The sequence below is a fragment of the Capra hircus genome, chromosome 3 (assembly GCF_001704415.2).
Source record: "Capra hircus breed San Clemente chromosome 3, ASM170441v1, whole genome shotgun sequence".
NCBI lineage: Eukaryota > Metazoa > Chordata > Mammalia > Artiodactyla > Bovidae > Capra > Capra hircus.
In genome coordinates this window covers 27,798,128-27,939,672 of record NC_030810.1, presented here as the reverse complement: position 1 = coordinate 27,939,672, position 141,545 = coordinate 27,798,128, and the positions used below count along the sequence as shown (strand labels likewise).

The 141,545-nt window shown below is 49.8% G+C and overlaps 3 protein-coding genes across 12 annotated transcripts; all 3 read left to right on the top strand.

The window, feature by feature from the left end:
• LRP8 (LDL receptor related protein 8) lies at window positions 38,388-120,458 on the top strand. 8 transcript variants are annotated; one of them, XM_018044317.1, is made up of 21 exons: window positions 38,885-39,043; window positions 39,829-39,948; window positions 73,824-73,946; window positions 82,451-82,579; window positions 86,029-86,412; window positions 87,327-87,449; window positions 88,239-88,361; window positions 90,235-90,273; window positions 91,424-91,543; window positions 91,619-91,744; window positions 94,884-95,058; window positions 97,000-97,227; window positions 99,570-99,688; window positions 99,949-100,088; window positions 101,580-101,721; window positions 102,701-102,853; window positions 103,739-103,963; window positions 106,028-106,096; window positions 112,139-112,311; window positions 113,270-113,446; window positions 115,658-120,458. In XM_018044317.1, the coding sequence occupies exons 1-21, from the start codon at window positions 38,935-38,937 to the stop codon at window positions 115,694-115,696; spliced, it is 3,036 nt and encodes a 1,011-aa protein (XP_017899806.1). In that variant the 5' UTR covers window positions 38,885-38,934; the 3' UTR covers window positions 115,697-120,458. The 8 variants fall into 8 exon arrangements, with proteins under 8 accessions (XP_017899831.1, XP_017899822.1, XP_017899810.1 ...); XM_018044319.1 differs by lacking the exon at window positions 88,239-88,361; XM_018044318.1 differs by lacking the exon at window positions 90,235-90,273.
• MAGOH (mago homolog, exon junction complex core component) lies at window positions 124,113-132,534 on the top strand. Its single transcript, XM_005678393.3, has 5 exons — window positions 124,113-124,303; window positions 126,791-126,849; window positions 128,786-128,896; window positions 131,087-131,169; window positions 132,263-132,534. The coding sequence occupies exons 1-5, from the start codon at window positions 124,216-124,218 to the stop codon at window positions 132,360-132,362; spliced, it is 441 nt and encodes a 146-aa protein (XP_005678450.1). The 5' UTR covers window positions 124,113-124,215; the 3' UTR covers window positions 132,363-132,534.
• Window positions 134,918-140,418, top strand: C3H1orf123 (chromosome 3 C1orf123 homolog). 3 transcript variants are annotated; one of them, XM_005678394.3, is made up of 8 exons: window positions 134,918-135,000; window positions 135,209-135,292; window positions 136,311-136,367; window positions 136,720-136,801; window positions 137,009-137,040; window positions 138,315-138,392; window positions 139,169-139,234; window positions 140,171-140,418. In XM_005678394.3, the coding sequence occupies exons 1-8, from the start codon at window positions 134,995-134,997 to the stop codon at window positions 140,246-140,248; spliced, it is 483 nt and encodes a 160-aa protein (XP_005678451.1). In that variant the 5' UTR covers window positions 134,918-134,994; the 3' UTR covers window positions 140,249-140,418. The 3 variants fall into 3 exon arrangements, with proteins under 3 accessions (XP_005678451.1, XP_017899795.1, XP_017899798.1); XM_018044306.1 differs by lacking the exon at window positions 138,315-138,392; XM_018044309.1 differs by lacking the exons at window positions 134,918-135,000; window positions 135,209-135,292 and adding an exon at window positions 135,319-135,424.

The window sequence follows — 141,545 nt, the reverse complement described above, 5'->3', positions numbered from 1 at the left end:
GAGTGCCATGAGGCAGAGATAGGGCTTGGCTCAGCTCAGGGCCCCAGTTCTCCTGGGAGGCTGTTTGGACCAAAGCTGAGTTTACATTGCACCTCAGCCACTTTAAAGGGTTCTGACCTCTCTAAGCCTTGGTTTCTCATCCATACAACATGAACAATATCACTCATCTGTATCAGATTGACTGCCTGGAAGGAGTTGTACTCCTTAAACTCCTTGAATTTGAGCCAGCCCTGATCAGCAAAGATTTGGGCTCTGAGTCGGGAGCCAGGAGCTTGGCTCTGGATCTTAATCTATTAAGATTAAAACTGCCCTGCACAGAGTTTTACATCTGCTCTCTGTGAAATCCCTTTATCACCTTAATCTTCCTTAGTCCTCCCCGAAAGGGAGGGGCTATCCCAGCCCAAGTGTGGAGCTATAGAGGAAGAGAGGCCTGGTCTTGGGTTCTGAGTGAGCTTGGGTGAGCCTGGAGGGGAGTGCTGTGTCTGGAAGTCAGAGCTGGGGGGTGGGAGGGAGTGCTTCCAAGCTGTATCCCAAAATATCTCAGCCAGGAGAAATGTGCTCGTCTTACAAATCCCCATAGGGCTGGGATATGGAGTAGATCCCCTCAGGAAGGTCACAGACTAGAGATGATGCCCAGTCCTCCATCCCCTGGGAGATACCCAGCAGCTGCAGTCTCAGAGGAGCCCCAGACCTGCTTGGAGCTGAGAGGGGCTGAGACCTACCAGTGGCGAATGACAGGAGGGGGTGATTCACCAGATGGAGGGACAGGAGAAACAGCACCAGGCAGCACTGAGCTGGGCTTGGTCAGGGCGGGCTTCATGAGGGTGGGCTTCCTGCAGTCTGTGCATTTTGTGATATTAGCGGTCACCGACGAACATTGACTAGATCCATCATTTCATTGAAAGTGAAACTTAGTCGCTCAGTCATGTCCAACTCTTTGTGACCCCGTGAACTGCAGCCCACCAGGCTCCTCTGTCCATGGAATTCTCCAGGCAAGAGTACTAGAGTGGGTTGCCATTTCCTTCTCCAGGGGATCTTCCCAACCCAGAGATCGAACCCAGGTCTCCCACATTGCAGGCAGACTGTTTATCATCTGAGCTACCAGGGAGCCTATCATTTCACTAGGGTTTCCAAACTGAAGATATTCTATCATCCCATTATCATCTTTCAGCTAGACTATTTCTGCAAAGAGAAACTTCCCCTTATCAATTACTAGTTTACCGTGAGGAACAGTCAGTGCAAGTGACTAAGCAGGTGTGTGATAGGATCAAATTTGCTTTTCCTGAAAGAAAATTTGAAAAGGCCAAACAACAGAAAAAACAAAGGACATTGTTAAAGAGCTATTCTCGAAAATCACCGTACTCTAAAGGTTTTCTAGGGGCTTCTTCTAAGCCTTTTGTTGTTGTTCAGTCACTCAGTCGTGCCCAACTCTTTGCGACCCCATGGGCTGCAGCATGCCAGGCTTCCCTGTCCTTCACCACCTCCTGGAGCTTGCCCAAACTCATGTCCATTGAGTCAGTGATGCCATCCAACCATGTCATCCTCTGTCATCCCCTTCTCTTCCTGCCTTCAATCTTTCCCGGCATCAGGGTCTTTTCCAATGACTCAGCTCTTTGCATTAGGTAGCCAAAGTATTGGAACTTCAGCTTCAGTATCAGTGCCTCCAACGAATATTCAGAATTGATTTCTTTTAGGATTGACTAGTTTGAGCTCCTTGAAGTCCAAGGGACTCTCAAGAGTCTTCTCTAACACCACAGTTCAAAACATCAGTTCTTCAGTGCTCAGCCTTCTTTATTGTCCAGCTCTCACATCTCTCACATGGCTACTGGAAAAACCATAGCTTTGACTATATGGATCTTTTTTTGGCAAAGTAATGTCTCTGCTTTTTAACACCCTGTCTAGAGGAAGGAAAGCTTTCCATTATTACCATATGGACTGTTTAACATGGATAGCCAAGCACAACATAGAAAATAATAAATCAACCTTGCATAAATATTGTGGGAGTGACTAAAAAAGTAAAATAATAATCATGGGAGATGTGATGGTTAACTTTATGTGTCAACTTGTTTGGGCCACAGGGTGTCTGAATATTTGGTCAAACGTTATTCTGGGTGTTTCTGGATGAGACTAATTTGGGTTGGTGGACTGAACAATGCAGATTGTCCTCCCTGATGCTGGAAGTGTCATCTAGTCTGTTAAGAGTGTGAGCAGGACAAAATGTGGAGGAAGAGGGAATTCTTTCCCTCTGCCTGACTGCCTTAGAGTTGGGACACTGACCTTATCCTACTGTCAGACTTGGACTAGAACTAGAACTTACATCATCACCCCTCCTGGCCTTAGATGTTCAGACTCAGACTAGAACTGTACCATCATCTCTCCTGGTACACACACACGTAGGTACACACTGACCCTGTTTCTCTGGAAAACCCTGACTAATCAGAAATATCATTTAGAATCCAGAAGCACATTAAGAAAATAGCACGCGTCTGTAACTAATCTTTACATGGTTCAATTTTTAAAAACCTAGTAAAGTAGATTAATATCATTAATGTAATATTATAGAATGTCATGAATAATAGATCAAAAGAGGAAGAAAATTGTTATTTTCTGTATAGATTCTGAAAAGGCATTTGAAAAGTTCAATGTTAATTTCTGATTTTAGAAAACTTCTTGATAGAATAGAAAAGGATGGATACTTCCTTAATTAGTAAGATCATGTATACATGTGTGCTAAGCGCTTCCGTCATGTCCAACTATTTGCGACACTATGGAGTGTAGCCCGTCAGGCTTCTCTGTCCATGGGATTCTAAAGGCAAAAATACTGGAGTGGGTTGCCATGCCCTCCTCCAGGGGATATTCCTGACCCAGGGATTGAAACGGTGTCTCTTAAGTCTCCTGCATTGGCAGGTGTGTTCTTCACCACTAGTGCCATCTGGGAAGCCCAGAATCATGTATAACAAGGCAAAATCCACCAGTATGTGTAATGGTGAGCAGTTTAAAGCATCCCACAAAAATTCATGAGCTAGAAAAAGATGTCCCCTCTCACCTGTCTTGTTTAACATTACTCTGCAGATATTAACTGTTATAATTTTACAAGAAATGAGGAACATAAATATTGGAAAGAGACAAAAGTATTGTTATTCATATATGGATTGGGGGCAGGAGAAGAAGGGGATGACCGAAGATGAGATGGCTGGATGGCCTCACTGACTCGATGGACGCGAGTCAGTGAAATCCGGGAGTTGGTGATGGACAGGGAGGCCTAGTGTGCTGCGATTCATGGGGTCGCAAAGAGTCGGACACGACTGAGCGACTGAACTGAACTGAACTGATTATGTGTTTGAAAAGCAAGATAAAATAGAATACTTATTATAAATAAGTTAGCTTAGTAAGATAACTGGGTGCAAAATTAAAGCATAAAAAAATAATAACTTTCCTATACATGAACAATGAGTTATAAAAGATCCTTAAAGGGAAAATCCCATCTATGGAAATAGCAAAAAAGATAAAATACAGAAGATAAAATATCTAGCGACACATTCAATAGGAAAAATTCATGATACGCATGAAAAAAATTTAAATGCTACTGGACTTCTAAAATAAAACAGGAATAAATGAAAAGAGATACTTTGTAGGAAGACAGCAAATATAAGTCAGTTTCCCCTATATTATTATATACATTTAGAATGGTTCTAATAAAAATAAAACCACAGTTCCTAGGAGTGTATATTAATTAGTGTAGGATAATTGCTTAAAGGAAGAAACCCTGAGTATATAATGGTTAGAAAATGATGGATACTTATTTCTAGCTTACATAAAGCCCGAAATAGATGTTCCTGATTGGTGGGCATCTATGTGTGTGTCTTTCAATCAGACTTCTTTAATCTCTGGCTCTACTATTTTCAACACATGGTTTCCAGGGTAATTGTGTGCATCTGCCTGAAGCTGGCAGAGGAATATGAATGATTAAGCATGGGAAGTTTTTACGAGCCAGTCAGAGAATTAATACACATCACTTCTGCTTGAATTCCATTGGCTAGAACTCTATCATGTGATCACATTTAATTACAAGAAGAGCTATGCTATGTATTCTGAGTGCTCAGAAAATAGAAGTGAGTGTAAAGCACTACTTGTCATGGGAAAATTGAGATTCTAAAGTTCATGTGAAAAACATTCATGAGGAACATTACAAACAGTTTTATGCAAAATTTGACAACTTGCATGCAGTGGATAATGTCCCTAAGAATGTGACTCCAGAAAAACTGACAGAAGAAGTAATAGAAAACTTAAACCTCCCCATATCTATTTTAAAATTGGAATTTGTAATAAAAATCCCTCCCACATGGATAACTCCAGGCCCAGACGGGCTTCATTAATAAGTTTTATCAAACATTTAAGGAAGAAATAATACCAATTCTACACAAGTTCTTTTAGGAAATAGGGCTTTTAAAAATCAGCAATGAGTATTGAATTTTATTATGTATGGAGTAGAAAAACTTCTGCTTCATTGACTATGCTAAAGCCTTTGACTGTGTGGATTACAACAAACTGTGGAAAATTCTTAAAGAGATGGAAGACCACCTTACGTGCCTCCTGAGAAATATGTGTGCAGGTCTAGAAGCAACAGTTAGAACTAGACATGGAACAATGGACTGGTTCCAAATTGGATAAGGAGTGTGACAAGACTATACATTGTCACCCTACTTATTTAACTTACATGTAGAATATGTCATAGAAAATGCCAGGCTGGATGAATCACAAGCTAGAGTCAAGATTGCTGAGAAAAATATCAATAACCTCAGACATACAGATAAAACCACCTTAATGGCAGAAAACAAAGAAGAACTAAAGAGCCTCTTGATGCTGGTGAAAGAAAAGAGTGAAATAGCTGGCTTAAAACTCAACACCAAAAAAACTAAGATCACAGCATCTGGCCCCATTACTTCATAGCAAATAGATGGGGAAAAATGGAAACAGTGACAGACTTTATTTTCTTGGGCTCCAAAATCAGAGGATAGTGACTGCAGCCATGAAATTAAAAGATGCTTGCCCCTTGGAAGAAAAGCTATGACAAGCCTAGAAAGCATATTAAAGAGCCTAGACAAAGGTCCACTTTGCTGACAAAGGTCCATATAGTCAAAGCTATGGATTTTCCAGTGGTCATGTACAGATGTGAGAGTTACCATAAAGGGGACCTTAAAGACAGCCAAGCACGGAAGGATTGCTGCTTTCGATGATGCTGGAGAAGACTCTTGACAGTCCTTTGGACTGCAAGGAGATCAAACCAGTCAATCCTAAAGGAAATCAATCCTGAATATTCATTGGAATGACTGATGCTGAAGCTGAAGTTCCAATACTTTGGCCCCCTGATGCAAAGAACCAAATCGTTCGAAAAGACCCTGATGCTGGGAAAGATTGAAGGCAAGAGGAGAAGGGGGCAACAGAGGATGAGATGGTTGGACAGCATCATTGACTCAATGGACATGAGTGTGAGCAATGGATATGAGCAAACTCCAGGAGGTAGTGATGGACAGGGAAGCCTGGCATGTTGCGGTCAATGGGATCGCAAAGATTGGATATGACTGAGTGACTGAACGACATCTATGGAGAAAATAATATGAGCACTTCCAACTTGATGTGATTTCAGTTTTCTTAAATTTACCAAGCTTGCTTTGTGGCTCAGCATGTGATCTATCCTGCAGAATATTCTGTGGAGACTTGAAGAAAATGTATATTTTGCTGCCTCTGGGATGGTAGGGATGAAGGGTGACTGGGAAGGAGCATGAGGGAATCTCGGAATGATGGAAATGTTCTGTCTTACCTTGAATGGTAGTTATACATTGTACACAATTGCCAAAATTTAGTGAACTGAACACATTTGACCTGGGCATTTTATTATACATAAATGATATCACACAAAAACACAAAAAGAATAGCTGGGAGGATGATAGGAGAAAGAATCCAGGATTAGACACAAACACATAAGAGTTTTAAATTGATAAGGTATTGTTTCAAGTGAATGAGTAAAAATTGATTATTTATTAAGTGATATTGAGGTAATTTGAAAACAGCGGGTTGGAATCACATACTACTGTTTACATCAGCATTAATTTTGTGTGGATCAAAGATTTTAAAGTAAATGAAACCATGAAAGGATTGAAACAAACATGGATAATTCTTTTGTAGTTCTGAATTTGGGAAAGAGAAAGATTTCCCCAAATTGATTCAAACCCAGAAGCCACAGAAGAAAATATGAATATAACCAGTAAAATTTGATGTGTCCGATTTGAAAAAAGTACCACAAGTAAAATTTCAGGTTGTGCTAGTGGTAAAGAACCCAGCTGCCAGTGCTGGAGACAAGAGATGTGGGCTCGATCTTTGGGTCGGGAAGATCTCTTGGAAGAGGGCATGACAATTCACTTCAGTACTCTTGTCTTGAGAATTCCATGGACAGAGGAGCTTGGTGGGCTATAGTCCACAGCATCACAAGGAAAAAAGTTGGACATGACTGAAGCGAATTAGCACACACACACATATATATGAGAGTACATATATATATATATACACATATATATATATACATATATATATATGAGAGGCCACATGTCAATTTTTTAAAAGATCAATAATGTAAAATGGCCACACGACATGAACAAATGCATCATAGAAAGTGTATACAAATGGTTTCCGAAAGGAGGGAAAGATGTCCATGCTCAGTTATAGTAAGAGAAATGCCAACAAAAACTGGATCAAAGTTACCACTTCCCCCAGTAGATGGCAGAGACCAAAATTTTAGATAATGTGCTGTTTTCGTGAGAGGATAGGGCAGCAAGTTCTCTCATGCATTGTTGACTGGAGTAAAAACTGTTACAATTCTTAAGAAGACAATCTAGAGATATCTATCAAACATAAGACTGCATATGCCCTGTGACCCAGGCGTTCAACTCCTAGGAATTAATTCAACAGATGCGCTTCCACATGTCCAGAAAGATGAATGATGGAGATATCCAGGGCAGCCTTGCTTGCAGTGGCAAATCATGGCCATCAAGAGGAGGCTGGTTAAATAAATGACCGTGGCTGGATGTAGCGGTATTTCATGACACTGCTTGAGGTAGATTAGTGTGGTCTTGAGAACATAGACTCTGGAGCCAGAATGCCTGGGTCCCAATCCCAGCTCTGCCACCGCTGGCTGTGGGACTGACTTTAGGCCAGTTTACCTAGCTTAACCTCTCTGTGCCTCAGTTTTCTAACCTCTAAAATGGGGTGAGTATCAGTAATAATAATGTCACCCACCTTAAACTGTTGTGCTGAGGAGTAAATGAGTAAAATTGGTCTTATGGTATTTAGACCAGGGAGTGAAGTGAAGTGAAAGTCACTCAGTCATGTCTGACTCTTTGCGACCCCAGGGACTATACAGTCCATGGAATTCTCCAGGCCAGAATACTGGAGTGGGTAGCCTTTCCCTTCTCCAGGGGATCTTCCCATCCCAGGGATCAAACCCAGGTCCTCATTGCAGGCGGATTCTTTACCTGCTGAGCACCAGGAAGCCCAGGGAGTGGCATGTGGTGAGTACTATGTATGGAGAGACTATATTTATCACCAATCTGAGCAACCTGTATTAATATAGTAAGTACAAAAAAACAAGGTGCAGATCTAGTAATATAAAATCAGGGTGTGTAGGAGATTGAATGTATTTATGCCTGCATATGCATAAAATATACTCCCTGGTGGCTCAGAGGTTAAAACGTCTGCCTCTAATGCAGGAGACCTGGGTTCTATCCCTGGGTCGGGAAGATCCTCTGGAGAAGGAAATGGCAACCCACTCCAGTATTCTTGCCTGGAGAATCCCGTGGACGAAGGAGCCTGGCGGGCTACAGTCCACGGGGTCGCAAAGAGTCAGAGACTGACACACACACATACACACACACACATGCATAAAATATCTCTAGAAGGCACTAGAAACTAGAAATTGCATCTGGGGAGTGATTGGGGTAGAAGACAGTTCTCAATGAATAACTTGTATACTATTAAACATATTTTTTTACTGAGTATATGTATTATCTATTCCAATTTTTTAAAATAAAAATTCATATTATGAAAAAAAGTTCCCTTATATGATGGAACTGTGTCCTTATTATGGTGGTGGTTAAACAAACCTATACATGTGTTTAAAATTCATAGAACTGTACATAAAAGTAAATTTTTCTGTATGGTATTAAAAAATTGAAAAAAGAGTGTCCTTTTGGCTCCAATGCGTAATACAGAGCAAGCCTGGTCCTCCAGAAGGTCAATGAGGAGCTGATTGCATTTTAAGGGAAAAGAAATTCTTAGAACCTGGATAAGGAGAATCACAGTGGGGACAGGGAGGAGAGAATTCAGAAGTACAGAGGAAAAAGTCTTGTGCTCCATTCTTTTATGAACCACACCCCAACTTTGTACATCCTGTTTGCTGGGCACTGTGCACACTCTTCTCACAACAATCCTAGAACATAATGGTTACTTTCTGTCATCTCAGTTTTCCAGCTGAGGTTAAATTGACTTGCCCAAGATATAAGTAGAAGAACCTTTGAACCAGGCCTGACTCTAAAACTGGTTCTTTTTGAAACTGCACTCCTTGGATGGGATTCAAACACAACCAAAACTCAGACTGGGGCTTGAACCCACAATTCCTTACTTGGGAGGGGACTCAAACTCACTGTCTTTTAACTGAAACTGCTCACTTGGTATCAAAACTTATTGAAGCCCAGGTTCTTTTGCCTCATTGCAGAAAGAATTCAGTGTGAGGCAAAGCAATAGGTAAAGCATGAGTTAATTACCATAGGCTGCTTGTGAGAGATACAAGCAGGCCAGCAAGGAAGCACAGTTTTAAGAGCAAAGGGGTTACATTTTTACAATCAAAGAAAAATGGGGAAAGGAGAAGACTACCTTCTTCCTCATGCTTGAGCAGGTATCAAGGCTTACGTCAGTTCTTCCTTTGACCCTATATGGTCCAACTGGGACTGTCATGGTGCTATTTAAATCATATGTATATTAGAAAAAGGATTGTAATACTTACTAAAACATAGTAGTTCATCTCAGGTTTTGATATAATATCCTTTCTCCCCTGTTTTTTTTTCTTTTTGTTTTTTTACCTATTTATTTGGCTGTGTCAGGCTTTAGTTGCAGCATACAAGGTCTTTGTTGCATCACATGGGATCGTTCGTTTGGACGCACGGATTCTCTAGTTGTCACACAAGCTCCAGAACATCCAGGCTCAGTAGTTGCGGTGCTGGGCTTAGTTGTTCCATGGCACGTGAGATTTTAGTTCCTCAACCAGGGATTGAACCCATATCCCTTGCATTGCAAGGCAGAGTCTTAACTTCTGGACCACCAGAGAAGTCCCTCCCCTAGTATTTAAATCTTTCACCTATATTCCTGTCTTGGTTACCTGCAGAAATGCTACTCTTCAAGGACCATTAACTCCCTGACTTCATGTAACAAGATTCTGATCCTGTATCTATTGTTTTGTGTTTAACTATCAGGTTTTGTGGCTTGATTGTGCCTGGCACTTGATGTACCTGGTCTTCCTTCAAGGTGGTATAGATTGCTGCTAGGTTACTGGATTCTTTTCTTGAGTGGTCATTAGCTTACAACAGTCTCTCAAACTCCCTTAAAATTCCCTTTCTGTCTTTAATCCCCTAGTGGGATTTCTAAACTATTTAATTATCCTACTCTATTCTTATCATTTTTAGCACAAAAGACTCCCTTTCTCTAGTAAACTAGATCTAGGGAAGTCTGGGAAGGCTTCACAGAAGAGGTGACATTTGAACTGGGGCCTTGAAGTTTATCTAGGGTTCTACCCTGTACAATTCCAAGTGTTGCCATTCACAAGGTAATCTCTGTTACTGGCTCCCCCTGCAGTTGTGCAGGGCAACTCTGAGTTCTTCACAGAGAAATGGAGAAGGTGCCCTTGTTAGTTTTCGCTGTCTAACAAAAGGCTTCCCAAATTCAGCCTCCCAAATTCATGCTCTATTGATTTCAAACAATAAGCATTTACAGGTCAGCTGGCTAGTTCTTCTGAACTCAGGTGAGCTTATTCCTGCACCTGAGTCAGCTGGTGAGTCAGCTATAGGGTGATCAACCATTCTGGTTTGCCGGGAACTGCCCCAGTTATAGCACTGAAAGACCCACATCCCAGGTGACCCCTCAATCCTGGGCAAACTGAAGCAGTGGGTCACCCTAGCTGACTGGGGCTGTCAGGTCTAGGCGGGCCTGGGTGAGGGTGGATGGGACCTCTCTCTGCAGTTCCCTCATCCTCCAGTGGGCTAGCCCAGGCTGTCCTCATGGCAGCAATGACAGGGGCCCAAGAGAGCGAGTGGACATGTGTGTCCTCTTAAGGCCTAGGCTCAGAACCAGCCTATTCTCGTTCTGCCACATCCTATTGATCAAAGCAAGTCATAAGACCAGGGGTAGAAAAATAACCTCTCCCTTTTTATGGGAGATGAACATTGCAAGGGGCATTGATACGGGAACAAGGTTGGAAAATGGGCCGATTCATAATCAACTTGTCTTGACTGAGGTGAAGCAATAAGCCCAGCTGACCTGTAAATGCTTAGTTTTTTAAAACTACTCTACTGAATTCGGGAGGTTACATAGCAAAATCTAACCTACCTCCACTCATGAGGTATATTTGGGGAATGGCAGGAGTTCAGTGTGGCTGGAGAATAGTGGGCTGTCAGAAGATGGGAGAGTGATAATAATGGCTGAGTCTGCGTGTTTTCTCATTTCCTAGACTGGCAGATGAGTACAATAGGAGACAGATTGTGATTCCTTTATACAGATGAGAAAGACCAGGGCCCAGGTAGGGTAGGCACACACCCAAGGTCACACAGCATGGATAGGGACTGTAGGGCTTTCCCTGCTGGGCCCAGAGAGGTTATGGGAGGAGTGGGGGGAGTGCTTTCGCAATCTCCTACTTAAGACCAAGAAGCCATAGGGTGTTCATAAAAGAATAGGGATGACTTGATGAAGATGGAGGGTGTTGAAATCACCAAACCTCCCCTGGCACTCACACTTCTGCAGAACTGTGATTATTTATTCTTTGAATTTGAATGATTGGTATTTTTCCCTCCAAATATTCCCTGAGGCTCACTCTGTATCATTAGTAGCAAATGGATTTGCAGGTGTGTAATTAGGATGGAAAATTATAGACAGCCGGAAGCCTTGACTATGATTCTCCCACCTCCTGGGGAGGCCCCCAGGCCAGGAAATCAAGCCAGTTCCTGGGAAAGGGCTAATGAACTGGCCAACTAGGCCCCTGTAAATCCACTGACCCGTCACTAACTTACTAGGTGGCTCTGCTCTCTGGGCCTCAGGTTCCTGGTCTATAATTAGAGGGGACAAGGGGAGAAGCAGCGTGGTGGGATTTAGACAGCAAGCAGGCCTGGCAGTGGCCGGGCCGTCCATGAACTGAGCTGAGGACATGACAGGCCCTGGGGTGGCTGTGAGGAGCTAGGTGGCTGGAGATGGCAGAGGCTTTGTTCTCTCTTGGAAAGGGCAGATGATATGCTCTTTTGACCAACAAGCTTACCGTGTGCCCGACTGCACAAAGTCTACACAGACTCACTTCAGCTTCTTCGCATTCCTAGAGGGGGCGTTTGCTACTCTGATGGACAAATGGACAGGGGATGCGACTGTCCAGTATCACTCGGTAGGTGTGAACCCAGGCAGTTTGGCTCAGCTTCCCGGCTCATTCCACAAACCTGCTGAATGTCTGCAGCCACCCTCCCACCTCACCTGCCCAGCATGGAGTCAGGTGCCCCACTGGCCCTACAGATACACCCTCTGCCTTGCCCTCAGTTCCACCAAATGTATCACCTGAGCCCCCTCACCTCTGGCTTCCATGCTTCAGTCCATGGCAAGCAGGACTTGGAGGGTGGATGTGAGAGAGACTGGGGACTTGTTACCACCCACTCCCTGCCAGGCCAGGTTGCACCCTCCATTAGTCAGGTGGCACTCTCCCAGGAGTCTCTGCCCTCAGGGGCTAGGGCAGGGCTGTCTGCACAGCTCTGCAGGCACTGACTGCTCCCACTATTGTAGGTTCAGGGTGTTTCATCACCCCCGAATCCATCATTAAACACTTCCATCAGGATTCTGAGAGGGACCCTGCAGAGACCCCTCTAGAAGGCTGCTCCTACCCCCAAAGAACTCTGTGTTGTATCACCAATAATTCCTCCTCTTCCCTCTCCCTGTCCCCCAAGACCTTACCCTGTGGACACAGTTGATCAGGGTTGGGAGGAAAACAGGATGATCAAACTGGTTTCCGGCAAAGGAGAATTTTCCACCCGTTGGTCCCTGCAAATCTCCAGAGCCAGTACTTAATATTTCCCTTTAATCAACTCTTTTCTGTCCAAAATTCAAAAAATTGAATCTGAGTTTTTGAAATAAATTTTTAATTTTAGAACCGTTTTAGATTTACAGGAATATTGTGAAGAATAGTATAAGTTCAGAGATCGACCGACTCTCAAACTTATTTTAAAAGGAAATATTTTCATTATTCCTGCAAGTGAAATCAGCATGATTTGCCTCAAGTAGACTTTAATCTTAAAAATGAACACTGAAAACTAAACAATGTTGCTAAATTTTTTAAATTAAAATAAAAAATTAACAGCCCAGTAGAAGTATTATAAATCTGGTTGATTTATATAATGCGTTTTGCATGCAGAATTGGCTAGGATGTGTGTGTGTGTGTGTCGGCAAAAGAGGAGGCAGTATATGAAGCTCTCCCCAGGGCCATCACCAGGCACCAGGCAGTTTTCCATCAGGAGTGCCCTGCCAAGAGTCCTCCAAGGAATGAACCAGCGTAGTACAGCCAGTGTTGATGGAGTGCTGCCTCTGGTGGGGCAGCGTTTTGATATCTTACATCTACTAAGTTGGCAGAGCTTCGGGACCACCTGATGAGGTAGTAGGTACTGTTACCATCTCAGTCTTTAGATGGAGACACTGAGGCAGGTCAAGGAACCGGTTCAAGGCCACAGGACAGACCCACATGGAGGCAGTCGGGCTACCAAGCCTACACTTGGCTGTGCTCTGTTATTGGGCTTGGCTGTGGATTGCTGTTCCCTGTTACTGGCAGCAGAGGAAACAGACTCTTTTCTCATCCCGCTTCAGGCTCGCTGGACCAGGTCAGCAGCCCCAGCCTCATCTCTGTTCTCTCCCTCCTGTCTGTTCTCGGCTCTGCAGCCGAGCGCTCTCAAATCCACCAACCTCTGTTCTGCCCTCGCTCAGCGCCCTCCAGGCGTGTCCCCAACTCTTCAGTTTTATTCTCCCCCCACCAACTGTGTACTCTGAAATTCCTCTATAAGAGGTGAAACACTAGAAAATGAACACCCTATGTCCTTTCCCAAGATTTAACCATGGCTAACATTCTCCATCTACCTCTGCGTGTTCTATTTTGAATTGAAATAAAACCTTTCCTCATGTGTCCTTGGCAATAACACCAGGCTTGATGTGCTTGTTATTTTTTCTAAATATATTATAAAATAAATATATTACTGTGAGAAAAAAAGTATTTGGCCATGTACCTCCTAAAATCACCCTGTGCCTCCCTTCTGGCATGAGTGCCACATACTGGGGAATCTCTATGGGCCCCCCACATTGTTTGCAGCAAGGATGTGACCTGGACTCACTAGCTCACTCTGGTGGCAGGGCTGGGAGCTGTGTGGGGAGGGTCCCTGGGGTCTGGGTGGGGAAGGCAGGGGCATCTTGGGGATCTTCCACTAGCCTGGGAAGGGAGGGAAGACAGTTCAGACAAGGCTTAGCTCTGGCCCGCATGGGCTGTTCCCTAGACTCTTCCTGTGTATTTGGGGGCACCTTCCCTCCCTTTAAGTGGGTGACTGCTCAGATGTCTCTCTCAGAGGGGCCTTGCTGACCGCCCGGCTATATGGTCGCCACCTCACTCACCCTGCTTAATTTCTTCTCAAACCATGATATTGTTTTCTACGCTCATCTGTCAATTCCACAAGGGCAAGGACACAGCCCCCTTTACTCAGCGCTGCACCCCTGTGCCTGGCACAGAGCCTGACATGAGCATGCTCTGTGGAAGCAATTGTTGAATGAGCAGATGAATGAGAGGATCCGTGGCCTGGGCTTCAGACTCAGAGTCTAGGCCTGGTGCTCTCACTAGGACCAACCCAGCCTCTACTTGCATGCTGTCTGTGATGGGGATCTCAGTCCCTACATTTCTGAAAGAGAACCATATTCGAAGAGTTTCTTTCAAGACTTTGCACACCAGTATGATTTATGTTGTCCCCCAAACTGGGACTTATGTTTCTTTCAAGCAGTAGTGTAACTCCCCTAGGACATGAGAGGGGGTTTGTGCCTGCCAGGGACTTGGGGAGGGCAAGGCCCCTCTGGTTTCTCCTGACCACCATTGTGCCTATTTCTGAATTAGATCCCTGTTTCACTTCAGCCTCTGGGGCTCCATGGAGTCTTCATTCTCCACCCCCGTTCCCTACTGATGGAGCGATGGGATCATTGTCCTCTCACCTGGGAGGCCTTGTTGACAAGATCCTGAACTGGATGAGGCGGTGGAAAGGGCTCCAGCTGGGACCCAGCAGGCCTGGGTTCTCTGCCACAGACTCACTGTGGAACTCTGATGAACCTTACCTTCCATACCTGTAAAATGGAGATAGGGAGCTTGTTCTGAGCCCAAGGATAAGAAACTATCCCAGGTCAGATTTCCAGTCCCCAGGGTCCTTCTGCAAATAACTATGAACCACCTCATCGCCAGAGGCCCTGGGCACAGATTAGCGGGAGAGAAGCACCACAGGGCCCATTTTACCCAAGCGCAGGCGGAACTGTAGCAGAAGAACCAGGCGAGGGGCCCCTGCAGCGGCCTCGTTCTGAGCTGTCAGTATGATGCATGCGCCAAATTAAGTTCATAAAGAAAGTCAGAGAAGGCTGGGGCAACGTGGCCACAAACTGTGTGTCTTGGCCACCTTGGCTGAGGAGCTGGCAAGGCTGCCCTTTGGAAGGCCCAGCCCAGTATCTGCCATGTCCACCTGCCCTGTCCACAGGGCACAGAGAGCCTGAGCACCAGGGCTTTGCTCAGGTCCTGCTCCTACCTGACATGCTCTCCCTGACTGGCTCAGCCCCGCCGCTCCTGATCCAGAACAGGGTCTAGTGGAAGTCGTGGTGCTCCTAGGCATGAGGTACCTGGGCCAGTAGTCCCAGTTCAAGGCCCAGTTCTGGAGTGAGGGCTGCCCCCTGCCTGGGGCATTGACCCTTTCAATGGGTCAGGAGCCAATCAACCCCCAGTCTCCAGCAGGAATGCCTGCTATTGGGGTTCTCATATCGTGTAGTAACCACCCAAGCTTCAAGGTTAGCACCAGGACTCCATGAAGCCCTACTAGAATGGCTCAAATGCAGCCCTCTAACTCCTAGGCACACAGGTTTCTCCCAAGGTGGGAAGGTCCTGGGCTGGGCCCAGCAGGATCATCCCTGGCCACCCTGTGTAAAATGCCGGCACCACCCTCACCTCAGCACTTCCAGTCCCCTTTCTCTGCCTTGTTCTTTGAGCATGGCCCTTATTGCCATCTGATGTGCTTTTAATTGTCTGACTTATTTTCTGGCTCTCCTATTAGAAGTAAGCTCTCTGAAGGAAGGCCTTTGTCCTTTCTGTTTGCTTTTCTGTCTCTAAGCAGTGCCTGTGTGCTGTGTCTCAAATGCTAATTAAACAAAGAATGAATAGAAGGAGGCGTGCACAGCACATGCCCAGGCCTGAGGTGTGAAAAGGGTGTGAAAAGGAAGAGGTGTGGAAGGGCTTGGAAAGGAATTCAAATGCAGAATTCCTGCAGGTGCGGTAGGAAAAGGTAGTAAGGCCTAAACTGAGAAGGATCTTGAATGCTAGACTGAAGGTTAAAGGGGGAGTGAGAGCTTGGTAGAATGTTAGATGGGGGAGCAATAGGATCACATGTGGGCTTAGAAAGACCCTTCTGGCTGGGTGAGAGGAAGGATAATGGGGTAGCAGGGATGAGTGGGATCGGAGAGAACAGTGGGGGCACATGAAATTAGGCGAGACGGGGCGGGCACCAGGGTAGGGCTGTGGTGGGGCCTGGAGGGTGCACAGGAGGCCTGGACCGGGCAGGCATTGACTCGGAGGAGGGCGCAGCAGAGGTGAACATCCCCTGAGGCCGGCTCTGCCTGGTCCGCCTCACCCCACAGGGCTGCCCCGTGAGGGGCAGGGAGCCAGGGGACCCAGCCTGGCCCTGCCTCTCTGGACTCCAGGGAGGCACAATGCCTTCCATTAATGGCAGGAGACTGCAGCCAGCATTGCCCACCGAGTGCTGCCGTGTGATGTGTGGAACTCCCCAGTGAGGGGAGCTCGGCGGATGCCACACACCCGGCTCCTGAGGCTTCAGGCGTGCAGTGTTGTGGGAGAAGGGAACTGTCACTGATTGAGCACCTACTCTGTGCCAGGCGTGGGTTGGATGCTTTATATGCATTTGATCCTTACAAACAGCAAGGCAGGTCTGCACCCCCAATTTACAGATAGGGAAAGCAAGACCCAGAGAAGCTAAGTAGCTTGCTGCAGTCACCTTGCAGCAGGGCTGTTTCTACTCTGCCATGCTGCCTTCTGAAAGGAAGCCAGACAGAAGGCACACAGAAGAGGAATTTATGATCAGCGCAGCAGCCAGCAATGGAGGGGCTGCTTGGGAGGGGTGAATGGCCTGCCCCAGGCAATTACAGACCCAGGGAATGCTTGACAGTGTCTCTGTGGAGGGGAGGAAATGGTGAGCTATCTTCTGGTTCCCCTTCCCCAGCCAGGCATCTCACAGGAATGGATGGTCTGAGCTGAGGGGTGGCTTTGTCCCTGCCCCAGGTCCCCACAGACGCCCTTCCCGGAAGCAAAGTCCCCTTCCTCAGAATGGACGAGTTACTCTGAAAAGTCATGGGGCTGCCACTTTTTCTTGCTCTGTATCACGCAGTGGAAACAACACAGGCCCAGAGAGGAAATGGGGCTGGCCCAAGTCACATTTGTGCCATTGGAGGATTGGACCAAACACATTGTTCAGTGGTGTCCAAGGGCCCTGGCCACTGTCTAGTCAGCTGGGCCCAGCCCTGTCTCGGCCACCATGATTGCCCCAGCTATTAAACACATGCCTGTGGCCAGAGTTTCTCAGGGAACCAGGGATGTGGAATTCCTATGACTCCCAGCGCTGGCTCCAATACTGGCTTTGGGAACTCTGCACACACCTGCACAGGTGTTCAAGCTGGAAGTGTGGGTGGGGCCATGGCATCTCATTTCTTAATGTGACTTGAGGGCTGCCTGTCCGTCCCCACTGCCTCAGGTTCCATCTAATACGCAGCTTCCCTTTTGGTTTCAGGGGCATCTCTCAGGTGGCCAATCTCTATTGGAGGGCTAATGACCCAAGTCCTCCACCAATTCTACCTATTCCAGGCCTGATGAAGGGGATGCAGACTCAAGAGTCCGGGGCCTGAGTCCTAGCTCTCCCCCAAGCTGTGTGACCTTGGGCAGGTTCCCTTGTGTCTCTAGGCCTCAATTTCCTGAGGGTTCAAATATTCCCAGGGAAGGACACAGCATGTACTGTAGTTTTTTTTTTTTTTTTAATTCAATTGGTTGTCAACATTTATAACACAAAAGATTAGGAAAGTTCATTCCCCCCCCCCCAAAATATATATATATAGGTTTTCAGGTTTTCTTTAAAAATCAAAAGATCTGGGCTCACTGGGTTCCCATGCCTGCCAGGTAATAGTCCACTAGAGTGAGTCATTCTCCAGTCCTTACAAGCCAGGGAACCTGTAGAAGCTGGTGGATTTTCTACCTTTGAGTCAAGCTGGGAGTCCCCAGCCTCCATACCTCAGAGTCCTCAGAGCTCCTGGCTCAGCCCTGGTCATTGGATGGGTGCTGGGTTGATGAATGAATGAATGAATAAATAAGTGAACACAGCAAAAATGATAACAATAATGCTTGCTCCCTGTCCCACACTTTCCCAGAGGAGTACAAGGAGGTACTTGTATTTTATAAATTTTAAAGTTCCAGGAATAACAACAAATATATGTGTAGCATTCACCAAGTGCCTCTGTGTGTGTGTGTGTGTGTGTGCACGTGCGTGCTCAGTTGCTTAGTCGTGTCTGACTCTTTGTGACCCCACAGACTGTAGCCTGTAAGGCTCCTCTGTCTATGGGATTCTCCAGGCAAAAATACTAGAGTGGGTTGTCATTTCCTTCTCCAAGGGATCTTCCTGACCCAGAAATTCAACCTGCGTCTTCTACTTGGCAGGTGGATTCTTTACCTCTGAGCCACCTAGGAAGCCCACCAGGTTTCCCTGGCCAAAGTAATCTTCTTCCATTATCTCATTTGCCCCTTGCCATGGCCTATGAGGTGGGACTTCTCCATCCTGGGGAGGACAGGGTAACAGAACAGTACGCTGCTCCCAGGGTTGGTGGGAGGATTAACTGAATTAATGAAGCTAAAGTGGCTGGAAAAGAGCCTGGCATACAGCAGGTGCTCAATAAGCACTGGCCATCAACACACAAGCCAGGCATTTTCACAGCAGTGATCTCATGTTGGTGAACAGATGAGCCCCTCAAGCTGAGAGGGCTTGGGACTTGCCCAAGATCACAGGGCAAGTGGCTTGGAGAAGATTCTTGGATGGGTAGACACATGACTTCTCATGGTGGGGCTCAGAACTTCCATGCATCCCTCCGTATGTTCCTGACAACAGCCCTGATTCACAGCTTAGAGGATGGAAGCTCAGTCTTTCCCCAGGTCACACAGCTCAGGGTGGATTCGTTCACAGCCTGAATTCTTGAAATGAAGAAAGTGATGAGTACTCATTTGGTCATTGCGAGAACATAGAATAAAAAAATATATAGTAGTTAAAGCTTCTGTAGCTTTTAATTACCATGCCAGGGCTGTCCTAAGTATTTTGCCCAAGTTAAGTGGTTTCACCCTCCCATCAACAGTACCAGACAGTCCTCCTATTGTCTCTCCGGCACAGATCAGGGACCTGAGGCACACCAAAATTAAGTAACACACCCGAGGCCACAAGCTAGTGAGCAGTAGAGCCAGGAGTTGATTCCAAGCCTTCCAGCTCCAGAGCCCTTGCTTTAACCCACTATGCTGTGAACAGAAGGCACCGTGCGTAAAGGGGGTTCTGAATCCCAAACCCACAGGGATCCTTCCCATCAGCTCCATCTTCATTATGTCAGCTGCAGAGCTAGCAATGAAGATGCAGGCCCCTGGGGTTCCTGTCCCAGGCTGCTCCCCACCCTCATCACTCCAGCCCCACCCCAGGATCTAGTCGGGTACACAGGCCATAACCACTGGGACAGAGAACAGCCCGAGAGCAATGCAGGAGCCTGGACATCTATCTCCCTAGAAACCCAAGTCACCCAAGTCGGCGCCGGCCCAGCTGATGCAGGGAGGGGGCCCCGTGACTCCTCCTGTCCTCCATCCTCGGGCTTCTGGCTCTCGGTTCCTGAGCTTAGACAGCAGAGTCCGCAGCAGGCCCCATGGCTGGGAGCTATGACTGCACTGCCCTCTGTCCTGTACCCCACCCTCCAGCTCCTCCTGAGTGAGGACACTTACTGCATGGTTTCACTCTGCCCCTTCCGATTCCTGGGCCTTCGCTTGGCTACTCCCTCTGCCTGAGGGCTCCCTCACAACCCTCTGGAAAGACCTCCTTTTCCCTGCAAGCAGTGTGTCCCACATTCCTCTGAAACCCTATGGCCTCCACGGCCCCTTTCATGCCTCATCACACACCACTGTGATGGTGTACGTGTCTGCTTCAGTCCCTGGCCTGTTCACCTGATAGTTTTACATAAGCACACGATCCCCTCCAAACACAGTATGACAGACTCAGAAACATGCAAGTGCATGGAAATATACACTCTCTTCTCATAGGGGGCATCCACACAGCCAAAGGCCCAAGCACATACTATGAGACACCCATATACGTGCTTACACTCAAGCAAGCAACAAGGCAATATCTGTGGCTTTACACCCATACAGGTACACACGCACAGAGGCACAAACACACTCACAGCACACAATCCAAGCACACAGGGCCAAGCTGCCCACAGAGAATCACATACTGTAGAAATGGCTTTTTCACTCCTGAACATAGACATGAAGTTCCAATCATGCAGAAACACACAACACCAGCCACACACGGAAATGCCGAACTGCATCCACACTGGAGTCACTCCCCGGGTGGGCTGGCCGGCTCCGACCTGAGGCTTGAAGGACGCCTCCTCAGAGACAACCTGGAGCCCGGGTAGCGGGGGCTGGGAAACCAGGCCACCACCTCCTGCTGGAGCTCTCGCCTGGAGGGGAAGATAATGACATGTCTATTGGGCTCCTGGGTGGAGGCTGCCATGTGAGAGGGGTGCTCTTGGGCTGATCCCTGGCTCCTGTTTCCTTTTTGCCACTTGTGTTTTCAGACCAGCAAGCCCCTGCCCTCTAGCTAGGCCCCAAGCTGTTTTCCAGGTGCCCTTCGTAGCCTTGTCCTTAAATAAAAAGAACCAGGATTTATCAGCATTTGCTTACCACAGGGCCGAACTGGGAGAACACCACCCCAGTGGCCTCACAGGGATCACATTGGTCCCGGCTCTCACGGCACTGACGCCAGTAGGAGGGATTCTTGGGACACCTGACATACAGGATTATTCTGCCCATTTTAAATAAACGTGGAAATGGCAGCTCAGAGAGGTGAAGGGACTTCCCCAAAGTAACACAGCCAGGGAGTGGTGGGGCAGAAATGGACCAGCCTTCCCAAACGGAGCTCCTGGTCCCTGGGCTCCCAGGATAGCCCTGGGTCACCCTCACCTACTCTCAAGGGAAGAAGCAGGAGTTAGGAGACCCCAGGCCAGGGTGGAGTCTTTTTTGGGGGTCTGGGGAGGCGGTGAGATTGATTTTGCTGGGATGCAGCCTGGCCTTTCTGCCTCTGGGAGGTCAACTCCTTGACATATCAGGAGAGGGGATTCAGGCCTATACTCCCAGCCCCATTTCTGGGTCTGAACAGACTGTCACCCAGTTACCAGGTAGAGCCAGCATCCATGCAGGTTCCTGTGGAACATGAAACCCCTCATCCCTGAAGGGACTGAGCATCTAAGGCTATTGTGGGCACAGCAAGGGAACAGCTGGAGCTGGTGCCAATGGTTTCAGAAATGCTTGGAGCTAAGAGACCTCCATGGGGCTTCCCTGGTGGCTCAGATGGTAGAGTCTGCCTGCAGTGCAGGAGACCTGGGTTCGATCCCCAGGTTGGGAAGATCCCCTGGAGGAGGGCATGGCAACCCATTCCACTATTCTTGCCTGGAGAATCCCATGGACAGAAGAACCTGGCCAGCTACAGTCCATGGGGTTGCAAAGAGTTGGACATGACTGAGTGACTAACACACACACACACACACACACACACACACACACGAGATCTCCATGCCAGCTGATTGCCTTTAAAAATCAGGCAAGACAGCCAGGAGCAGATAGAAATCATGTTTAGTGGAAGCATGAAGCTGCTCCTGGCCTGAGCCTCCTCAGCTGCTGGACTCCAGTGGAGATTTTCAAACTATGTTCCCCCCTTGGCGAAGGGGCCTACGTGGAGTGCTGCCAGCTTTGAGGTTCTAGGATTCCTCACCACCCTTCAGCAGAAGCACTCAGTGTGACTGCAGGCTCACCAGTCTTAATTTTTCTTTCTGGATCCACAGGAAGACTGCATTTCTCACCTAACTTGCCAAGGTGACAAAGGCCAGTAACTGGGTTCTTTGGAAGGAATGTGAGCAGAAGCAAGGTACAGGCCCAGCTTTAAATCCCCAGTGTGACACTGTGGGCTCTTTCCTTTTTTCCCATAGTGACAATGTATTGAAATTACATTATCTATAGGGTATGGCTTCCCTGGTGGCTCAGATGGTAAAGTGACTGCCTGCAATGAGGGAGACCCAGGTTCGATCCCTGGGTTGGGAAGATCCCCTGGAAAAGGAAATGGCAACCCACTCCAGTACCCTTTCCTGGAGAATCCCATGGACAGAGGAGCCTGGCAGACTACAGTCCGTGGGGTTGCAAAGAGTCAGACACAAATGAAGCAACTTAGCGCACATGCAAGATGGAAGCAACTTAGACCTCTGAGTCATCAGGCAGAGGAGAGATGCTCAGGAGAGCCACTAACCCACTATATCTGTGTGAGTAATAAACTTTTATTGTGTTACCCCCACTGAGATTTCAGAGTTTATCTGTCACCTCAGCAGAGCCTGGACTCGCATGGCTAATATATTCCTCTTGGATGAATTTTATGTCTTGAGTTTGCACATATATTTTTATTGATGAAAGAACTCTGTGACTAAAATCTCACTTCCAAGATGCCCCCTCTTAGGGTCTCCCAGCTCTGATGTCCTGAGATTCTGTGTTTAGACAGCTGTGGGCTGTGGCTTGAACTTGGTCATATACCCTGACTGTGTGACCTTGGGCAGGCTTCACACTTTTCTGAGCCTCAGTATCTTCATCTATAAAAGTAGAGGCCAAGATGCTTCACCTACAGGTCTGCTGTGAGGATCCATGAGGAACTGTAAAGTGGGAGAGATTTGCTTCAGGGAAGGCACTGACTCAATAAATGTTTTTGTCATTATGATCATTCCACCTTCCATACCCAATACAGGCAAGGTCAGGGGAAAGAGACTTCAAGAGGCATGAGGCTTCATTCATTCAGGGAGGGGACAGGTCCAGCCCTGTGTGGGGTCCTGGGCCACAGTCAAGGCTCTGCAGAGACATCGTCTCTCTTTTCAGCTGAATCTCCTCTGTCTTGGAGGAAGGGATGGTGTCTACCCTAATCACAGTGATGGCTCATGAAGAGGTTCCTGGCCCTTAACGATTCAGTGAAGCCTCACTGGGGTGGGGACTTTCCCCAGTCTCCTTTTACAGAGTAGGAAACTGGAGCACAGAGAGACTGAGCCACACGCCAAGGGTACACAGGTAGGATGCCGGTAGGTTACACAGGAAGGACGCAGGCGATGCTGGAATTTGAACCCAGGAAGTGCTACCTGGGAAGCCCCCCAATCAGAGTGCCTGAACAGGGACAGGCACTCTGGACCTGCAGATTAAAAGTCTGATGCTTTATTGAGTTATCCAGTCGGGAAGCCCTACAGCAATCTGAAAACAGACCCCTGAGCTGTTCAGATCTCTTAGCATGTGTGTGGCATGGTATTCGGGAGGTGGATGCAGGATGGAGGAGGGGAGGCTGTCGGGGTGGGTTTCCAAGACTAAGCAGAATACTATCACTTCTCTGTGGCTTTGTCCCCTTCTTTCTCTCTGACTTTCTCCCCTCAATTTCCTTCTTAACCTCATTTGATACCTCTCTTCCCAACTTCTCAGTTTTCTTTGCCTCACTTTAATTCTGCTGCCCTAGGGATGCAGTTCGAGATCTGAGGCTGTGCATCCAGGGCCCCCAGGAGGTGCTCTTTCCAATCCTGCTTCCCGCCGCTGCACTGCCCGGTTGTCCAGTGCCCTCTGCTCTACTTAGACTGAAGGATGTGAACTGCCTTCCCTGAGCCCAGCCCGCTCATCCCCACAGCATGGCTCTCTCTGCGTTCTTTCTTCTGCTTGGAGCTCTCTCCCCACCTTTCCCGTGAGCTCGATCAGCTCCAGGCAGCCATCCCAGGGTCTCCAGGTTGGCCCATGTTTCCTGCAGTGCCATATATAGCCTGGAGCTGTGTCTCTCCTCTGGTCCTCTGGGTTATCACATCTCCATCTTCATCTGAACCTTGACAGCTCTTCTAGGGCAGGGCCTGGCACCAAGGGGATGTCAGTGACCCTTGATTGCAGGTGAGGTTTTCAGGACACTGGAGGATGGTCCTACACAGAGTGACAAGTGAATGGGAGCGGGGGAGTGGGGCCCTGGGTGGGGTGGGGTATAAGGACTCAGGCACTGGGGAATCCAAACGGCTGCAGGGGTCATCTGAGGCCCTGAGGACAGATACCCAGGCTGGTTCAGAAGGATACCAGGGCCAAACCACAAACAACCCCTTCAATCGTGACGAGGCTATGGCCCTGGCATTAAACATTACAAGTATGATGTAAGAAACGTTATATACAAAAGAGATGCATGTTGTATTTTGTAAGAAACAAATAGAGTAGTCATATACATTATTATCCAAATCAGAACTTTCTAAGAAAGAAAGGAATTGCAGTGAATAATTCCATGAGACAACAGGTATAAACCCGGACTATCCTGGAAACACCAGATGTATGGCAACCCTGGGAATAGGGGATCATAATGAACACCTTTGAACCCAATTTAAGTGTGAGAACATGATTAACACTGTGGGCCTCTTCCTTATCCCATTTCCAGTCTGCTTTCCTTATAGAAGTGACCATTATCTCGAATTTTGTTGAGTCATTTCCTCAGTAAAACTTGTATCACATGTGTATGAAAACCTAAACAATATAGCTTGTTTTTGCTTGTTTTGAGCCCTCTAAATGTTGGATTGTGTTGTCTGAAGTCTTCTGCAATAAGCTGTTCTCCCTCAGCGTTACGTTTCTAAGCTTCCATTATGTTCCTAAGATTCCCTTGTATAGTTGACTGCAGTTGTTATCTGCTTCATTTCCACTGCCATACAGGATTTCATTATATGGAGATGGCATAATTTATTAGTCCATTTTTCTTCTAAGGACATTAGCTTGGTTTCCAGGTTTTTGCCATTATAAATGGCATTACTATGAACATTTTTGTATGGGTCTCCTAATGCTTGTGTGAATGCCTATCTCTAGTGTTTACCCTTAGTAATGAAATCACAAGTTCCAAAGTGGTTGCAGCAATTTTCAGTGTATTAGGTGCGTAGGAGAATTCTTGTTGCTTCACATTCTCACCAATATTTGTCACTGTCAGATTCCTCTTCCGTAGAAAATCTCATTGTGATCTTCACTTACTTTTTCCTGATTTTCTGTAAGGTTCAGTATCTTTTCTTCGGGGTTATTTTTCATTCATATTTCCTCTAGAATGCTTGTCCATAGCTTTTGCTATTTTAAAAATACATATTTTATTTATTTATTTGGCTGTGCCGGGTTTTGGCTGTGGCACAAGGGATCTCCCGTCTTTAGCTGTGGCATGCAAGATACCTGCCAGGGATCCAACCTGGGAACCCTGCATTGGGAGCACAGAGTCTTAGCCACTGGACCACTGGGGAAGTCCCTTTTGCTGTTTTTTAATTGAGCTGTCTGTCTTCTTCCCGTTGGTTTGTAAGAGTTCTTTATGTATTCCGGGTAGAATGCCTTGTTCATTATTTGCGCTATAATATATTTTCCCAGTTTGTGGCTAGTCTTTTAAACGATGAGAGAAAAGTTAACTTGGAGGAAGCAGAGACCTCTGCAGGGTGATAAACACTTTAACAGAAGCAACAACAAAATGTTATGTACATCTTTAAAGAAATAAAAGAAAATATTGCATTATGAAAAAAGAACAAGGTATTATAAAAAAGGAATAGTCAGCGAAAAAACAAGGAGCTCTTGGAAATATGATCAGAGGAAAAATAAAAACAAAAACCTCTGCAGAAGGTTGAAAAAATTTTCCAGATAGAGAACAAAAAGAGGTGAAATATATGTATATATATGAAACATAGAACATTAGTTCAGAACGGCCAATACTGGAATAATTAGGGAGATCCAGAAAGTAAAAAACACAGAAAATGGATGTGAGGAAACTGTTATTTTATAGAGATCACTCTAGGAAACTTTCTCCACACTGAAGATGAATTTCCAGGATGAGAGGACTCAGCATGGGTCCAACACACTGAATGGAAACAGATTTACTCAAAGACACTCTGAGGACACAGATGTCTAAATGCTTCTAGAGAGAAAGAACAGGGTCCTATAAACAGGAAACTAAATGGCATTGGACTTTTCAATAGGAACTATCAATAGAAGACAGCGGAGGCACTCCCTTGGTGGTCCAGGGGCTAAGGCTCCATGCCCCCAGTGCAGGGAATCCAGGTTCGATCCCTGGTCAGGGAACTAGATCCCACATGCCACAATGAAAGATCTCGCATGCTGTAACTAGTCCTGGTACAGCCAAATAAATAAATAAATCAGTTTAGTTCAGTTCAGTCGCTCAGTCGTGTCCAACTGTTTGTGACCCCGTGGACTGCAGCGCGCCAGGCTTCCCTGTCCATCACCAACTCCCAGAGCCTACTAAAACTCATGTCCATTGAGTCGATGATGCCATCCAACCTTCTCATCCTCTGTTGTCCCCTTCTCCTCCTGCCTTCAATCTTTCACAGCATCAGGGTCTTTTCAAATGAGTCAGTTCTTCACATCAGGTGGCCAAAGTATTAGAGTTTCAGCTTCAGCATCAGTCCTTCCAATAAAATATTCAGGATTGATTTACTTTAGGATGGACTGGTTGGATCTCTTTGCAGTCCAAGGGATTCTCAAGAGTCTTCTCCAACACCACAGTTCAAAAGCTTCAATTCTTTGGCACTCAGCTTTCTTTATAGTCCAACTCTCATATCTATACATGACTACTGGAAAAAAAAATAGCTTTGACTAGATGGACCTTTGTTGACAAAGTAATGTCTCTGCTGTCTAGTTTGGTCATAACTTTTCTTCCAAGGAGCAAGTGTCTTTTAATTTCATAGCTGCAGTCACCATCTGCAGTGATTTTGGAGCCCAAGAAAATTATGTCTGTCACTGTTTCCATTGTTTCCCCATCTATTTCCCATGAAGTGATGGGACCAGATGCCATGATCTTAGTTTTCTGAATGTTGAGTTTTAAGCCAACTTTTCCACTCTCCTCTTTCACTTTCATCAAGAGGCTCTTTAGTTCTTCTTCTCTTTCTGCCATAAGTGCGGTGTCATCTGCATATCTGAAGTTATTGATATTTCTCCCAGCAATCTTGATTCTAGCTTGTGTTTCATCCAGCCCGACATTTCGCATGATGTGCTCTGCATATAAGTTAAATAAGCAGGGTGACAAAATACAGCCTTTCCCGATAAACAGAAGACAATGGAGCAAGACTTCAAGATTCAGAAAGAAAACTATTTCCAACTTAGAACTCTATATCTTATCAAACTACCAATTAAATGAGAGGCACTTTTAGGCAAGCTCTCAAAAAGTTTACCTCAAATACCTCCTCTTAGAAAGCTATGAACATAAGTTTTCTATGTCTGTGAATCTATTTGCTCTATAAATAAGTTCACTTGTATAATATTTTAGATTCCATATATAAGTGATATTATATGACATTTGTCTTCCTCTGTCTTACTTACTTCACTTAATATGATAATCTCTAGGTCCATCCATGTTGCTGCAAATGGTATTATTTCATTGTTTTAAAGGCTAATATTCCATTATATATGGTCTTCTTAAACCAGTTGTCTATTGATGGGTACTTGAGTTGTTTTTGTGATCTGAGATTACCAAAGGGGAAGGGGAGACAGGTGGGATAAATTAGGCATATGATATTAACAGATATAAACTATTATACATAAAATAGATAAGCAACAAGGATTTACTGTATAACATAAGGAAGTATATTTAGTATTTTACAGTAACCTGTAATGGAAAATAATCTGAAGAAAGTATGTATATGTATATATATATATACATATATATATATACACATATACACACACACACACATATCTGAGTCACTTTGCCGTATATCTGAAACTAACACAATATTGTAAATCAACTGTATTTCAATACTAAAAAAAAGCAATGAGCAGATGTTCCCCCAAATAAGATAGTGAGTATTGAAAAAGGAAGACATGGGATGTAGGAAGCAAAAGATTCAACACAGGAGAAATGTGCAGAGAAACCTCCAGATGATGGGGAAGGGAAAACCCACAATGAGATCTGAGCAGCTGACCTTGCTGTCAACTCATCAGAACTTTGCAGGGACTTCCCAGACAGGTAAGTGGGTAAAAGGCTATCATGGGTGATTGCATTAAGAGAAGTTTACACAAATGATGGAGAGTTTGAGAATAATGAGTGAATACTTAGAAATGAAGCAAAAAATAAAGTGACAAATAAATAAATGTCCATTACCAATTCCAGGAACAACATAGTAATTCAGGAAAAAATACTATCATGGCACACTGTGAATAGCATTTATTTTATTATGATCACATAAAAATCCTTTCAATATAAGACACCAAAGCACAGGCAACAAAAGAAAAAATAGACGAGTTAGACTACATCAGAAGTAAAAACTGTGTATCAAAAGACACAATCGACAGTGAATAGACTACCTACACAGTGGGAGAAAATATTTGTAAATCATGTATCCAATAAGGAATTAACATCCAGAATATATAAAGAACTCCTACAACCCAACAACAACAAGAAAACAGATGAATTAATTTTAAAATGGGCAAAGGGCGAGAATAGACACAAGAAAATACACAAATAGCCAGTAAGCACATGAAATGACTCACAATATCACCATTAAGGAAATGCAAATCAAAACAACAATGAGATACCTGTTGGGATAGCTACTATAAAACACAAAACAGAAAATAACAAATGCTATAAAGGGTACGATCCTTTGTGAACCATTGGTGGAATGTAAAACAGTGCAACCACTATGAAAAATGGTACAACAGTTTCTCAAAAAATAAAAATAGGATTACCATATCACCCAGCAATTTCACTTTTGGTATATACCCAAAAGAATTGAAAACAGGGATTTGAAGTTTTATTTGTACACCCATGTTCATAGAAGCGTTATTCACAAAAGCCAAGAGGTGGAAGCAACCCCATGTGACCATTGTCAGATGAATGGATAAGCAAAATATGGAATATACACACAATGAATATCATTCATCCTTATTAGTTCAATTCAGTTCAGTTGCTCAGTCATGTCCGACTTTGCTACCCCATGGACTACAGCACGCCAGGCTTTTCTGTCCATCACCAACTTCCAGAGCTTGCTCAAACTCATGTCCATTGAGTTGATCATGCCATCCAACCATCTTATCCTCTGTTGTCCCCTTCTCCTCCTGCCTTCAATCTTTCCCAGCATCAGGGTCTTCCCCAAAGAGTCAGTTCTTTGCATCAGTTGGCCAAAGTGATGGAACTTCACCTTCAGCATCAGTCCTTCCAATGAATACTCAAGACTGATTCCTTTTAGGATTGACTGGTTGGATCTCCTTTCAGTCCAAAAGACTCTCAAGAGTCTTCTCCAACACCACAGTTCAAAAGCATCAATTCTTAGGCACTCAACTTTCTTTATGGTCCACTTTCACATCAGTACATGTCTTATTGAAAAAACCATAGCTTTGACTAGGTGAATCTTTGTCAGTAAAGTGACGTCTCTGCTTTTCAATATGCTGTTTAGATTTGTCATAGCTTTTCTTCCAAGGAGCAAATGTCTTTTAATTTCATGGCTGCAGTCACCAGCTGCAGTGATTTTGGAGCCCAAGAAAATAAAGTCTCTCACTGTTTCCATTGTTTCTCCATCTATTTGCCATGAATTGATGGGACCAGATGCCATAATCTCAGTTTTTTGAATGTTGAGTTTTAAGCCAGTTTTTTCACTTTCCTCTTTCACTATTAACAGGTTCTTTAGTTCCTTTTCACTTTCTGCCCTGAGGGTGGTGTCATCTGCATATTTGAGGTTATTCATATTTCTCCTGGCAATCTTGATTCTATCTTGTGCTTCATCCACCAAGCATTTTGAATGATGTACTCACTTCACGGGAAATAGATGGGGAAACAGTGGAAACAGTGTCAGACTTTATTTTGGGGGTCTCCAAAATCACTGCAGATGGTGACTGCAGCCATGAAATTAAAAGACACTTACTCCTTGGAAGAAAAGTTATGACCAACCTAGACAGCATATTCAAAAGCAGAGACATTACTTTGCCAACAAAGTTCTGTCTAGTCAAGGCTATGGTTTTTCCAGTGGTCATGTATGGATGTGAGAGTTGGACTGTGAAGAAAGTTGAGCGCTGAAGAATTGATGCTTTTGAACTGTGGTGTTGGAGAAGATTCCTGAGAGTCCCTTGGACTTCAAGGATATCCAACCAGTCCATTCTAAAGGAGATCAGTCCTGGGTGTTCTTTGGAAGGACTGATGCTAAAGCTGAAACTCCAATACTTTGGCCACCTCATGCGAAGAGTTGACTCATTGGAAAAGACTCTGATGCTGGGAGGGATTGGGGGCAGGAGGAGAAGGGGACGACAGAGGATGAGATGGCTGGATGGCATCACCAACTCGATGGATGTGAGTTTGAGTGAACTCCGGGAGTTGGTGATGGACAGGGAGGCCTGGCGTGCTGCGATTCATGGGGTTGCAGAGTCGAACACGACTGAGTGACTGAACTGAACTGAACTCTGCATATAAGTTAAATGAGCAGGGTGACAATATCCAGCTTTGATGTACTCCTTTCCCAATTTGGAACCTGTCTGTTGTTCCATGTCCAGTTCTAACTGTTGCTCTTTGACCTGCATACAGATTTCACAGGAGGCAGGTAAAGAGATCTGGTATTCCCATCTCTTTAAGAATTTTCACAGTTTGTTGTGATCCACACAGTCAAAGGCTTTAGCACAGTCAATGAAGCAGAAGTAGATGTTCTTCTGGAATTCTCTTGCTTTTTCTATGATCCAACAGATGTTGGCAAGTTGATCTCTGGTTCCTCTGCCTTTTCTAAATACAGTTTGAACATCTAGAAGTTCTTGGTTCACACAAGGTTGAAGCCTTGATTAGAGAATTTTGAGCATTCCTTTGCTAGCTTGTGAGATGAGTACAATTGTGTGGTAGATTGAACATTCTTTGGCATTGCCTTTCTTTGGGATTGGAATGAAAACTGCCATTTTCCAGTCCTGTGGCCACTGCTGAGTTTTCCAAATTTATTGGCATATCGAGTGTAGCACTTTCACAGCATCATCTTTTAGGATTTGAAATAGCTCAGCTTGAATTTCACCACCTCTACTAGCTTTGTTCGTAGTGATGTTTCCTCAGTTCCTCTTGACTTCATACTCCAGGATGTCTGGCTCTAGATGAGTGATCACACCATCATGGTTATCTGAGTCTAAGATCTTTTTTGTATAGTTCTGTGCACTCTTGCCACCGCCTCTTAATATCTTCTGCTTCTGTTAGGTCCATCCTGTTTCTGCCCTTAGTTGTGCCCACCTTTGCATGAAATGTTCCCTTGGTATCTCTAACTTTCTTGAAGAGATCTCTAGTCTTTCCCATTCTATTGTTTTTGTCTATTTCTTTGCATTCATCCCTAAAAGGAAGAAAAGTCTGCAGTACACTACAACATGGGTGAACACTGGGGACATTATGCTAGTGAAATAAACCAACTGTAAAAGGGAAAATACTGTACAACTTCACTTACATGAGGTACCTAGAGTAGTCACATTCATAGAGACAGAAGTTAGAATGTGGTTGCCAGGAGCTGGGAACAAAGGAGAATGGGGAGTTATTTGATGGGTACAGAGTTGCAGTTTGCAAGATGAAAAGAGTTCTGGAGCTGGCTGGGGGTGATGGTTATGCAACGATGTGGATGTAATTAATGCCACCGAACTGTACACTTAAAAGTGGTTATGATGGTAAATTTTATGTTACGTGTTTCTTACCACAATTAAAAATAAAAAAAATTTAAACACTTTTTAAAGTCAAATAATCACAATCATATTGGAAGGATGGGTAACGGTTGACTCAGAGAGTGACTGTGTGGATGTCTATGTGTTTATGTTTCTGGGGGTGCAGGGGGTGGTGGTAGTGGTGATAAGAGAGCTAAATCCTTGTCTTCCTGGAAGTCAAAAGATAGTGCCTGAAATTGAAAGATCAAGAAACAGAAACAGAAAAGTGTTTGCCTTTGGGGAGAAGGAAATAGAGGTGGGGAGTGAACGACTTAAGTTTCTCATGACAAGCGTGCGGAAGTATTTGATTCTTTAAAGTGTGGGAGGTGAAACTAATAAGAAAGAAAGAAATGAAAACTAAACCAAAACAAAGCAAATGGAAAATTGCTGAGCCTCCGCTAGCAGGTCCTCTGACTCAGGTGACCAGCACCCGGGTGGCCTCTCGGTCACCTTGAATGTTCAGGGCTCCTGTACTCCATCCTCTTCAGATTAAGCGGGGCAAGGAGCTGGCGGCCTCGAGAGAAGCAAGACACATCTGGCTGGACGGAAGGGTATTGCTTATTTGAACAAGCACACATTTATTTTAATGTGTATTGGAAAATATGATTAACATATCAAACCTGTGATTTTATGGAGATTATTGCTTAGGATTGCTTAGGATGAAGTGAAGTTTATTATTAAGTGAAAGGACTTAAAGGAAAATTCTAGGATGACAGTAGAGGAGGTAAGTGGAAATGCAGAAGGTCTCTCCCAGTGGGTGAGAGTGACTGATCTGTCATAGGAAATACTGACCTAGTCCAACCCTCATGTTAGGGATGGGAACCCCAAGGTCAGAGAGGAAAAGGGACCTGCCCAGTGTCCTCCAGCAAGGCAGTGAAGGAAGCAGATATGACTCTCCTGGGGGTACACAGCCAAGAGGCAAGAAACCAAGGCTGGGTTTGTCTTGCTCTGCTCTGGTCAGTTTTGAAACCCTGAAATGCTTTTATCCTCTCAGTTCCTGGGTGTCTTCCTCTATATGATGAATAGGGTTCTGTAGATAATAGCAATAATGTTCATGGTATTTGTAAATAACCCTTATGGAGTCCTTACTATGTACCAGAAAAAAACAGCAATCATTGCAACAACAAACACATATATAAAATGTACTATATACAGAAAACCCTTCTGAACACTTTGCTTATATTAACATATTTCATCCTTGCTAATCCTATGAGATATGTGGCAGCTAGTCTCCAAGATGGCCCAGTGGTTTTTGCCTCCTGATTGTCATTATTCTACATAGTCCCTTCCCACAAGGAATAGGGCTGACCTGTGAAATCAAAAGGATATTGCCAGAATGATGGAGTGACCTCCCTAGTAGGGCCATAAAAGACATTGTGACTTCCTCCTTGTTTTCTCCTTCTCTCTCTTGAATGGGGTAGCTGGCTGCCATGTTGTAAGGACACTCAAGCAGTCCTATGGAGAAGTCTGTCTGATAAAACGCTGAGTCATCCTGCCAACAGCCAACATGAAATTGCCAGGTGCACACGACCCTCCAGCCCCAGTTAAACCTTCAGAAGACTAGAGCCTGGCCAACATCACGACCCAACTAAGTTGTTTCCACATTCCTGACCCATAGACACCATAAGGGATAGTAAATATTTGTTGTTGCTTTGCGTTGCTAAGTTTTAGGTTATTTTGCTATGCAGGTAATTAATACTATTAGGTAACATTGTCATCCTCAGAGATGTAGATGAGGATGCAGCATAGAGAGTTCAAGTAACTTGTCCCAGGTTACACAGCTAACATATGATTTAAACCATGGCAGTCTGGATCTGTATAAATTTCATGTAATAAAGGAGAATTCTTCTATTATGGGAAATGAAGATACTCTGCTAGAAAAGAGCAGGGGGCGGGAAAGAGAGATAAATATGTAAGGACAGTGGCAAAGAGAAAATGGCAATTCATTTCTAGCACACATGACAGACTAGGCTAGACTTCTGTAAAGTGAAGGCAGCGGACAGTGGGAGAGTTCTGCTGCCCTTGCCGCTCAGCTGTGATTAGCTCGGGGCCACTGGTCTCCGACCCTGGCTGGATGGGTGGCGCAGCCTTGGGTATCTGAGGGTGGGGATGTGATGCCATGGGCACCCCCTCTCTGGGCTCTTATCAGCCTGCACTGTCACGGTCTGCCCCTAGATCCAAGATCCTCAAGGACAGGGATGAAGTCTGGCCCATCTGTGCTCCTTGCCTAGCACAAAGCCAGCTGGAGCAGCTGGGGGAGGTGCATATGCAGAAGGCTCTCTGGCCCTGGCCCTGGAGAGAATTCATATCGCACTACCCTTTAACAAATCATCACTGGGGACACAGCAAGGACCAGGACGACCCCGTTTCTGACTTGAGCAACTCCTCATTGGATGGGGAATCCAACAATGATATCCCAGTGTGATCAGAGAGACTGGGACACACAGTCTTGTGGGAGTCTAGAGAAGCAGGGGGGGACCTCTCTAGAGGAGGCTGGAGGGTTTCCTAGAGGAGGAGGATTGTGAGGTAAGGCCCAAAGTATGCACAGAAGTCAGCCAGGGCAAGAGTATCTCAGCAGAGACTACAGCCTGGCAGAGGGCTGAGGCTGTCTTGGGGGACAGAGTGCGGGAGTAGAATGTGCAATGGGTGGCCACTGGGCCTCTGGAGGCAGGACGCAGGGACTTGGGAAGGACATGCTGACAGCAGGTGGAAGGTCACCTGTTTCTGTTTCACAGAAAACTCACTGTACTTGGGGTTGGGTCTGAGGGTTTTCTTTGGAAACCCAGGACTGGGTGAGGCCAGTATGCTTGAGTCTGCCCAGGATGGAGAGAGAGGACAGGAGAGGACAAGAACCACTTGGGCACAAACTGTACCAGAAGCTCAGTGTCCATTTGGTGTCTGGTGTATGGCAACGGCTGGCTTTCTCCATTTGTCCCTCACGGGAATTAACCAACTTCAGTTCAGTTCAGTTCAATCATGTCTGACTCTTTGCGACCCCATGAATTGCAGCATGCCAGCCCTCCCTGTCCATCATCAACTCCCGGAGTTCACTCAAACTCACTTCCATCAAGTCAGTGATGCCAGCCAGCCATCTCATCCTCTGTCGTCCCCTTCTCCTCCTGCCCCCAATGCCTCCCAGCATCAGAGTCTTTTCCAATGAGTCAACTCTTCGCATGAGGTGGCCAAAGTATTGGAGTTTCAGCTTTAGCATCAGTCCTTCCAAAGAACACCCAGGACTGATCTCCTTCAGAATGGACTGGTTGGATCTCCTTGGAGTCCAACTTAGGTGCCCTGAAAAACTCCCAGATCTGTCCTCTGGGTTCAACTGTTAGCTCTGTCATTTATTATCTGTATGATCTCCCCACCCTTTACCTTGCTCATCTGTAAAATGGGATCAACATAAAACCTGCTTCATAGAGATGCTGTAGGGACCAAATGAGTTAAAGCATTTAAAACACACAAACAGTGCCTGAACACCTCCCTCCCAGCAAGTGTACAATAAGCATTAGCTATCATTATTACTTGACATGGTTTCCTTTCTAATCTTTTCAAGGATTTAAACATCATTTATCTAATGCTTGTTATATACCAAGGCTTGTACTTATCCTCTGAAAATAGGGGTGAATATGACATAGTCCTCCTAAAGATACAGAAATCATGAATAAAGGCAAGAACAAACAAACACGGATCAAATGTGCCTTGTGCCAGAAACCCAGACATGCCTGAGAGCTGGTTCCTGTCCTTGGGAAGGTCACAGGCTGACTAGGGAGAGAGAGAAGTGGGCCAGATTGGGTGGGGGCTGAGAGGAGCCTGGAGAACCTCTGGTAGGAGCTTTTTCAAGAGATGAGTTGCCCGCTTTGGCAGCTGGATGTGTGTCAGAGAGTAGGAGTAAAGACCCTCTTGGAGAGGAGGTCAAGGAAGGCTCAGTTTTTATTCTTTGAGTGCTAGGAAGTTATCAGAAGTTTTTGATGAGGAATTATGTTTGAATAATCGTGTTGGAGAAGATTCTTGAGAGTCCCTTGGATTGCAAGGAGATCAAACTAGTCAATCCTAAAGGAAACTAGTCCTGAATATTCATTGGAAGGACTGATGCTGAAGCTGAAACTCCAATACTCTGGCCACCTGATGCGAAGAACTGACCCATTGGAAAAGACCCTGATGCTGGGAAAGATTGAAGGTGGGAGAAGAGGATGACAGAGGATGAGATGGTTGGATGGCATCACTGACTCAATGGACATGAGTTTTAGTAGGCTCCGGTAGTTGGTGATGGACAGGGAAGCCTGGTGTGCTGCAGCCCATGGGGTCGCAAAGAGTTGGACACGACTGAGTGACTGAACTGACTGAATTAAACTAGTTGGGCTTCCCTGGTGGCTCAACTGGTAAAGAATCCACCTGCAATGCGGGAGACCTGGGTTTGATCCCTTCGTTTGGGAAGATCCCCTGGAGAAGGGAACGGCTACCCACTCTAGTATTCTGGCCTGGAGAATTCCATGGACTATAGTCCATGGGGATGCACAGAATCAGACACGACTGAGCAACTTTCACTTCACAACTAAACTAGTAGCTATTATGTGCCTACTGTACACTGCATGCTCGGCATAAATAATCTCCTTTAACGCAATCCTCACAACCCTGTGAGATAGTCATCATTTCCATTTTACAGGTAAAGAAATCGTGCCATAGAGGTTAAGTGAGTTGCCCAACATCACGTAGCTAGAAAGAGAAGGAACAGACTTAAACCCAGGCAGTCTAACCCAGAGCCTATGCTTTTAATCTCTTTACTTTGCTGCCTCTGAACTTCAATCCACACAATCTGAAAACTAAAATGAGCCTATGAAATTCCCCATTTCTGCTTCACAGATGAGCAACTGAAGCTCACAGATGGGGAATGACTTTCCTGAGACCACAGAGTGAAGGAGGTGCTAAGCTGAAGTGGTCAGTCTTGGCTGCAAGAGGGGCTCCAGTCCTATGCATCCCCTTGTCAGATTGGGCATCGTTGTGCTTGGAACAAAATCCAAACCTCTTGCCGTGGCCTACAAAGCCCTCGTGTGATCAGAACCTTGCTGCTCTCTCTGGCCTCACTCGCTCATCCAGCTTCTCCTTAGCCTCAGATTCCAGCCCGCCTGGAGGAGTCCATCTGCTGCTCTCCTGGCCAGGAATGCCTCTGCAGCTGACCTTCCTGGGGTTGGATTCTGTCTCAGTCCACTGGGGATGCCATAACAAAATCTCATGGATTGAGTGGCCTGAAAACAACAGAAATTTGTTGGGAGCCTGAGAAGTTCAAGGTCAAGGCAATGAAAGGTCAAGATGCCCGCAGATTTGAGATCCCACTTCCTGTGTCATAGACGACTATCTTCTTGCTATGTCCTCATTTGGTAGAGGGGGCCAGAGATGTCTCTGGAGCCTCTTTCCTAAGGGCACTAATTTCATGTACATCCTAGCTGATTCCCAGAGACACCACTTTCAAATACCTTCACACTGAAGATTAGGTTTTAATGTAATTCTGGGAAGATACATTCAATCTACAGGAGTTTCATTCTTGGCCATTCAGTGAAATGTCACTTCCTCAGAGAGGCCTTCTCTGATCACCTCTCTAAAGTTACCTCATATTACTCTCACATCAGCCTACTTTATTTTTTCTATAGAAGTTATGATGATCTGAAATTACAATCATTTTTTTTTTTGTTTCTGTTTTCTTGTTTTTGGGTCTCTCTCTCTCTCAACTAAGATTTAAGGTGCAGGAGAGAAAGGAGGAATGTCATCTGTTTCCATACTGTATCCCTGGGCAATGTCAGGCGCATAGTAGGTGCTCCATAATTTTGTGCTGAAAGTATGCCTGCATTTCATCGTGTGTCAGTTGGTGGTCTGTCTCCCCACCAGTGAAGCTGGTAGAGCGTCTGATTCACCTTGGTACTCCTAGGCCCAGGGTTGACACAGAGCAAGGCTGGAATGCATTTGTTGGATGACTGAATGAACAAAAGATAGAAGAGGTGACGGCAGCAGCACCTGCTGGGCTCCCTGGGGTCTGCAACCCCCTCTCATGGGGTGGCCACAAACACTGCCAATGGGCTGCTCTTTGTGGGAAGACATACGGCTCAGTAATAGGACTGCTGATGAGACAGTGACTTCTAGGCCTGAGGCTAACAACTCCTGAGGCCCTTTCTTCTATATTCCTGCCATGGAGGTGAGACAGCAAGAAAGGAGGGGAAGGTGGACCCACACTGGGCCTAACCACCTTCAAGTCTGGCTCTTTTAGTGGCCAGTGCACTCAAAACTCTTTGTCCAAAAAGGCTGTGCTGGTTGGGGCTTGCTTACCAGTAAGTAACTAAAATCCAGTCACCTGCACCCTGGACTGAGTGAAGTGGGGCTGAGACTTCAGAGGAGGGGTCTTACTCATGCCAGCAGGGGAGGACAGCAGCCCTGGGTGTGAGTCCTCCATTAGCAGGGATGAGGCATCCCTTCTGGGGGGCCCCACAGTCTCTGCCTTTCACTATCACAGTGAACACAACCCCGTTGTCCCTGCCGGTCCCGATTGTCTGCCTGGCCCAACAGGATGACCCAGTGAGAATGAATGAATCAAGTCTGTGCACCAGGCCCAAGCCACCTGCCTCTCATCCCTGGCCTCACAAACTGCATTCATGTGAGAATGCAGCATGGGCACGTTAACCAGCTACAAGGATGTGTGATGTCTGGGTTGGCGCCTTGGAGGGGTGCAGAGGTCCAATCCTGCTCCCCCGGTTTCTCCCAGATCACATGAATCCTGGTACCCCAGCCCTACCCACTATCATCCCTACTCCATGTGCACGTTCACAGGCCTGCGCACCAGGGAACATTGTCCCCCCTCCCGCCCAGGTTCACTCCTTGGCATTCCTCAGCCTCCTATCGTCCTGTCACCTCCTCCAGGCAGCCTGTGCTGCTTCCCTTAGGCCATCTGCTACCTCTGCGGGTAGAGCTCTTGCCTGGCTCATCCCAGCGTCTGCAACGGCCAGCACGAGGGAGACCCTGAGTAGGGTCACTGAGAATGTACCAACCGAGAAGCAGACCAAGAGCTCGAGGGAGGAGGGAGAGGAGGCGTCAGAGGGAGGAGCGTGGGGCGGAGGCGGCAGCGGGAGGGGGCGCGCGCGCCGGCGGCAGCAGCCCAGGCCCGGGGCCGCGCGCCCAGCCTGAGCCCGCCCCGCCGCCGAGCGTCACGAAACCTGCTTGAAATGCAGCCGAGGAGCCGGGGCGGGCGGCAGCGGCGGCGGCGGCGGCGGGGGCAGCGGCAGCCCCGGCGCCGCGGCAAGGACTCGGTGGGCTGAGGCGAGGCGGCGGCACAGGGTGCGCGGGGCGCTGGCGGCCGGAGCCCGGGGCCCGCCATGGGCCGCCCCGAGCGGGGCGCGCTCCGGCCGCTGGCGCTGCTGCTGCTGCTGCTGCAGCTCCAGCATCTCGCGGCGGCGGCAGCGGATCCACTGCGCGGCGGCCAAGGTGCGTGCGGCCGATGCCCGGCCCGGCTTTGAGCCGCTGGAGCGGCCAACAAAGCACTGCCCGGCGGCCGACCGGCGGGTTGCGCCGGGGTCCCTGAGCCCGGGCCAGGCAGGGGGCGCCTGTGCAGGATATACTCCTGCGGACCCAGGTCTCCGTTAATTCGCCCTCGACCCCCACCCTCGCGGCTCTCTTGTGTAGTGGGCTCTGTCCCCCGGCACCCGTTCTTGGGGGATGGGCGCCGTGGGGGCCAGGAACTTTGCTGGGTTGGTCACTGATGGTTTCGCGAGGGCTGTGTGATTCTCGCCGTTGGGGTTAATTTGACACGCGCGCTTCGCGGCGGCGATGAGCAGAGCCAGGAGACTACCCCGGCTGACAATGCGTTTCCGGCGACCCCTGCGTGTTGCAGAGAAAGAGGGGCTGCGTGCGAGGGGGATGTGCCCGCAGCGCCTAGTGCGCGTGTCGCGGCGTGTTCGGGGGGCTCCCTGTGGGCTGTGTCTGTGTGGATCTCCCATTATGGGCCTTGTGGGCGGGTGAGTGTTCTGAATGGGGAGTGTATCAAAATGGTGTGACACCGACTGTGTGTGCCTGGCCTCGTCGTGCCACAGAGCAGCCCGTCATCCCTGGAACTCTTATCATCCTGCCCTCCTTCCTGGTCGAGGGTGCCAGAGGCCTCCAAGGCTTTGGCTTCGGCGTCGCCCCCTATCCTGCACTCAGTAGACCCCTCCCCGCCGCCGGGACCGCTATGCTCTGGGGATCCCGTTCACGCCTCGTCTCGCCCCGCGCAGGGTCGGTCAAGGAGTGCGAAGAGAACCAGTTCCGGTGCCGGAACGAGCGCTGCATCCCTTCCGTGTGGAGGTGCGACGAGGACGACGACTGCTCCGATAACAGTGACGAGGACGACTGCCGTGAGTGGTTGGCCGGGGAAGGAGGGAACGGTGGGGGGACGCTTTGCTCAGCGCCCACGTGGCTGCAGCCTCCGCGGGGCCACCTGTTTGGGCTTTTACTGCCGGAGGCCGCCGCCAGGAATCCGCCCGGGAGCCGCTTCCTTCTGGGCACTTAGGAACCCGGCCGGTTCCCGGCGGCCCGCGGGTCCCGCTGGGGCCGGAGCGGAACCCAGCACTGCGGGGCCGGGGAGGATGGTGCGCCACGCCCAGATTGCTGGGAAGGATCTGTGGGCGGCGAAGCGACAGCCCCCACACGCGCCTACCTTTCTGTGATCCGGCCCTCCGGAACTCTAGCCTCGGCACCACAGAACGCGCTCGTGTTTCAAAGTTCCACGCAACTCTGGGCCTAGCCTTGCTTCTTTTCCTGCCGCGTTGTGTGAATGAATGGGCTCCCCGGGGCCCCTGATTGGCTGTGGGAGGACCACCCCATAGGTCTCTGTGGTCTGAGCGGGCCAATCGTGGAGCGAACGGGTGTGCAGTTTTCTGGCGCTCCGGGCGGTGGGGCCCTGCCCTGGCCCCGCCTTGGTCACACCCCCGCTCATCCCCTGGGTAGTAGGTGCAGGGCGGGCGCTGGCGCCCGCTGCTTTTCTGCCTAGTCACGGTGAAAACCTTTCTTGTGCCACCCTGGTTGGCCGACTGCGGTCTCCTGCCAGCCAGGCCCAGGAGTGAGTCATGGCAGAGCAGGAAGAAGCGGACCAGAAGGAAGAGTTTGTTTCCTGGAAGGGGCGTGAGGACCCCAAGGCCGTGCGTGAACCGCGGGCTACATGAGGTGGCCCACCGCCTCTGCTGACTGTGGCGTTCGCCGGCACCCAGGCGCAGCAGCTTTGGAAGTTCTTTCTTGAAATGCGCGCGGTTTCTGATGTCTGCGGAACCTGAAGCGAGTTAGCAAGCAGTTGTCACTGTGGGAGGAATGTAGTTCCAGGAACAGAAAAATGACTCTATAAACACAGACACAGGTAGTCATTCATCCATGGTTACTGAGCGCCTGCCGTCTGCCAGGCACCGGGGCACTTTGGAGAGCAGACCCACCCCCCAACCCCCTACAACCCCCCACCCCCACCCCCTACAATCCTCCCCGACCTTCCACAACCCCCCACCCCCACCCTGCCCAGGCCAGGGAGCACAGCTTCTGCGGGATGAGGGCAACTGGCCCACAGCTCCACACAGTGGCAAGGGGTAGGGGGACCACCTGGGCTGGCATTGTCTGTTGAGTTCTAGTTTTTGTTTTTGTTTTTGTTTTGATTTTCCTTGGTTTGCCAGCCAGTCAGCCTCCAGCTTCACTCTCAGACCATCACTGACTCAACTCGATGAACATGAGTTTGAGCAAGCTCCTGGAGTTGGTAATGGACAGGGAAGCCTGGTGTGCTGCAGCCCTTGGGATTGCAAAGAGGTGAACACAACTGAGCGACCAAACTGAACTGAACTGATCCCAGATTTGGCTGTGTGACATGGGTACACCTTTCCCTCCTGTCTTTCCTCTCCTGACCACTTGGGCTAATGATTCCTGCCCTGTTTTTGAGGACCAGTTCTAGAAATGTCATTAAAAGGGATGCGACTAACATGTGCTGTTAGCTGTGTGTCCACCACTGTGGGAAGTCTACCACTGTGTCAAGTCCACCACTGTGTCTTATATAAATTCCTTTAATCTTCAGAACAGTCCTATTTTACAGACCAAAAAAAAAAAAAAAAAAAAAACCCACACAAAAAAAGAGGCACTGGAGAGAGAGATTAAGTTACTTACCCCACAGCTATTGAGCTGTTAAGTAGGAGCTTAAATTTAAGCATCTGACTCCAGAGTTCTTAGCCTAATTATGATCCTGACCATTTCCCAATTCTGTTGAAATTCTGAAAATGCCTAGGTGAGGGTAAAATGACAGCGAATCTCCTCGCTGGGAGTTGTTCTTCTGTGGTTCCTTTTAGGAGTGCTGAGGATGGGGTGGGGAAATAGAAACTACATTTCTGGGCTGGTTTTACTTTATCTCCCTGAGTCTGCATAGCAACAGTTTTGTGAGGATGGCTGTGAAGAGCAAAAGTGTTCCTTATCATTCTCATTTGTTGGTAAGAATTCTGGCTCCGAGAAGTTGAGTGATTTGCCCAAGGCCACACAGCTGAGAGTGACAGGACTTGGCCAGGGTGCCCGCCTGCCTGCTAGCTCAGGGGCATTGTCTGTGGTGGTGGTGGGAGTGTGGTGAAGAAGGACCCAGGAGGGGGATCCCAGTGCTTCTCATGTCCACGCAAGGCTCTGGGCAAGATGAGAGTGAAGTAGCTGGTGGCGGGGCGAGGGCCAATCTGATGGGCTCCTGCTTTCATTCTGAGATGGCTGGGGTGGGGTCAGAGGTTAGTGAACAAAAGGGTTAGTGAACAAAAGGGTTCACTAAGGGTTTTGTTGTTGTTGTTGTTCACTAAGGGTTAGTGAACAAAAACAGCTGACATTGAGGGCTTGGCTCTTAGTATCGAGTATTGATCCTACACACTGGACTTTCCTAGACTTGTTTCATCATCTGCCAAATGAGGGTAGCCATTCCTTTACTACAGATTATACACATAGAGAGTCTTCACATGGGGCTGGTGAAGAGAAGGGAATGGATGCGAGTTCACACCACCAAGGTCTTTAGAAAGGGACTCCTAGGGTCACAATGAGAAGTAGTGAAGAAAGGGCTGCAAGCTTCAGTGGCTCTATGGGGCCAGGTGTTGGAAAAGGGTATTTTGTCACCTCTTCCTTCCCCATTTGGGAAGTTCCCTCCATTCTGGGCCACCTGCTCTGCTTGGAACTATCTTCCCTGCCGTATATTTAATCATTCTGCCCCTTCCGCCCTGTGAGAGGGCCTCAGCCACTGCCCCTCTGTACCTCTTAGCTTGTAAACTGGGGATTGCAATTTGTAAGTGAAGTCTGTGTGCAGCAAAATGAGTTTAAGCTCCCAAAGGGGCTGGAATGTGGACCATGAATCCCGTGAGATGATGGAGGTTGGGGGGAGGGAGCTTGTCTTTGGAGGAAGCCAAGGAGGGCTTTCTGGAGGAAGAGACAGCTGAGCCAGGCCTTGAAAGATGGTAATTAATGGCATTCCCTCAGGACTTGATGCCTTCCTGGTGGCTCAGGTGGTAAAGAATCTGCCTGCAATGCAGGAGACCTGGATTCAATCCCTGCGTCGGGAAGATCCCCTGGAGAAGAGAATGCTAACCCACTCCTGTATTCTTGCCTGGAGAATCCCATGGACAGAGGAGCCTGGCAGGCTACAGTCCATAGAGCCGCAGAGTCAGACACCACTGAGTGACTAACACTTTCACTTTCATTAGGACTTAGCAATTAGAAATAGATGATAGGGGTCCCACATTATAGAGGAAGAACTGGAGTTCAGAGAGGTGACATGATGCCCCGAAAGTCACACAGCTCCTCATGGTTGGAGCTGGAACTGGATCTTCTAAGTGCTGAAACTTAACCCACAATGGATGGGACTTGGCTTTTCGAATAGAGCTGGCAGGATGGGAAAGGGAAAGGCTCATGGGGCGTCAGTTCTCAGCTCAAAGGGCCTTCAAAGTGGAGGAAGGGGCTGGAAGCTCAGGGGCAGCCCAGCCAAGGGAAGGGGTGGGGTTCCTGGCTGCACCTGGGCCACATAGACCAGCCGGCGTCTTGGCCTCAGTTTCCTGTTGCTCCTTAGTGTCTGGGGCAGAGACAGGGCTTCTGGTCTCCAGCCAGCCCTTTGCTCCCAGAGCAGCAACAGCAAGAACAGTGCACATTTACTGAGCCCTTGCTGTGGACCAGGAGCTGTGCTGGGATTCTACAGAACGGGGTGACTCTGTGAAGTCCCTGCGCACATCCTCACTTTACAAAGGCACAGAGGGGTTAAGGAACACTCTCAAGGGGGTATGATTTTTCAGTAAAACTGAAGCTGCTGGGTTTGAATGCAGGCACCCGACTATGGAATGTGTGCCACGTCAAGCACTAGCTGTAACTTCAGGCAAGTCCTCCCAGGCCTCTGTTTCCTCATTTTGAGGGGACATCAGCCTCTCCCTCACATCCCCCTCCAGCTTCTCTGTGTGGATGGGCTGTGTAGACAGGTGGCCCGGTTGTATGTTCAGTTTTCTCTCCCTATTCAGGCTCTTTTAGGCTGCCCTGTTCTCCTAGCCTTCATCACCCCTCCACTTCAAGTTTAATAAGCAGTGGCTGCAGTGAGGTCTCCCCTGGCCAAGAGCTCATTAGCTAGGCGAGGCCTGGCTGCAGGAGCGCTGAGGCCTGCTGGGCAGTGGCCTTGTAAATAATTAAAGCTTGGCCACCACTTCCAGCTGGGGCTCCACATTGCATTTGGTATTCAGTGTGCCACCTGACCTAAGCCATTCTAACACCCCTGACACCAGGCCCAGCTTCGTGTCCTTTTTTGGATGGAGTCATCTGACAGACAGCGCTGCTCTCTCTGAACCTCGGTTTCCTCATCTGAGCTGCCGGTTCCACCATTCAGAGTCCTCCTGAAGCTCCCATGTCCCCACAGCATAAGTTCAGCTGAGACGCCTCTGCATCGGGGCCTCTGTGACCAGCTCCTAATGGCCGCTGCCCTCCAACCCCTTCCTGCTCTTCCTGTGGACGGACCTGTGACCCCAGACTTCTGTCACGTTCTAGCTTTCCTGCTGCTTCTCACGGCGAGGCCTTTGCACACATCTGTGTGGAACGCTTTCTGCTGCCTCATCTGGCAGCCTCCTTCTCGTCGTCCTCGAATTGTCACCTCCTTCAGAAAGCCCTCCCTGCTACCGTCTCTCTCCTGGGCTGAGATACGTGAGTCAAGGGAGGGGAGTTAGAGACTTGGTGTTGGAATAACTCAATGTGGCCCTCAATGAGACACTCTTGGTTTTCTATCCCCACTGTGACCTCTGGCTGAATGGCCTCGGAGGTGGGATTAGTCTCCCTCTCCCAGATGTGCTGTGAGGATTCAGTGAGATAATGTGCCTGATAAGCAATAGGTGTCCAGTGAATGGCAATGGTCTGTCTGCTCTGGAGTTCACTGAAGACTCTACGTATCTGTCTGCCAAGATGTCCCTACTTCTTCTGCTCCTATTTGCTTAGCCAGAGGTCCGAAGGCTCCCACGTCTGAGACTTGTCCCAGCCGCAGGGTTGCTGAGCCCCAGTGGAGGTAGCCCCAAGGCCATTCAGCCCTGAGCTGAACCTGGGAATAGAGAAAGTCACCCAGGGAGGGCCTGAGAGAAGAAGTGAACCAAACCAGCCTGGTTGGTCTCAGTGGAGTGTCTGGGGCCCTGGGAGGGGCAGAGGAAGCCTTCCTTGCGGCCAGATGATTGTCCCAAGGCTGGTTTATGAGCTCTCTGTGCCTGGAAAGGGGAGGGAGCCCTGTGGCCCTCAGCAGACCCCAAGCTTCTCCCTTCCCCACCAGGATGGTGCCTCCATGGCTTGGTCCCAGCAGGCCTCGGGAGCGTTTGCTGAAGACTCTCCCATGGGCCTTCCTGCGGGCTCTTCTGGGACCAAGTTCCCCTCCGGAAACCCCCTGGGCTCACTCAGGCCTGCTGAGGGTTCTGAGTACAGTAGGCCTCTCAGCCCTCTCAGCCGTCTGCACGAAACTGACTTGACAGCTTTCCCTCCTTGGGGAAATAGCAGCAGCAGGTGAGGCCAGAGAGATGCCCGCAGGGAGAGGGTGAAGAGAGGGAGGAAGCAGAGGGCTGATGGAGCAGGAGAGGACCGATTTGCTTGCGCTGCCCTTCAGGGCTATAAGCAAATGGAAGTAAGTGTTCTGGCCCAGGTCAGACCCCTAGGCCAGTGCCACCCCCAGGAAGCCAGCCCTGCGCTGAGGGGAGGGTGTGGGGCCCTGCTGTGGGGGCCGTGCAGCCAAGCCTCAGGGCCCTGGATCTAAGCAGCACTGATAACACCTGCTCACATGCCCCTATAGCCCAGTCTTTGAAGGTCTGGTGGAGATGCCACCTCCCCCAGGTGGCCCTCCCTGACCTCTTGTCCTCTTGCTCCCTGGTCCCTGAGCTCCCATAATCTGTCCCTGTTCTTCCTTTGGTCCCAGATCCTTCTTCTCCAAGTTGTCCTGCCAACCTTGTGCTGAGCAAGGAATATGCCAAAATAGCTCGCTCGAGGGAATTACTAACAATCGATACAGGCTATTTACCCTGCGCCTAGTATCATGTTGGAAGTCTGCATTCAGTAGCTTTGCTACTCACAACCCTTTGAGGGCTGTTTTATTATTGCCTTTTCAAAGATGATGAAACCGTGGCTCAAAGAGAAGTTACTTGGCCAGTGTCATGATGTTTGAGTGCTAGAGCTGGGACTTGACCCAGGCCTGTCCACTCTGGAGCCTGGACTTTTCCTCAGGCTCTTTCTTTCCAAGCTCTGATTACCCTGTAGAGGTCAGAGGGCCTGGGGCTCAGAGGGTGTGGAAGAAGTGGGTGAGGGCTTGCAGTGTCCAGTGATGCCTCCTTGGACTACAGATTTCTGTCTGGGAGGGACCCTCTTCCTCTGGAGACAGCACGGAGCCCCAGCATAAGGTCCTCTCCTCACATAGCCCCCCATGAATGTGAACCTCCATAGTTTCCAAGGGTATTCCTTGGCCATTGCCTGGGGATGGTGGTTACTGTTCCCATTATACAGATAGGGAAACTAGGGCCCCAGCGATATGTCACTGATGCAGGTAACCTCAGAGTGTCATTTCCAATTCACTGTCTTTCCTCCAGAAAAGGCCAAGAACCCAAGTCATCCAAAATGTTGACTTTGGCTCTCTGTGCTGTGCTGTGCTTAGCCGCTCAGTCGTGTCTGACTCTGCTACCCCAAGGACTGTAGCCCGCCAGGCTCCTCTGTCCATGGGGATTCTCCAGGCAAGAATACTAGAGTGGGTGGCCATTCCCTCCTCCAGGGGATCTTCCCAACCCAGGGAGTGAACCCAAATCTCCTGCATTGCAGGCAGATTCTTTACCATCTGAGCCACCAGGGAAGCCCAAGAATACTGGGATGAGTAGCCTATCCCTTCTCCAGGGGATCTCCCTGACCCAGAAATTGAACCAGGGTTTCCTGCATTGTAGGCAGATTCTTTACCAGCTGAGCTACCAGGAAAGCTCTTGGTTCTCTGGCTCCCACGCAATTCTCTGACTGTGGGTCTTCCTAAATACTTTCCTTCTGCTTGGATTGTCCTGCCCTGTCTCCTACTAATCCTTCAAAACCTAGCTCATTACCTCTGCCATGAAGCCTTCCCTGTCTTCCTGGTGTGATCTAACCTCTCCTATATTTGGATGCCATGGCTTTGCAGACCCTTGTCATAGCCCATTGTAGGATCTTGTGGTTGCTGGGGAGTATCTGAGGTGGGGGACCACAGGGCCTGGCCCAGAGCCGAGGCGTTTGAGGAGTGGTATGTGAATGAATGAACGGACTGAGGAAATGTCCCCCACCTTTGAGAGTGGGAAGCTAGTATCAGTCAGATATGGGGGACCCAGGGGCCTCTGAGAAGCCCCTGAGGGGTCCTTGAAGCTGGAAACGGGAGCTGGGTATCCTTTAGGGACCATAGTCAGGTCTTCTCTTGTGATCTGGGTCACCTGAGGCCAAGGCTCTGAGAAGCCAAGTCACTTGCCCCGGGTGGGTTGGTCGGTCAGCGACAGACTGGGCCATGCCTGTCTAGCTACAGTGTGACGCAGGTAAGGAAGGAGATACATGTTCACACATCCCAGTCACAGCTGCAGTGGGAGTGATGTGGGGGTATGCTATGGCCCCTCTTCCTTTCTGGGCACCCCAGGCATCTGTCTTTGCCAACCCCTGCCAGTGGGCGTATGGACTTCCTCCTGAGCAGCTCTGGCCCCTCGGTGCCCCTGGGCATGAGCTGAGCCCGAAGCAGCAGTTTCCATCACCAGTCGTGTGGCCCTGGCTCCTCCGTGTATGTCATAGGCCCCAGGAATAGCCCCTTGGCTGGAGTGGCTCAGGAGGGGCCCCAACTGTGACCTCCCCCATCCCCCTGCACCAGGTCGGACCTCTCTGTCCCTGGCAGGTGCCCACAAGCCAAGTGCTTTGGGGGTGCAGAGCCCAGCTTATTATCAATACCCTCTAGTGACTGGAAGAGTCACCCGGAGAAGCAGGGCCATGGGGCTCCTAGGGCCACACAATTCCCATGATCCCTCTCAGCCTCCACACACCCGCCCCTTGGATATGGCAGCCCAAAGCCTCCCTGAGGTCTGCCAGTCTGGGAGTCCACAGGAATGGTCATGTGGCCACTGCCCTCCTCTGGTCACTGGCTCTGAGTTCCACAAGGGACTTTACACCAGCCACTCCGCAGACGATTCAGTTTCTGGCCCTCTCAGCCTGTTAGAACCACAATATGGCTTTTTCCAGTTTGTGCCTCACAGCTGCTCTGTGAGGAAGGTGGTGCAGAAGTTCATTATCATCCCCATTTTCTTGAGGAAACTGAGGCTCAGGGAGGGTGCGGGGCTTGCCTGGGGCTACACAGCCTGTTACTGGTGGTGCTCAAGCCAAAACTCACTTCAGTTGATTTCATTTATTTTTTCCAATGGAAGAAAGTTTTTCTGATTATATAAAGATAGTTTCATACTTGTTTAAAAAAGTGAAAACACCCAGACAATTCACAAAAGTGCAAAGAGGAAGGCAGGCGTTTCCCATGTGGTTATACCACTGTGGGAGCTGCCTGTCCTCCCAGAGATGTTCTTGTATTCTCTGCATGCGAGTTCATGTGCTGGTTTTTTTTTTTTTTTTTAGCAAAATGAGCATGTGTTATGCCAGTTGTTTTCTCCCTACAACATGTGCATCTTTCTGTGTCCGGCACAGTAGATGCCGATCATCGTTTTAAAGGGCTAGATAGCATTCCGCTGCATGAGTCTTCCCTGATTTAATGACATAGCCTCCTATGGATAGACTTGTGTTTAGTTGGTTCTATCTTTTTTTCCTGTCTACACAGTGCTGGGGTAAATATCAGGATTACACCTTTGTGCCCTTTTCTGGTTCTTCTCCTAAGAAGAAGAAAGCCCTGGGAAAGACAGGGCTGAGCATGCGTTTTCCTCCTCACCTTGCCGCTCTCCCTCAAGGAGACAGTTTCCTATCTCACGACACCCCAACTCGCTGCGGCCCCTCCCAGCCAGGCAGGCAGTCCACAGGACCTCCCTTTCCCGTGAGCACAGGGCCACCTCACCCCAGTCCCAGGGGGCAGACAAAGCGGCCAGATCCAGGCCGCACAAAGCAAAGTGAGGAGAAAGGCCAACTGTATTCTGGCCCCAAGGAGAACACCCCCACCAGAGAACACAAGAGGGAACACAACCAGTCTTCATTTTTCTCAGGATGTTTGTAGAATCTATCTCCTCCACAGCATTATTAAAGTGATTCTGCCCCTGCCCCTAACTTGCTGTGTGACCCTGGGTGAGGGGCTCTCCCTCTCTGAACTTCATCTCCCCTTCACCCATTGGTCCATACTCCGCCTACACTGTAACCAGCACTCTGAGCAGTTTTCTTCTCCCTGGAGCTGGGCTCAGGGCCAGTCCTGGCCTGGGGGAAGGGGACTTGTGGCCCTCAAGCTCCTTGATGCCTGGTGAGGGTTGGTGGGAGTGTAGCTGGCTTTGTGCGTGGATTCCAGGCAGGTTGATGGAGGGTAGCTGGACTATTTAGGGTCCATTTCCAGAACTTAGCCCTAGGGCTCAGGTTCCTTGGGCTGCTTTCCCTTCTGCCTTCTTCCTGTGCCTGTGATTGGATTGGATGCTGTGGAGTGATGGAGAAAAATGGAGTCAGACCACTAGTCCTGTGACCCACTAGCCAGGGTTCCTGGTATGGGTCTTATGCTCTGAGCTTTAGATCTCTGGTCTCTGAAATGGGGATAATGAGCCTACCTCTCAGAGGTACGCAGGCTGATATAAAGTGTTCTGCCCAGACCTGGCCCTGAAATGAGCACCCCACTTCCCCTCCCAAGCCCATGATCCCCGCACAGGGAACAGTTAAGTAGAAGGGACCATCAGCAGCTTTCCTCCTCCTCCTCCTCCACCAAGGACAGGGCAAGAGGGCAACTGCTGAAATAGCAGCAGGAGAGATGTAGGTCAGCTGGCCAGTTGGGAGGACTTGGCTGCCTGGGAGAACAGCAGCTTCTTGGGCTGGGAGGGACTGTAAGAATCATCTCATCCACTGCCATCTGCACTGGAGGCCTCATAGTGGCTGCTTCCTGGGTGGCCTGGGGGAGTTGGTTAAGCAGAGAGAAACAAGGAGAGCTGGTTAACCAGCTGCACCTGGCATAGTTGTCTAGGAGGGGGCCTTGGTTCCCCAGTGGGTCCGTTTAACATCAGAGAGTTGGAAGCTGATGAGAGGCAAGAAGGGCCCGTCGGCCCAGGTTAAGCTGCAGGACTGAATAGCTGGAGGCCCAGGGTGGGCTATCCTGGTGGCGCGAATCCAGGGATATTCAGGCCAGCGCTCCTCCCGCCGCCTGCCCTCTCTGCTTCCTAGACTCTGAGCTGCCATCTGCTGCCCCCATCACCCTCAGCCTCCTCTCCGCCATGTGTCCCAGTACATGGGCATGTGAACAGGGTGTGCATCTCAGAGAGGGGGTGTGCACCAGGAGGGAGGTGACCGTCCCGGACACACGGAGGCGGCAGGGACACGGTGACGCCCTTCCTTCCACACCGGCCAAGGCCGCCCAGCCAAGCCGAAGCCAAAGCCCCCCACTGGGCTGTTTGTGGCGGAGAATTATCTGTAGCTGGCGAGGTGCCAGCAGTCTCTGTTCCCAGCCTGCCCCCTGCCATGACAGCCTCTCTCCACCTCCAAGTCTCAGCCTGCAGCCCACTGTCTGCACCCACCCACCCCCCACCTAGAGGGCTGAGCTTGATAGAAACGTCGTGGCCCGGACTCCAGGCCCACCTCAGCTCCACCCCTGCTCCTACCTCACCAACTGGCCATCGGCAGGTTCCTGACCCTGTTGGGTCTCTACTCATTAGGAGTGGGGCATCTCCCAGCTCCTCTCAGCTCTAATTCTCTGGGATTCTCTTTTTCCTCTGAGAACCAGGGAGTTCACAGGACCTCTGCTATGGGCAGGCCCCAGGTGTGGGGATCCAAGGAGCTGCCCCTGTTCTCTGTGGCTCAGGAGGCCCAGAGTAAGGGGTGTGAAATCCAACCCTTCACAACCCCAACCCAGGGGATGTGGCCTAAACCAAACATGCAAAGCTGGAACCAACTGTTTATTAGCAGAACATGCCTCCACTTGGGAGTTTGTGCCTGTTTATTTTTTCGCTGAGTCTGACCAGGCCGATTCTTTAATACCTGCAGCCCCAGGGTTTCTATCTGCTGCACACGTGATGCTCTCATGCCTCCACGCTCTCCTTCCCCTACCTGAACAACTGCCTGCTTCTCAGAGGTGATTGACAGGGGCTCGTATGGCCTGCCAGTGTCAGCTGGACTTCAGTTTCTGCTGCAGTCTTTCCGTGTCCTAGCTGCAGGCCTGGGACAAGTCCCTCAAACCAGAAGCTCAGACTCCTGCACTGTGTGAGAAAGTGCAAGTGTTAGTCGCTCAGTCATGTCTGACTCTTTGCAACCCTGTGGACTATAGCCCACCAGGCTCCTCTGTCCATGGAATTCTCCAGGCAAGAATACTGGAGAGGGTGGACATTCCCTTCTCCAGGGGAGCTTCCTGACCCAGGGATCGAACCTAGGTCTCTTGCATTGAAGGCAGATTCTTTACCAAGTAAACCGCCGGGGAGGCCCATGCACATGGACAATGAGCAATTCCTGGTTTTGCTGTAGTAGCTGAAGCTCACTGGGTCCTACAGAACCAGTCAGCTCTTCCTGCGCTGGGCACAGGTCCGCACCAGGGCCCAGAGGTTGGTGGCTGTGTGGTTCTGCACTGAGTTTTCCCCCCGGGAGCAGAGGCCTGCGCCCTTGTCACTGTTCTCCTGTTGAGAGCCAGTGCCCCCAGGCTCTCAGTGCTACCACACCGGGAGCCAGGGGGCCTCCCCTTGTCACCGACTTATTGAGGGACCTGAGTGAGTCTCTGACCTGTCCTGAGCCTGAGTTTTCCCACCTGTGAGGATTGCATCAGGAGCTTGAGTCACTTAGGGCAGCTTTTGAAATTCAGATACCCTGACCCTCGTCCAGGTCTAACACCAAACCTTTGCTTGCTCTGTGGCCAGGTGGGAGCCATAGACATAAAGACCCCCCAGGTCCCCTTCCTCTTGACTGCTCCTGCATCACCTCATCCTTGAGTAACCCCACTGCGGCACAGAGACTAGCAGGGCCTCTACCCAGGCTGCCTGGGAGCGAGTCCATGCTTCCCCACTTCCTAGCGGTGGGCCCTAGGCAAGTTACTTCACTTGTCTCTGAAATGGAGCCAACGCCTAACCCTCCAAGTGGCTGGATGAGTATGTAAGTTTATTTAAGAAAAGCCCTGAGAGCAGTAAGCCTGCACGTGATTTGCTCGGCTTCTTTTGACCTCTTCCTCTGAACCTCTGTCTCCCACCTGTCCTTTAGGTGTCCCCTCCCATGCAGGGATGCTCACCGCTGGGTGGAATAGGAAGGGCAGGGGAGCCCCCGCCCAGAAGTCTCCTTTATCCCTGCTTCTTCCTGGTGGCCCCAGGCCATAACTTACTGTCCTAATTTAATTAGGAAAAGTCCTTCCAGGGACCTCATTAGGAAATGAGCCCAGAGCCTTGGGGACCTCGAGGAGGGATGGGGTGTAGGAGGAGTTTGTATTGTGTCTGACCCTGTCCAGCCCTTGACCCTGTGCCCCACATGTGCCCAGTCCCTTAGACCTGTGACATGGAGCCTGGGCAGCCAGGACCTCCACCCTGTGCCCCCTGCCCAGCTTTGGCCTCATCTCCCTGGATAAGCACGAGGAAGAGTGACTGAGAAGGTTTCTCTTGTTCTGTTCCACCTGCCCTTGATGTCCCCGGCCTGGCACAGAGCAAGCCTTGGTGACTCTGTGTTGAGTGAATGAGTTGAGTCAGCTGTGGCTCTTGGGAGAAGCATCTTCATTTGGCCAAAGCAGGCTTCCACACTCATCCCAATGTGGGAATTTCCTCCAGCAACTCCAGGGGCTGGATGTGGGGGTGGGGGAAGTGTCTGCTTGAATACCTTCAGGGACAGGGAGCTAACTTAGCAACTGAGAGCTTTTTCTGTCCCTGGACAGTTCTTCCTGTTAGAGAATCTGTCTTCCTTTCAACCTCAAATCTGCCTCCTGTGACACTCCTGCTCTGTCCTGGTCCCGCCTCTGTTTCTGGGGCCTCTGCGCACAGACTGTGCCCCTTACCTTCATTTCAAGCCTGCTTAGTATCCCTTCTTGGCCTGTGACAGCTGACATGCTATGTAACCTCAAGTAAGGCCTATTCCCTCTCAGGCCACTGTTTCTTGGGGCCTGGTAGGCTGCACACTCTCAGGTTCTATAAACACTGGCTGCCTTCTGTAACTGTGACCTACCTCCCTATGAGGTGGGGGCCGAAGACAGATGTGCTGTGTCCAGAGGTAATGATGACATCTCTGCAGACAGCTTGTCTCCTGGTCAGCAAGGCGACAGTGCCTGGATCCTGCAAGAACCTGTGGCTGGGTGCTGGAGGCTGGTGCTTGGACCTCTTTCTGCCTCCGAGACCAGTGCACAGTGCAGACACCGCCGTGTCTTGGTTAGGAATCTGGGAGTCGTTGTAGCCCCTTTCTCCCTTACCACTAATAGCCTCCGTGGCCTGGTCCTTCCCCCACTCACGGCCCAGGCCCTTACTCCATCCCACTGCGGCCTCCTGGACCAGGGCAGCAGCCCCAGCCTCGCCTCTGTTCCCTCCCTCTTGTCTGTTCTCTGCTCATACACTCAAAGCACTGTTGTGCCCTCGCTCGGCGCCCTGCAGGGAGGTCCACCACTCACAGGACAGTCTGCTGGCTGGCCTTCAGGGTCCTTCAAGACCCAGCACGCACCTGGCATCTCTCCAGCCCCAGACCTCACCATCTTCTTGCCCCACAAAACCATCAGCTCTGTGCTCCAGCCCCACCCCCACCCCCCAATGTGAGTGATGTCGCAGAGGCATCTTCACACTCTCACGTGCCTGGAAGACCCTTCCTCTGCTTGTTCAGTCCCCCTTTGCCTCAATAGTCTCCACTTCCAGGGAGCCTTCCCACCCTGGCTGGGTCAGGGCCTGCTCTGGACTCGCCTGTCCCTGTGTTTCCCTCCATCCTTGCCACGTTGTACCGAGATGGTCCGATTAAGAGTCTGTGGTTCACAGACTCAGGCTTCAGGAGGCTGGGGCAGGGGACCTGGCCAGGGCCTGCCAAGGAGGGGGAGGGGAGGAGAGTGGATGGGGATCTCTGGCAAGGGCCCAGGTCCCCTCTCCCAGGCCGTGTTTCTGCTCCTTGTGCTGCATCCTCCTGAGCCACCTGTGAGCCCCAGAGAAGCACCTGGCATGGACTGGAGTCTTCAAGTCTGAGCTCCAGCATTCACTGCAGGCCTGCTCTGTGCCAGGACCTAGGGAGGATCTGCAGATGGAAAAGCAAGCCTTGGTCACCTAACTCAGTATGTGGCCTTGGGCAGTTGGCTTCTCTGAACCTTAAGCTTCCTTGGAGGTGAAAGGGGTAGAGGACCCGTCTCCTTCCCCTGTTCCCTGGGCACATCTGAGCTGCAGTCGGGGTCACACATGGCCCTACAGGGTCCCAAGATGGCAGCTAGACCAGAACTTCCCTCCCTGCCCCCCATCCTGGGGCCTCTGGGGCCTCGGGCCAAGCTTTGCTGGGATCAAGGGGGACAGGGGTTTTGCTCTCTGTTGGTTGAAAAGGCCCGCCCCCGCGTTGGCCAGCACTTTGGCATTACCAAGAGCCTGCTCCCACGCGGGGTGACCAGCTTGTCCTCGTTTGCTTGGAACCGCCCCAGTTTTAAAACAAAAGCTCATGTCCAATGGGACACTTAGCCTGCCAGCCTGCACTCTGTCAACTCCCGCAACCACTCCCCCCGGCTCTGCAACAGGGCTTCTCCGTTACCTGTGGATTCTGCTGCTAGTTGGGCAGGGCTCACTCTAAATAAAGAAAAAAAGCTGATTTCTTCCCCACCTTTTGGCAGAATTCAAGGAGACATAGAGCTCCTTGGAAGGTCTAAAGGAGCCAGGGCTGAGCATCCTGGTTGGGGTGCTGGTGGGGACACAGCCAGGACACCTGGCCTTTGATCTGACCCTGCCTCTGACGCAGCTGAGTGACAGCTCTCTCTGAGACTTGGTTTCCCCCAGCCCTGCCCTTCTCACCTCATGTCAATAACATCAATAACATCACATCAGTAAGGTGAGGATCATTACCTCGACGGCCCTGCCTATGTGTTTCTGCTACCCTTTATGTTCTTCTTGGCATTTTCCTCCTATCCCTTGAGAGGTGGGCTCAGCAGGATTTGCTATGCCAGTTGTTCAGATGGGGACACTGAGCCCACAGGCACACAGGATTTCAACTCCTTAATGACTGAGGAGAAGGTCAAGGATGGTGGCCGTGATGTGTGGTGGTTACCAGGAAGTGGGGGTCCCTGGCTGGCTGTTCTTCTCCTCCCCACTCCCACTTTGTCAGCGTTTTCATGAAAGGGAAAGGTAGACACAGGCGTGGGGAGAGAAAGGACGTGGGGTGGGGGTAGTCCTGGGGCAGCGGGGGTGGAGGAGGGTCCAAGCGGTGCTGCTACTTCCTCTGATGGTTCTCACAGTCTGTCTGCACCAGCTCCTGACAGATGGAGGGAAGGGGAAAGCTGGTGCCAAGAGGCTGTCACCGCAGGCGGGCAGAACTGGGGGAGGGTGCTTTGTGGCCAGGGTTTGTATGGGGAGGGGGCAGCAGCTGGTGGTCTGGCTGCTGGGCCTCCTTGGAGCCCGCTCCCCGGGGAACCATGACTGGGGTGGGAGGGTGGGGGTGTGGGGGAGTCATGGATGCTGTGGGGCGGGAAAGTGGGCAAGGGGTGAACCCACCCCCTGCCTGGGGCCAGCCATGCCCTTGTCCCTGTCCCAGCAGAGACAGCCACCCCTCTCTCCTCCATTCCCTGCTGCCAGCAGGACCTTCCCTCCAAGGATACTTCCTGTCCTTCCCTCACTGGGTATCAGGCTGGGTGAGGGCTCTGGGGACCAGCACTGAGCTGTGGTCAAGGTGGATGAGGGCAGGGAGGGTGTGGGCACCAGTAGGCCCTTGTGATGATGTGGGCCTTGAGGGGCTCAGAGCAGGTGGAGCCTGGCCTTATGTCTGCAGGGCCAAAGCACATTCATTAAGCCACCCCGAGTCCCCAAGCCCCCTTCATGCCAAAGGGCCTCTTGCTTTTTCTCTAGCCTCTGACACATCTAACAGGACTGGGCAGACCTGGCCTGGGATCGGTTTGGCACCTTCAGTATCTCTTGCTTTCTTATTTCCCTGGCGGGGTTGGGTCTCTTTCTGTCTCTCCCAACTCCTGGTGCCCAGCACAGGGCCCAGCACCGAGAAGAAAGGCCCCAGTGAATGCTAGTTGAATAAATGAATGGGTCTCTTGCTTGCACAAACCTGCTGGAATGGAGGTCTCACTTCCTTATAAGGCAATTCTATTTCCAAAAGCAGAGCTTTTTCTGATTCTGTCCTGAGAAGCACCCTGGGTCCCTGGCCTGTGATGGGGGCTGTACAGAGTCCCCTGGAGGCACTCTGGGTCCCTGGCCTGTCACAGGGGCTGTACAGAGCGCCCCCCCCCCCCAGCTGATCCTGCTGCCTGAGAGTGGCCCTGTAGAGACTGGAAAATCCCTGAACCCACCCCACTCCTTGGTGGTACCTGACTGGGCTGGCATCCACTAACCTCTGAGGGTCAGTAATCATAGCCATCATTTACTGAGCTGCTGCCACTTGACCCTCTAGTCAGCCCCATAAGATAGCACTGTTTTTATCCCTGATCATGCGGGGGAGAGATGAGGCATAGCTAAGGAGAGGCTTCCCCAAGGTCATGTGGCCAGTGCCTGAGTCAGGAGGTGGGGGGTGGGGGCTGCGGGAGGGGAAGGCTTCCTGGGGCAGGACTTGAGGGTGTATGGGGCTTGGCAGGGCTGAGGAGCCTTATTCCCTGGAGGTAGATCTGACCCTGTACCACATGCTGTCCCCTCCCTCCTTCCTACACTGTTCCCAGACACATCCATGACACTAAGACCCCAACTTGGTCGTCTCTCAGGTGAGCCCCAGGGACCTGGGGCCCAGAGTCCCTCCTGTCCCCCTTGAGGCGCCCCAGGCCCTTGACATGGCCTGTCCTGCTCGGTGATCTAAGAAGTGTGCAGGATGATGGCTGAGAGCCCGAGGTGTCTGGATGGGTAAGTGGGAGCTGGGCCTCCTTCCTGCTGCTCCTTAGAGTTGGTCCTGGTTGGAGCTGTCCTCCACATTAATATTAACAATGGCAGTCATTAACGATAAATGACGGTGTGCCTACCCCCACCAGAGCTGGTGGGCACCCTGGGGAAAGCCGAGAGAAGCAGAAGAGGGGCCAGTCCCGAGAGCAGCGTGTGCACCTTCTGTCGCCTTCTCTCCTCCCCATAGCCTGTCATGGCTAGACCCTTGGGGGGCAGTTTAATGAAGTCCTAGTGGTTGAGAACCAGGCACCTGTGTGGTGGGACGCACTTCTCTGCCATCCACAGAGTCATTCCACCACTGGCCCAGGCCCTGTACCCGCCCCTCATGGCCCCCACTGCCTGACTCCACCCCTTGCCTTGGCTCTTTAGATCCTTCCAGAGGCGCTCAATGAGCGTAGGGAGTGACTGTGGTCCCCTCACTGCCCCCCCATGACTATTCATGTGACCTTGGGCAGATCAGCTCCCCTCAGTGCCTTGGTTTCCTCATCCATACAATGGGCTTATGGTATTCTTCCTCAAAGAACTGTTAGGAGAATCGAATGAGGTGATGAGCCTAGTGCATGGTGGTCACTCAGTAATGTTTCCTCTTCCGCGCATGATGTGGGAGGAGGAGATGCAGATGTCAGAGCCCCTCTGCTCTCCACGCGTGACCTCGAGAGTCCTCTGACAGCCCTGAGAGTGGGGGTTTGTCTTGTTGCTTTGCTGACGGGGATGGTGAGGCACAGAGAGGTGGGGTGACTCAGCTTGGGAGTGGCAGATCCAAACCCTGGGCTTTCAGGCTTGGAGGCCCATGCAGGTGTCGCTGAGCCAGGCAAAGGGAACGAAGGGCTTAGCCTGAAAGCTCCTCTGGAACTGGTGATACAGAGGCTCCTGGCTTCCTGTGCTGATCTGCAAACCTCCAGCCCCCAGATCCCAAATCCCTCTAATCCTGGGAAAGAGGCGGTCCTCAGTCACGTCCATCAGCAGCTCTAAGCACCCTCCCCGGGCCTCTCACCTCCCACATGAGCCCAGAAGCGGCAGGCGAGGGCCTGGGCTGCGAGGATGGGGGATTTCCCGACTCGGTTGAGATCTGTCACAACATTAATGTTAATTAAGCCTCGTTAATTCAGCCCTCTGCTTACGCAGAGCTCCTGACAGCAAATTACTCATAAGTGAGGTGGTAAATTTATTGCTGCATTTTCCCAAACACTCAGCAGCAAAGAACATGCCCCCGGGAAAGGTGGAGGAAAGGCCTGGAGGGTGAGTGCTGTGTGGTTCCTGCCAGCCTGAACCACCGGGGACCGTGGCCCAGAGAACAGGCAGGGTTCACCAGGGAACCTGGTGAAGACGCGCTCTGGTCCAGTGAGAGCTGCCTGGAAATGGAGTGAGCTCCCCCTCACTGGAGGCATGCAAGTGGGAAGGCAGGGAGCATCGCAAGTCCCTCTGGGCTGGCCCATCATCTTCCCACCTCATCCCTTTTGCCTGGCAGACTGCACTGGCTCTGTGCCACGTTTCCACTGACAGTGCCCTGGAGTCACACAGTAGGGCTTGTAAAGGGCGAGTTTGGATCTAGACATGAGCCCCAGAGCCCACCCTGGTGTCTGTAAACACCTTCCCATGCAGTGTAGTCTGAACAGGAGCCCAGTGGCCTGTACAGGGACCAAAGTGCAGGTAGGGCCAGACAACCTGCCAGGGATGCTGCGAGGGCTCTCTCCTGGTCCTGGGTTATAGAGTGCTCTTGGAACCAGGGAAGAGGACTTTGAGCCCAGACCCCCTTACTAGGCTAGGTATCATAGCCTTCCAGTGAGGATGCAGGCTCTCAGGCTCTCCTGGGGGCAGTGGAAGCCACACCATCCTTCTCCCTAAGATCTCCTTCCTTGATTTCAGACGGGGACCATGCCTGGGACATTTGGAACAAACCCAGGCTCTGGGTACACAGAATTTTAAAAAATTAATTAGAGCATTAAATGGTAGCCCTCTGGGAGAATCCCACCATCTGGCTGTCACAGGAGAGGCAGGAAAATCTATGCATATTTGTCTGGAGTGTGTGAGCGTCATATGAAGCCACCTGTGCATGTGTGAGTGTGTGGCCTGTGTGCTGCTGTGTGTGCACAGGGAGGCACGTGTGTCTGTGTTCAGTGTGTGGTGCACATCTGAGTGTGCAAGTGGGCAGTGTGCATTTGTGTGCGTATGTGCCCGTCTGCACGCGCATGTGCTGTGTGCCTGCACCCCGGGTCTGCGTGTCTGCCTGAGCATGCGCCTGTGACCAGGCCTGGCTGTGAGGGCGGAGGGTCAAGCTGGGCTGTGTGCAGAGGCGGCTCAGCCCCCCCACCCCTCTTGACAGAGTGCTGTTCACGGGGGTGGGCTGGGGGCATGCACGGTGGGACAGTGGTGGGCTTGACAAGTGCACCGCTGGCCTGCGGAACTCTGGCTCTCTGGGGCTCAGGAGAGACCAGTGTGGGGCCATGGGTAGAGAATGGCAGGGTGTGCCGGTGGCTGGACTGACCCAACCCTCTAACAATTCTAACAAGAACTTCCTGAGGGCCTACTAGTACAGAGCCAGGGGGTGGGAGTGTGGGAAAAAAAAGATCGAGAGGACTTTGCATCACTATGTCAGGCACTGATACATTATCTCACAACCAACCACCCTGCAAGTCAGGATTCAGCCTCACAGTTTTACATGAGGAAAACTGAAGCTCCGAGAGGTCAAGTAACCTGCCTGAGGTCACACAGCCAGTAAGGGGCCACGCCAGGATGTGAGCACTGGTTCCCTAACTTGCTCCTTGTGGGAGGAGGGCCACAGAGGGCTGCAGACTAGCATCTTCCAAATCTCTGTACTGGGAGACAACGTCCATGTGAAGAAAAGGCTGAGGAGGGTGGAATTGTCGTGGGCGGTGGGCATGCCCACAGAGCAGGCTCTTTAAGAGGCAGCTTCCCTTTCATCCAAGCTGTGGTGGGACCTATCTGGTGGGGGACCATGCTGGCTCAGAACCCCTGAGTGATGGCCCCCTGTCTGAGGGCTCTGTGCAGTGGCAGGGGTCTCAGCCAGGATGGCAGCAGAACCAAGGTTCTGCTGGGCACCTGCCCATCCCCACCCTCAGCTCACCTCCCACAGCCACGACTGTCTCCTGCTGCCCAGGTCTGGTCGGGGGCCATCACGAAAGTCCTGCTGGGCCCCTGGCTGGAGGCACTGAGCTGCAGCCTGTGGCTGTTAACTCTGCCCATGCTGTCTGCCCCTCAGCCAGCTGCAGAGAAGTGGGCAGCCTTGGTCAGAGCCCAGGGTCCCAGCCCAGCAGGACCGGAACCTGAGATGTGGCACCTTTGAAGGTCTGGCTTCACAGCAGGACGTGCCAGCACCTAGCTGGGTACTCAGCACCTGAGGGCCCCTGCTTGATTCTTTCAGCTTCCCGCAGTAGAGACTTGAGATTTTCCAGTTGGAACAAGGGTCATCAGACGCTTGACCCTACCAGGGTCCCTCCCAGAACATAGGACTTAGGGTGTACGCTGGGGCCTGAATGCACCCAACTCTCCCTCAAGTGGGCCGAGGACCCCCCTCTGCCCAGAAAACTTGCCAAGTGGTCCCGTGGCAACACGTGGGCCTGCCTTTTCTCCCTGACTCTGGTGTAGCCATCTCCCAGGAAACGGGGAATTTCCCCTCATTCCCATCATTAGGGTGCCAGGGCAAACAAATAGCCTAATCCAGATGAGCCCTGGGCCACAATCACATTCTCTTTGGGGGTTTTCTTTCTTATTTCCAGCAATTTTGAGGAGGCTGAGTAATTGGTATTCCACACAGGTTAATAGAACTGCTGCCTTTCCGTATTATGCCTTAATTTCCTTTATCGCATAGCAAGTTGGAATTAATCGCCCCTCTCCTTCCTTTTTCCCACCGAAACCCATTACCAGCCTGTCTGCTGGTTAAAGTCATTTTGTGGCAGCTCTTGGCTCCATGCCACTTCCCTGGGAATCTTTCCGACCAGAGCCAAAGAACAAGGAGGGGTGAAAAATCCATTTGTACAAAGTGGAGATCTCCTGTTGAGAACTTATTTCCCTCCCTGTTCAAGAGGAAGGAACGTGTCCAGCCTCCAGCCGGCACAGTTGACTGAGTCCCCTGTCGCAGAGAGCATTCAAGAGGGCGGAATGGCCATATGTCAGTGGTGGGAACAGAGGATTCCTGCACTGCTCAGGGGAGGGGTTGGGGGAAGGGATAGGCCTTTGCCACTCCTGGTGCCTAAATTAGATGCTGTGATTGGAAGCTTCTAGGGTTCTGTTGTTTGTAAGTTTAAGATTTTTTCTGATTTCAAAGTTGGAAAGAATGTGTGAATCCATGGTCCTGACTAAGCTGCCTGAGCCTAAGTACTTTTAAATTGTGTGTTTTAAGATTCTAATAAGATACTCTCCTGGAACTGGAGATTGTGTTCTGTGATTCTAAGGCTATTTTATGATCCCATGAGCCTCTTAAGCTGCAATTCTGCTCTGTGACTGGGTCTCAGGAGGGAGTGTAAGCTTTGCTGAGGCTGCTTTGGAAGTATGAAAGGCCCAGGCCTTCTCTGGCCTGAGTTTGTACATTTATGAAATGCAAGGGTTGAGAACACGCCCTGCAGGTGTGTTCTGCCTGCAGCCCCTTGCCCCCTTCCGTGCCTTCTCCACATAGGCCATCAGCACTGGCCACCCCACAGCACCTTGGGGGACCCAGGAGCCTTTCCATCTGAGCCACATCCTTTGTCCACTTGCCTGTAGCCCTCTCCCATTCCAGCAGGAAGGCAACTCAGCTCTCCTCCAAAGTCCTAGCAGGAAAGCCACTGGGAGTAATAAGAAGAAATTAACCATATTGTTGACAAGAGCTCCATCGCCCTTGTGGGCTATTGTTGATATTGTTCAGTCACTAAGCCTTGTCTGACTCCTTGCGACCCCATGGACTGCTGCACGCCAGTCTTCCCTGTCCTTCATCATCTTCTGGAGCTTGCTCAAACTCATGTCCATTGTATCAGTGATGCCACCCAACCATCTCATCCTCTGTCATCCTCTTCTCTTTCTTCCCTTCAGCGTCTTTTCCAATGAGTTGGCCCTTCACATCAGGTGGCCAAAGTGTATACAATTCACTATATAATTTCAACATCTATCATCTCCTGTACATCTTGCCCCTGAAGGGTATAACTATTGATTGTTATCCCCATTTTGTAGGTGAGCAAACTGAGGCTCTGAGACGTTAACTCACCTGTAGTTTCAGGACCCTGAATCGCTTGCTGCCTGCACAGCTACCAGCCACATGCAGGATGGATTGAATGAGTCATGAGCAGCTCCAGGTGTGATGAGGGAGCCTGGGGGCATCTCTCACCGGAATCTGCTGCTGGGTGGGGTTGCCACCCGTGCGCTCACACTTCCCCGCTGAGATGTTGAAAGGCTTCAGAGAATGGACCTCGTTTCCTTCCCAACGCACCAAGAAGCCAGAAAAGAAACTGCCTCCTTCATCTGCTTTTAGAATCTACCTTTTCCTTCTGGATCAAATAAGATTTTTCAGGGTGGGCTTCCTCAGCCCCCACTGCTTCCCCATTGGTGCAAAATCAGCCCTTCTTTGAGATCCTACTCAAAAGGCTCCTATCTCATCACCCTTGCCCCCCAACTATGCCTCACCCACAGAGAGGAGAGGCGCTGGTGAGAGCTTCGTCAGGGCTGAGTTCAGCATCCTTGTTTCAGCTGAGGCCCAGAGAGGGAGATGACTGCCTGAGGCCACACAGCATCATTACCACCCTTGATTCTGATCAGGACCATCTAATCTTGTTTCTGGGTTGGGACGGTTATATCTGAATTCTTGTCTCCTCACCCTGGCTGTAATTTCTGTGAGCGAAGGTCCACCTCTTTCTTTCCTGTTGAGCGTTAGGGATAAAAGGACCTAGATTCTGGTCCTGCCTTGAGCTCTGTGACCTTAGGACAGTCCGTTGCCTTTCAAGGGCTTTTACTTCATCATCTCTCAAAGGAAGTGATGCCTCCCTCCCCCACCTCACAGAGCTGCTGTGAAGACCCCTGCTGAAGAGTGGGAGGTGGGGGGCTCACCGAATCTATTACTCGGCACCGCATTCATTCAGAATCCAACTTCTGCCAGATTTCCTTCAGCCTTTGCTGAGTTTCCAGCCAGAGACGCTCCTTGTCCCCAGAACAGCCCCATAGTTCCCCACGGCTGAGCTGCCGCTCCTGGGTGGCCCCTGCTGTAGGGCCCTTGCCCTCTCTTCATGGAGCGTCCACCCTGAGCAACGCAAGTGCTCTGCCATCCTCACCACCCAGCTGCACACCTGCCTCCCCTCTAGAGGCGGGTGCTGACTGCACAGGCTGGCAGCACGCAGCCCTGCCTGCATGCCTGGCGTGCCCTCCTTCTGTCCCTTCCGCTCTCCACCTGGAGGCTGGAGGTCCATGAATCGTGCACATGGAAAGCCTGACTCTTTTCTCCTCTGATGAGATTGAGGCATGGGGAAGGCAAAGGGCTTGGGGGCAACCTGGAGTAGTGCTAAGGCTCTAAGGCTCAGACCAGTCAGAGGCTCTCCCACACCCCCAACCAGGGCCTGGGTTTGCAGAACTCCCTCCCAATAATCCTGTGAAGGGCTTTCCTGCAGCCAATGGCCCAGGGGCCCAGCTACAATGGGAGAGGAAGGTTGCCCCTCCCTGAGGCCGGCTCCACAGTCTGGCTGGGCCTTGGGATGACTCCCTGAGCCCGCTCTGGTCGGGTGGAGCCTCCTGGAGCCTCCAGGCTGTCAACAGGATGAGTGCTGTCTGGCTGGGCTGCAGAGCTTCACCTTGGCACTGACGGCCAGGGTGGGCACAGCCTGGAAGGCTGGCTGAGAACACTGTCCCGGTAGGTCTGGCCTGCCAAAAATATGGCAGCAAAGTAAGCAGCCTGTGGAGACTTGAGATGGCTAACGTTCTACCCCCGGTGCTCTGGGCCCTGGGCTGGAGTTCCACTCCTTTGGGCCTTGTTGGAGGTAGAGGGTATCATCAGACGCTGTCAAGGGCTGATGCTTGAGCTGGCCTTGAGGAGTGGGGAGGTTCTGCCAGGTGGAGATGAGGAAGCGTCTCCTGCAGGTGGAGCTACACAAGTATAGACACCAGGTAGGCAAGCCCATGGTTCATCCATGACCGTTGGGTGGATGTGGGGCAGTGGTAGCCAGGGGTGGGCAAGAGCAGTTAGCAGAGCAGCTTGAAGTGTCCCTGAGCACCTGCTAAGATCCTTGGTCAGGTTCTAGGGGAGATGGGAACCCAAAAAGACCAGAAAAGGTGGCTTTCTGATGATGGAGGGGCCTTCAACAGGTCAGTGACCACTGTGGATCTCCAGCCCCCACCTGATGGGAGGGCCTGGGGACCTAGCCACGGGTCCCCTCCTTTGCCAGCCTCACTCTGGACCTGGTGATAGTGGTATCATACCTAAAAAAAAAAAAGACGGAAGTTAGAGATCGTCTCATCTAATCCAGTCCTGTCATGGAGGAAAAGAGCCAGGCACAAAGAAGGCAGAGAGCTTACCAAGGTCACACAGTGGAGCCAGGCCCCCAGGCCAGGGGTTGGAGAGAGCCTAGTGCTAACACCATGCACAGTAAAATGGTCTTAACTTCTTTCTAGATAAAAGCCAGCAGCCATCCAGGCACAGGCCTCAACTACTTGGCAGAGCAGTGTCCTAATCCTCAGGCCTCCTACTGGCACCTCCTAGTGGGCAGAGGCTTCCTGGATTGCCAGCAAGGGGCTGAGGGTGACAGAGAGCTCGTACCAGCCTCCTGGGTGAGAAACTCTGGGCCAGCACAGAAGGGACACCCCCAGAGAGGCTGCAGCCCACCCAATCCCAGGAGATGGATTTCCCAATAACAGGGCGTTCTTGCCCATTTATCACCAGGATAGCCCAGTGGCACGTGTCTGCTCAGTCTTGTCTAACTCTGGCGATCCTGTGGACCACAGGCCACCAGGCTCCTCTGTCCATGGGATTCTCCAGGCAAGAACACCGGCGTGTGTTGCCATGTCCTCCTTCAGGGGATCTTCGGACCTGCGTCTCCTGCACTATAGGCAGACTCTTTACCGCTGAGCCATGTGGGAATCCCATAACCCAGTGAAGCTCCTCTCAAAACGCTTCTCCTACCACCTAATTGGTGAAAGCGGTTCATTTTCCACTCAGGTAGGGCTGTTTCCCAGCCGCTGCCTCATGGGCAGAGGGTGCCTGTGTGAATGGGGTGGGGCAGCGTTGAGGAGACAGGTGGTAGTCATCACTCCATCATTCACTTCCTTGTGCCACCTGGTGGCCTCTGAATAGAAACAGCTGGCCACCTTGTTCCTGCGTGCATGCTAAATCGCTTCAGTCATGTCCAACTCTTTGCTACCTTACGGACTAGGGCCCGCCAGGCCCCTCTGTCCATAGGATTCTCCCAGTAAGAATACTGGAGTGGATTGCCATGCCCTCCTCCAGGGGATCTTCCTGACCCAGGGATTGAACCCGTGTTTCTTACATCTCCTGCACTAGCAGGGGTGTTCTTTACCACTAGTACCACCCGGGAAGTCTCTCCTGGTTCCCAGTCCCTTAGCAAACCCGACGCAGGCTGCTGACTGAGGTGGCATCTGCCCCTGGTGACTTCTCAGGCCCCTCTGGTCTGGCCTCCTCGCCCTCTGCTGCAGAGCTCTGTCCATGGAGCCCTGGGCTTCCGAATGGTCCAAATCAGTGGGGTGGAAACCACAGAGCCCAGAGAGGCCCGCTGGCGTCACCCAGCTTGTTGGTGGCAGAGCCCCTTGCAATGAGACCCAGAGCCTTTCCCTCAGCTGTGGAAGAGGAGGCAGAAGAGCTCCCTCTCCTTGTCGGGGCTGGTGATGAAGAGCAGGGGCTGGAAGGTGGGATCCTCCGCAGGCTCTGAGGCTTGCCCGTGGGAGGCGGAGCCATGACTGATGGGGTGAGCCGGGACGGTCCTCAGGTCAGAGGAGGCTGAGTCCCCGCTGGGGCTAGCTACGTGCTCTCCCCTGAGTGGAGGGGCAGTGTGGGTGGGTAGGAACCAGGCAGGGCCCTGGCTGGAGGTCATGGAGGGTTTTCTGACCATACCTTCCGCTTTCTGAGGGCTTCCACTCTGAAGTAGAGCAAGTTTCCCTCTAGCTGTTTCCTTGGGACCTCAAATCCAAGTGCCAAGGGGGTGTCCCAGACCCAGGGCAGGCAGTCCTGAGCCTGGAGGTTGGGCAGGGAGTGGCTGTCCCCTCCGTGCTACCAGCTGCTCTGAGCGGCACCCCTTGCGTGGTGCTTGGTCCTGTTCAGACACCGGCCAGGGACCCCTGCTGATCCCATCCACTGTCCCCTCACCCACTCCCCCCGTTCCCTCACAGCTGTCACTGGCTCAATACCCTGCATCCACAAATCACTACGACAGGAAGACCCCTTTGTCGTCTGTCCCTCGGAGACACGCATCTTCCCTGTGGCGACAGGGAGTCCCGCATACCCCAGTGATGGCTTGGACCTCCCTTGGTGACAGCGGGGCCAGGGTGGGGCAGCGTTAGAGAGCAGCTGGGATGTGCCGGGGGCCTGGAAGAGGGACTTGGCTGCCGGAAGCCCCAGGGGATCCCCTGGAGCAGCACCGAGGAGCACAGCCCACCTGTGTCAGACCCAGACTGTCAGCCGGAGGGGTCCTCACAGATGTGCTCACCTGAGGCTGAGTGGGAGGGGTCGCACGGTCTGTCAGGGATGTGGGGCCACGGGCGCTCTTTGGGCACCTGCATGGCGCCAGATCCTGTGTGAGGGGGACACTAAGATGAAGGAAGTGCTGGCAGGCGCTGGCGTGTGGGGCCAGGGGGACACCCTGCTGAGGACATTGTCCGATTTAAGAACAAAGAGCCCTCCCCAAAGAGTGGTCCTCCCACACTGCCTGCTTCGTTCTTTCATCTTCTCTCTCGGGCCCTTCACATGCCCACCCCTCCCTGCCCCCCGCCCCCCAGCATCTGCCGCTGCGTTTCCTGTCTCCCCAGGTGGGATGAGAGGGTGGACGAGAAAGCAGACTCAGATGTCACCTGCTGATGGATGGTGGTGGCCTGCGCCCCGGAGCCCGCTGGGCAGCACAAAGCCTCGAGCTGAGCCCCTCCCCCCGCGCTCCGTGGGTGTCGGGACACTGTGGGAACGGCCTGCCTCTCTGGCAGCACCGGAGCCTTGGGTCTGACTGTCAGCACGGACTCAGAGTCAGTCCCTCACAGGACAGGGTCGGGGGGCATTCACAGCTTGTCGACATTATGTGATTCGTGCACAATGTGCACAATTCGTGCACTCCAAGATGGGACCATCTTGGAGTCCCATCATGAGGCTGAGGTGTGTGGATCAGGGTGGCACAGTCTTAGAACCTTTGGTTCTTAGAGAGTGAGCACCTTGAACCTGAAGAAGCTGTTCTAAACGTTATATTAGACTCATGGGATCTGCCCCCCACCCCCAGCTCACGAGATCTTTAAACTGAGGGTTCTTGGGAACATCATGTGTCCGAGATGGGATCAGGGTTGGGTTTGAACCCAATGCTGGGGGGGCTGTGAGCCCAGGGTGTTATGGCCCCACCAGGGCTGCTAAGGGAGGGATGGGGCAAAGGCTGGTGTGGACCCCTCTCACCCTGCTTTCAGTAGCGCAGCTCCATTTTACTCTATTTTATACCCTGGAGTTTCAGTTAGACAAATCATCCCTCTGCTTGAAAACCAAGTTTTCCAGGCCTGGGCTGTGCGGCAGCTCTGTGCCACAACCCGCCACAGCCTTAGAGGGCGGCTCTGGCCGGCGGGTGAGCGGCCAGGCAGACTGGGCCTCCCGGGAGGGGGTGCAGGTTGCTCTGGGCCACCGTCTCCTCCCCCTCTCACTCCTGCTGTGTTGTTGCTGCAGCCAGAGAACACTCCGGGTCTGTCGTCCTGTTGACTAGGGTGACAGTTTAATAGTAGCTTCCTGGGCTGTCATTTAAATCTGCCTGCCAGGTTAGTAGGCCAGGGGCGGGCTGGCACGCCCCCTGCCCCCACCCCGGATCTTCCTTCAGCTGGCAGCGGTCGTCTTGGCAACGCCGGGGCCTGGCGAGCTCTGCAGAAGGGTAACCATAGGGGGAGCGGCTCTTTCATCTGCCCGACCCGGGTACCAGTGGCCCAGCTGCCTTCAGGCTGGGCTGCAGGGCCAGAGCCAGGACACTCGGGGCTGGTCCAGGCCTGGGAGAGGAAATGGGAACAGATGAGTCCCCTCTGTGCACAAGTCTCCAAGGTAGGGGTTTACTCTTTGCTCCTCCAGACTCTCAACTGCCCTGGGAGGAAAGGGATCTGCCCCAGGTGGCTCAGCAACAGTGCTCAGTTGGATTCATCTCATTTGTGGGTCTCTGCTCTGCCATCAAAAAATGTTCTCTGAGGCCCGCGACCTGTCTGCAGAAACCTGAGGGCTAACACAGGCCTTGTCTCTCTCATCTCCCTGTCCTGTGCGGCCTGGTATCAGTGCCCCCCACCCCCCAGCCATCCTGTGCTCACCTCTAGACATGTCCCTGCTCTTAGGACTGAAACTCTCAGCTTCGCTCAGGGCCAAATGCCCTGGGAGCAGCTTTTTGTGCTTTTCATGGCTTGGTGGAGGTGGCCCAGAGACAGAAGACTGGGTACCAGCCTCTGCTGTGTGACCACAGGCCAGTCCTCCCCCCTCTGGGCCTCATCTTCTGATCTGAAGGACGCAGGGCTCGCCCTACAGCAATGTCTCATCAAGTGTGGCTCATTGCGCTGGTTTTTCTTGGGAAATTAGTAGACATGGCATCCAACAAAGATGGTCTTTGGCTTAACAAATTTGGAAATTGCTGCAGGAAACAAAATCCATCTGATATCTTTCCTGTAGGCCTCTCAGGGCCCTTGGTGAGCCAATGGGCATCAAGCATCTCCCAAAGGGAAAAGAAGAAAGCTTATGCCAAACATCTGAACGGATGGTCCCCCAGCTGTCTGTCGGGGTCCCTCCTCTCTCCTCCCCTGCTAGGGCCTGATGGTCCATGTACCCAACCCCACCCCCAAATACTGAAGGAGACCCGGGTAGCTAGGAGCTGTGGGTTTTGTTGGCTGTCCTGTGATTAGCAGGGATGGGGGGTAGTCCCTGGATACGCTCAGGGAAAGCCAGGCTGCTGCACTGGGCCTCTGAGGGGCAGCCTGGTGCCAGGCAGGGTGAGTTGGCCCGTGGCCTAGTAGAGCTGCCAGGTCCCTTGCCACTTGCCTCCTCAAGTGTCGAATGAACCCCGAATGGCCACTCCACTGGCTCCTCCACACCCCGTGCTGTTACCCCTCTCCTTGAATGCCCTTCTCCGCTTTCCTTACTCCCACAGCTTGGCTGACCTCTCTTCTTTGAACACAGTCCTTTCCTCCAGGAAGCCTTCCCTGACCCCTGGGGTGGTTGGGTAGCCCTCCCCTGACTTCCTGGCCACACAGTGTTACCGGAGACAGAATACCTGGGCTCAGGTGCGCATGTGCTGTGCCTTTGATCTGCCGCCTCTCCCTGGGCTTGGCTTTTGCTTCTAGAATGGGAGAGCTGCAGAGGGGACTTCAAGGCCCTGGGCTCTGACAGGAGGGAGCACTGTGACTGCCAAGACAAGCCACACTGAGCAGCTCTGCCCGGCAGCCCTGACTAATCTTTGTTTTGGAGCCCCCTGTCTGCACTGGGGCCGCGGGATGAGTGTGGGTGGGGAATAACAGCACGAAGGATGCACATTGTCTCGGGGAAGGGGTGGAGGAGCTGGGAGGTGCTGAGTGATCATAACAATTTCACAAGACCATGGGCTCTGGGCACAGAGAGGGGCTGAAGATGTAGTCAGCACCACCCCTCCATTCCAGATGAGGAGGTGGATGAGCCAGTGCCACACACGCCGCAGCTGAGGCTGCCGACTTCACACATCGCAGACTCGCACCTTTCTGCTTTTCATGAAGTCCAGACACCATCTAATTTAGCCCGACTGCTTCTCGCAGCAACCCTGTGCGGAAAGCATGGATATGATCCCTGAATGTGGACGAAAAAAGTGAGACTCAGAGAAGTTGTGTAACTTGCAAAAGGTCACACAGCCCACAAGTGGCAGAACGGAGTTCCATCAACCGTGAGCAGCCTGGCACTTTCCTTGGTCTGCGTTCTTGTTATAAAGCAGCTCTCACTTCCTTTGTCCTGGATTTCCCACTCTCTCCCACCCTGCCATGGGGTTGGCCCCTCCCCACTGCCCTTTGGAATCCCAAGTCCTTTGTGGCAGCCCATCTGTTGCCATGGCACCAGATTATGATGTCGCAGACCCTGGATGACTGTGTACCATTCCTGGGCCGTGGAGGACAGGGATTCACAGAGGTGGGCATTGTCCAAGGGGCAACTGGCACGGAGGGACATAAATCCCTGGAAATAGAGAACTACGGCCCTGAGCCCAGCTTGGGAATCACCATGGGAGCTGGAGCCAAGGCTGCCAAGGCCAGGAGAGTGGGGGCTGTCCTGGCTTGCTCTGACAGCCTCACAAGGCTGCTGAGCCCTCATCTCCTGGCAGGGGTGATGTAGCCTCTCTACACTGATCCGCCCGACACGAGGATGCTCGCTCAGATCCCTTTTTGCCTTCTGCCCTTGTGGCAGTGCTTCCTGGGGGAGCCACCCTCGCCACTTGCCCAGAGAGGGAAGGAGCTTGCCCAGCATCATCCAGAGAGGAGGTGGCTGTGCCAGGATTTAGACAGCTCTGCTTCCAAATCCTTCCATGTGGTTACACTTCAGACAGGGCCTGCCCAGGTAGCTTAGCCCAGTTCCCAGCATGAAACTGACCATGCTGCCTCAGTTTCCCCAGGGTGGTGCGTTAGCCGAGCACAGGCCATCGAGGCCCAGGTTTACTGCACATTCCAGGGGAGCCCTTCAGTGTAGGTGTCTCTGGTCTATGATTGATCTTCCACATTGCCTTGTCCTGCTGCCCCTGGGACCTAGTCCCGCTGTATTTGCCTTGCTGGGGTCCTCATTCTTAGCCTGATAATACTGTGGTGGCTAAGGGACTTAGCACAGAAAGCCCAAGCTTTGGCAGCTGCCACATGGGATTGAAATCCCGCTTCTGCCACCTACCACGTCTACCTCTTGAGTCTCAATTTCCTCTTCTGCAAAGTGGGATTAACAACAGCTGTCAGGATAGCTGTAAGTCATCACTGGGATATTGAGTGAAAGGTGCCAGGGCAGAGCCAGGGCGGAAAATGTTCAAACCGGTCATGACAGTGAATGAATCTGTTCCCTAAAATACCGCCATAGGACATGCACTCTGAGGCTGCCATTTCCTACCCTCAGGACTGTGATGGTGCCTGTGGCTGCTCTGGCCTCCTTGCTTGGGGCGCACCAGGACTTGGCACACTGTGGGAGGCCAAGCTCACTCTCAGAATGCCAGGGAGGAGAGGGTCCTTGGTGAGCATCTGGCTGGCCCAGGCCCAGCAATGGAGCCCCTCCATCACCTTCTTGGTCAGCCTGGTCCTTCTCTCCTGGGGTTTGCTGGTTGTGCACTTGCACTCACAGGCCGGGCTGATTCCCAATCCGTGTGCTCAGGGCACAGATACACGCTCACCGAGCACTGAGTTGGAGCTTCCATGGACTTTCCCATCTACTCCAGATCTTTTGTTCCATATCTGATGTCACTGGGCATTTTGTTTGGAGAGCCCCAGTGGGGAAGAAGGTTGTCTGACAGTGAGGTCAAATTGTGACATCTGCTGCCCCCGAGCTGTGACCTTGAGTGTGTAACTTAACACCCTGGGACTGAAGTTCCCCACGTGTCAAGTGAGGGCCACAACAGGCCTTTTGTCGTGGGGTTTCCTGGTAAAGTGTTAAGCACAGAGCCTGGCACATGGGATGCACTTGGAGAATGTTAGAACAGGAAAAAGAAAGCACGGGAATAGATGTTTCTCTTTTGGATGCAGAGCTTCCTGTGAAGGGAGCACTCTGGAAATGTCCAGGTGCCATGGCTCATAACTGCTTACTCTCTGATGTGTCATAGGCTGTGATTTGCCAAAAGGTGGTGACTCAGTGGTTATGTCTGAGCAAATTCTGGGAGAAAGGGAAGGACAGGGAAGCTCGCCATGCTGCAGTTTAGGGGTCACAAAGAGCCAGACACGACTTAGCAAGTGAACAACAACAACATTGGTATCTATTACCCACGTCGAGTTCTCAGTGCAGGGCTCAGGGAGGGCTTTCCGGGTCCTGGGTTGGGAGGCAAGTGAGCTGGTTCTGATCCCTGTGGTGGTGTGTTTCCCTGGGCCAGCCCTTTTCTGTCTCTAGGCCTCAGGCCCCCATCTGTAGGTAGACTCTGATTCCTCTGGTTTCTTCCCACCCTGCAAAGGCAGAGATGTTCTTCTAAGGAAAGTGTGAAAGCTCAGCCTAGAATGCAGATGCGCTGCAAAGATTTCATTGAAAAGGAAGGCAGAAATGGAATGGATTCAGGAGCCCTAGTGTCTGTCCTCAAATCCTTGTTGGGCTGCTCAGGGGGAGGGAGCAGTCCTGTGGCTCCAGAGGAGGCCAGAGGGCCTGTGGGAGGATTTACATAACCCAAGGCTGGTCGCTAGGAAGGCGCTTCCTGGGAAGAACTGGAGCCTGGCCTGGAGGTGTGGGAGCAGCGGCCGTGTTTCCTTTGGGTTCAATGGCCTCCACTGAAATCTACCCTGAGTTGGGTCCTGTGTCAAATCTAATGTAATATCCACACTGGAGGAGCATCGGGCCAGTGGAGGGACAGGGAGAAAAGCAGACCATGTTGGTCCCTGAGTTGGTCCCAGTTCTGCTCCCAGCTGTGAGAGCCCAGCCTGTTACGTATATCCCCCGTGAGAGTGTGGAACACCTCACTTCCTTTGCTTCTAATTAAGGCTTGAACCATAAAAACAGCAATAGCTGCTGCTTACGGAGCATCTGCTGTGTACCAGGGTCTCTGTTGCCTTATCTTCATACATTATAACTTCTTGCTACTTCTCCTCGGAGCCCTTTGTGTCTTTCTCCCCATCACATAGATAAGAAAACAGAGGCTCAGAGGTCCAGTAACATCCCCAAGGTCACACAGATAGAAAGAGGCAGAGCTGGGATTCCAGCCCGCCGTGTGGAGGCCTCCCCTCTGGGCTGTAAAGGCCTTCAGGACAGAGACTGATTTGGATGTCTAGAGTCTCTTTCCCTCACTGTGAACAAAACGTACCTCATTAATCTTGCCACGAGGTGATCACTTACTTTTGTGATTTATTATCATAAATGATAAGCTCCCTGGTGCTTGCAAAAGAGGCCTTGACTTCAGTCTGGCTGGGGGGAGGAGGAAAGGCAGGTAAAGGAGAACTGACTGAAGGGGCCAAGGCAACCACTGTATGTGATCCGGGAAGGCTTCCTAGAGGCTGTGACAGTGAAACCGGACTTGAGGGGAAGAGGAGGTGTGATGGGAAGAGGCAGTCCCTTGGTAGTTGGATGCTGTCACCCTTGTTGAACCTGGAGAGCAGGGCCAGGGACTGCCTGTCTCCTCCTGGTGTGGAGTGAATAAGTCTTTCTCTCCTGGAGCCGTGGGAGGTCACATGGTCCAGTTTGCAGACGGAGGATGTTCTGGTCGCCCTGTAGCCACCTGACTGTATGTTCTGGAAAAGCCTCCTGTGCCCACCAGGCCCCTCATGCTGTTCTTCTTGCCCCACAGCCAAGAAGACCTGTGCAGACAGCGACTTCACCTGTAACGACGGCCATTGCATCCGAGAGCGGTGGAAGTGTGATGGCGAGGAGGACTGTCCAGACGGCTCTGACGAGTCGGAGGCCACGTGCAGTGAGTCCTGCCCCTGGGCTGGGGGTGGGGCCTGGCTCCGGGCCTCAGTTTCCTTGCCAGGCCTTCCTGGTGGGGAAGCTGGAGGCTCAGGTGAGGTGGTCTGTCTCGCACAGCCCCATACGCACCTTGTGCTGAGCACTCGTGAGCTCCGGAGCTTCGAGTCATTGGTGTCTGGTGACCTGTGTCTGGGCTTTCCTCCCAGCTCCCTGGCAGGTTAGGCCCTGCTCCTAGAGTTCCAGGAGCTAAAAGCAGCCCCTTTGAACCCTGATGGTGAGAAGCAGCCAGCACACGTGCTCCAGGCCTCCCCTCAGTTTCCCCCACTAGTATTTTCTTTTTGAGGAGTCTAATCATAATTCTAATAACACTAATGGCAGTTGGTACTTATCTAGCATTCACTGTATGCAAAGCGCTGTCTGTACTCTCATTCATCTGATTCCCATAGTGGCCTCATGAGACAGGTACTGTAACGTTCTGACTTTTGCAGAGGTGGATGCTGAGGCTCAGAGAGGTTGAGTGACTTGCCCAAGGCCACCCAGCTGGGGTCTTCAAGGCCCTGACTCTGTCCTCTGCTCTGGGCGGATGGAGCCTAGGAGCCCGGCCCAGATGGCAACAGGCAACAGGGGCAAGATGAGGGCCGAAGCCAAGCCCCAGGCCCGCCTCCCGCACTCAGCCTTTGTCTCTCTGTGATTTCTTTTCCAAGCTCTAATCCTCAAAGCAAACGTACACCGGGCAGGTCATTCCGTGACATTTGTTAAATTAAAAAGGAGAAGAGAAGGGGGCAGGGAAGGACCCAGTGGTCCCAGAGGCAGAGCTTCAGCAGAATGAGCCTGAGACAAAAGGCCAGGAGAGGGGCAGCACGTGGAGGATGGTAGGGCTGGCGGGGACCTGCTAGTCAGCGTCCCCGGATCTTCCTTAGGGGTCACAGTCACCCCAGAGGCAGAGGTGGGGACAATGGAGGCCAGCGTCCTATCTAGGGCTGTGGCTGGTGATAACTGGGTTTCCTTGTCTCCTAGCAACAGCGCTGCCAGTCTCCGCATGAGAAACAGGGAACAGGAGAGAGAAAGGGAGAGCAGGAGCCACCCCCCCCCCTCCCCCCCCCCGCCCAAGACAAGGGACTCCTCGTTTCCTTGCACAGCTGCCTTGCCTTCCCAGCCACAGCGCAGGCCCTGCCCTTCGCTCACTCCACCCAGCAGCCCCTGCACCCCGATGCAGTCCTGGAGGTGCTGGACAGTGGGGGAGGGCAGCCCACTGCTTTGTCCTGGGCTTCCGGAGGAACAAAGCCCAGCCACGCCCACTTGTGACTCCTCCTCAGGGCCAGCTTGGGCGAGGGGTGGATCTGTTTAGAGAGAAAGAAACTGAGGCTGGGACAGGTTCCTCTGCTTGCCCAAGGCGGCCTAGCTAACATAGGGCAGAGCCGTGTGCAGCCTGGAGTGCGTGTTTGGGGAGGGGAGCTGTGACCGCCTTGGCAGTCAGCCAGCTCAGCCATCCAGACCCCGTGCCTGCAGTTACCCTGGACACTGAGGCTGGAGGGGAAGGGAGCATCATCACAGTCATTACTGGGGTCTGTCCTGCTGCCTACGAACTATGCTCCTGCAACTCCCCACATCTCTGTCTGTTTGCAATGGTGCTCCTTTCCATCTCCCTCCTGCCCAGCCCTCCACTTGGGCTGCCTCCCTTCTCTGCCTGCCCCCTCCTCCCCTTCCCCCTTGCCCTCTGTCTTCATCCTGCCTGTTTCTCTCTGTCTTCCCGCCTCTTACCCCTCCCAGCACTTGCTGCCTTCCCATCTTCTGGGCTGTGCTGGGCTAGGGTGGTGGGGGCTGGGGGTCTCTGGCCTCACACCTCCTGCTTCCCCAGGCCTTCTTTGGGCTCAGCTGTAAAGCACAGTTATCAGGTAGTTGAGTAACTGGAAGCCTAGAGATGCTGAGGGCCCTGCTTCTAAGACACACAGGTTGTTCGTGGCTGATCGGCCTTCCATGACAAAAGGCAGGCTCTGAAGTCTCTCTGGGGCTTGACAGAGCACTGTGTGGGAGCTGCCACCAGGGGAGTCGGGACGCCCAGCTCCCTTCTCTGCATCCTGGGAGTCAGGGGGCTCTCCCAGTGATGCTGTGTGAGTCCTGCATGCTCTTCCGCCCCCTCTCTGCTCTAGTCTGTAACATTCCAGAGTTCCAGAGACCATGATTCTAAGACTCCTGGACTCATAAGAGTCTGAGGCCCTTTTCTCCCTTGCCTGTACCCAGCTGGGCACAAGGCCAGGATCCCACTTTCTGTGCAGTTACACTGGTCACAGGTGGGAAGACCTGTGTGTGGGGAGGGCTGCCTGGAGAAGGTCAGCCAGTGTGGGACCTTGAGGGCCAGGCAGAATTGGGGGCAGCAGGACCTGGTAATAGGCTTGCTCACAGTCTCCTGACCAAGTGAGAACCCAGCAGCCAATTCACTGCCCATTTAATTGGCGTTGTCATAGCAACCTCCACAGCCTACCAGGTTCCTGGGGACTGTGCCAGCTTCTAGGATAGAGCCCCCTCCCCACCTGCAAAGAAAGATTATAGGCAGTAGTCAAATGTAGTGGGTTTGATGTCTGATATACTCGGGTTCAGGTCCTTTAACCTGTGAGACCGCAGGCAAGTTGCCCAATCTCCCTGAGCCTTAGTTCACTCATCTGCAAAACGGGGCAGTGGTACCTGTCTTACGTGGGTGGTGAGGACCAAATGAAAAAGGTGCACTCACAGTGTCGATGATGGAGGAAATGGCAGTGGGATTTTTATCATTATGTTTTGACGTTAGGCCCTATCCCTGATTTAAGATCTTCGAAGTCTAAGTGAAGACGCTTTGCGTGGAGTAGGGAGGGATTTGGGAGCAGGTTCCCATTCCTGTGTTCCCCTCTATATAATCTGCATCTCACTGGCTGGGGTTCCTCCCAGATCTCTTTCCTTCTGGTTCTGGATTCTGTCGCTGTCACATTGAGCCAGGAGTCACAGCAGGAATGCCCGGACATTTGCCTAATGAAAGTAGCATTTCAGCTCTAATTATAGCTCCCTTGATTGGAGATGTTTGTGACCCACCTTCAGGCATCTGTTGGGAGGTGTGCGGCATGGGGGTAGGGAAGCTGGTTCAAGGTGAGTGAGTTACAATTCTGGGTGCTGCTTATTGAAAATGAGGTTTTATTCATGCATGTTAGAGCCTTCCCATCTGGAAGGGGGACCTCACTGATTAACCAAGCATACCTTCCTATCAAAGATTTTCTGAGCTCATCCGGCAAGTCAGGGGCCCACCCAGCTGACCCTGTGAGGAGCTTGGTGTGACTGCCCCCTTCTGCGCAGTGGGACATCCATGCCATGCTTCCTTGGGCAGCAGCTGGACCCCACAGTCACCACTGCCTGAGCCCTCTGGGAGCTGGCAGTCCCTAAGTGGAGGCTGTTGGCCCTGCGCCTCCCGTGACCTGCTCTGCTGATGTGCTTGCTCAATAAGAAGCCGTTAGGCCCTTTCCTTCCTTCAGTCAACAGACATTTCCCTCTTTATTAATTTGTGAGCTTCTGAATTAGAGAAAGGATGGTTGGATTTCGATTTCTAAGACAAGATTCTCTGGGAATTTTAAAATGCCTGCAGCCACTCTGGAGTACAGTGGCAGGCCCTTGGTGACTTGGAGGATTCCTGATGTCTGAGGAAGTGGGGCTCCTCATTCCTGCCCCTGAGAACCTGGAGATACTTGGACAGCCAGCCAGAGGCATTCCCTGGGGCATCTGTTTCTGAGAGAGAGAGAGCGGGAGAGGGAAAGAGATGGAGAGAGAAGGAGAAGTGTTCAGTTCAATGGTGGGGGCTGCATCACGGAGGGCCCTCTGGACTCTAATAAGCTGTGATGTCTATCCCCAGGGGTGAGACCTGGGTCCTCCCGGCCCTTCGCATTTCATGAAATAAAACAAGGACAACTGTCTGCTGAGTTCCAAGTTTGCTCTGGGTTCTGTATAGGGATTTGCATGTTTCTTCATATAAGCCACCCACCAGCTCTGGGAGATGACGTAACCCCACGTGCAGGTGAGGGGAGCCAGGGTGCAGAGAGGTTAAGTGACTTGTTGAAGGACCTTCATGTTAGTAAATTTGATGTGGAGTCCAAACCCATTCTCTGTCTGACTCCAAACCCATGCTCTATCTCCCGGGCTATGCTGCCTGGGGCCTCTAGCTTCAGTTATCCTGAAAGTGGGCATTAGACAGCCACCTCCCATCTTGCAGACTTCCCAAGGCCCAGTGAGCCTCCTGCCTGCAGTGACCCTCTCCAGGGTCACCAGGAGACCATCGGGGCCTACCTTCCCCCCCATGCAGTGTGAAGTGCCGTAAGTTAACAGTGTTTGGGGTTGAAGGACCTGGGGAAGATACGCAGCTCTGCTCTTCACAAGACTTGAAGCAAACGACTTACGCTCTCTGGGCTTCACTCTCCCCATCTGTGAAATGAAGGTGATAATAGCCTTCACTTCATGAAGAGATGGTGTGGTGGTAGTGAACCTGCCTGGCAGTGCAGGAGACACAAGTGATGCAGATCCCTGGGTCAGGAAGATTCCCCTGGAGAGGGAGATGGCTGTCCAGTCTGGTACTCTTGCCTGGAGAACCCCATGGACAGAGGAGCCTGGTGGGCTACAGTCCATGGGGTCTCAGAGTTCGACACGACTGAGCGCACACACTTGAGGAGATGCTGCACGTCAACACACCCAGACCAGCTTCCGGGGCTGGGCAGTGAGAGGTCTGACCCAGGAGCCCAGAGGGCGAGGTCCGGGTCCTGCTTTGGGAAGTAGCTGCATCGCAACAGAGACAGCGAGGTTCTGGGAGAGACGGCGGTTGTCATGCCCAGCGTCCCGGGAAGGTCACTTACCCTCTCTGGATCTCCACCTCCTGTCACTCCAGCCGGTGCTCCTCAGTGTGACCTCCAAGGCCTCTTGTGTCCCCCACAGTCCAAGGAGGTGCCTTGGCTCTTTGAGGGTAGGAGGGCTGGTGTCAGGCACTGCTGAATCCTCAAGAGCCTGTAATTAGAGCTGTCTATTTAGGGACACAGCAAATGTCTTATTAATTATAAAGAAAGAAAGCAGACGGATTGTTTAATCATTGTCCTTGCTGAAAGGTTATGCAATTAACTGTATAAATATTCATTCAAAGTTCAAGCAGCTGCCTGCTGCACTGGGGTATGCAGAACCAGGCCCCCGGAGATGGTACAGATGGGTCAAGGGCCGTTTCAATCACCTGGACTTTTGAGCAGAGAGTTTGGGGTTGGTTCTGGGTCACTATGTCATGTATGGATGTGAGAGTTGAACCATAAAAAAGGCTGAATGCTGAAGAATTGATGCTTTGACCTGTGGTGCTGGAGAAGACTCTTGAGAGTCCCTTGGATTGCGATGAGATCAAACCAGTCAATCCTAAGGGAAATCAACCCTGAATATTCATTGGAAGGACTGATGCTGAAGCTGAAGCTTCAATACTTTGGCCACCTGATGTGAAGAGCTGACTCATTGGAAAAGACCCTGATGCTGGGAAAGATTGAAGGCTGGAGGAGAAGGGGACGACAGAGGATGAGATGGTTGGATGGCATCACTGACTTAATGGACATGAGTTTGAACAAACTCCAGGAGATGGTGAAGGACAGGGAAGCCTGGCATGCTGCAGACCATGGTGTCATAAAGACTTGGACACGACTGAGCAACTGAACAACGATGATTGGGCCACTACCCTACCCACAGGAGAGTGAGGGGTTTGATGGAAAGGGCAGGGTTTAGGCAAAGGGATCTCGACTCTGACTCTCACTGCTGTGCATTTGGGGCCAGTTACTCTGAGCTTTGGTCCGGGTCTCTCTGAGCCTTGGTTTCCTTAGCTGTGAAATGGCGTGCTTACCTGCAGGACCAGTGTCCTGCTCTGTTCTAGGGGTGCCCCTAATAACATCCTCTTTGTGAATGGTGTTCCTGGAGTTTCAACTCACAGCCTGCAGGGCCTGCTTATGTGACAGGGAGAGGGTCAGGGTGACGTGGGAAAACATCAACTCAGCATGAAGTAGCCTGCCCCACAGTAGGTGCTCGGTAACCACGGCTCCCTAACAACTCCCCGTGAGCATCTGTTTCCTGAGGCCTGGCGCACAGATGCTGCCTCGTCCCTCTGTCCCCTCTGTGTCAGGGGCTTGCAGACATACAGCGCCTCCTCTAACACTTCTCTGGAAGTGGATTTAAAAGACATGAAATCTCCTGTATCTTTTGGATTTGCAGAATGGTAACCCAGGGTTTCTCAAATGGGGTGCTGAGAATCACCAGGGCAAGCCGGGGTGGGCAGAGTTGCTAAGATGCCTGGGCTCTGCCCTGGAAGCCTGGATTCAGTCTAGTGTGAGCTGGGGCCCAGGAACCTGCACCCACCACCCACCAGCCCACCCCTTCTCTGGGACATTGCTGGTCGCTGCAGCCCTCTCGTGTTCAGCTGGGCCCAGAGCGGGAAGTACTTTCTTGGTTCCTGCAGCGTGTGAGTGATGGAGGTGCTCTGGGCCCCTCCCCTGACTCCCAGGCCCCTCATCACCTGTGCCACCTCCCAAGGAAGCCTGTGTAAAGAATGTTTGAGTGTTAGTGCTTCCAGGGCTCTGCCCGACAGTATTTGTAAAAGGAAATTCCTGTAAAATGAATCCCCTGAATCCTGTATTCCCAACAGGTTGCCTTATATTTATGAAATGTATTCCTAGGGATAACTTTGGGGTCCACAGTTGGGAGGTACAAGGTACTCCTTTCCCATGGTGTAGTAGTATCTTGGGGTCTTGACTCAGACACCTGCCCCCAACTCATCTTATCTGTGTCCTTCTCTCCATCTCTTGTGGGCTTTCATGCCAGCTATGGAACTAAAAGGTTGGGGAAACTGGTCTGAGATTAGAGAGAAGAACTGAGGGTAAGATACCAGTAACCCACTGCCTCCAGGATGCCGTGGACTGTTCTCAGCCTCTGGCATGAGACACAGCTGACTGCACCCTATCCTGGGTCTTCAGGACTGAGTAGGACCTGGCACTGGGTGCCATGTGTGGTCCACAGCAGGATGCTCACTGAGGAAATAGATAAGTCCTCAGCTGCTACGTGCGGAGAATAATAGTAGGTATCATGAGTGAGCGCTGGCTGGGCATTCTAATTGCTTTACAGACGTTAACGTAGTTGTACGTTGGGACTGGGAATAGTATTATCCCCACTTTATGGGCGCAGAGATAAGGATTGATGGCCAAGGTAAATGCCAACAAGTGACTGAGCTGAACCCAGGCCGCCAAGCCCCAGAGCCCGTGCCCTCGACCTTCATGCTGGAGGCCTCAGTGTAACCTATACTTGCTGGAGTACTATGAAGATACAATGGAAGCGCCTAGCACTGCGCCTGGCACATCCTAGAGACCACTGGGTTCGGCCCGTGTACACCCTGGAAGGCAGGGTGAGGAAGCCAGCATGGAGGTCTGAGATGTCTCTGCCTCGGCTGGGTCTGTCACGTGGGTCGTCCTGGGGTGCTCAGGACGAGAGCCATCCCCAGGCTGGATCAGGCTTCTCATTCTTTCTTCCAAATTGAGAATCAGCCCTGGAGCTTCGGGCCCCTGATTGAGTCAGTGTCTGATTGCGGCTGCAGTAATTATAGCTGTGTGGTCCCGCTGGGCCCTGGCACACAGCGACTGCTCTCAGCAGCGGGCTCAGCACATTAACGGGGGGAGGCAGGCTTGGAGGGAGCTGTTGGGGCTGTGGTGAGCCCTTCCCATCTGCAGGTTCGGATCACAGAGTCACTGATCTGGAAGGCAAACTGAGACCCAAACAGGGCGTATCTTGCCCACGGGCACACAGCTGGAAATGGCAGAGGTGCATGCAGGGCATGGTGGCTCCATATTGCTGGAGCCTAAAGGGAAGGCTGGGAGGTTAGGCCGGTGAGGCAGGTGGAGGGGTTGGCTCAACTGAAGAGGGTCTTGAGGGCCAGGGACCAGGGGCCATGAGAGGGTGTTAGGCAGGGCAGTGACAGGGTCAACTGTAGGATTCAGAACGTTTTAGGGGTAGGACTTTCCTGGTGGTTCAGTGGTTAAGAATCCACCTTGCAATGCAGGGAACGCAGGCTCGAGTCCTGGTCCTGGAAGGTTCTCCCTGCTGCAGAGCAGCTAAACCCATGTGCTACAACTATGGAGCCCATGCTCTAGAGCCTGAGAACCGCAGCTACTGAGCCTTCCTGCCACAAAGACTGACGCCCTCGCACCCCTAGAGCCCGTGCTCCACAGCGGGAACAGCCACTGCCACGACAAACTTGCTCACCACAGCTAGAGGAGCCCGCACACAGCAACACAGACCCAGCCCAGCCAAAAGCAAATACACGAATAAGAAAGCCTTAGGGCAGAGGAGCTTCTCAGACGAAGAAACTGAGACAGGAAGGCCCTGGTGGATTCCCAGGGCTTCAGGCCATGTGGCCGGAGTCAGGCAGTAGGGCTCACTGGCACCATGCCCTTTGTCCCCCTTGGCTAAGCCATGCACTTGTGTCTCTCTCTGCAGCCAAGCAGGTGTGTCCTGCAGAGAAGCTGAGCTGCGGACCCTCCAGCCACAAGTGTGTGCCGGCCTCGTGGCGCTGCGACGGAGAGAAGGACTGTGAGAGCGGAGCGGACGAGGCTGGATGTGCCACGTGTGAGTCCAGGGGCTGGTCCCCAGGGCCTCGGTCAGGAGCCTTGGGCAGCAGTGTCCATTCGTGGGGAAGGAGGGCCAGATGCTGCAGGGGGCTTGGGAGGTGGAGAGGAAAGGGAGACGGTCAGGACACTAGTGATGGCCGGGCACTTTGAGGAGACATTCTTTTTCATCCTCACAACCACCTCACGAGCAGCCATTATCATCCCCATTTGTGGGTGAGGAAACTGAGGCTCAGACAAGCGAGGAACAATGCCCACAGCTAAGGGATGGGACTGAGTGAGTTTCAACTTCAGGTCCGGACCGCAAAGTCCACGCGTGTTTTAACCATGCCTGACATCTGCTCATCCATTCCATAAGTCTGCACTGATCTCTGAGCAGGGGCAGGAGACCAGAGTGGGGGCCACAGTGAGAGATGGTGGTGGCCTGGGGGAGGACACTGGCAGTCGGCAGGAAGGGAGCAGATTCCTGAGGACTGTTGCTGAAATCTCAGGTCTGAGCACCAATGTCACGGGGCAGGAAGACAGTCTCAGCAGGCTTCTGCAGGGACAGATGGAAGTGGTCACTGGGGCAGTTCCACATCAGTGGGCTTCAAACACAGGATTATCTCCTTCCCAGGGGGCAGGCCAGCAGGGCCTGGGCCAGTGGGGAAGGCGGCCTGGCCGGGCATGTCTCATATGCAATGGGCGCCTACTGTGTGCCAGGCTCTGGAAGGGACAAGAAGGTGAATCCTATAGGCCTCTTTCTGGGAGCTCATGATGAATGGGGGAGACAGACTGGCTGTTGGAACTGGGCTGTGAGGCTGGGCAGAGATCCGGGCGATCGCTCGGGGGCTTTTGCCAAGGACTTGTCCACCACTGTCTCCCACCCTGCTCACTCTGCCAGCTTCTGTCCTTGTATCTTACCCATCCTTCCTGGCCCGGGGGAAGTGCTGCTTCCTCTGGGGGCTTCTAGGTCACAGCACTCTAAGAATGTAAGTCTCTGGAATTTGGATATCTCTGGAGGTGGAAGCGTCTGGGTATGGGGGCAGATCCTGGCTGGGACCAGCAGTTGCAAAGCCCCAGTGGTACACTGCCTCATTTCTGCAGTTGTGATAATGCTGTGGGGCCTCACTGGCCAGTGAGAATCCTCTCCCCTCCATACCTCCTGAAAATCAAATGTTTCCGCAGTCATCAAGGCTATCAGCCACTATTTCCAGGAGTGGGAATAGCTCTAACTCTGGCATGTTGGGGCAGGGCTGTTCCCTGTTAATTATAGAAAATAGTCATGTTCAAAGATCCTATTGGGCTTCTCTGCTTCAGCTCCCAATCACCAAGGCAAAGGAAAAAGAATTCTCCCTTCTCTCATCCCTCAAAGCTTCTTCCATTCATGAATGCTGGGAGGGGTCCCTCAACACAGGCCTGGTGATGTAGATCTTAAAGGTGCTGTCAGCTTCGAAACCTTGGAGCAAGCTCACGATGAAGCAGCTCTTCCTCCTAGAACTCTGATCACAGTGACTCCTCCTCCCTGTCCAGACAGGGAGGGCTCATCTAGGCATCAGCTTAATCTTGAAGGGCAGACATCACAGAGTAGGGTGATTTTTCCTACCAAGGCCCCAACATCCCAAAAGCCCAGAAGGGGAAAAAATTCATCTGTCAGAAACTTGATAGAGCCGTCAGCAACACATGACATGAGCTGCCTACATTGTGAAGCTGAAGGCATCCTTCTAGTTTAGTAACAATGAAAAAGGACAGGTTGCCAACAGAAAGTAAAAACATGGACTCTTGGCGCCCCCACGTGGAAAGATGGGGTGCTGCCAACCACCAAGTTACCGGGCTTCCCAGGTGGCGCTAGTGGTGGCGCTTCTGCCAAAGCAAAGACATGAAAGATGAGCGTTTGATCCCTGAATGGGGAAGATCCCCAGAAGGAGGGCATGGCAACCCACTCCAGTATTCTTGCCTGGAGAATCCCACAGGAGCCTGGTGGGCTACAGGCTATTGGGTCACAAAGAGTCGAACACGACTGAAGTGACTTAGCATGCATGCACGCGCAGCCTCTGTATCCATGCCTGGCCTGGGGCTCCAGGCCTCTTCTTGGCCTCTGTATTAGGAGAGAAGGAGGGAGGAAGCCAGGTCTCTACTCTAGAAACTCCAGGTGGGAATAAAACTGGAAAGCCCAGAGGAGTCAGAGTAGGAAGTAAGAGCCCCAAACCTGAGTTCTGGACCCCTCGTCACCGCAAACTGACTCTGCGACCCTGGGCACATTTCTCCTCTCCCTGGGCCTCAGTTTCCCCATCTGTAAATTGGTAGTGGGGCTACTGGTCTCTAAGGCTCTCCCAGCCTCTGAGCTCAGAGCAGCCCACCAGGGAGGGGAAGCCCAGGGCCCTAGGAAGGGCCAATGACCTGTACCCATAGTGATTAAGTGAAAGTGAGGTCACTCAGTTGTGTCCGACTCTTTGCGACCCATGGACTGTAGCCCACCAAGCTCCTCCGTCCATGGGATTCTCCAGGCAAGAATACTGGAGTGAGTTGCCATTTCCTTCTCCGGAATGATTGTGAATCCCTAAATTATTCCTCACACCTGGGCTGGTCCAGCCTCCATCTCCACCACACGCACTCACTGCAGGGAGCTCTGTGCTGGACCTTCAGGAAAAAGTGGGTCAATCTCAGAGCCCACCCCTATGCAGTTTGTGGTCATGGGGCAGACAGAGAAGGACACGAGACCCAGACCCCTGAGCAGGCTGTGAAGGGCGCCTGAAAGAAGATTGGAGGTGTGTGGAGACTTCCCAAGCAGGGAACACAAAGTGTGTTATGAAAGAGGTAGAATTTGGACCCTTGAAGGATTTGAACTCATCACTGTGATAAAGAGAGACAGTGGCAGACAAGAGATGGGCGTCCAGCAGATGAAACAGCCTGGGCAAAGGCTGGGAAGTGGGAAAGTGCACAAATGGTCTAGTGTGTGATGGGAAGCAGGGTGTGAGTGGAGTGAGGTGATGGAGCTACAGCAGTAGCTCCGTGCCAGTGGCCCTGGATGCCAGGCCAAGGGACTTAAAGGGGATATGCAAGCAAACCAGGGAGCGGGGAGGGGCCTGAGCTGCGGGAGTAGGTCGAGGGCCTTGTTCCTGGAAGGGTCGGTGTCATGCTACATATCATTTCCTGGGAACATTGGGGGAGGCCTTCAAGACAGGTTACACTCTGCAGCTTTAGAGACTCTTAGTCCCACCATCCTGTAGGCAGCAGGACAGGAATTCCCGCTCCCAGTGAGGCTAAGGGGATGAGCCTGCTGCCCCGGGTCGTTCAGCATGACCCTAGTTGGACCCCGATTGGAGGCCCCCTCTGCCGTCCGCATTTGGGGCCCCCAGCAGGGCTCATTCAGGCTGGTGGGTGAGGATCAGGGCCCCTGGAGCGGGACCGGCGGGCCCGGGGCGCCGGGGATAGGGTCTGGCAGGCCGACTGGCTCTCTGTCCCGCGCAGTGTGCGCCCCGCACGAGTTCCAGTGCAGCAACCGCTCGTGCCTGGCCGCCGTGTTCGTGTGCGACGGCGACGACGACTGCGGCGACGGCAGCGACGAGCGCGGCTGCGCCGACCCGGCCTGCGGGCCCCGCGAGTTCCGCTGCAGCGGCGACAGCGGCGCCTGCATCCCCGAGCGCTGGGTCTGCGACCGCCAATTCGACTGCGAGGACCGCTCGGACGAGGCGCCCGAGCTGTGCGGCCGCGCGGGCCCCCGGGCCACGCCCGCGCCGGCCGCCTGCGCCGCCGCCGCCCAGTTCGCCTGCCGCAGCGGCGAGTGCGTGCACCTGGGCTGGCGCTGCGACGGTGACCGCGACTGCAAGGACAAGTCGGACGAGGCCGACTGCCGTAAGCCCCCGCCCGCCCCCATATCGCCCAGGGCCGCGGGTGCGCCACGGTCCGCAGAGGGGGCCGCCTCTTCTCGCCCTACTCCGACCCTAGTCTTGGTTTAACGGGGGCGACAGAACTGGGGAAACGTGAAGTGTGTGTGGTCACATGGCTGCTAAGCTGCGGAGCTCAGGGTGTTCACAGGTACCTGTGACCCTCCGGGATGCGCCCCTGCCCCTGTCATACTTCCCACCTCTGCCTTCCCTGGCCCAAGCAGTCACCCACTGGTTCCAATGCCAGACACCTTGGTACACTAAAGAAGAGCCCCCACCCGACCTTTCCCTACCTCCTGGGCCTGCTCATCCTTCAAGGCTTCTCTCAGTTTCCTCTGATGGGCCCTGCTCGGCTGGGTTCCCCTGAGCTCCTGCAGGTTCCTGGCCACCTTGTCAACACATCCACACAATGATCTCCTTTGCCCCTCAGCCCTGCTCTGCACCCTTGAGGTCTTAGAGGAAGGGGAGGCTCTTAGTAATCTGTGCCCCCCACCCCTACATCCTGGGCACTGAGGAAGGGTTTGCTGAAAGGGTGAGGTCATTAAGTAATGAGCACTGAGATTCCAAAGAAGTTCATGTGTCTGTTCCGGAGGGGTGGCCCTGGGGAGAGCCGGTAGAGAGGGAAACAGGAGACCTGAGTTTTAGTGCTGGCTTTGCCTGCCAGAGTGCTGTGTAACCCTGGGTGAGGCCTTCCCCCTCTCTGAGCTTCAGTCTCCCCATCTTGTGCCTTGGCCAGGTGTCCTCCGAAGACTCCCAAGCTCAGCGACTGGTTCTGTTCTTGCCCGGGGTGGATGTGGAGTGGAGGTGGGGCTGGAGGTGGGGGAGCAGAGCTTTCCCAGCACCTGAGGGCGCTGACCCTCTCTGCTCACCCTCCCCTGGCAGCACTAGGCACCTGCCGTGGAGATGAGTTCCAGTGCGGGGATGGGACTTGTGTGCCTGCCATCAAGCGCTGCAACCAGGAGCAGGACTGTCCAGACGGGAGTGATGAAACTGGCTGCCTGCAGGGTGAGTGTGGTCAGTGGCAAGGGGACGGCACCGGCTGAGCTTTCCCCTGGCTCCCTGGAGAGAGCGGAGTTGGGAGACACCACCCCTGGGCCCTTATGATGCCTCTTCCCCCAGAGTATTACTTGTCCCTAAACCACCCAGAGCCCCTCCCTGCGGGTCCACGTGGCACTAGAACTGGAGCCTAAGGACTTCGCAGAAGCTGAAAGAGGCCTGGGGGAGGGGTGTGAAGGCACTGCGGAGATCCAGCCCCCACCCTTTGTCTCCATCTGCACCTACAAGCAGCTTCACTAACTGGTTCCTGGGCTGGGCAGAGGCAGGATCCTGCTCCCCAGGGGCCCCCTTAATTCTCAGGTGGCTCTCTGTCATCACCCTGCAGGAGTAGGGACCCTGAGCCCCTGGTCATCTGGAGAAGTGGATCAAGGATTGGGCGGTGAGGTGGCCTCCCCAGTCTAGGACCCCTGGAGCATAGGCCCCCTCGGGAGATGGTCCCTGCAGCCCTCAGGGTGTCTGTAGAGGGGCTGCATTTCCCTCCAAGGTCCCTAATGCTGGTAGTTCAGATGTAGACTCCCACACCCTGCCCACCTCCATGATCCTGGTTATCCTTGAGGTCCTGTCCTGTGAACAGAGCTCCCACCAGCCCTGTATTCAGCTGTCAATCCTGGGCCACCGACTGGAGGCCGGTGGGGGCTGAGTCTGGAGCTCTCCTCACCTCCCACAGGCCCAGCCCACCCCAACCCTCCCTGCCTAAGGTCTCACAGGTGCTGTCCACTCTCTTGTCCGGCCCGACAGAGTCAACATGTGAGGGTCCCCGCAGATTTCAGTGTAAGAGTGGCGAGTGCGTGGACGGCAGGAAAGTGTGTGATGCTCAGAGGGACTGCCGGGACTGGTCGGATGAGCCTCTGAAAGAGTGTGGTACAGTACCTGTCTCCGTCCGGCTGCTGGACCAACCCCCCGTGACACCCCCTCCCGGCCCTCAGGCCATAGCCCTCACCCGCCCCTCTGCACATGTGCTGTCCCGTGGTCTCAGAAGGGGCTCTTTGCCTTTGGGGCCTCTTGTTCTGTGTTTCTGCAAATCTAAGGGCCTTTCCTTTCCAAATGCTCAAAATTGTGCTTCCTCTCGTAAACACAGCCTCTCTTCAGTTGTTTCAGATTCAGACCTCTGAGTGTGTGCTCACTTGGGAACTTTCTCTCTTTCTCATTGTTTCTGCCCTGCTGTCCTAGCCAGGGCCCTGGCCTCTGAGGCCTTCCAGCCCCCACAGCAGGGGACCCTGCAGTGGAAGAGGTGGGGAACAGCCAGCGGGTGGCCAGACGAGGCACAGATGAAGGTCACTGGGCTCAAGCCAGGCCTGGGTAAGGATAGGGCAGACCCAGCAGCAGAGGGTGGCACCGTCCTGTGCCCTGAGGAACTTTCTGGGAGACCAGACTCACAGGCTGGACCCAAGCAAGGAATGCAAGGAGGTGGCTGCCCTGACAGCCAGAGCTGTCGGGCCCGGTTCCCAGCTAAAAGGAGCAGGAGAGTCTGGATTGCAGGTGGGCGGACATCACCAAGAGCTTGTGGGAAACTCAGGGTGGGCTCTAGGAAGGTTCATTTCTGAGGTCAGCAGCTTGGACAGAGAACACCTGAGTGGACAGAGCCTAGGTCAGATCCTCCCTCCCCTGCCTTCTTGGCAGGCCCGTTTCCACCCAGCACCCTCCCTCCTGGGTCTTCAGAGCAGATCATTCCCTTGAGCTTCCTGAAACAGCACACTTTTGCCCCTGTTGAGAATTGGGAAATTGATTTCGGAGAGGAAGAGAAGCTGGGAGAAGGTCACTGGGCCTTCGTCTGAGCTTGCAGGTGACAGACTCCCCCCAGCCTCTGCCCTGAAAAGTCCCAGAAGAAGGAAGTCATGGAAAAGAGGATAGGGCGGCAGGAACATCCGAGCCTAGGCGCCCTACCGGAGACTACTAACCTGCTGAACCCTCTTCTCTCTTGTCTTTTGCATGACACTCCAAAGAGACGTATGTACGCATGTGTTTGTGTCTCTGTGCTGGTGAGAGACCAGTGTCTGTATCCGTGACTCCTCCTCGGAGGAAGGCAAGGGAGTTGCGTCACGTGTCTCTGTGTGGCTGCCTGTCTGTGAGAATGCGCCTGCGCATGTGAGCTGGCGTGTGTGCATGCAGGCGTGCACCGGTGCTGGGGCACTGCCCCTTCCTTCCGCGGGGACCCCAAATGCCCCTCGGGCCTCTCTGGACCACTTTCCCTCCCTCCCCCCACTGCAGGCCCCCCGCAGACTCACCTCCAGGGTAGACCAAACTGGGAAGGCCCAGAGACTCCCCTCTTCTGCCTCCCTGCTGGCTCTCCAGGGCTGAGGGACCCTCTACCCGTTCTCTGACCCTGACTCACCCCAACCCTGGAGGCCTCTGTGCCTTTGTCTTTCATGGAAGCCTAAGTCACGTGGCACTCTCCCCTTCCCCCATCAGAGCCATCTGGCACCTCCCGCTCCACCCAGTGCTCAGTAAATACAGTGGTTGAACTGCAGCTCCTGCAGAAGGAGAGGGAGGAAGTGAGTGATGGTGACTGAGGCCATGAGTGAGCAGGTGAACAAGTGATGGACGGCGCTGAGGCAGTAGTATGCAGTGTGCTATGGGAGAGGTCAGGGAGGGCTGGGAGTGACGGGGAGATTCCTGGAGGTGGTGCCCTCCAGAAACCAGCCCACCCCAAGGGGCTGGGGCTTCCCAGTGGTGGGCCTGGCCAAGTCACCCCCAGCCCACCAGTCATGGGGTTGCCGTGGTCTTGTTCTTTCAGTTCTGCCAACATCCCAGAGAAACAGAAGGCGGCCCAGGGGTAAAGGGGAACATTCCCCCAGCATGGCTCAGGCTGGAGGGGGGGGGCACCCACAGCTATGCATGGCCTGGGGTGGGAAGCTCAGACCGGCTGTGTGCATGGCCCTGGCTGGCTCGGCACAGCTCTGCTTGGCTTGGCTGAAGTGGTGGGGCAGGGGTCTAATGGGCAGAGGGTGGCACGGCACCTTCCCCTGGCTTGAAGAGTTAACCTTCTGTGATTCTAAAGCCCAGAAGATGCTGTGAGAACTTGGTGAGCCTTGGTCCTGGCCTCTCTGACCTCCACTAGGACCCTGCCAGACATGGTGAGGGTGTGGAGGATGGGGGAACCAGATCCCTTCATCCCTTGCAGCAGTCGGTAATCTTGGGACCAGACTTGTGACCAAGTGTAGGAATAGGGACAGGTGCTGAGAGGGGAGGAGGGGGAAAAAGTCCACCATAGTTCGCAGTGGGAGAGAACTGATTTAGCAACAGTGCCATGGAGATAGAGGCCTGGCAGTCTTAAATAACCACAAGCTCAGTAGAGGGCAGCCCTTGTAGTTCAGACCCCTCTGGGTGGCAGACTAGCTCTGGGCCCCGTCCAGAGAGGGGCATGGACAGATGGAGTGCATCCAGAGAAAGACATGTGAAAGGCAGGGGACCAGGAATCAGTGCTTTAAGGAAATGCTGAGGGAGCCATTGGACTCTGGCCAACCCTGCGTGGCACCAGCTGCCTCGGGGGGAAGTGGGCTTCCTGAGACTGGAGGTGGTTAAGCAAGGGCATTTCACGGGGGATTCTTAAGGTACTTGAGGGTTGGACATGGCACATGCTTACTGAGGTCATGAGGAAGGAGACATAAGAAATGTGTTTGTGAAAGGAAAGACCTTAGGCAGCCTGGCTGCTTCCAGGCTGGTGATGGACAGAGTCCTGGCCTGGGAGGCAAAGGACCCGAGTTCTGGTTCCACCCTGTCCTGTCTGTGTGTCTGGCCTTAAGCAAGGACCCTCTGTGAGCCTCCTCTTGCCCAGTCACCTGGCTAACGAGGCTGAGGCTCGATGAGGCTCTGGGGGAGGCTGAGGCTGTCCTGAGTCTCTGCTTCAGCTCCAGGCCCATCCGTGTCCCTCCCCCACCCCAGTCTCAATTCCTGGACCCTCAGGAGCCCATGTCCCTCCCCAGGCCTGAACGAGTGTCTGCATAACAATGGCGGCTGTTCCCACATCTGTACCGACCTTAAGATTGGCTTTGAGTGCACGTGCCCTGCAGGCTACCAGCTCCTGGACCAGAAGACCTGTGGTGGTGAGCACCCCCACCCCAGCCCCTCAAGCAGAGGCAGCTCCTCCTGCTGGTTCTGACCTCTGCTCCTCCCCACAGACATCGATGAGTGCGAGGACCCAGATGCCTGCAGCCAGATCTGTGTCAATTACAAGGGCTACTTTAAATGCGAGTGCCACCCTGGCTACGAGATGGACACACTGACCAAGAACTGCAAGGCCGTTGGTCAGTATGGACACTACAAGGTGGGGGGCAGGGGAGCAACTCTGAGGGAGTCCAGGAAGCAGCGTGCTTGACATGCGAGGAGTGAGTGTGCACACACACCCCCTCACACACTCAGATAGGAAGTTGCCATATATAGCACACACACAGTGCAACCGTGCACACAACACTGACCCTGCACAGAGCCACCCAGAGACTGCACTCACATGGCAGATCTAAGCTGGACCATGCCGGCCACACATGGCATAGGCAACCCACACAAAGAGCTGTGTGCAGACCTGACGTTGATCTTCAGGTCAGCCGATAGAATTCACTTGTTTTATTCATTTGTTTACACTGAACACCTAACATTGTTGTAGACACTAGAGACTCAACAGTAAGCAAAGCAGATTCAAATCTCTGTCCTTATAGGATTTACACTCTAGTGGGTGAGACAGGAAATCAAAACATGAAATAAAGTTCAGTGCATGGCAGACAGTGATTAGGGTTCAGGAGAAATATAAATAGAGCAGTCCAAGGGGGCAGTGGCTTACGGTTTTAGAGTGGTCAAGAAAGCCCTTACTGAGAGGGTGACATTTGCATAAAGACCTGAAGGAGGAGAAGGGGTGAGCCATGCGTGACCTGCAGGAACCAAAGATAGCAGCATGCCTGCTGTGCTGAGATAACGAAGAGGAAGCCAGTGCAGCTGGAGCGAAGCGAGTAGGAGGAGATGAAGCCCACAAGGTGACTTGGGGCGATCATAAAGGCCTTCTTGACTATTGTAAAGGGCTGACTCTCACCATCAGTCAGGGGGAAGGAAGCTTTGGTCGATTCAGAGTAAAGGGACAGGGTGCCTTCCAATTTAACCAGCTCCCTCTAGCGGCTGTGTGGAGAACAGACTGTCAGGGGCAGGGGAGGAAGCTGGGTAACTGCTGCAGAGGTCCTTGCAGTCAGCCCGGAGAGAAGGGATGGTGGATTAAACCAGGGTGTTGCATGGAGATAATGAAAAGTAGACAATGTGAATATATTTTCAAGGTCAGGATTTATTTTGAAGCAACAGGATTTTCTTATGAATTGAATGTAGGATGTGAAACTGAAAAAAGGAGTCAAAGATGACCATGAGGTTTTTAACCAAATGAAAAAATGGGATTGCTATTTAAGGCATTGGGAAAGATGGTAAAAGCGGGTTTGGGAGAATATTGGATTAATTTGGACATGTTAAATTTAACAAAACTGTTTAGACATCTCAGTGGAAGTATTGTGTAGGCTGTTAGATATATGAACCTGGAATTCAGATGCACAAAAGCAGCTACAATAATTGATATATAGCCGGCAAACCTGAAACACACAGCACCCAAACTGTACGATGTACAGCACATACATTAGCACATCACATGTAGCTTGCAACCAGTTCCTTCCCCACCTAGGACAGGTGTGACGTGTAACAGAGACTATATACTTGCAGTGGAGACAACACACAATGGCCCACGTATATACAACCCCCACATATCAATATCTAAAGTGCAGTTCCACAAAAACTCCAGTCGTAAACAAACAGGGCACCTGTCACAGTCACAACTCTTGGTAAAAATCAGTTCAAGATACCCTTTAACCCAGCTCCTGCCCTCGGGAAGATAAGGTGTCTTTGCTTTCATTTCCAGGCGAGGGAATCCCTTGTGGCTCAGCTGGTAAAGAATCTGCCTGCAATGTGGGAGACCTGGGTTCGATCCCTGGGTTGGGAAGATCCCCTGGAGAAGGGAAAGGCTACCCACTCCAGTATTCTGGCCTGGAGAATTCCATGGGTCATATAGTCCATGGGGTTGCAAAGAGTCGGACACGACTGAGCGACTTTCACTCTCCAGGCAAGGAAAATCACAGATTGTCAATGGCAGAGTTGGCCTTGAACCCAGCCTTTCTCCTTTCTCCTTGCACATGGAGCTGTATTTTTCCATGTTCTCTGTCCCATACCCTCCCTGTCACCCCCACCCTGCTCTGAAATGATCTCTATCACTACACACAGGTCACACCCTCAGCCCCAGGCCCCACATGGCTCTGTGCTGGTCCCTCCCAACCCCCAAGGAGCACATTACCCTGGCAGAGATGTGCAGTGACAGGGACCAGGGGCCGTGCAGAAGTGTCAGCTGGAAAACAAGACTGGGAGAAGGCCCAGGCAGCTCCAGAGATAGGTGTTGCCGCTCAGACAGTGCATATACCTGAGACTGCCCCGTTACATCTGAAAACAGGCTGGAAGAGTGGCAGCCTGTGCCAAGTTCTAGACCCTTCTAGGCCTGGGGGACAGTGACCTTCCTCATGGAGTAGCCAGGAGTGTTAAACCTTTGATGTTCTTCCCAAAATCTAATCCTAAGTCTGAAAATGAGTTTGTATATACACCAGTTGTGTGTTGTCCCTTTGCATGTGAATAATTTGTATCATATTATACATATCCTGCCCCAGCTACTGGCTCAGAATAAAGTGCAAATCCAGATCACAGGATCCTTTGTGATTGGGTCCCTGCCGGCATCCGCAGATTCATTTCTTGCCGTGTCCCCAAACACACTGTGTAAATTGAAGACTCACAGTGACCTCCTTGAATCTCCTCCATTGAGCCTCACCACCAGCCCTGAGGTCTGTGCTCCATCCTGCAGCCTCAGCCATCTTTGTAAATCATGTAACATTCCTGTTGCCCCTTCTTGAATGTTGCAGTGGGGCCCAAGCAGAGGAAGAGGCAGCTGTTGGGGAGAAGTGCACTGTAGGTGGAAGGACAGCTTGAGCAAAGGCCCTGAGGCAGCAAAGCTCTGCTGTGGGGAGATGATGACAGATAGCCTAGTGGCTGGGACCAAGGTGTTAGGGGGGTGAGTGATGAGGCTGAACAGGGAGCTGGAGTCACTGCAGAAAGCCTCCCATACAGGCCAGAGGAAATGGAGTCATCGCAGATTTGGGGGAGTTTGTGTCTAATAAAAAAATCCCTCTTGTTATGTGTGGTGCTTTGCATCTTATGCTTTTTGTACCCATTATCTCACTTCTCTAACTTGTGAGGTAGGAGTTGCCACCACTTTTTACAGGAAATGAGGCGTCCCGCAGCAAACCGGTGGCAGAGCCTTGGTCTCTAGACCCCCCACCCGTTGCGCTGACCCTTGCCCTCTCAACCCCCCCTGCATGGCAGCTGGTAGAAGCCCATCCCTGATCTTCACCAACCGGCACGAAGTGCGGAGGATAGACCTGGTAAAGCGGGACTACTCGCGGCTCATCCCCATGCTCAAGAACGTCGTGGCGCTGGACGTTGAAGTTGCCACCAATCGCATCTACTGGTGCGACCTCTCCTACCGCAAGATCTACAGGTGAGCAGAGGCCTGGCTCCTGCAGCCAAGGCGTGGAGAGGGACTGACAAAGGCGGGGGGGACGGGTGGCCTCTGCACCCCTCTGCCCCTAGGTTCCCCCAGGACAGAGCTGGGGCTTAGGAGGGGATGCAGGAGCGCAGAGCACATGGAACTGCCGGGACTTCCCCACCTGCTGGGCCAGCGGAGTCTGAGGGCTTTGTTGGGAGAGCCCACACATGGGGGCTTTGACTGACCTCTGGAGGCCCAGTCGGGCGGTGCAAGGCATAGGAAGGTGCCTGGGGCTTTGGCGGGGACTTTCAGAGCCGCTCACATACATGTGTGTTGGATGCTCAGGACTGAAAGATGACTCAGACCTGGTCCTGCATGGAGCATCCCACTCAGAACACGGTGATATCCTTTGTGATGATCATGAAGGAAAAGTGTAGAGGACACCTCCGACCCGGTCTGGGGGCTGCACTATGCCCAGACCAGCCCTTCACATCACAGTCTCTTGGCTCTGGCTCCCAGGAAGGCTCCTCACACACACAAGAAGTTCTCTCCTGGGAGCTTCCGCGTGCCCAAGTCCCCTTTGGTAGTCATGTCCTTTCTTTGTCCTGAGGTCCACTTGGACTCAGGACTGCTGATGACCAGGCCCTGGGTGGACTGTTGAACAGATGGTGGGATGGATGGATGGAAGCAATGCCAGTGGCTACTCACTGACAACCCAGAGCCTATCACACCCTAGCGCACATAGACACACTCACACTGACACACCCAGAACCAGCTCAAGCAGTGTGTGTCCAACAGTTGTGACTGAAAGAGGCAGGATTTGATGACAGACTGGGTATGGGGCTGTAGGAGGAAGAGTTGAAATGAATTCCCACTTTCGTTTTGAGAGTTTCGGTTTCTCGCTTGGCACTTGGGTCCCGTTCTCTGAGATGAGACCGGGAGGGGAGAGATGGTGGTGGGTTAGGCAGGCTGAGTGTGGCTGAGAAGAGGGGAATGGGGTGAATAGTTTGGGATGTGTTGCATTCAAGGCATCCATGAGACATTCAAAGGGGGCCAGTCTGCTTTATAGTCTGAGACTTAGTTGTCAAGATCAGAGAATTTGAGTCAGGATGGCCGTGGGCACTGTGGAACTAACAGAGCAAAGAGAGGGTCTGGGAGAAGAAAGCCTTGGGGAAAACGGCATTTGGGAGACATAAAGCCCTGCTAGTGTTTCCGCCTGAGTGCCTGCTGTATTTTGGCCTCTTCTCTCTGTTCTCACTGCCTCAGCCCTTCTGCAGACCCTCTTCGTCTCTCACTTGGACGTGCTCACAGCCTCCTAACTGGTCTCCCTGCCTTCGTCCCCTCCCCCTCCAAACCCTTGCATATTCGGCAGGTGCCACAGTGATCTAACTCCCCTGTCTGGCCACGTCCTCTGACCTGTTCAGTTTTACCCTTAGTGCATATGCGAGGGCCATCGGGAGGTGGTTCCTCCTACCTACTCCTTCTCACACCCTCACCGGCCCCCTCCACCCCCGCCCGCTGGCTCGCTCAGTGTTTCAGAACATGTGCTTTGGCATCTGCACATGCTGACTCTAACCCGACCTGTCTGTTCTTTGTGTTCCTGGTGAATTGGTCCTTCAGGGCTCAACCACAAGGCCCCCTCCAGCCCCCCAGGAGGATGCAGTTTCCACTTCTCTGCTGGTACAGCCTCTGATACTTTCCGTAATCACAGAGTATTGGTGTAATTATCGGGCTATAAATTTCCGTCCCTTCTAAACCGAGCTTCTTCAAGCAGAGACTGGCTAACTCGAGCTTGTGTACTTACCCTGGTGGCCCAGAGAATACACTGAATGGAAATGAGCCAAGCTCCTCTCTGGTGCACCACCATGGCCCAGAGGGAAGAGAGGGGAAGGGCAGCTGCAGACAGGCCCCGGGGGTGGCACGCCTGCCCACACCAGCCCTGGTTGCTCCTAGTGCCTACATGGACAAAGCCAGCAACCCTGTGGAGCAGGATGTCCTCATTGACGAGCAGCTGCACTCTCCCGAGGGCCTGGCGGTGGACTGGGTCCACAAGCACATCTACTGGACCGACTCTGGCAACAAGACCATCTCCGTGGCCACAGTCGACGGCAAACGCCGATGTACCCTCTTCAGCCGCAACCTCAGCGAACCCCGGGCCATTGCCGTCGACCCCCTGCGAGGGTGAGTGTTCCCACCCCCAGACTGTGCTGGGCACTCAGTCTGCACGTGTCTGTCACCAGAGCTATCTCGAGGGCTTCAGAAGGCCATGGGCCACCCAGACATAGACAATGGGGGAGAAAGTCCCTGCCGGGCCCCTCAGCCTATGAACGCCTGACCAGGGGTCCTTGTGCACTGGCTGCCGGGGCACTCCCAGGACTGGGATACTCACTCATCATATCACAGAACCGAGCATCTCAGGGTGCTGGGGACTGTAGATATTCCTGGGGCGGGATGTCTTCCCTCAGGTTGCCATACGCTGCAGGTGGTCATCTGGTAGGTGCTCAGGCTCCCAGAGACAGGAGCCCATTCCATCCCACACGGCCTGTTTCAGCTGGGGGCAGCTCTGCTCATTGGAAAGTGATCTTTGTTCCTCACATTCTCAAATCTCTCTGATTGTCCTCTGGAGTTACCTCTGGCATGTCTCCTCCCTGCCCTTCCAGACAACCAGAAAGATTTGAGGAACAAAATTACAGGGTCTACTCTGCTCCAGGCTGCCCGCCTCCATCCCCACCCATGTTGCCCACAGTCTCTGGGCCCCTCATCACCCAGGCTGACCTGCTCTGGCCATGCCTCTGTACTGGGGGTAGGGATTCTGAACAGAGCAGGACTCCCTCCCTTCCTCAGTAGTGATGTCCTGAGATGGCATGGCTTTTAAGCAGCTGCATCACATTGCTTACCAGAATCACCAGCTTCCTCCTTCTGCTGTTTCCTTAATTGTTAAGCAGCCCTGGGAAGTGACTGACAGCTGCCATTTACTCAGCACACACAGGTGCAAGCAGCACAGTCCTAGGCATTCTGCAGATGCTGAGTCATCTCATTTAACCCCCACCTCAACCCTGTTCCCTATCTGCTGTCATACAGACCTGGGGCTGTACCTGCCACATCCCCCAAACCATGTGGTTACACCCAGCCCATCCCTGGTCCATTGTGGATCTGTCAGGGTCCCAGCAGGAAACCCACTGCACACTCAGATGAAGATGATTTGAGGCCGGTTAAACCTTTAGAGCATGAGCCAGTTGGAGTCAGCTTTGTGTGGGAGAGTCAGGGGAATAGACATCCTGACCTCAGTCTGTCCTCTTCCCACTCCAATATTTTGCTGAATCCAACTGGAAGCCAGATTGCTAGGGAGTCAAGCCCATTGATGTGGTTCCCACGTGCACCAGCCTTTTGCTGTACAGAGCAGAATGACGATGGGATTCAGACAGCAAATGGAAATGATCCAGAACAATTACTCGGCCCCTTAGCTTGGAGCCAGCTTGGCTGGACACCAGGCTTCAGCGGAGGCATTATGGGGAGGGTTAAGCATGCAGGCTTGAATTTCAACTTAAATTTGAAGCCTGGTTTCGCTGCTTGTTCACATTGTGATATTAGGAAAGTCAGCCCCTCTGAGCCACAATTTATTAATCTGTAAATGGGACTAGTAATGATACCCTTCTGGGGTAATTGTGAGACTAGAATGAAAACACTAGTTTGTTCAACAAATAGTAAATGAAGACCTATATCACACGCAAACCACCTGCCAGGCATGAAATGAGGAATAACGCAGATGAGGAACCTTCCCTTAGTGGAGCTTGTAGACTAGTGGGGAAAACAGACAGTAAACAAATACACCACACCCGAAAGCAAACATAAGTCAACAATACTGTGAGCGCTACAGAAGGGAAGAGCGGGCTGCTTTAAGAGAAGGCAACAGGGAGAACCTGCTTACATTGAGGGGAAGGAAGAACCTACTTCCTAACAGAAGATTCTCTACTGAAAAGACATTGTAAATGGCAAAAGAGTGGGAGCAAAGCCTCCGTGGAGGCCTTGGTGCCCTGAAGGACCTAAGAGAAGCCCTGTGGGGCAGCTGTGAGGATTGTAAGGGAGGTGGGCGATGGTGCTGGGAGAAATAGCCAGAGAGGTAGGCAGGGCCCTGGTCATGCAGAGCCTTGTCAGCTGTGGTAAGGATGTGGGATCTGGTTTTAAGGTCAATAGGAGAAGCCATCATAAAGTCTCAAAACTGGGGAGTGGTGGATCTCAAAAGTCCTCATCGCAAGAAAAACAACTGTAGCTGTTTGTGGTGCAGGATGCTAACTGGCTTATGATGGCCATCACTTTGCAATATATACAAATACTGAATCGTTGTGTTATGCTCCTGAAACTAGCTCACCTGTCAGTTCCAAGATTTGATGCGCCTCTAAACTTCAGAGGTCAACTTCCAGTCCCCACTAAGCATGATCCAGAGGGCCACTGAGTCCTTGTGAGCCAGACCGCCCCAGTCATGCTCCCTGTCAAGAAGCTCAGTTGGGTTTTCTCTCCTCTAGGTTCATGTATTGGTCTGACTGGGGGTTCCAGGCCAAGATTGAGAAGTCCGGGCTCAACGGTGTGGGCCGGCAGACACTGGTGTCGGATGGTATTGAGTGGCCCAATGGAATCACCCTGGGTGAGCCCTGCCTTCCTGGATGGGGGCGGGGGAGTGGGCTGTTCTAGCACCTGGTGCTGACCACTGCCTAGAGCTCCATGGATCTTGTCTCCACGTCCCCTCTTAGAGCCAGTGCCTCTGTTTCCTGGTGGTTTCCCTGGGCTGGCCCCCTCCTGAGGCCTGGCCTGGAGATGTGGGCAGGGAAGAGGCACAAAGGAGCCGAGATCCAGGCTGCAGTTGCAGGCTCAGCAACTGATCCCCTCGTCCTTTTCCTCCCCAAGATTTGCTGAACCAGCGCTTGTACTGGGTGGACTCCAAGCTGCACCAGCTGTCCAGCATTGACTTCAATGGAGGCAACAGGAAGATGCTGATTTCCTCCCCTGACTTCTTGAGCCACCCTTTTGGGATAGCTGTGTTTGAGGTGAGCCCCGAGAGGGGAGGCAAGGCTCCTTCAGGAAGCTGGAGCCTAGGAAAGGCTGTTCACACAGGACGACTCCCTGAGACTCGTCCAGGTGGAAACAAAGGGACAGGGAAGCCAACTGGCTCGTTTGTACGCAATATGTGAGCTGCCTGCAAACAGAGGCTTTGCAGTCTGCTGTCCACCTGGCAGCCTTTCCTGTGCTTCCTCCCCGAGGCCCCTCCCCCAGAGCACTTCTCATAGGTAAGTTGCTAGACCTTGTACCCTCAGCACCCAGCACTGTACCCACATATACAGAAGGTGCCCAATAAAGGGAGGAGAAGGAATGTACATTTCCTTAGTTTCATTTACTATTGGAAATGGCCTGATAGATGCTATTCAATTCAACACACGCTCACTCACTTTTGCTGGATCCTGGGGTCATAGAGGTGAACCAGGCATCATCCTAACCCTCAAGAAAAAAAGACCCCGCCCCCCGCCCCCCGCCAAAAAAAAAAAAAAAAAACCCCACAGCAACAAAAAAGAAGCTCATGGAAGAGTGAAGAGCCAAGACCTTCCTGTGTTCCAACCCTGACAACCTTCCTCCTTGGGGAATAAGGAAGCCAGAACCAGTCAAGTTCTTGTACACACATACCTCTTCCCCATAACTCACTCTGCCATCAGGGGGAGGGGAAGCAAGGGAACATTGGCCCGTGGTGGGTGTGGGCAGTGTTTGCTCGGAGCAACATCACCCAGCACAGCTCTGAAACTGTGGGCAAAGCTCCACCTCCCACGTCCAGCCTCTGCTTCAAAAGACAGGTGTGTTCAGACACATGTGTTTGTACTTGTGCATATATGTGGCACGTATGTGTATGTGCATGTGTAAACATGAATGCATCTGCTAAAATATGTGCATCCTTGTATGTGCTAGTGCTTGTGAATGTAAACGTGTATACCAGTATCTAGACAAGTGCTCATTTAGGTACAAGGGTGCCTTTGGACATGGAGATGAGCATGTGGGTTTGTGTCGAGGTCTGCACAGGGTGCACGGTTGTACCTGTAAATGTGAATTTGCCTACATATGCGCATCTAGGCTTGTGTGGACTAACTGTTCCACACGCGTGTATACCCAGAGGCTGCAGGAGGAGGCCCTGTAGGGATAATACTCACTAAACCACATATCGTCTCCAATCTTGGTCCCGGGCCCTAGCGATGGTAATAGCTAAAGAGACCCAACCCAACCCTGGTTCTGCTGAACTCCAAGAAGCAGGCCTAGCTCAGCGTTAATGAGCAGCCTTTAGGCCAAAGCACAGAATCACTGAGTAACCCTCTGAGACAGAAGGAAACCACAGCATATGCCACAGGTTAGAGCTGAGAGTCCCACCGTGAGTCCGTGGACAGGAGAGCTCAGGGGAAATGCCAGAGCAGTTCTTGTGGCTGTGGTTTGAGCCTGAGCCCTCAGACAGAGGTCATGGGTTTAGGCTCTAGGCCATTCTCTGTATCTGTACCCCACAGGACAAGGTGTTCTGGACAGACCTGGAGAATGAGGCCATTTTCAGTGCAAATCGGCTCAATGGCCTGGAAATCTCCATCCTAGCTGAGAACCTCAACAACCCACATGATATCGTCATCTTCCATGAGCTGAAGCAGCCCAGAGGTGAGCCTTCCCCAGTGCTAGGGCCCCTGCCCACACCCTCTCCATCCAGTAGGCAGGCTGCATTGACATTCATGTCACATCTCAGCAGCCCCAGAGGCAGTGGTGACAATCCCTCTCGTTGGTGAACTGCTTAGCTGTCACATATTTTATTTCATTTGCCTCAAACTCTTGGTGAACTAAGGCTGGGTATAAATAAGTGAACATACAAATGTCCCATTTTTGTCAGTCTTACAAAGTATGGCAATTACTGTTCTCACTTAACAGCTGAAGAAACTGTAGTGGAGAGGTGAAATAATGTCAGCAGATCGTAGAGCTAACGCTTAAACTTAGATCTGTCTGATTCCAGAGCAACTTTGGCCGTGAAGGAGCCCATTGCTTCTCATTTGTCATTTGTTCATGCCTGGCATTGGTGTACAGTAATGTATCCTAGGGCCGTCAGTAAGTCAGCTGGCTGGTTGGGAACAAAAGCCAGGAATCCTACCATTAGGTTGTTCCCACCTCTGTCACTAGGGTGTCCTCAGTCTAACTGCAACAGAGAGGGTGAAGGTGGGGAAAGGGGGGTAAGGAAATAAGGTTGGTGCCTGATTCTAGATCTAGAAATTTAAAGAGGAAAGAGATGTGGCATAGGGAGAAAAAAACATGGTCTCTGGAGTCCAACAGACCCGAGGTTAAATTGTCTCCAAACTTACAAGAGGCATAGCTTTGACAAGTTTGTTCCCTTTAAGCAGTATTTTTTTCTTTTTTTTGGGGGGGGGGGCAGTCTGGGCATAATACCCAGCCCTCAGAGTTGTCGTCAGCATTAAACAAATGTGGGGATAAAACAGCAAGTCTAGTGGCAGAAGGTGCTTGAAAGAAGTAGCAGAGAAAGTGTTTTGATTGAGCTGAGTGGGCAGGGCCTCGTCCCTGGTAGGAGGGAGAACCTGGCATTTCCCGTCTGTGCCCCGACGCTCTCTCTCGCCATCTCTCTCTGTGCCCGTAGCTGCAGATGCCTGTGAGCTGAGTGCCCAGCCCAATGGGGGCTGTGAGTACCTGTGCCTTCCTGCTCCTCAGATCTCCAGCCACTCCCCCAAGTACACGTGTGCCTGTCCTGACACAATGTGGCTGGGCCCTGACATGAGGAGGTGCTACCGAGGTGAGCAGAGCTACCGGGAGGGCGGGTCCCTGGGAACGTCAGACCCATCTGCTGAAATCTGCCTTGATTTCTGGGAAACTGTGTTCCTGGATTCCTCCATCTTCTCTGGCTGCTTTTTGCCTTTGTAGGCTCTTCTTTACCTATACTGAACGCCAGTGTCCTATAGGGTCCCTCCAAGGCTGTCTTTTCTCACTTCCAAGAAAGATGCCCATATACACACAGCATTTTAAATTCAGCTTCAGAGGGATCCAGAGCCCCTTGAAGACCTCAAATTAAGAAGCCTTTATCCCCATGGCTTCAGTTACTATTTGTATGCAGGTGACTTCAATCCTGCCTGTTTCTCACCCAGAACTTCACACACTACCAGAAGTCCTTTTGTGATATGAGTGGGACTAACAGTGAATACTTCAACCATGTAACTCACATTCATTCCCCAGTCTCAATGAAGATACACGGCCTTTTGTTTGAGCATAGGTCTGCTCTATCATTTATGATTTCCAGGTTCAACTGTTTATAGTAGAGTGAGAATTTGAACCTAGTAATATAACAGTATACATGTATTAAAAAAAAATCCTTCTCGATGTACATGGTTTCCACTCCTCCCATTCTTTTATAGCGATCTTTCCCACACCTAATCTGACAGCACTGTCTTAATAACTCATCTTTGTAAAGTCAAGGTACAGTATAAACAGATAAGATGCTTGTCATTCAGCTAAAGGAAAGACCGTAGCCCATTCAGGAGGACTAGCCCATTCAGAGAGGGCATTTGAGTTGAGCCATGAGGATGAGTTTATACTTCACCGAGTATACTTATAGAGCAATAATTTAGGCACTAAAACAGCAAAGTGCTCTGTCCAAGTGATCTTCATGGTATTTCCCCTTCAGCACCTCAGTCTACCTCAACTACGACATTAGCCTCTACCACAGCGAGGACGCTGGCTGACACCACCAGAGCCCCTGGGACCACCATCCACAGCCCTGCCTACCAGAACCACAGCACAGAGACACCGAGCCTGTCCACTGTGGTCCCAAGCTCAGTTAGTGTCCCCAGGGCTCCCAGCATCAGCCCGTCTACCCCAAGCCCTGCAACCAGCAACCACTCCCAACACTGTAAGGAAATGAGTTCTGTCTTCTTGCATGACGTGGGACGGGGGCGGGGGGGCGGCTCCTAGGGAAGCCAGGGTGGGAGGATCTGTGGGAAGAAGAGATCATATCAGACTTTAGTGTTGGGTTATCAGCAGGGAGGAAGCAGGGGGACGTAGAGCACCAGCCTGCAATTTGGAGTCACGGGTGCTCCTGCCTCATAGAGGGTCTTGAGGGAAGCTACCTCTTATCTCTGAGCCTGTTTTGTCACCTACAAACTGGGAAAATAATAACCCTTCCCTGCCTGCTTTGCAAGGTTATGAGGAGAGACAGAGGAGGCCATGTGAACAGAAGTGCTTGTGCACACAGCCTCTGCTGACTCCGGGGGTGTGTCTACGTTACACGCTATTGACGAGTGTGAGGGCGCGACCCTCAGATTCAGAAACTTAAACTTCAAAAGCCCTGGTCTCAGTTCTTTGAGAACTGAGGTTCTGAAAGGTTCCCCAGGTAGGTAGGTTCCCCAGGTAGTCATATCCATAACTATGGTCTGCTCATGCCTCTCTGCAAACCCTGGGATAAGTTCACCACTTATTAAATCATTAGAGCCGTAATTGTCACTGCTAGAAATGCTCTGTCTCATTAACCAGTGAATACCTTTTAAATTGAGTTACCTGCTAGGGGAAGTTCATTTAAGAGGATAAACTATCTTTTAAATTTTTTCCCACATGTGCATGGCCCAGAAACTACGCAGCTTGGCAGCACCTTTCTAATCAGGCCCATCTTGGTCCAGAGTGGGATTTTCAGAGTTGAGCGCTTGCTTACCCTGGAGTTCAGAGAGGCAGATGGAAGTGGTGTAAAGTCCAGTTCCTCTTATCTGGGCAGAGCTCTGGCCAAGGGGTCTCCCCGCTGGCTTCATCACACTCTAGGCTTCAATATCACTGTCCTGTGTTTTCTCTTGACCCAGGGGGAGAAGAGAGCGGCATTTCCGCAGAAAACTTTGTAAACAGTGCAGCTCTTCCTCCCCTTAATAATTGGGCTCCCTTAGAGTAACTTGGAGAACTAGACATGCTGAGAGGATGGCATCTGGCCGTTGCCAGGGGACAGTCATCTCCTGTCTAGGAGTAAATGGAGGTGATGGCTCGTCTCACACCTCAGAGGGCTATCACAAGCATCCAAGGGAAAACTGCTTTTTAAGCTAAAAAATTCTATACAGACATTATAATGAAGATGAGTGTAAGATGGAAAAGATGGCACAACTTATTTTTAAAACTACATAGTACCATTTCCAAGCACTTTTCAGTTTAGAATTTGCTTTTATCTGCCCTATTTAGGCCTCACAAGAACTCCTACCCCACTCTCTGGCCTCTTTGAACTTGGTAAGGATGTGTCAGGCACTGTGCTAAGTAAGCATTTTACATGAATTATCTTATTTAATCTTCACAATATCTCTAGGAAGTAGGTATATAATTATCCTCCTTTTAAAGGTAAAGAAATATGATATTTATGACATACAACAACTTGCCCAAGGTCACAGAAGGAGTGAATAGAGCCAGGATTTGAACCCTAGAAGTCTGACCGAGAAGCCTGTACTCTGGATTCCACTAAGCTATATTGTGTCTCATTTTAACTACTTTTTGAAAGTAAACTGATAATGCAAACAGTACTGCAGAGAGTATTTCTATTTCGGGTGGAAATAAGGAGAGAGAAAGCAACAGATATTGGCTGAAAGAGGCAGTTGCCCCAAGCATCAGCAACATAAAGACCTAAGGGTTCAGCCCCGAGCTTCCTGCCACCCAAACACTGTGGAAAGGGGTAAGGGATTCAGGTCACAAGTCCCGGCTTTGAGCCCAAGCTTTGCAACTTTGAGAGTCCCCCAAACTCCAATAAGACCCAATTTCCTCATTTGTGAAATGGAGATGACCTCTGTCCTGATTAGATCTGGAAAGACTAAATTATTAAGCATTGAGCAGGACCATCATTTTGGAACGGGATCAAGAAGCAGTTGGGTAGTTTTTACTGCATGAGGCCAGCAAGGAAAGACGTGAGCTCACAGTGATAGAGCATCATCCTGCAAATGTCTGTGTTTTGCAGATGGGAATGAAGGTGGAAAGATGGGCTCCACAGTCACAGCTGCTGTCATTGGGATCATCGTGCCCATGGGTGAGTGTGGCCCCAAATCCCAGGGGAGAAAAGAGAAACCCTTCCCAGAGTTTGGGGGAAAACTGTTAGAAGAACTTAGCACTCGGCACACTGACCTCTCGCTGACTTTTCTGCCCTGGAAGCCTTTCTGCTCACCTCTCAGTCCTGGTGCAGTCTGGTTCCTTAGCTTGGCACCCAAGGCCCTTTAGGACCTCGCCCCAAACAACTATCCAGATATTTCCCCCATTACCCCTCACTGACACTCTACATGCCAGCCATGTGAAGCCAAACAGTAGGCTCCATGAGGACAGGCCTGGTGTCTCTCTTGCTCCCACTCTCCCCAGCTCCTAGCAGTATCTGGCACATGGGAGGAAATAACAAATTTGTTGAATTAATGAGTAGGACAAAAGTAATAGATTGAAAACTATTAGTAGAGCTACTTGCCATTTCTTTCTGTTTGGTTTTCAACAAACATTATCGAACAGCTGTGTTCATGGGATTTTTCCAGACAAGAATACTGGCATAGTTTGCCATTTCCTTCCCTAGGGGATCTTCTCAGCCCAGCGATTGAACCCATGTCTCCTGTACTGGCAGGTGGATTCTTTACCACTGAGCCCCATGGAAAGGCCTATCAAGCAGCTAGGGCTTCCCTGGTAGCTCAGCTGGTAAAGAATCCAGCTGCAATGCAGCAGACCCCAGTTTGATTCCTGAGTTGGGAAGATCCCCTGGAGAAGGGAACAGCTGTCCACTCCAGTATTCTGGCCTGGAGAATTCCAAGGACTGTATAGTCCATGGGGTCACAAAGAGTCGGACATGACTGAGCGACTTTCCCTTTCACATCAAGCAGCTATAACGTACCAGATTCTGTGATAAGGGGAGGGAAGGTGGTTAAAAATAAGTACGACATGGTTCTTATCCTCCAAAAGTTTATAGACTTGTTGGAGAGACACATAACACAGATAATTTGATTCTGAAATGGTAAGTCCTACAATGAAGCCATAGGCAGTTCAGTAGATGTGTTGAGGGGGTGCTTATCCTGAAACTGGGAGAGAAGGAACATGGGTAGGGGAGAGTTCTTAGTGGAAATGATATTTGAGCCAAATCAGCCAAATGAAGGGCCAAGCACAACCCAAGCAAGTGAAGACAGCGCAAGCAAAGCCATGGGACACGGCATGGGAGGGCGGGAGGGGGGTGGATGTGGAGCATGGCCAGGAGGCAGCATTTGTGTAAACCTCACAGAGAGCCCTGCGGGATGATTCATTCTCTCTTACCCTGATGTTCACTTAGTATGCTTCACATCCTGTCTCTCATGCCAGTCTTTTCTCTTGGTCGGATCTTTGCACTGTGATTGTCCATTTGTAGGTTTATCTCCCCTACTTGCCTATGAGTATCTCAAGGATAAGGACTTTGCCCTTTAGTCCTGGCAATCCCCAATATCGTGGTGAGTTAGCGAGTGAATGTTTTAAAAACTTCAACAACACGCAAGGGACTGTGCGAGGTACCAAGGATTCAGAGAAGGAAAAGATTAACGACTTTTAAGAGCCTTTAGTCTTTAATCTGACGTAATCATTAAAAAGGTGATACAGGAGAGGAGTTACTGCATATTATAAGGCGCCGTGATAGAGGCATGACGCTCTGTGGAGGAGAGGGAGTAGGGAGTAGGCACTTCTAGAGAAGGTGGCATGTGAATTGGCCTTGAAAGGTTCATCAGTAAAGGTGATGGTGAGACCCAGGGTCATGTTGAGTGGAGTGAGTGGAAAATACTCAGCATTATGTAGTGAAAAAGAAATCAACCCCTTTCCTGCCATCCTCTGGTCTACAGAAGAACATGCATGTGCTGTTTCCCAGAGGTAACCTTCCCTAATACAATCATTATTTTCAATTTCTGCTAATCTGAGGAGTGAAAGAGGAATATTCTTTCCCTGATACTTCCCTGTGAGGTAGAGCATATTTTCATAAACGTATTGGCCATTTACATTTCATCCTTTCAGTTCAGTTCAGTTAAGTTCAGTCACTCAGTCATGTCCGACTCTTTGCGACCCCATGAATTGCAGCATGCCAGGCCTTCCTGTCCATCACCAACTCCCGGAGTTCACCCAAACTCACGTCCATCAAATCCGTGATGCCATCCAGCCATCTCATCCTCGGTCGTCCCCTTCTCCTCCTGCCCCCAATCCCTCCCAGCATCAGAGTCTTTTCCAATGAGTCAACTCTTCGCATGAGGTGGCCAAAGTACTGGAGTTTCAGCTTTAGCATCATTCCTTCCAAAGAAATCCCAGGACTGATCTCCTTAAGAATGGACTGGTTGGATCTCCTTGCAGTCCAAGGGACCCTCAAGAGTCTTCTCCAATACCACGGTTCAAAAGCATCAATTCTTTGGCGCTCAGCTTTCTTCACAGTCCAACTCTCATATCCATACATGACTACGGGAAAAACCATAGCCTTGACTAGACAGACCTTTGTTGGCAAAGTAATGTCTCTGCTTTTGAATATGCTATCTAGGTTGGTCATAATTTTCCTTCGAAGGAATAAGCGTCTTTTAATTTCATGGCTGCAATCACCATCTGCAGTGATTTGGGAGCCCAAAAAAATAAAGTCTGATACTGTTTCCACTGTTTCCCCATTTATTTCCCATGAAGTGATGGGACCAGATGCCATGATCTTAGTTTTCTGAATATTGAGCTTTAAGCCAACTTTTTCACTCTCCGCTTTCACTTCATCAAGAGGCTTTTTAGTTCCTCTTCACTTTCTGCCATAAGGGTGGTGTCATCTGCATATCTGAGGTTACTGATATTTCTCCCGGCAATCTTGACTCCAGCTTGTGCTTCTTCCAGCCCAGCATTTCTCGTGATGTACTCTGCATAGAAGTTAAATAAGCAGGGTGATAATATACAGCCTTGATGCTCTCCTTTTCCTATTTGGAACCAGTCTGTTGTTTCATGTCCAGTTCTGCGTATAGATTTCTCAAGAGGCAGGTCAGGTGGTCTGGTATTGCCATCTCTTTCAGAGTTTTCCAGTTTATTGTGATCCATACAAAGGCTTTGGCATAGTCAATAAAGCAGAAATAGATGTTTTTCTGGAACTCTTTTGCTTTTACCATGATCCAGCGGATGTTGGCAATTTGATCTCTGGTTCCTCTGCCTTTTCTAAAACCAGCTTGAACATCTGGAAATTCATGGTTCACGTGTTGCTGAAGCCTGGCTTGGAGAATTTTGAGCATCACTTTACTAGCGTGTGAGATGAGTGCGATTGTGCGGTAGTTTGAGCATTCTTTGGCATTGCCTTTCTTGGGGATTGGAATGAAAACTGACCTTTTCCAGTCCTGTAGCCACTGCTGAGTTTTCCAAATTTGCTGGCATAGTGAGTGAGTGCAGCACTTTCACAGCATCATCTTTCAGGATTTGAAACAGCTCAACTGGAATTCCATCACCTCCACTAGCTTTGTTCGTAGTGATGCTTTCTAAGGCCCACTTGACTTCACATTCCAGGATGTCTGGCTCTAGGTTGATCACACCATCGTGATTATCTTAGTCGTGAAGATCTTTTTTGTACAGTTCTTCTATGTATCCTTGCCACCTCTTCTTAATATCTGCTTGTTAGGTCCATACCATTTCTGTCCTTTATCAAGCCCATCTTTGCATAAAATGTTCCCTTGGTATCTCTAATTTTCTTGAAGAGATCTCTAGTCTTTCCTATTCTGTTGTTTTCCTCTATTTCTTTGCATTGATCACTGAGGAAGGCTTTCTTATCTCTCCTTGCTATTCTTTGGAACTCCGCATTCAGATGCTTATATCTTTCCTTTTTTCCTTTGCTTTTTGCCTCTCTTCTTTTCACAGCTATGAATTGGCTATTCATGGTCTTATTTTTCTATTGATTCTGTCTTGTTCTTACTTATAGAAATATTGATATATAATAAATGTTAAACCTTTGTAATATATGTTATAAATCATTTCTCCCATACCATGACTTGATTTTTAAAATTTGTCGATGGCCTCTTTTGCCATGCATAAATTAAAATTTTTAAGTATCATATCATACCACTAGTCTCATGGGTTTTGTGTCCTGCTTAGGAAGGTCTGCCTCATTCTAAATTATTACAATATCCCCTATATATTTTTCTACTTTCAATATTTTAAGCATTTTTAGTGTTTGATTATTAATTTATTCAGAATTTAGAGTACAGCATGAGGTACAGATTTGACTGTTTTTTTCTCATGCCTGTCTGGTTTTCTCAAGACCATCATTGAATAGTCCATCCTTCCCTTATGACTTGAATTGTCATCTTTATTATGAACTGTATGCGTGTACATACCTTCATCTGCTTCTAGGCTATTCATTCTCCTCCACCTATTTCTATATACCGTTCCTAGCTACTAGAAGCACATTTGTGATATGTTTTAATATCTAATAGGGCATTATTATTCTCACAACATTTTCTTAGCTATTTTTATTCCATTTCTCTTCTAGGTAAACTTTATTTATTTATTTTTTTTATATTTGAACCTTACTTGATGTTTCTTTTTTATTTATTTATTTATTTATTTTAATTTTTTAAATTTTATTTATTTTTTTATTTTTTAAATTTTAAAATCTTTAATTCTTACATGCGTTCCCAAACATGAACCCCCCTCCCACCTCCCTCCCCATAACATCTAGGTAAACTTTAGAATCATCTTGTTAATTCTGTAAAAAATATGGTGAACTCTTACACTTTGGGTATATAGATTGACGTGGGGAGAATTTACATTTTTACAGCATTGAACCTTCCCATCGAGGAGCATGACACATCTCCCTATTTATTTGAACCTTCTTTTATGGGCTTCAGTAGAATTGTATAGATCACATAGGGCTTACACATTCCTATTGGGTTATCCCAAGTATTTTATAGTTTTTTGTTGGGCTGTTATGTATGTGTTCTTATTATATCCATTTTCTAATTGATTATTGCTGATTAATTATAAAGCTACTGATTTTTTATGTTGTTTTTTTTTGGCCACAGTGTGTGGCATTTAGAACTTCTCCAGCTTGGGACTGAACCCATGGCCCCTGCAGTTGAAGCAAAGAATCTTAACCACTGAACCAGCAGGGAAGCCCCAATTTTTTATGTTGATTCTTGAGGAACTAAAATTATTTCTATTAGTTTTTCATCTGCTTTTCTAAGATTTTCCAGACCTACAGTATCTGTTTATGATAGTTTGCTTTCTCTGTTTCCCGTGTGTGCCTTTCAATTCTTTGTCTGGTCTTACTGGGATAACAAATACTAGCAGCGAGAGCAGGCATCCTTGCCCTGTTCCTTTATGGGTATCATTATTATTGATTATAATAATCTTACCAAAGTGGAAATCCCTCTCTAGCACCCTGGATGGCTGTCATCCAGCCTCACTTGAGTGCTCACTCAGGGTGAGCGCTTACTATATCTTATGAATCCGCTTGCCTTGTTTTTGCCCAGCTCTATTTGAGAATTTCCTCCTTCACTCGTTAGTATACCATTTATTTTACCTCAGAGCCTGTGTTTCCCTGCTGTGTCCCCTTCTAGAGATGCTCCTCTTCTTGCAGAGACCCAGCTTTGGGAAAAAGCACCCCACCCCTCCCTACCCTCCCCCCTCCAATTTTGGGAAAGAATGGTTTTCTTAGAGAAATCTAGGGAACCAGCAAGAACGGGGTGAAGAAACTCACTCAGTTACTCAGCATGTGACTGAGCACCTACTCAGTGCTGGGCACTGGGCATAGAGAGAGAAAGAAGACACAGTCGCTGCCCTCAAGGAGCTCGGTCTAGCTGAGGATGCACGGAAAGTACAACACTGTGGTCTAGAAACACACGTGAGGGAGAAACTGACTGCACCATGGGAGGCTGAGAGCATTTGAGCTGGTCTTGAAGGGTGAGCAGTTACTGAAGGAAGAGCTAAGAGAAGGGCTTCCCAACAGCAGAAAAAGAATATGCGGAAACAGAGCCTGAGGAACAAGGGGCAGTCAGGTAGGAGTGGTGACATGAAATGCACTGGCGGCCGGGCAGCGGGCTGGAGCCTGCCAGACATACCCAGTGTGATGTGTCTCCTCCTCCAGTGGTCATAGCCCTGCTGTGCATGAGTGGCTACCTGATCTGGAGAAACTGGAAGCGGAAGAATACCAAAAGCATGAATTTCGACAATCCAGTGTACAGGAAAACAACCGAAGAAGAGGAGGAGGATGAGCTGCACATAGGGAGGACTGCTCAGATTGGCCATGTCTACCCAGCAGTAAGTATTCCTTGCAGGAAGGATTCCTTCCTTCCTTTCCTCCCTTCCCCGCTCCCTCCCTCCCTCCCTCCTTTAGACATTTATCAAGAACCAACCATGTGCCAGGCATTGTTCTAGGCCCTGGGGACACAGAAATGCTGGGGCAGGTGGTTGGGGTAGAAGGGTATCAGAGCCACCTTGTATCTAGAAGCTCTTCCTGGAGTAAAGAGGCCTGTCTTTGTGCTGAGCAAGTTTTCAGAACCTGTGGCCTAGAAAGGTAACTGTGGTCATTCAGTTCAAACACATTCATTTCAGTAAGCACTGTACACCAGTTATGTGCCAAGTACCACATTAGATGCCAAGTGTCCAAAAGTTAAGAAGGGATGTACTTGCTTCCGGGGAGCTGGTGGGGGAGTTAGAGAGTCACTTGTTATTGAACAGCTGTGTGCTAAGTGCCATGGTGGCAGCCCAGGGGCCTCCTCTTCCAAGAAGCTTTCCCTGGTTTCTTTTTCTCCCACTGCCTCTCTCCATCACAACACATGTCACACTGCAGTCTACTTGCCTTTATACTCGTTGGTCTCCCCACTAGACTGTGAGCTCCTTGAGGACAGGATTGTCTGACTAATATTTCCCTGGTACCTAGCACAGCAGAGCTGGCTCCCAGTAAATATTTGTTGAACTAATGCTATGGAAATATCCACAAAGGAGCTGTTAATGCTGTTTGAGAAATCAGGCAGGAATGTCTCACAGAGGAGATGACAGATGAACTATGTCCTTGAAAGATTAATAGTAGTTTTCCATGTAGAGAAGGGGGAAAATGACATTTCAGAAAGAAGCACATGCAGAGGCCGAGAGGCACAACAGGGCATGGCTTGTTGGGGGAGTGAGGACCACAGTGGCCGAAGCAGATGTCGTGGTTGTATAGCCGAGTCGGGGCTGAGTGTGACCTCATAGGTCATCCAGTCCATCCCCCTGTCAGGCAATCAGCAGCTTTGATCACCCACTGTGGGCAGAGCCCTGTCTTGGGGAGACCAGAGAACTGGAAGACCCAGCCCCTGCCCTCAAGGAGCTTTTTGTCTTGCCGGGGGAACCAAGGTCACAGCCGCACCAACTCCCGAAGAACCCTCTTTCCGAGCTGCCTGTCGTCAAGTGCAAGGTAGGGCAGTGCCACTCCGAGTCTGAGGGGCTGATGAGCGAGGGCATGAACCAGACAGGTGCAGCCAATCCTTGAAGGCTTTCTGGTTCTGGAAGGCTGCAAACTGTGAGCTGGGTGCTGGGGCAAACAGGAAAGATGGGCAAGTTGCAGACTCAGGGAATGGCATGTGGAAGAAATGGCTGAGTATGGGGCAGGACGGACAGGATGGCTGCTAAAGCTGTGAAGGGGAGACGTGGGAAATAAGCTTGACAAGTGAGGAGGGTTAGCAGAAGGCCTGGAGGGTCCTTAACCTCGGCCAGTCCAAGCAAACAGTTGCTTAACCAGTGTTTAAAGATCAGAGAGGGCACAGTGGAAGGAATGTTGAGCTTGGAGTAAGGAGATGACTCCCGGTTTCACTGTTCCACAGCCCTGTGACCTCGGTCCTTTCTGTGTGCTCACTTTTATTTGTAAAATGGGAATGATAACCCCCATTCCCTTTACGGCCTAAGTTCAAGTGAGATAGCTCATGTGAGAATGCTTTGTGAGTTATAAAGCTTCCTGTACATGTGACGTGTCATTGTTTCCAGAGAAGGAAACAGTCACTCAGGAGGAGCTATTCCTGATGAAACTAAGGCCTGAAGAGTAAGCTCCTGCCACCTGCAGAGAAATAGAGTAGGACAGTGAGGAAATTGACATTTAGTAAGAATCTACTGTTTCAGACACTACCCAGTGTTTTACATAAATTTTCTTGTTTCGTCTTTACAATAACTTACATACTAGACATTATTAGCCCCATTTTTCAGATGAGGAAACTGAGACTCAGAGAAATTGAATAACTTACCTAGGATCACAACTAGGAAGTGGCAGAACCAGAATTCAAACTCTTGTCTGTATGTACGCAAAAGTCTATGCTCTTTCCGCTATATCTCAGAGTATCTAGCCTGGAAGCTGTGGAAATCAGTGTTCTCAAGAACCTGTTCTCTCCCCTGGCCCCTTCTTGGGTAGCTCCACTATCACTGCTGGGACTTGCCTTTGGCCTGGAGATCTGTCTTGAGGAGGAGGGTAACAGACTAGAAGAAGTTTAGTGGAGCAAGGCCATGACATTCCTGCAAAATCACAAATAACCCAAAGATGATTTGAAAGGCAGTGGATTTGTATAATGTCCAGAAATGGAAAATGCTAGTCTGGTTCTATCTTATGCTGATTAGGTTGATGTGGAATACTCTGGATCCCTTATGTGTTAGATGCTATATTAAACACTCTACATACATGATCTCATTTGATAGGCCCTACTACTATTCCCATTTAAAAGGTGATGAAACCGAGGCTCAGAGAGATACAGTGGCTAGCCCAAATTCATAAAGCTATGAGAAAGATCTTAAAACAATGGGGCCTATCCAAAGGAGGGTACTGAGGAAATGGAAGAGTGGGGCACAGGATAACATCAGGACCGCGTGGGGGGAGCTAGATGTGCCTGGAGAAGAAGACGCTCAGAAGAAAGGGAAGGGAATTCAAACTGAAAAGTTCAAGGGTTGTCTGTGTAGAACTCTCTGAGTCTAAGAGAGAGAATTAGGGAACATCAGAAAAAATAAAGAAACACATCTCATGTCAATATAGGAAAGAATGTAAATCTACTGTCTACAGTGGAATAGACTGGCTCCGGGGTTAGTGGTCTCACCATCTAGGGTCACCCATTTGAGGCAGAGGGAAGTCGAGTATCTAGTGATAAGGGGTCGAGTATCTAGGGGTAAGGGAAAGAGGGGTTAACATAATTGACCTCCATTGCCTTCCAATTCTATACAGTTAGTTGGAGGGGTGCAGCTGATGACCTTCCTGTCTAGAGGCCTGGGATTAAACATTTGCAAAGCTAACCCACTGAAGTTCAGCAAACCTAAAATCCTATCAGGGAGGATGGAGAGAGTTTAGATCTCTGTAGCCCCCTTCTTTACAGAGACAACACAGAATGATGAAATAAACTACAGCTCTGGAGTCATACAGATCTGGGTTCAACTGAGTTCACCCACTTGCTGTGTGACCCAGGACAAATGCTGTTTAAGCTCATTGCATCTCAGTTTTCTCATCTGTAAAATAAATATGACAAACCTGTCTTCTGAGGTAGTTAGAAGAGTATGTGAGCTACTACCTATAAAGTAATAGAATTTCTGTTATGTTGTGATCCAATAAATAGCTCCAGTGAATCTGATGATGGCTTCTTTGCTCTGTCTCCCCCAGCGAGTGGCATTAAGCCTTGAAGATGATGGACTGCCCTGAGGATGGGACCACTCCCTTCGTGCCTCATGGAATTCAGTCCCATGCACTACACTCTGGATGGTGTATGCCTGGATGGAAGGGTTTCTGTACTTAAGTCTGTGTGTATGTGTGTGTGAGTGTGTGTGTAATTTTTTTAATTTATGTTGCAGAAAGGTAACCACAAAGTTATGATGAACTGCAGACATCCAAAGGATGTGAGAATTTTTATATGTATAATGTTTTATACACTTTTTAACTGGTTGCACTACCCATGAAGAATTCATGGATTAGCTACTGCTGAGTGACTAACATGATGTACATAACCAAATGGGGCCAATGGTACAGTAGCTTACTCATCATTTAAAAATTATATGTACAGAGGGCTTTTGGTTTGGAGGGTCTTTTTTAGGTTTCAGAGTTATGTTTTGTTTTTTGTAAATAGAATGATAATGCTTTGTGGCTATCCATCAACATAAGTAAAAAGAAAAAAAAAAAGAAGACACGTCAACTCCCTCTCCCATTTAGGTTATTTATTAACATATTTCAAAACCAAGATTAGATCTGTAAGTAATTTAGAGACGTGAGAGTATTTATTTTCGGTGTGACTGGCCCACTATGTGGTCCCTGTGTGTGTTCATGTTTCTGCGTGTATGCGAGTGAGAGAGAAAAATCTGTAGAGAAGAGGCGCACCTGTGGCTGTTGTTCACTTACGTAAAGATAAGTATATTTTAAAACAATCCACAAGAGAGGGGTATCTGTAGTTTCCAGAGAAGCCTTTGTAAATTTGGCTCAGAAAAGAGATTTCGTGATTTGTGCAAACGTGCAGTGGAAGAGGCAGGTCTTTTCTGCCTCTGGCTGTTCCCGGGACTCCAGTCAGTCAGAAAAGAGCCCCTCGGCTCACGAGGGGCTGCCGTAGCTCTCACCTGGGCTTTCTCTTCTGTGGCTAAAGCCAGTGTACAGACTTCACACAGTACACAAAGTTCTCACAAGCTCAGGTGAGAACATTCCTGAACCTCGGCTACTCCTTGTTTTAAAGTCCAGCATTTCAAGTAATTTCATTTTCCTTCAGGACACTTGGATTGAATTCATTGTTTTCTCTGAAGCATACTGAGGGTGCCATCCTTGCTTAGAAAGAGCTAAGTGGAGATGTTTTTAGAACCACCCAAGTTTACTTTAGGGACTGGCTCAGGCACTTACCTCTGAGGATCCTATGGGTGAGGATAAGGACGGAGGAATAGGTTTTGTTAATCTCTATTTCACCCTTCCCCTTACTCTCTGCCACATCCTTAGGGTGGGAAAACAGTTAAAGGTGGTACATAGGTTTGTTACCATCATGTGTCTACATAGATGAACTGCTATTTGGCTTAAATCAGAAAAAGTGGCCAAACCTAAAGTCCTATTTGAGGAGGAAATGGCATACACAATATTATAGTACACTGGATACGTATGTTCACACAGGAATTTGGTTTACTGCTTTGTAAATAAAAGGAAAACTCTGGGCATAAGTATAGATTTTTTTTTTCATTGTGGACACTTACTTTGCTTTTCCTGGGTCTTGGGGGATGCGGGGAGAAGTGCACTTTTCTTTTCGTGGGGTCTGCCATTGAAAAGATAATCTTACAGTCCCAGAAGGAATTCAGTCCCCGTCAACTCTTATCCAAGGTGTGGTCTTTTATTAACTCAGATGTTCTGCCACTTCACACCCACTGGACAACCAGGGACAAGATGTGACATGGAAATGAGTGGTATAAGTAGGAGCAGAGGGCATGTATCTAACCTGAACACACCTGGAGCTCGATGCTTTTAAGCAAATTCCTCCCCTCCACGCGAGCTGCCTCCAGCTCAGTGAAGCTTGGATGTCTCACCAGCTTGATACCCTCTGGATCTGGAGTTCTGTCACCCTCTTCCTAGGACCTTTGTCCACATCATTCATGGTCTTGGTCTCCTAACTGTGTCCTGGAACCTGGGCACTAAGCTTTGCTTAAACAAGCAGTTTCTTCATGATATACATGTGTGGATAGTCCTGAAACACTCATCAAGAGGGTATACGCAATTGACATAGAATGACCAACACCAAACAGAATTTTAAGAACAGAGGGGCAACTCCTGTGGAGCTTAATGACTTACTAGTATTCTTTCAGAAATGGAAAGTAAAATTATTTTTGACTGAAGAAAAATGACAAAAGTAAAAACACAGAAATTTACACAAAACAAGCAACTTTCCCTGTAACCTGCCTCCAAAGAAACAGAATTTCCGGGGAAATGATAATAGTGACTAATGCATAGTTTCTCAACTTTCAGTCAGATCCTGGCCTTTGAAGAAAGAATAATGAGTGGGGTCAGGATGGTTCAGTCTGAAATCTCAAAATGATGATGAAACACAACTCTCTGGGAGACATCCATGTTTCCTGTGACATAAGAACCTATGTGCTCAGTCATATCTGACTCTTTGCAGCCCCGTGGACTATAGCCCGCCAGGCTCCTCTGCCCATGTTTCCTGACTATACTACAGCTGTGGTTTGGAAGAGGCTGTTATGGGCGCAACCTACAAAAAAAAAAAAAAAAAAAAAAAAACTAAATTGTGGAATACTGATGTGTTGGATGGCAGTAAATAAGATGACGTCTGAGGAGTCAGGGCCATCGTTCCCTATTCTTGGAGGCATTTTGAGGTGTAGTTGCACTTCTGTTGCCTTTTGCTCCTGTGTCATCGTATATCTACAGCCAATAATGGATCACAGAGTCACTGGACAGTAGAGCTGGAAGGGCGTTTAGAGATAAGGCCCAAAGGTTAGACAATTTATCAGATTATATATATATATATAAGAAACTATTCCAAGCCCTTTTCCTCCCTTTCCTTTTCCAGGAGACTACTTTGGGCTGCCAGAACACTGTATCAAACCTGCTACCTATCTTAGGGCCTATCTTTCTGGTGGAATTTTGAAGGCCCTAACAGAAATGGTCTTCCAGAAACAGAGAAAACTAAAATTTTATTTATTTACTCTTGAGAGCATGATTATAAAACAGATTGAGGTAAACTGTAACCTCAGAATGAGATTGGATTTAAATTCATAGCAATAAGGATGAACCATCCCTCCAGCTGTCTGTGTGATTGCAGTATGTATATTCATCCACTGAAACTATTTGCTAGGTACCAACAAAGTGCCAGGTACTGCAGATGTCAATCAAATGCTTTCTGTCCTGATGGAACTCACAGTAGCAATTAGAGGAAGACATATGTGGAAACAAACAAAAAAAAAGGAGTAGTTTTTTCTTGTTGTTGTTGTTTTTTTTTTAGTACTATTAGATTACAAAGGAGAGAGAGGTCATTTCTACCTGAGGAGATATGGAATGGGGTCAAGAAAGGCATTGTGGGAAAAGTAGACCGAAGCTAAGTCTCAGAAATGAAGTAGGGGTGTCCAGGCTGCTTCAGGCAGAGGACACACTGAGCTGAGACACAGAAGCATGAAACAGCATGAGGATTTTAAGGAACTGGATGTAATTTGTAATGAGCAAAAGGCTCAAGGGAGACGTAGCAAGAAATGAGGCTGGATGGAAAGATAGGTTCAATGTAAGCACTTTATAGAATAATTCTATTTAATTTCTGATTCAATTAATCAAATTTTCTTGGTCATTTATTGTGTGTAAGGCACCAAGTACATCACGGAAAATTGATCAGGATGTGTTGCAAGCACTTTGCAGACATGACGGTCTTTACCCTCAAGCTTTCCTGTGGCCAAAGGGAAATAGTGGCTGCTTTTCATGTATTTGTGTCAGAGTTTCTTGACATGGTCAATGAAGACTGATGTGAGGGCAGTGGGATTTTCACAGAAGCATTCCATGTTGTCAAGAGCCTCTGGGACTTTCTCAACTGTGAAAGAGAAAACTGGAAATTTTGGAAGACGTGTCCGCAGAGGGGACCTCCAGTCAGGTACTGGAAGGAATGGGGAAAGAGCACAGGAATGAGAGCCTCTCTACTCCTCTCCCTCAATCCTGCTACACACTCATCATTTCACAAAACAGAACCGAGTTATCAGTTCAGTGCTCCAGAGTCAATCATTTCTTTTCCTGGCAATGCACAAAGAGTATTGGAATTTCCCCACTATTTTTAGGGTATTGAGGATTTTCAGGATGTGGACAACTTTGAGATGGAGGAATTAACAGCTTCATATTTTCAGTTAACATAAGAAATCAGGAAGCTTTGTTCATTCAAGCTATGCACCGTGTGCATAGTTGAGAATCAGCAGAAATCCTCGCATTTGCAAATACTTTGTGCTATGAAAAGTAATTTTTAAAAAGCCACCTGTATATGTGTGTATATATATATATTTAAAGACATGAAGGTTTTGATACTTTTTTACAAAAATTACAAGAGAAAATATCTGTACAAACCATGTGTTTTAAATAGCATTTTGTTCTATACAAGCTGTTGTTGATGTGAGGTGAAGTACTGGTTTGCAGACTCCATCCCATTGTACCCAAATAAATTTTCCTTGTTTGTCTTCCCTGAACACCCCTAAATGATCATATTTGATGTAACAGGCATGTTAGAATGGTGGGTCACACTAACCAATTCTGCTTTTTGTCTTGTCCGTCTGAGTTCCCTTAGCTTCTATACTCAGTCCCTTTTGCAACCTGGTTTCTCTTCCAGAGGCAAGGGGTGATGTGCTGCATCTCACTAGTTGTACTGACATCATCTTGGTGAACTAAAAACCAAATGTGGACATTTGTAAACTCGGTGCACTGTTTCTAGAGAGAGATTAAATTCCTTTTATTAAATCTGAAAGTACTGTGATGCTTTAATGAGTGGGGAGTGAGCAATCTTGTGAGATAAAGACTCTCAATATTATCATTCCTATTTTAGAGATGAGAAAAAGAATGAAGACACCGCCCAAAGTCAACAGTTATGTTTCAGTTCAGTTCAGTTCAATCGCTCAGTCGTGTCCGACTCTGCAATCCCATGAATTGCGACATGACAGGCCTCCCTGTCCATCACCAACTCCTGGAGTTCACCCAAACTCATGTGCATTGAGTCAGTGATGCCATCCAACCATCTCATCCTCTGTCGTCCCCTTCTCCTCCTGCCCCCCAATCCCTCCCAGCATTAGAGTCTTTTCCAATGAGTCAACTCTTCGCATGAGGTGGCCAAAGTACTGGAGTTTCAGCTTTAGCATCAGTCCTTCCAATGAACACCCAGGACTGATCTCCTTAAGGATGGACTGGTTGGATCTCCTTGCAGTCCAAGGGACTCTCAAGAGTCTTCTCCAACACCACAGTTCAAAAGCATCAATTCTTCGGCGTTCAGCTTTCTTAACAGTCCAACTCTCACATCCATACATGACCACAGGAAAAACTATAGCCTAGACGAGATGGACCTTTGTTGGCAAAGTTATGTTTAGTGCCCCCAAAATACATATAGCACACGTGGTGTTCTCTGCCTCAATTTTCCTTCTCTCTCTCTTCATCTGGCTTAACTCCTATTTGTCCTGAGTACTATGCTTAGGGAGCCTTCTCTGTTCTCTCAGACTCAGACCTAACTCGTAAGGTTAAGTAACTCTGTGCTTCCACAACAAATTTTGCCTACTTGTATTCCAATGCTCTGCCTCTCACTCCCATGCCAATGAGGTTGTTTTTACCAAGGTAACCCAGGATCTCCTTAATTATAAACCTTGGAAATACTTTCAATCCTTTTCTTCCTTGACCTAGAAGCAGCATGTAACACTGTTGGCTCTCCTGTCTTAAAATACTCTTATTTTGGTTTCCATGATACCATACTCCTGATTTTTCCCCTACCTTTCTGGCTTCATCTTAATCTCCATTGTGAGTTTCATTCTTCTAATCTTTCCATTTTACAATCCAGTCTACAACATTGCACAGAGTGATCTTTCTAGAATGCAACCGGTCTTGTCACCAACACCCCTTTCCACTTTCCTGCTTAAAGCCCTTCATCTGTTTTCCTTGCATTTAAATCCAACAGCCTTGGGTTTTAACCCAAACTCCTTAACATGGGTTATAAGGTCCTTTGTGATTAGTCTTGTACCTCTTCTCCAACTGAATTACTATATTCTCAACTTTTTTTTTTTCTTTTTCTGTATTATAACCAAAAAGTTCTGAGCCCTCTGTCTGGAACATTTTCTTCAGGAAGACTTAACTTAGTCCCCTAGACTGGATTAGGAGCCTCTGCATGAGCTTCCATAGTATTCTGTGCTTCCCCTATTTATAAATTTGATGCCTACATTATAATTGCTTATATGCTCCTTGACTGCCATCACTGTATTCCCAGCACGTGACACACAGTAGATGCTCAGTAAATTATGCTAGCCTCAAATCCCATGGATGGAGGAGCCTGGTAGGCTGCAGTCCACGGGGTCGCTAAGAGTCGGCCACCACTGAGCAACTTCACTTTCACTTTCAGACCCATTAGACACATAGACCATGCTCTTTCAGCTATACTTTACTATGTGGTTTCATACCCCCAAGCCTGAAATTACCTTACAGCATGATTGGAGTTGGGTGTCCTTTAAATTTTCTCATCACTTTTTGATATTTGCCATGTCTCCAGATGCCCAGATTCATCAATTACATTATAATTTTTATAATTTCACTCTTGGAAAATAACCCTGTGGTAATTACCCAATGTCTCTTAATACTTAACTAATTATTACCACCTCAAGACTGTTGTGAAAATTCAAAGAAAATTCAAAGAAATTAAACACACTCAGCCTAGGGGCTGACATTTATTAAGTGATTCCCTTATCTGTTTTATACAAGTCCCTTGTTACCACCCACATCCAGTGTTTTTTTAATAAGATGCCTTATAGCAATTTAGAGTTTGAAAAGTAGTTTTCAATTTCCAAGACATTGTTTTTTATCCTTGCAATAGTTCTGCCAGATGTGTAACATTACTGCTGCTGCTAAGTCGCTTCAGTCGTGTCCGATTCTGTGCGACCCCATAAACGGCAGCCTGCCAGGCTCCCCCGCCCCTGGGATTCTCCAGGCAAGAATACTGGAGTGGGTTGCCATTTCCTTCTCCAGTGCATGAAAGTGAAAAGTGAACATTACTGTGCTCACTTTAAAGATAAGAAACCTGAGGTCCAAAAAGTTTAATCAGTTCACCTTTGGTCACAGTGAATCACTGTCACACGAGGGATTATTTTAACACAAATCTCCAGTGACATTCCCCCCACCCCAGCACCCACTCTTCATTCTATTATCAATACTTTTTCGGGGAGAAAAGTAGTAACGGCAAGATTGGGAATGAGATTCAGGGACCACGCCAGGAGTTGGACACTACTGAGCAACTTCACTTTCATGCATTGGAGAAGGAAATGGCAACCCACTCCAGTGTTCTTGCCTAGAGAATCCCAGGGATGGGGGAGCCTGGTGGGCTGCCGTCTATGGGGTTGCACAGAGTCGGACACGACTGAAGCGACTTAGCAGCAGCAGCAGCAGCCTGAAGACAGAATAGTGCTATAGTCGCGCATGCTCAGCCGCGTCTGACTCTTTCGCAGGCCCTCAAAATGATGCCATTTCAGCACTGTCTCTAGAAACAATTCCGTTTTCCATCTGGCTGGAACTTAGATGAACTAAAGCAGGTTTCTAATAAGAGTTTGGTTGCCCTTGGCCTAATCAAGGAGGAAAAAATTACCCACAGCCGAGAAAACATTCGCAGTCAACCACTTAGGCCTGAAAACACGAGCTTCCTGGACAGTAGTTCACAGTCTTGGTTCAAACTGCAGAGAAAATATAAACACCAACACACAGGTTCAATGTGGAAGATTTTGGCTTTATTGGTTTGGAACCAGTATTTTTTAGGTGCTCAGTCCAAGGCGATTCAATTGCACGGGCGGAGTGGGAGATCAAACATTCAAAACTTAACTCTTACTCACAACTCATCTAGAGGCCAGTGAGGCAAAAAGGGGAAAAAGTGAGGTAGAGATAAAATGGAGAATAAGTGCGGGAGAGTTAGTTGCAAAAAAAAAAAAAAGAAAAAAAAAAAGGCAAGCTCCACTGTGGATTTAGGGAAAGCGTCGCTGAGAAGTTTCTTGAACTGATTTTTAAACAGCAGAGTTCAGTCGGAGCCAACGTTAGAGACACGCCGCGCCGCGCTGCGTTCTCCCAAGAGGTCGGATCCTTTAACCCTGTTTTACTGATGGGACGACCTAGGTTCAGAGACGGTGAAGGGCCTGTTTCGACTCACACTGTTGGGTATCCTAACTGAAACTGGAGCCTGGGCCTCAAGCTTTCGGCCTCAAGCCCCAAGGGGACACTGACGAACAGCCCCTCAGCCTCTCCTAGTCGCAGGCCGAGGGGGTGGGGCTGAATCGACTTCGCCTCCGGGGGAAAGGGCGTTATTCCGGCGGGAGGGGAAAAGTCTCCTGGTCCCATCTCCGGAAGTGGGAGGAGAGAGGGAGTCGCTCCGCGACGCACGATGACGTTTCCTAACGTCACCTCCTCGCGCCGCAGTAAACGTCAGTGTTGGGCGCCTTTAGTGGCGGTGCGGATTGCTCTTAAAAGTTCGGTCTGTCTCCGTTTTGCGAGCCATGGAGAGTGACTTTTACCTGCGTTACTACGTGGGGCACAAAGGCAAATTCGGCCACGAATTCCTGGAATTTGAGTTCCGGCCCGACGGTGAGAGAAGCCTCCCGGCTCCCCGGGAGCGAGGACTAGGCCTGGGGGCGGGAGAGTGGGGAGGCCGGGGATCCGTAATGTACGAACTAGAGGAAGGGACGATCCTTGTCCGCCCCACTGATTCTTTCTGTCCGTGTGCTGGGGCTTCTGTTTAGTGACGATTTTTACCATATTGCTTTATTCAACAAACTTTCTTGAGCACCTGTCTGTGCCAGTCTCACTTCCCACAATCTGGGGTGTAGGAGTGAACGATAAACAAGCTTCCTCTCTCGTGGAGCTTGTATTCTTTTACTGGGAGGTCGTAAACAAAAAATATCCCAGATAGTGTTGAGTGATCAGAAAATAAAATGATGGAACAATTGCTGATGGGCCGCTTTTAGGAAAGATAGCTATTGGAGAACTCGCTGAAGAGCCGATGTTCGAGCTGAGCTCTGATTGACAAAGAAGGAGCCAGCTCGGGAAAAGAACATTCTAGGCAGAGATGAGCTAGGCATGTTTCATGTGGCCATTGTGGCTGAAGAGCAGTGAAAACTCCGGAGAGAATAGTAGGAGATGATGTCAATTAGGTAGGCAGGGGCCACCCCATACAGTCTTGGTGAGTTTGGATTTTTTTTTTTCTAAGTGCAGCAGGAAGCAATTGGGAAGTTTTAAGCAGAGGTGTAATCTATTCTTGAGAAAGTATTGTAATTATTAGGTGCAGAATAGGCAAGAATGGAAACTACTTAACAGGAGATGGTTACAATTGTTAAGAGAAAAAGGATGTTGGTTAGAACTAGAGTGATAGTAAAAGTAGAGAAGGATTTAGGATACACTTGGAGGCAGAACCAATAGGACTTTGCCAATTGATAGGATTTGGTGAGGGACCAATATGGTGAAGGAAAAGGAGTGAAAGATGGCAGAAAGCTTCCACTAAATGAAGGCATAAAAAATGAGCTTCTTGTAGTTCAGTTGCTAAGACTCTTTGGGACCCCATGAATGAACTGACAAGCCCAAATTGTGGAGAAAGTTATGTTAACAATGATAAGACAGTGTATAAGGTGTTGTAGAAAGAAACAGAAAAGACTCTGGGAGCGGAAAGAAGGCACCTAACCCATACATCGTTTAAGGGTGAACTGTATTTTGATTAACTCCAGCTCTGTGTGAGAGTCCTGTTGTAGGAATGAGGCTGGAAATGAGCTCAGCTTAGCAGGAAGCCACATTGAGGATTTTGGACTTTATCAAGAAGGTAGTGGGGAGCCGTTGTCAGTATTAAAATGTCAATATTAGAGTGACCCAATTGGATCCACCTGTTACTGTTTCACTCTGTCCACTCTATGGAGAATGAACTGAATGGAGAGAGACTTGAGGCAGAGACACAGTGCAGTAAGGCATCAGTTGTTTTCCCTCTTTTTAGTGTGCCTTCTATAGGGAAAAAATTATCTCCTTTATTTCCTTTTATCTTCTTCATATCCACCATATATACCCAAATCAGCCTGTTTGATGAACAGTGTCACAGAGGGCCTTGTATACCAAAAATGCTCAATAATAAAACCACAGCTTTTCTATCATGTTTAGAAAAGGAATAGATCAGTGTTTCACAGTCATATGTAAATATATGTAAAAACCATTTTATAGTTTTCAGAAACTTTCACAATTCTTTTGAGCCTCTGAAGGCCCTGTGTGTAGGTAGGTTATCAATCACTCCTATTTTCAGCTGAGGACATTAACCAGCTGAGATACGATTTGCCAGTCACAAAAGTCTGTTCTTTTATCACACCTGAGCTGCCTTTTGCAAGAATTGTAAATCACTGTCAGCTGTATTTTTGGCTAGATGGTTATTTAATAGTGTTCACTGGGGAAAAAAATTAATAACTTAAAGTTTGAGAATTGTTTTATTTAGTGGAAACACTGGGGACATAAGCCTGGGAGACAGGCTCTCAGATAGCTTTGAGGGACTATTCTGAAGAGGTGAGGGATGAGCCAGGATATATAGGAGGTTTTAGAGGGGAAAAAAAAAACCCCAAAACAAACAAAAAACAGGTAGAACATCTAAAGGTTACTGTTAATAAAATACCAGACATCTAAAGTTAATGAAGTTAGCATTTTTCTTTGTATGGGAGGATGCTAGGCTCTTTGAAATCATTCCTTTGATGTTCACCTTAACTGTCCAGGACCAGTATCCTGTTTTCAACATCCTGAATCCCCTCAGAGTGCACCCTCTGGGAAGGGGCTGGGGGTCGTGTGGCTGCAGTGGCTGATGGCTTAATGGCTGCAATAGCCTTTGTTTACTGACAAGGCAGGTGACATTTTTTTGTTCACCAAAGCCTAAAGTGAAAAACTGAAAAGACTAGTGTTGCTGAAACACCAGAGGGGTAAATACTAAAACTATTAGACAATTTGAAGGGTAAGTTAGGATACATTTTAAGCAATAGCTGATAGTCTTGGTAGGCTAATGACACTTTCTTTATGTTTTTATTATATATTGAATTTGTTTTTTGTCCCTCACAGGGAAATTGAGATATGCCAACAACAGCAATTACAAAAATGATGTCATGATCAGAAAAGAGGTAATGAATCTTCTGAGGGCCTTTCATTCACTACCATTTAGCCTTGTGTCCTGTTTTTATTCTTTCTGGGAGTAATGAAAGTGAAGGCGCTCAGTCGTGTCCGACTCTTTGCAACCCCATGGACTGTAGGCTCCTCCATCCATGGGATTTTCCAGGCAAGAGTACTGGAGTGGGTTGCCATTTCCTTCTCCAGGGGATCTTCCTGACCCGGGATCAAACCCAGGCCTCCTGCATTGCAATTGCGGGCAGACACTTTACCGTCTGAGCCACCAGGGAAGTCCAATCTGGGAGTAATACTGAAAGATAAAGAATAGGAAAGTATACATGTCTCTGTAGACGGCTTCTAAAGTTTTTCTAAAATCCTCTTTTAGTTTTTCTTTAATAGTGATGAGTTAATAACTGATAATCATTGAAGTCTTACAGATCTTGGTGTTGAACCTTGAATCTTTTACTAACATGTGACCTTGGGAAAATTTCCTGGTTGAGCTTGATAAGTCTCAGTTGCTTCATCTGAGAAACATACCCGTCACTAACTTAGTGTTTGATATATTCCTTGGTGGTGGTTGTTCAGTTGCTAAGTCATATCTGACTTTGCAACCCCATGGACTGCAGTACACCAGGCTTCCCTGTCCTTCAGTATCTCCCAGAGTTTGCTCAAAGTCATGTCCATTTAGTTGGTGATGTCCTCTAACTATCTCATCCTCTGTTGGCCTCTTCTCCTCCTGCCCTCAATCTTTCTCAGCATCAGAATCTTTACCAATGAGTTGGCTCTTTGCATCAGGTGGCCAAAGTATTGGAACTTCAGCTTCAAGATCAGTCCTGCCAATGAATATTCAGGACTGATTTCCTTTATGATTGACTGGTTTGATCTTCTTGCTATCCAAGGGACTCAAGTCTCCAGCACCCAGTTCAAAATCATCAATTCTTTGGCGCTCAGCCTTCATTATAGTTCAGCTCTCTCATCCGTATATAACTATTGGGGAAAAAAAACATAGCTTTGTTTATACGGACCTTTGTCAGCAAAGTGATGTCTCTGCTTTTTAATATGCTGTCTAGGTGGGAGGAGAAGGGGACGACAGATGGCATCATCGACTCAATGGACATGAGTTTGGGTGGACCCTGGGAGTTGGTGATGGACAGGGACACCTGGCGTGCTGCAGTCCATGGGGTCGCAAAGAGTCAGAGAGCAACTGAGCGACAGCACTGAGCTAGATTTGTCATAGCATTTCTTCGGGGGAGCAAGTGTCTTAACTTCATGGCTGCAGTCACTGTCTGTAGTGATTTTGGAGTCCAAGAAAATAAAGTCTGTCACTGTTTCCATTTTTTCCCCATCTGTTTGCCATGAAGTGAGGGGACCGGATGCCATGATCTTAGTTTTTAGAATGTTGAGTTTTAAGCCAGCTTTTTCACTCTCCTCTTTAACCTTCATCAAGAGGCCCTTTAGTTCCTCTTCACTTTCTGCCATTAGGGTGGTATCATCTGCATTCCCTGGTACCTAGCACTCAATAGAGCTCTTTTAATTTGCATTTGAATAGGCAAAAGGGAGTGTGGGAAAGCACTTAACATCATTGAATGCATGTTAGATTCTAGTCATGACACTAGGTACCACATCTGTAGTCCTATTTTAACCCCTATTGTAAGCCTCTATGATGGGTGGTGTTACATATCCTTTACAAGGAGTAGGTCCATATGAATAGGATGTACCAAGAAACAGAAACACCTAGACATGTGGGATTGAGGTGTAGTCATTGGACTCTTCTGACCCTGCCATCCTCTTAGCATGCTGAAGTCAAGCTGGACTGTCTTTACATTTACAGAGGTGCCAGAAATAAATCTTCATTAGTCTTTTTTTTTTTTTTTTAATCTTTCAGCACTATCTGAGTCAGAATGCTGCTTAGAGATACAATTTAAATTCTGTTTTTTAACTTGCTTTCAGGCTTATGTACATAAAAGTGTGATGGAGGAACTGAAGAGAATAATTGATGACAGTGAAATTACCAAAGAGGATGATGCTTTGTGGCCTCCTCCTGACCGAGTGGGCCGGCAGGTGAGTGTTTTAGCAACTACCCACAGTGCAGAAATCTTACAAATAAGATAAAGCTTCCTGCTCTGCATATGACACTGAATGTACTCAGTATTTGTGTGTGTTCTGGAGCCCTGCACCAAGCAGGTCACCAGCACCTTGGTCTAAGGCGGTACGAAGCCCACACGGAGGACCAGGGACAGCAGGTGGAGCTGCGGACCACCGGGAGCCCAGCCCTGAATTTCTTCTTCTGGTCCACCTCCCACTTCTTGAGAGTATTTGCTACCCACTTTTCTTACTGAGTAACCACTATGGACGAAACACTGTGAAGATAGCAAGATAAATAAAACATGGTCATGCCAACAATGTAATGGAAATTCATGCCAGCAACTAAGTCTATCTGTGTAAATTTCTGGCTTAGGTATTTATTCTGCAAACATTGTGGTAATTAAAAAGTAAAAGCCACTGTCGTATTTGACCAAATCAATAGGAAAGATTCTTCTTTCTACTTTAATGCTGCCTTCCAACTTCTAATTGATTTCATTGTGTCTTCTTTTGTCCTGTAGAGCCCGTTTTTTCTTTCCTGGAGTGACAGTAATCTTTTAAAATGTAGATTTGTTTATATATTCTACTGATTTTAAACTCTGGCTTCCCGCTGCATTTAAAATAAAATCCAAACTCCCAGCTTACCTTCTACCATTTTCGCCATCTCTCACTGGGTTTAAATCTCATCGGTCTTATTTCTGTTACTCAGATTCACCTAGGTGCTTCTTAGTTTAGAACCTTTGCGTCTGCTATATATTGCCTGGAACATTATCTGAGACTGTCTTTATTTTTGAGGTCTTCAAATGTCACTTCTTCAGTGATGTCTTAAGAGCCTATCTAATTTAAAATGCCTTTTCTTATCACTTAAATAAGAACTGGCTTTTGTCTTCATAGCATTTATCATTGTCTGAAATTGTCTTGTTTGGTTTTCCTTATGCATGATGATGAATATTCTCAAGCATCTAAAAATAATGAACTTCATCTACATATAAAAACTTTGTTGAAAATAAACAAAAACCAAAATAAATTAACAAACCAACTGGAACCACATAGATACAAAAAACAGAGTAGTGGTTATTAGAGAGAAGGGGCTGAGTGTGCAAAATTTGTAAAGGGAATCAACTGTATGACAGAAACTTATTGTACTTATGTAACAAACCAATTTTAACTCAATATGGAGATTCCCTGGTGATCAGTGGTTAGAACTTGGCGTTTTCACTACCGAGATCCCACAAGCCATGCCCTGTGGCTGAAAACAAAAAACTGCAATGTAATCTAAAACCATGAGTGGAAAGAATACATTCCACCTTCTGGGCATGCAGGAGAATAGAGTGGGAGGTGGGTCTAAACTGTAATATTTATCTTGAAAAAGAAATCTGACACAAGTACAACAAAACATTAACATTTCAAGTCTGAATGTTAAGAAGTAGAACTCAGGGGACTTCCCCTGTGATCCAGTGGCTAACACTCCATGCTCCCAATTCAGGGGGCCCCGGGTTCGGTCTCTGCTCAGGGACCTAGATCCCATATGCCTCAACTAAAGCTCCTGCATGAAGACCAGCACAGCCAAATAAATTAAATAAATATTTTTTAAAAAGAAGTAGAGCTCAATAGGTTTATAAGTTCCACAAGGGCAGAAATCTTTGTTTGGTTTTGCCGATCTGTCTCATAGACCACCCCCCCATTCCCCACCCAATAGATTTTTTTTTTTTTTTTTTTTAAGATTGTGGTACTTCTTTCATTCTTTAGAAATTCAGGCCCAAGGGCATACAACTAGTAAGTGAGAAAGCTGGGATTAACTCAAGGTCTGGAATTCCTTTTCTTGTCCAATGTTGCCCTTAAATGTTAGATTCTTGTATTTGTAAAACAGATTTATACATGTTACTCCACGTTGTTAACAATGAAAACTCCTATATGAAACACAATGTAAATTCTTCCAAATGTGGAGCCTCACAGACACAACTAAGTATAAGCTACTCAAGCACTAAACCAGTATTTAGGTCATACCATTTATCTCTTTGTTTCTAGTACCCAGTACAGTCTAGGGCTCAGGTTGGTCTTGGTAGTGTGGCCATCTGTATTAGAGTTCATGTGATTTGGAAGATGATGAACCCTTCTCCTGTGTGATGAAAAACCAATTTGGATTGATATTTCTTTCAATGTTTCTAGGAGCTTGAAATTGTCATTGGAGACGAACACATTTCTTTCACAACATCAAAAATTGGTTCCCTTATTGATGTCAATCAATCCAAGTAAGTACACATGATCCTTATATCCAGATATGTCTGTTTTCGAGCATGCTGATACGAAACCCATGATCAAATTGAGACTGTTATGGTAAGATAATAATCTGGTACAGATCTAAGAACTGGCCAGCTTTGTCCCCATCAGTAGAGAGACTCCCAGATTATCTTCAAGGGCTTGCTCCTTTTGCTTTTGGTGTTTTAGTCAGTCGTCGTCAGTGAGCGCTTCTCAGTGATGCACCCACAGGGTAATGCCATAGGAGCAGCCAAAGTGGGAGAGTCTGGCCAAAAAGAAAACAACTGCTGGGAATACCTGTGAGATCAGTGAGTCTGGGTACCTTCCTCAGTGTTGGTTATTCAGATTGCACATCTTAAAGCCTGACTTTAGTGAGACTTGAAATCATTTAGAATATAAATTTCAAAATTCCTTTTTGTCAGGGTAAATTATTGAGACATGAATACACTGTATACACAGAATCATTAGAATTTGGCAGCCTCTTTGTCTCTTGTGTTTTGAGGATTTGGGATTAGATATAGTTCACATCAGTACATGTTGGGCATAGTTGTCTTCCTATGAACAGTCTCCCTGTTCTTACCCACTTATGCCATAGTAAGGTTGAGTGAGTCTCTTGGTCCTGCTTAGCACTACCTCTTAAAAAGGAAGTTTTCCTAATTCTGAAAGTAATATGTGCTTACTGTAGAAAATATAGGAAATACAGAAATGTAGAAAGGTGAAAATCACCCATAAAATTATCAGATAACCATTAAAGTATTTCTGTGTTTTTCCTGTGCTTTAAAAAATAGTCTTTTAAAGCACAAAAAATTGAGATCAACAGTCTGTTACTTTAATCATGATTTTTTTCTACTTAATATAAGCATTTCCTTCTTAAAAAACCTTAATGTTTTAAATTACTTCTTAATATTCCATTTTAATGTATATAGACTTTTTCTTCTTTTTGGACATTTGGTTGTTTTCAAAGTTTTAATTCTGTAAATCCTCTTACGAGGAATATCCTGGTACATAAGTAATCTGGGTTATTAAATGGTATTTTTTGCTGAGTTTTTTCAGCTTTTTAAACATCTTTTTCCTCTTGCATTACAGGGATCCAGAAGGCTTACGAGTATTTTATTATCTTGTCCAGGACCTGAAGTGTTTGGTCTTCAGTCTTATTGGATTACACTTCAAGATTAAGCCAATCTAGATGGAACATTGGTGTGGACACAAGGGGGGTGGGAGTGCTGCTTTTAATTACCATTATCTAGACATTTTTGTGTATATCAGGGCAGTATTTTTTTTATAAACTATAAATGATTGTCTTTAATAAATACATAACAAAAAGCAATTTTTTTTTATTTTATAAAGACCTGAACATGTGAACTTGTCTCAAATTACTTTTTAACACTAGGTTCTTATGTGAAGTATTGCCAAAAATCTAATCAACTCTGTACATATAACTACCAGTTTATAGGAAGTAAAAGATTAGAGAAACATGCTAAAAAATAACTGGAAATCCAATCAGTAACCAGAGGAAACTCCAGGATAAGTGATCTGATTTCTTAAAAAAAAAAAAAAGCTGCAAACATAAATGGAGATGGAGTGGGAATGTTAAAGAAGATTTGAGAGACATATAATCACATAATAAATACAACGTTCGAACCCTGCTTGGATCATGATTCAGGAAATGTAAAGTTGCCATCAGTAAGAAAATTTAAATACTGCATATTTGGTATTAATGAAATATTAATTTTTTAGGGAGTAAAGTGGTATGGTTGATATTTTGATTTTTTTCATCTAGCTTTACTGAGGTATAATTGAGGTTGGAGGGTGTTTTGGGTTTTTTTACTTATTTTTATTTTTGGCTGTGCTAGTCTTCGTTGCTGCTCGGGCTTTTCTCTAGTTGTGGAGAGCAGGGGCTACTCTTGTATTGCTGGGCTTCTCACTGTGCTGGTTTTTCTTGTGGAGAATGAACTCTAGGGCACAGGCTTAGCAGTTGTGGCACATGCGCTCAGTAGTTGTGATTTCTGGGCTCTAGAGCACAGGCTCAGTAGTGGTGGTGCATGGGCCTAGTTGCTCTGCAGCATGTTGGATCCCCAGACCAGGGTTCAAGCCCATGTCTCCTGCATTAGCAGGTGGATTCTTTACCACTGAGCCACCAGGGAAGCTGGAAGTTGGAGTTTTAAAAATCAGTTTTAAAGATATATCTGAAACTATTTCACTATGGGGAAGTATACTTGGTTTAATATATTATAAGGGATAAAGTGGCTAGTCTCAGAAAACCTTTCCAATAATTCATTTTAAAGTCAGAATTCTAACAGCCATTTAAGAAGTGACCTAGTTGGTATAGATAGTGTGGGGATTTGTTCAGCAGGTAGATCTGCAGGAAATTTTTCTTGCTGCTAGGTTGCATGGCTTCCTTAGGCAAACTGCTGACTGAACGGATAGTGGGCACGGTCTTGCTAAATCTCATTTGATTGAGGGGAGGTGATAAAGCTCAGCTCAACATGTCTCAAGAGTGGCCAACTTGGGACAGGTCCTAAATAGTCCTGAGCAAGTGTTTCCCCACCACACGCCCTACTTTGACTCCAAAGATCACAGAGACACACACACCCTACTCTGCCTCCTTCATACACACACCCTACTTTGCCTCCTTCACACACACACACACGCCCCTACTTTGCCTCCTTCAAAGATCACAGGGTCCCAGGACTTCCCTGGTGGTCCAGCACCTGGCACTGCAGGAGACATGAGTTAAATCTCTGATCTGGGAAGATTTCCACATGTTGCGGAGCAACTAAGGGCATGTGCCAAGAACTAATGAGTCCTAGAGACTAGCCTCTGTTTGCTGCAACTAGAGAAAGCCCATCTGCAGCAATGAAGACCCAGCACAGGGGAGAATACCGGGGAGAAAAAAAGATAACAGGGTCCCAAAGATAGACACACACACACACACCCTACTTTGCCTCCTCCAAAGATCACAGGGAAAAAAAATATGGAAAAAGAGCAGCAAGTTAGCTGCCGATCTGGGACCTGAGATGTCGGGGTTCTGTCTGCAGTGCACCCTCTGCTATTGAAGGGTACCTGGCGGCAATCAGGTAAGTTTGTGGCAAAGTAGACATCATAAAGAGTCGCTCCAAATTTTAAACAATCTAGACCTCAGGAGGCTATAAAAGCCTCAAACAGGCTGTTCTTTGTAATGCTTACAGCTCCTGTATGGTCTCAGAGGAGCCCTGGACAAAAGCACAGTTTGAGTGAATGTATGCTAGAGCAAACCGGGAACCCAGAGGAAGAGTAAGCTGAAGGGGAGTGCCCAGTCTTGGGGACCACCGGAAGGACATGCACACGAGACAACCCTCCGAAAGGTCCCCTTGGTAAAGAGGTACGAGCAGTTTAAAGCAAATCGTCTCCCAAATCTGCGAAGCCGGCCCTGGGCAGCGTGAACTGACGTGATCTAAGATGCATCGGCGGGCAGGCAGGGAGCCGGGGCAAGGCTGAGTGAAGGAAGGCAGAATAGTGAGGACCCGGCAGAGGTTTCGGGCAGAACTGTCTTGTTTGGTGCGACGTCCCTCAAACTGACTTGCCGTTCAGTAAATATCTAATTACCGATTGCTGGAGGGGGCCTTCCGCGGGTCTGAACCCCGGCTAATTGCGGTCTCAGACTACCTCCACAATACGGCTTTGCCTAAAAGACCAGGTGCCCTGGGAAAGCAGCGGCCCGCGTACACCCGCCTCCAGGCCCCGCCCAGAGCCGCACCGAGGGTGCGCAGGCAGCGCCCGCCGTTTACGACGAGCCGCAAAGCAGTCACCGCAGCAAGCGCTGGGTGGGCCGGGCTGCCATGGGGGTAAGTGGGAGCGAGCCGCCGACAGGGCAGGAGCCGGCAGGTGGCGAGAACCTAGGAGGCAGGAGGTCGCGCCACGAGGGATTGAGGAGAGAGGGCTTGTGCTGAGAAGGAGCCGGGAGGCAAAGCTCGTGCGGGAAGGGAGGAGAGGGGCGGGGCAGGGGCTGCGCAGGCGCTGTTGACGCAGTCGCCATGGCGCCCCTTCTCTCAGAAAATCGCGCTGCAGCTCAAAGCCACGCTGGAAAATGTCACCAACCTCCGGCCAGTGGGCGAAGACTTCCGGTGGTACCTGAAGGTGAGGCTGGAGGGGCGGGGCTCTAGACGTCTAGGCTGCAGGCACTTCTGGGCTCTGGTGGGGGCGCCAAGGCCCGGCTCGCGTAAAACTTTCCCATCCTGATCTCAGTAGTGAACAGGAGCTTTCTCTCGGGTAAGATGAGAAATCCTTATTAAATGTTCTCTTTTATCCTGGGTAGATTTTTATGTTATCTTTTTAAGAGTTTATTGATTAATTCTTAATTAGCAGTGTCTTGAAGTTCCTTTTGTAATTTTTGCCTCCGTTAAATGTTTCATGTTATGTAAACAGACACTAAATGAAAGACTATTTGCAGGGATCTTGTGATTATTTAGTAAGAGTAATTTCACCTCTTTTCTTGATTAGGTTTTATTTTTGTGCGGGGCTCCATCCTTACTTCTCCCAACCCATATTTGTAAATCTGGTACCCTAGTGGCATGGTCTACAGAGGTCCTCGCCTTATTTGAGCAGTTGAGGCCCTTCACTTTCCCACATTCCGGAGCTTCTCATCTGTTTTCCTTCTTGTCTAAATCCCAATATCCTTCAATACCTGGAAAAAATCCCTTTTTCAGGAAGCCTTCTGACCACGTTTATTTTCAAATTTTTTGAAGCCGGAATACGGTGTCTTACTTGAGGAATTGATGGTCTCTAGCTTCAAAAAGCAGAATTTAGAGAAGGAGACAAAGAGATAGAGTAGCAACAGAGTGATAAGTGTTTCTACCAGCAACCTCCAGGGCCTGTGAGAACACAGGGGAAGCTCCTAACTCAGTGAGTGTCCTGGGGACTTTGAAGCCATTTCTGTACCACATGAGCTTTGACTCCGTAGCCAGACTGAGCTCTTCGTAGAGGAGGATGGGCCTGTCACCGTGAGAAACACTTTGCCCAGAGATCAGTCCTGTTGTGTCCTTGGATGGCTGATAAGATTGTGAGCCTGCCCACCTCACCCCGTTCTTGCCCTTCCCTCAGCGTCTGCCCAGCTGAGCCAACTACTTTACTAATACTCTTTTCCCCTCTCCTCAAGATGAAATGTGGCAACTGTGGTGAGATTTCAGAGAAGTGGCAGTACATTCGGCTGATGGTAACTGCTCCCCCCACCACTATATCCACACAAACACAGGTCTCTGGGCAGGGATCTGTGGCCCTAAGCTCTCTGGCCTTTGGACCCCACTTTCTGTGGTTTGGGAGGGCAGGCATTGGTGTGATCAGCACTGGGAACAATAGACTCTGGGATGTGAGGCAAGAGTTCAAAATCAAGGGGTCGTCCTTTTCTCAGTCTCAAGAAGCCTCCCCAGGATTCTTGTCCTGGCAAGTTCCTCACCCTGTCTGGGTCTTCATCTCTTTAACTGGATAATAAGTGGTAAGATTGGGTCTCCTGAGGACCCTTACACCTGACTGATATGTGACTAGAGGTTCTGTTTCCTGCTTGCCAGGACAGTGTGGCACTGAAGGGAGGCCGTGGCAGTGCCTCTATGGTCCAGAAGTGCAAGCTGTGTTCGAGGGAAAACTCCATTGGTAGGTAGGCCATGGATACTGCCTCTGCCAGGCTGGCCCACAGCTTTCTGGTACCAGACTGAAAGCATGCTCATGTTACCTGTGGGTGGACGCAGGCCTGAGGTATCCAAGCCTCTACAGTAGACTCTTGCACAGAGCACCATCTGGGTACCTGGTAGAGCCAGGATGTGGACTCAAATCAACTTTGTCTTCTCTTTTACATTTCAGAGATTTTGAGCAGCACCATCAAGTCTTACAACGTAAGTTTCCCGCTGCAGTGGCAGGCATGGTGGGATTAGATCGAAGCTGGGAACCAGGAGGCCTGTGTTCCAGAGTTACACCTGCACCAGAGTGATGAGCTGCGGGACTGACTGACTGCACATGCTAACTTGTTCCTTCATTCATTGTGTCAGTCATTTATTCACCTTACACTGCCTGAATGCTTGGGAGGAAAAAGACTCATAACCAGGCTACTGTAGTGCTTTCTTAAAAGTGCTGGGCTGTGGGAGCTCACGTGACCTCTGACCCAACCTGGCCACTCAGTTTCCAATGCTGGGAACACTTGCCTTGTCTATATCTTAGAGGACTAGTGAGCCTTCTCTGCATCCATGGGTGGGATAGTCCTTTGAATGGTGCATCCATCCTTGCTATCTGATTTTATTAGACATTTATTTATGTTACTGCATAGCGTATTAGTCCAGAAGTGAGGGGGGGAATGCATGCTTTGGGTCTGTATTTAAAGAAGGGCAATTACTTGTCTTTATCCATTCCTTATTTGGTGTTTTTGAAAAATGCCTGCCTTATGCCAAACTCTCAGCTTTGTCCTGAAGTTAAAAAATCACATAAGGACTTGCCCTCAAGTAAATCATCATCTAGTGAAAGAGAGACCAGGAAACAGAACTACACCAAGGACAGGCACTTGGTTGGCATGCAGAAAGTGTTTCTACAGTGAACAGTGAGTGAACGAGAATGAATGTGTAGGTGTAGTCCCTGGGACGTATGGACCCAAGGGTCAGGTAGGCACAAATTTTGGTTACAGCACTCCATTCAGTGAGTATCCTCCACATGCATATCCCACTTCAAAGGCCTTAAGTCAGCCCCCGCCTTGACAGCATGGCAGATGGTTACCAAAAGGCCACAGCTAAGTGTACCAAGGCCCTTTGGATGATCTGGAAACCTTTTACCTCAGTATTCTTCTCATAGTTTTTACTTTGATAATTTTATCTACCATTTATTGACCAATGAGTCAGGTCCTATGCTGGGCACTTTACACCTAGTTCAGTCTCACGGTAAAGCTGTAGTGGGTTCCTCAGCTCCATCTGACAATCTTAGGCCCAGAAAGGAAGAGAAGCACAACTGTGTGTGAGCTCACATCCAGGCGCCCCAACCCGAAAGTCCATATTCAGAAAGACCTCACGGTGAGCCAGTGCCAAGGTGGCTTTCTTCCAGAGAGAGAGGAGTAGCTCCTGAGGCCCATTCTGGGCTCACAGGGGCCGTGGGATCATCCTGGCTCCTCCTCAAACTTCCCTTATAGGCTGAAGACAACGAGAAGTTCAAGACAATAGTCGAGTTTGAGTGTCGAGGACTTGAACCAGTGGATTTCCAGCCCCAGGTACCTGTCTTCCCAGGGAACCTGTATATTTGGGGAAGGTGTATACTGCAGGAAGTGACAGCAGAACTGTGCTTCCTGCAGACCCTGCAGCAGGAATTCGCCTTCCTAAGAATAGTCATTGTCATCTCTTAAACAGCCAGCCTGTGTTGGACACCAGACTTGTTACTTTTAATGTTACCTCACTTCATCCTCACAGTAACCTTGTGAGGTTTATTCATCCAGTTTTTCAGGTGAGGAAAGAACTTCAGAGATTTTGTGACTTGCTCAGGGGAAGCAGTTAGTAAACACTGGAGCAGTTATTTGAACCCACATCAGTCCAACTCCAGAGCCAGTGCTCATGGCACTAGATGTGTGTAGCATTTTCACCTCACAACCCTTTGAGGTAGGCAAAAGAGATTATATTGTTATCTGCATTTCATAAGTAAGAAAACTGAGGTGCAGAGAGGGAAGTGACATGCCCGGGGTCTTTCAGGAAACCAGGGGTGATGGAAGGGTTTACCCTACACCTCCTGCCTTCTAGGCCAGGACTCTAATTTGGAGAAACCAGTCTTAGTCCCAGGGCAGCTGCTAGGCCCTGGGATCTCAGTATTCAGAAGATCTGGATACTTCCAGAACAGTATCCCACACTGCGTCTGTGTCCCCAGAACAGTATCCCACACTGCGTCTGTGTCCTTCTGTGCCAGGGGGTTGTGAGATGGGTGGGCTCCCTGGCCAGGCCCACCTGCCACACTGGTGCCTTCCCCTCCAATTAACTGCTGCCTTCCTGTCACCTGCAGGCTGGGTTTGCTGCCGAGGGTGTGGAATCGGGGACAGTCTTCAGTGACATTAACCTACAGGAGAAGGTACAGGACTTGGCGGCCCTGTGGGGAGCTATACAGCACCTGGTGGGAATTATCCTTTTGGTGAACAAGGCTCTTCAGCGAGATGCTGGCTCCACACTTTTGTGCTTTTTGTTGGTGATTCTGGTTTTTACGATAACCCAACGTGTGGTGCTAAAGGGCTACCTAGTGATCACATGCAGGAAGGCTGGGATGTGCCTTTTGGAGAAAATACATCTTAGATAAGCTTTGTTTAGGCGTGAGACACAGTGCTGTTGGCCATGAGTCCAGTCTTAATGAATCAACTATATTCATTCATACATACACACACACATGTATTATTTAGATAAGGTGTTTTTAAACAGAAACATACATGAAACAAGGTTATGTATTGATTGGTTGAGGAAAATATTGTGATCAGATGCTCCCAGGAACCTAACCTGTATTTCCCCTGGGAGCAGTGAGTTCAGTATTCACTAATTCAGTGCTTGTGGAGACTTTATAGAACATTAACTACTGTGAACACCAAGAGTCAACTGGACCACTGGACAGGTTACTGCCTTGCAGATGAGGAAGGCTTGTGGTCAGGCCTCAGAAGAAGGAAGGACAAAAAATTCAATCTGCATAATGACAGTAACTGGATTTAATGAGCTCTCATATGTGCCTGTCACCATGCCAAGTACTTTTACATGTGTTAACTCATTTCTTTCAACGTTCACCATAAAATCTATCGTTCCCTTTTTTAAAATAGGACAGAACCAAGACTCAGGAAAGCTAGGGACTTGAAAAATCACAAAGCCAGAGGAGGAGGAATTCAGACCTGAGCAGTCTTTCCATGTCCTGGGTCAGACATGCTCCTGAAGTCTGAGTTAGAGCCTGAGCTGTGCCTTTAAGTCCCAGTTCTGTTCTCCCCACGCTGTCCCAGGCTGCCTGAGGCTAACACTGCCCTTTTCCCCACAGGACTGGACTGACTATGACGAAAAGGCTCAGGAGTCTGTGGGAATCTACGAGGTCGCCCACCAGTTTGTGAAGTGCTGATCCCTCTTCCTGTACACTTGCCTCTAAGAACTGAAAAGGGACAACGTGCCCCAAGCAGAGGCTGGCCCCCTCGTCCCTCATCTGGCAGTTGTGCAGGCCCTCGCAGCCTGCACGCTCGGCTCTGCCGCAGCTCCCCGAGCCCCACCAATAAAGTCCCCATTTGTGCTACACCACTGGGTGCATGGCTACTCCACTCCTTCCACCCCTCTCCATGTTGGAGGGCTCTGATGGCCTCTTGGCACCTTCCCGCAGTACCAAATCATAGCCTGATCCAGCTAGCAAAACAGGCGCACAGACTTCCCAAGGGCTCTCAACCGCCGGGGGAGTGCGCAGGCCGAGCCAGGGACCAAAGGTGTCAAGTTATTGCTACAGAGGGCAGCTGAGCCTGTGGAATGATGCTGAACCCAGCAGTCCTCACCCAGAACATTACATTGACCAGACTGACCCTCAGGTAAACCCAGGCGTTTCTGTTAGCTGGTGTCGCTGCATGTCCCAGGGTTCAGAGGGACTTTGGAGGTCGGTAGTTCTGTCCCAGCATGAATCGTCTCTAGTCCCTGCCAGCTGGCCATTGGGTCTCTGCTCGCTTGCTGTGATGGGGCAGTCCCCTCCCACCAGGGGAATCCCTGTGAAGGCTCTTCCCTGTACTGAGTTAGCCTCTCTGCTTCCTGCCTCTCCTCATGGTCCTGGTCTGTCCCCTTTGTGGTCACACTTCTGTCTTCTACCCCTGAACAGCCATGTGGAGGTGTGCAGACAACAGTCGTGGCCTCTGGTCTCATGGGCCTGCTTCCCTGGGCCTGCAGATCCTCTACATGATGGAGAGAGTGGTTCCGTGCATGGTCAGGTCATTAGGGCAAGCTTGTAGCTCCATACCAGAGACTGCCATTTGGCAAGGCTGTTACGAGAGGACTTAGTCTTCTTCAGTGTTCTGCTGGAGCCTGGGATTCTTTGGAAGTAAAAAATTACTGTCTTCATTTTTCTGAGTGGCCCTCTAGGAGAGGGTCTGCCCACTCCAGGGCTAGTTGTGGGGCTCTAGGAAGGGGATCCCCACACGGCAGGAAAACCTGGCCATGTCTAAAGGTGGAGAAGAGATGCCCACCTGTGCCAGTCTGGCAGCTGTGTCACGTGTCCTCTAGACCCCTCACGTTCTCAGTTCCTGGGCCTGTGCTTTCTGCCCCTGAGAGGGCAGGGCTCCTTTGGCCTCCCTCAGCCAGCATTTCTGCCAGCCCCCACCCACTGGGAACAGTCTACTGCCTGGCCTGAAAGCAAGCGAGGAGCATCAGGCTGGGTAAATAATAGC

Excerpts from the sequence above, each read along its gene's own strand:
- LRP8 (XM_018044317.1), top strand. The coding sequence starts at position 38,935 with ATGGGCCGCCCCGAGCGGGGCGCGCTCCGGCCGCTGGCGCTGCTGCTG. Across the intron at positions 90,274-91,423 it reads AAACAGAAGGCGGCCCAGGG|GCCTGAACGAGTGTCTGCAT; the intron begins GTAAAGGGGAAC and ends GTCCCTCCCCAG. Across the intron at positions 106,097-112,138 it reads TGGGATCATCGTGCCCATGG|TGGTCATAGCCCTGCTGTGC; the intron begins GTGAGTGTGGCC and ends CTCCTCCTCCAG.
- MAGOH (XM_005678393.3), top strand. The coding sequence starts at position 124,216 with ATGGAGAGTGACTTTTACCTGCGTTACTACGTGGGGCACAAAGGCAAA. Across the intron at positions 128,897-131,086 it reads CTGACCGAGTGGGCCGGCAG|GAGCTTGAAATTGTCATTGG; the intron begins GTGAGTGTTTTA and ends CAATGTTTCTAG. Across the intron at positions 131,170-132,262 it reads ATTGATGTCAATCAATCCAA|GGATCCAGAAGGCTTACGAG; the intron begins GTAAGTACACAT and ends CTTGCATTACAG.
- C3H1orf123 (XM_005678394.3), top strand. Across the intron at positions 138,393-139,168 it reads CAGTGGATTTCCAGCCCCAG|GCTGGGTTTGCTGCCGAGGG; the intron begins GTACCTGTCTTC and ends TGTCACCTGCAG. Across the intron at positions 139,235-140,170 it reads ACATTAACCTACAGGAGAAG|GACTGGACTGACTATGACGA; the intron begins GTACAGGACTTG and ends TTTTCCCCACAG.